At 43.7% G+C, this 140,614-nt stretch overlaps 2 protein-coding genes across 5 annotated transcripts; one reads left to right on the top strand and one right to left on the bottom strand.

Annotated features, from left to right (window-relative positions):
• Positions 1–19,013: 19,013 nt before the first annotated feature.
• Positions 19,014–128,386, bottom strand: LOC132401859 (mediator of RNA polymerase II transcription subunit 30-like). 3 transcript variants are annotated; one of them, XM_059984158.1, is made up of 5 exons: positions 128,222–128,383; positions 94,818–95,016; positions 68,376–68,534; positions 44,963–45,064; positions 19,014–20,643 (listed from the first exon to the last, which is right to left on the bottom strand). In XM_059984158.1, the coding sequence occupies exons 2-5, from the start codon at positions 94,986–94,988 to the stop codon at positions 20,548–20,550; spliced, it is 528 nt and encodes a 175-aa protein (XP_059840141.1). In that variant the 5' UTR covers positions 94,989–95,016; positions 128,222–128,383; the 3' UTR covers positions 19,014–20,547. The 3 variants fall into 3 exon arrangements, with proteins under 3 accessions (XP_059840141.1, XP_059840131.1, XP_059840150.1); XM_059984148.1 differs by having other exon boundaries at positions 44,954–45,064; positions 128,222–128,381; XM_059984167.1 differs by lacking the exon at positions 44,963–45,064 and having other exon boundaries at positions 128,222–128,386.
• Positions 45,072–61,698, top strand: LOC132401850 (uncharacterized). 2 transcript variants are annotated; one of them, XM_059984133.1, is made up of 2 exons: positions 45,072–52,086; positions 61,589–61,698. In XM_059984133.1, exon 1 carries the CDS (start codon positions 49,616–49,618, stop codon positions 50,717–50,719), a length of 1,104 nt encoding a protein of 367 aa, XP_059840116.1. In that variant the 5' UTR covers positions 45,072–49,615; the 3' UTR covers positions 50,720–52,086; positions 61,589–61,698. The 2 variants fall into 2 exon arrangements, with proteins under 2 accessions (XP_059840116.1, XP_059840107.1); XM_059984124.1 differs by lacking the exon at positions 61,589–61,698 and adding an exon at positions 54,557–56,102.
• Positions 128,387–140,614: the final 12,228 nt, after the last annotated feature.

The following is a 140,614-nucleotide window of genomic DNA, read 5'->3' as shown; positions in this document are numbered from 1 at the left end:
TCCTGAACACACCTAACAAACTCCACCCCATCTAAACCCCTCGCTCTAGGGATGTGCCAATTGATTTTTGGGAAATTAAAATCTCCCACCATGACAACCCTGCTATTATTAAACCGTTGCAGAATCTGTCTCCCTATCTGTTCCTCGATGTCCCTGTTACTATTGGGAGGTCTATAAAAAACACCCAGTAGAGTTATTGACCCCTTCCTATTCCTAACTTCCACCTACAGAGAGTTTGTAAACAATCCCTCCATGTCTTCCTCTTTTTCTGCAGCCGTGCCACTATCTATGATCAACAGTGCCATGCCCTGACCTCTTTTGCCTCCCTCCCTGTCCTTTCTGAAACATCTAAAGCCTGGCACTCGAAGTAACCATTCCTGCCCCTGAGCCAAGTCTGTGTAATGGCCACAACATCATAGCTCCAAGTATGATCCATGCTCTAAGCTCATCCACTTTGTTCATGATGCTTCTCGCATTAAAGTAGACACATCTCAAACCATCGGTCTGAGCACATCCCTTCTCTATCATCTGCCTATCCTCCCTCTCGCACTGTCTCCAAGCTTTCTCTATTTGTGAGCCAGTCGCCTCTTCCCCAGTCTCTTCAGTTTGGTTCCCACCTCCCAGCAATCCTAGTTTAAACTCTCCCAAATTGCCTTAGCAACCCTCCCCGCCAGGATATTGGTCTCCCTGGGATTCAAGTGCAACCCATCCTTTAGGTACAGGTCACTCCTGCCCCAATAGAGGTCCCAGTGATCCAGAAATTTGAATCCCTGCCCCCTACTCCAATCCCTCAACCACGTACTTATCCTCCACCTCACTCTATTCCAATACTCACTGTCACGTGGAACAGGCAGTAATCCCGAGATTACTATCTTTGTGGTCCTGCTTCTCAACTTCCTTCTTAACCCCCTGTAGTCTGTTTTCAGGACCTCCTCCCTTTTTCTGCCTGTGTCATTGGTACCAATATGTACCACGACTTCTGGCTGTTCACCTTCCCACTTCAGGATACTGTGGACATGATCAGAAACATCACGGACCCTGGCACCTGGGAGGCAAACTACCATCTGTGCTTCTTTCCTGCATCCACAGAATCGCCCATCTGACCCCATAATTCTCAAAACCCCTATCACTGCTGCCATCCTCTTCCTTTCCCTACCCTTCTGAGCCACAGGGCCAGACTCTGTGCCAGAGGCACGGCCACGGTTGCTTGCCCCACGTAGGTCATCCCCCCAACAATACTCAAATGGTGACACGTACTATACATACATTTATAATAAACTTACTTTGAAGTTTGAGGTTTGCTGATAGCTTCAGAGTAAAGCAGGAAATACTTTGACTCCCTGAAGGCTATCTGAACATATATTCTGCCTCTTGAAGGTAGGAGATTAAATATTACCTAATGAAGAGCACAAGATGATTTGAGTTGACATGTAGCCATAAACTATTTACGAAAGTAGGAGACTCCAGAACAAAAGTCTAAAGTGTAGAGCCAGGCAGTTCAGAGTGAAGTCAGGAAGCCCTCCCCATAAAAGTCCGTACAAACATCAAACCTTCCTGGAGAGCTGTAGAGGCGAGTTCACTTGAAAATGTCCAAACATACAGTAAAAGGCTTAGCTAATGGTCCATTGGATAATAAAACTAAAACCATCAGATTAATACAATCCTATTGTTATTAGATGATAAAACACATGAGAGCGAGGAACAAGCTGATGTTTGACAGATTTAAGCACCAAACCAGAATAGAAGATTTGGGTACAGGCCCAACTGAGGCAGTGGGGCTCAAGCCCAAGAGTAATTTGAAGTGGCAAGACCCAGGTCCAAAAGTGAGAAACAAGCCGACGTGTGGCTGATTTAAGTGTTGGGGCCAGAGGCGAGGGACAGCCAGGGCTCAGCAAGATTTACTCATCCCTGTGCGGAACTGAGGCTGTGGCCCGCAGTTAATGGACTCCTGGCTCAGCTATGACTGGCTTTGTGGCTGTGAGCTCACTTTGGTGAACTTCAGTTCTGAATGTTATTTACTTACTTTTTATTGTTTGTATAAAGGAAGTTTGTCCTCTCCCTTGCACATTGGGTGCTTGGCGGTCTTCATTTTTAATGTGTTCTTTTGGGTTTCCTTGTTATGTGGCTGCCTGTAAGGAGACAGATCTCAAAGCTGCATATGGTATACTTACTTTGATAAGATTCAAAGTGCAATTATTATCAACGAACGTATAAATTATACAACCATGAGGTTTGTTTGCTTAAAGGCAGTTGCAAAGCAAGAAACCTGAAGGAACGCAATTAAACAAAATAAGACCAACCCCCCCCCCCCCATTGCCCATAGAGAAAGAGAATAAAAAGCAAAACAAATCATAAAGACAACAGAAGCAAGCAACAAGAACAATATTCCGAACCGAATCAAGTCCTTAGATCCAAATCCCCGGAGCAGCCCAGAGCAGGCCCAAAGCCTTGGTATTCACTTCCTCATATTAGTGGGGCAAATCACTACAAAGTTCACAGACACAAAGCACAGCAGCCGAGAGCAGACTCACAGCCTTAATGTCGTGGAGAGAGAAGCCCGCAGTCTATCTGAGCCTCTGTTTAAATTGTCCAAACCTTGCACTAGGACTCAAGCCCCACCATGGAAAATCGCTCCAGGCCTAGATTTTGCTGCCAGAGAAGTCGTTTTTGACCTCTCCAAATCGGCTCAGTGCCCAGAATGATCTAACTTTGCCTGACACCCTGCCTTCCAGTCTATCTGGGCTGGCATTTAGATTGTCCAAACAGAATTTCCTTACCTTGCATTAGGACCCGAGCCTTGGCACGACAAATCACTTCCGGCCTAGAATATACCACCCAGCAATTTGCTTCAGACCTGGATTTTGCTGCCAAAGAAGCTGTTCTCACCACTCCAGATCAGCTCAGAGTTTAGAACAATCCACCCTCAGAGCTGGGGCAGCTGGACAGGCATCTGAACTCCTCTATCCCATTATCTCCACTCCAGATTGATCACTCCGACCAGCACAGATCCAAACACATCGATCTTGCAGTACACCAGCAGGACACATCTCACAAATTCACCTCGCCCTCACTCGCCGCTTCATCATCTGCAGTGATAGTTTACAACAGTTTAGTTTTTAAAAAGAGTTATTAATAATATTTTAAATGAATTCCTTTGCTTTCAAACTGTGTGTAGTGTAGGGCTCTGTAATTCTCAATAGACCATGGATTTGTGCCTTGGAAAGTTTCCAGGGTGCAGGCCTGGGCCAGGTTTGTATAGAAGACCAGTAGTTGCCCATGCTGCAAGTCTCCCCTCTACTTGTCCAAGGAAAGGGCATTAGGCCCCATACAGCTTGGCACCAGTGTCGTCGCAGAGCAATATGTGGTTAAGTGCCTTGCTCAAGGACACACACACAGCCTCAGCCAAGGCTCGAACTAGTGACCTTCAACTCACTAGGCAAACGCCTTAACCATTTGGTCATGCGCCAACATGCTTTCAAACTACAAGTAAGCTGTCACACGTCTTTGGTAGCGCCATCTTAAACCATAAGTCCACCGGAAGAAGTGTACTTTGAATTTTGAAAACGCATGGCTAGATGATGATGGTTACTGGAGAGAGGTGGCAGGTGTGGTGGTAAAGTCTCTGGAAGGGTTACTAACTCGATTTGCAAATGTTGTCGGCTACAGACAGTGACCACCTGCTGATAGAAAACAGAAGCCAGTAAGGCCAAGTATTTCACATTGTTCTAGATATTGACATTTATTTTTTCAATGGTTCAGTAGCTCAATGCTTCCTTTTAATATCAGAGACTGTAAACCATATACAACCTGAAATTCTTACTTTCCACAGAGGAAAACCCCCAAAGAGCGAACGCCAGAACCCCAAAGTGCCATATCCCCCTCCCATGCACAAGCAACCCTCACTCGCACACTCTCCCCTTACCCAAGCAGAAAACATCAGCATTCCCACCACCCTCCCTGCAAGCAAAAGCAAAGCGCCAAGAGAGTCCATGGTCTACAGGACATCAAAAACTAACTGTTCACTCAAACACCTTCGACATCCCACAAGCTCCCTCTCTCAGTAACAAGGGACGCACAAATATCACTCCTTCCACAGCAAGAGGGGAGACGACGGTCGCTAGTTCGATGTTACAGTCAGTCTGAAGCATTGCTTTTTATTCTCAGTTCCCCAATTCGAGAGCCATCGAGTGAGAGAGAGATCGATCCTGAGTGCAGAGCCCTCTTACAGCCGCTCTCACTGTCCTTGACCTTCCTGCTCCCACTATGCTTCAGTTCACGAAATCACAAGGCCCTGAAGACCCCTGACTTCAGGCCAAACCTGAACATATCAAAATGCATCCAATCAGTAAGCTCCAAGAATGGGAACATACTGTTATGCAGAACTGCAGTTTGAGTGCCGTTGTAGATCAAAGATCCCAACAGGACCCCAGCCATGCTGAGAAAGAAAGTCGAGACATTAAAATAAGAATAATTTAACTGTTTCACTGATGAGGCCTCGATTTCTCTATCATCCAGGTGCCTATCTAGAGTTTATTAAATGTCCCTGATGAATCTGCCTCTACCACCACCCCTGGCAGTGTTGCATGCACTTATCACTCTCTGTGTAAAACACCTCCACAAAAATATTCTCCACTCACCTTAAATGGAGGTCCTCTGTAATGGGTCATTGTTAACCCAGAGAGACGCTGCTGGCTGTCCACAATCCCTCTTATACAACTCTATCAATTCACCTCTCATCTTCCTTCTCTCCCAAGTGAAAAGCCCTTGCAAGCTCAACCTATCTTCATAATCCAGGCAACATCCTGGTAAATCTTGCTGAAGCACAGAGTTGAGGCAAAAGAGTTGTCCGTAAAGTTTCAATAACCGGGGTCCAGAGTGGTGTAGCAGTTAGCATAATGTTACAGCTCGGAGTGTCAGAATTCGGATTTCAATTCCAATGTCATCTGTAAGGCGTCTTTAAGTCCTCCGTGTGGATCGTGTGGGTTTTCTCTGGGTCGTCCAGTTTCCTCCAAAAGTCCAAATACTGTGATAGGTTAATAGGTCATTGTAAATTGTCCTGTGAGTAAGCTAGGGTTGAATCAGGGGTTGCTGGCTCGTAGAGCTAGAAAAGCCTACTTCTCATCCCCTCTGATTTGAACAGTCAAGCACTGGGCTTTCCCAGGAGATGAAGTTGAAGTTTAAGTTTATTGTTATTTCAACCGTATACATGTATTACGCCAAATTAGAAAATTTTCCTTCGAAACTAGGTGCTCAACACAGTGCATAAGGAAATACTGCCACAAGTTAATTAGCAAATAAATATTTAGGATGTTGTATTTTTCCATGGAGATTTTAAAAATATCATTTGATTTCCTCAGAGAAGAGAGAAGAAAAGTTGCCCATTAAAGTTGAAGAAGGAATTGTAATCATTATTTCTGAGTTGTCTTTCATTATTTGTGGTAACTTGCTTTGCACTCTCCTTTGGTGGGTTCTTATCTTCTCCTTCATGGACATTCCCAAGAGACACTGGGCATGTTGCATTTTACCTTCCAAGAAGGTTCCTGAATCCTCATTTCCACACACCTGGTAATCCACACCTTTGAATCCTCTCTTCCGCCCAGCTGGTTCAGAACAGAGTGCTTTGGTGGTCCGACATCAGACACAAGATTGAAATGAGGCTGTTGTGGATGTTGACCTGGAGAGGATTATTCAACACACACAAAAATGCTGAAGAAACTCGGCAGACCAGGCAGCATCTATGGAGGCAAAAGAAAAGTCAACATTTCTGGCTAAGATGTGTGAGTGAGTTGGTTTGTTAAATACATTAGTAGATAAACTGTCTACAGCAAGGGTTCCCAATCTTTTTAATGCCATGAACCCCTATATTAACGGAGGGGTTGGCGGATACCAGGTGGGAACCCTTGGTCTACAGGAATGAGACAGAGAGATCAAAAAATGGGAAATAGGTGCTGGCCAAGTAAACATGAGTGCAGGATAGAAGTTGGTGGTGTAGTTGATGAAATTGAAAATTGATGTAAACTGAGTCTTGATGAAGAGCCTTGGCTCAAGGGCCTCCACTGTTAATTTCCCTCCCGAGATGCCACCTGACCCAATGAGTTCCTCTGGCATCGTGTGTGAATCGATCCAGGTTTCTTGCACGTAAAGCCTCTCTTGTGTCTTTAGAGAGGATAATTCTAATTTTACAACCATGATAACTCTTCAGAAATGTGTAAATTTCTTTCCAATCTCATAAGGTCTAGAAAAGTACAATAAAAGTTATAGTCTTATATGATGGCACAGTTACATTTAAATATTAATTTCAAATACAGTAAAACTGAGTTAGAGATTCCAGAGCAATTTCCTCAAAATTATGCTAAAACTCTGGCTCCCTCCATTTCTATTTTGAAAATTGATGTTTTTCTTATTTTTCAATTTGCAGTCATTTCTATGGAAACAATAGGATAGTAATTATTATCTCATAGACCAGGGGCTCCCAACCTGGGGTCCACCTTGCTTAATGGTATTTGTCCATGGCATAAAAAGAGTCAGGAACCCTTGATATAGGTGGCAAAACACAAATTTATTCTCAACACAAGTAAATAACCAATATAATTTTGACAAGTACAGTCAACTCTTCTCAGACTTCCAGCCAGGTACAGGTATCGATTATAACCGACCTTTTGATGACAAACTCTGCAACCTTCATCGGGGATGGCAGAGCTTGTCATCAAAACTTCAGTTATAATCGATACCTGTGCCCGCCTTCAAGCCCGTGAAGCGTATATTCACACTGGGGTAGCACAGGATACTTTTTCAAATATAATTTTAGTCCAGTAGAGTTTCCAGAGCCTTCCGTTGGTGGATACCTGTTCTGCTTAGGCCAAGTTATGTGGCTTGTCGCTAACTCTAATTGACCTGCTATCTTGACTGGAGAATGACAGCAGTGAAGGATGTCAGCAAAGAGAACTGGATTTCTGTTATTTATTAGTATGGCACTGGGAGAGGACATTTAATGGTCTGACGTACACTCAAAGGCTGCTTTATTAGGTACACTAACACATTAATCAAAGCAAATTTATTATCAAAGTACATATCATTTTCTTGTGGGATTCTCAATGAATCCATACTAGAATTATAACCATAATAGAATCAAAGAAAAATCGCACCAACTTGTTCGTTCAACAAATACAACAAACTGTGCAAGTACAAAAAGAAAGAAATGATAAATAAATGAGAAAGTATGTAAGCAATAAATATTGAGAGCATGAGATGAAGAGTCTTTGAAAGTGGTACGTATGTTGTGGGAACATCTCAATGATAGTATGTTTGGTTCTAGAGCCTGATGGTTGAGGGGCAATAACTGTTCCCAAACCTGGTGATATTAGTCCTATGGTTCCTGTACCTTCTTCCTGATGGCATCAGTGAGAAGAGAACATGACCTGGGTGGTGGGGGTCCCTGATGATGCATGCTGCTTTCCTGTAGATCTACACAAAAGTGAGGAGGGCTTTACCCTTGATGGAGTGGGCCATCCATATCCACTACACTTCGTTGGATTTTCTACTCAAGGGCATAGGTATTTCTATACGAGGATGTGATACAGCCAGTTAATATACTCCCCAATATACCTCTATAGAAGTTTGACAGAAGTTTTAGATGTCAGGTTGAATCTTCACAAACTTCTAAAGAAGTAGGGACATTGCCGTCCTTCCTTCGTAACTGCACTTATGTGCCAGGTTCAGGACAGGTCCTCCAAAATACAAACATTTGTAATAACACTGAGTTGCAAGTGTCCAATCAGCAAACCATGCAGAAGTAATGCAATGCATAAAGGCATGCAGACGTGGTCAGGAAGTTCAGTTGTTGATTAGATCAAACATCAGAATGGGGAAGAAATGAGATCTAAGTGACTTTGACCAGGGGTTCCAGTTTGAGTGGTTTGAGTATCTCAGAAACTGTTTACCTTCTGGTACTTCATGCACAACTGTCTCGAGAGTTTACTGAGAATAGTGCGAAAGTCAAAAAATCTCTGGCGAGTGGCAGTTCTATGGGTGAAAATGCCTCATTAATGAGAGAGGTCAGAGCAAGACTGTTTCAAGTTGACAGGAAGGCAACAGCAACTCATATAACCACATGTTGAACTACAACATGTCGAACCTTGAAACAAATGAGCTACAGCTGCAGATGACCCTGAAAGAGTGGCCACTGGGTTTAGTATGACCACTTCATATACCAGCAAGTTAAAGCTGTTCTTCTAATGCCAAAGTTTACCAATTGGAAATGTCTTAATTATTGCCAAACAAGCTCACTGGAACTGAAAAACAACTTTTACACGTTGGACTGTTACTCATTCACATTTTTATTATTGTTGAAGATTTTTAATACGCTTTTGTTTCCTGCCTCTGTTCTCTCTTAATTAATCCCACATTTTATTTTGCTTTCTCTGCCTAACGTGCAAGTTATAAACACAAGTGATTCTTCACATGCTGGAAACCCAGAGTTCAAATTACATTTAGTATCAATGTACATATGTCACCACACACTACCCTGAGGTGTATTTTCTTGCAGGCATTCACAGTAGAACAAAGAAATTAAAAAGAATTAATGAAAATCTACACGCAAAGACCGACAATCAACTGATGTGCAAAAGATGACAAACTGTGTAACTACAAAAAAACCCCCAAAAATAACAATCTTGTCATACTGGGCATTGGAGCCTCCATGCCAGTCAGGGTGCTCTCCACCGCACGTCTATAGAAATTTGTAAGTCTTTGTTGACAGACCAAATCTCGTCAAACTCCCAAACAAATTGGAGTTGCTTATCTGCCCTTGTCATGACTGTATCAATGTATTGGGCCCAGAATAGATCCTCTGAGGTGTTGATGCCCGGGAACATGAAACTGCTCAGCCTTTCTACTACCGAACTTCAATAAATCTGGTGTGTATTCTCCTGGCTACCCCTTGCTGAAATAAACAATTAGTCTTGCTGATGCCAAGTTGAAGTGGTTCTTGCGTCACCACTCAACCAGCTGATCTATCTCGCTCTTGTACATCTCATCTTCTCCACAAGAGATTTTACCAACTTTGGCAACATTGGCAAATTTAAACCTGATATTGACTCTGAAAATGTGGCTCTTTTAAGTTTTGAAAATGACAGATTGTGGACATAGAGAGAGGAAGAGAGGTGCAGACAGAACTGTTTATTCAGTAACGTTAATTGAGATGAACCCTATGATCCAGTAGCAGGATTCACTGAATAGACTTGTTGCACATTATTGAAATTACGTTAACATTGAAAGAAATAACATCATTCTCATTTAAAAAGTCATGCAACATTAAATTTAATCTATATTTGGATATTATTCTATTAAATTTTGATGTTAACCTTTCTATTAATGCTTTCCATGTAATCTATAGATTAAATATCCAGTAGTCCTTCCCAGTGATTTAACACAATGTTGTACCTGTAATTATTTTCATTAACTACTCATTAATTACCAAGAGTTTGATGGCATGGTTTCAGTACATAATTACACTTCATTATTAGAGAAATTGCAATGTCTAGGATTTTATTGAAATCTTGTGTTTCACCAGGATAAATCTGCTGTTACATTATTAACAGCATTCAGAAAATAATATGTAATTAAATGTAAAATTATTTCTAGGGTTGTGTGTTTCAAATTGCAAACTGAAAATACTACAAGTACAAGAGAAGGAGATCCCCACTGTTATAAGTAGCTGTAGTAGCATGAACACTCGAGTCAAGTATGACGTTCTGCAAAGGAGTTGTCTGTTGGTGGGTCTTCAGGTGGCTGTAGGGGCCGATCTGGGATCCACATAAGTAGGATGCTAGGGTGGATTCTCTTAATGGAGAATGCCTGGGTTTTTCTTCTGTTTAACGTGTGGAGGCTGATGCACAGACAGCCACAATACGAGCATGACAGGTCGGGGTCAGGGTCCAGTGGTATGGAATATAAGATGACTGGAGACCCTCACTTCAACAGTTTTCCTCCATCTTCACTACCATTGTGATGAGTCATCACCCTCCACCAGCTCCACCAATGAGGTGTTGGTTGGATCACTCTTTGCCTGGAACCCCATCCTTGACTTTGCCACCATGTTTGACCCTACCAGGAACTACGTTCCAGACGGCATCACTCTCAGGATCTCCCCTCCCCACCAAGACAAGCTGACGATCCTCGGAGAAGTCTAATTTTATAACCATAGAGCAGAAAGCTTCCTTTCAGCCCACCAAGTCCACAGCAATTATTAAGCACTGATTGACGCTGATCCCATTTTCTCCTGTAATTCTCATTAGTTCTCTTCAGATTCTACAACTTGCCTTACTGTACCAGTTCACATACTTTTGAGGAGTAAGCCTGCACGGATTCACCCTATCTATACCCCCTCATGGTTCCTTAAGGTTGTTCTAGTGTGATATGATCTCATTACCTATTAAATGTGCCCCTGACAACTAAGTCCAGCTCATTGGCCTTCACGTGTGGCTTAGCTTCTAAGCCCGGCAGAACCACTCCTGCTGACAGGAGAAGGGGCAAAGGCGGCTTACTGGCACTTCGTAACCAGTTGCTTCAGGCAGATGGGGCTCATTATCTGTGGTTGGCTGCTCGTCCAGGAGAAGCAAAACTCTGATCTCAAACCTCCTTCACCTTGCCTTTTGGCTATACCCACTCAAGCCTTCGGGAGTAAATCCCAAGGGAAAATCCAGAGCTGGAGTCCCTAACGCAGCCTTCTGTTGAATTCAGCACTGACTGGCAACTCCTGTGACTCTGCTGGCGCCAAACAGTACAGGTCTCTGCCGTTCCTTTGGGTTCTTCAGATGCGTGGAGAGGGGGAACCTGCTTCATGGGCCACAGCTTGCTCTCCATTTTGTATTACCCAGGCTTACATATCTAGACAGCTGGGACACAATATTCATGGTCAACCCTGACCAACAGAGGCCTCAGACACTGCTCATAATTTTGTATACGTCTCCCCTCATACTCCTGCGTTCCAGGAAATACAAATCCTAATCTATTCAACCTTCCCTTATGAGATTTCATAGCAGAATTAGTTTATTTGGCCCTTTGAATCTTCTCCACCACTCCATCATGATTGATTTATTATTTCTCTCAACACTATTCTCCTACCTTCTCCCTGTACCCTTTGTCACCCTTACAAGTCAAGAACCTATCAACCTCTGCTTTCAATATACCCAATGATTTGGCGTCCCCAGCTGCCTGTGGCAATGAATTCCACAGCTTCACCCCCTATGGCTAAAGAAATACCTCCTCATCTCTATTATAAAGGGATATTCGTATATTCTGATGCTGTGAGGGGGAAGCTGAAGCTGGATGTATCAGTATTACAGTGGAGGACAGAGATTATTAATATTACGGAGGCATGAGAGAGGAACTGCCAAAGTTGATTGGAAGCAGGGATGATGGCAGAACGGCAATGGCTGAAGTTTCGGGAGAAATTTGGAAGGCCAGGATGTATACATCCTAAAGAAGAAGTAGTCTAAAGGCAGGATGACACAACCGTGGCAACAAGGGAAGTCAAAACCAATGTAAAAGCAAAAAGGAGGGCATATAATAGAACACAAATTAGTGGGAAGTTAGAGGATTGGAATGCTTTTAAAAACCAACAGAAGGCAACCAAAAATAGTTATAAGGAGTGAAAAGATGAAATGTGAAGGTAAGCTAGCCAATAATATCAAAAAGAAAACCAAAATTTGAGGTGAACATAGATATCAGACTATGGAAAATGACACTGAAATGGTAGTAATGGGGGAACAAGAAAATGGCAGACAAACGTAGTAAGTATTTTGCATCAGTCTTCATTGTAGAAGGCACAAGCAGTATGCCAGAAGTGCGGGTGCGTCGGGGGCAGAGGTGAGTGCAGTTGCTATTACTAGGGAGAAGGTGCCTGGGAAGCTGAAAGATCTGTAGGTTGATAAGTCACCTGGACCAGATGAACCTCAGCCCCGGGTTCTGAAAGAGGTAGCTGAAGAATTTGTGGCATGGTTCTGGAGGATTGTCACTCCACTCTTCAAGAAGGGAAGGAGGCAGAAGAAAGGAAATTGTAGTTGGCCTGACCTCAGTGGTTGGGAAGATGTTGGAGTCGATTGTTAAGGGTGAAGTTTAGGGGTACTTGGAAGCCTATGATAAAATGGGTCAAAGTTATCATTGTTTCCTTAAGGGAAGATCTTGTCTGACAAATCTGTTAGAATTCTTTGAGGAAGTGTCAAGCAGGATTATCAAAGGAGAATGGGTGGATGTTGTGTACTTGGATTTTCAAAAAGCCTTTGACAAGGTGCCACACATGAGGCTGCTTAGCAAGTTAAAAACCCATGGTATTACAGGAGAGAAACTAGCATGGATAGAACATTGGCTGATTGGCAATAAGTAAAGAGTGGGAATAAAGGGAGCCTTTTCTGATTGGCTGCCAGTGACCTAGTGGTGTTCTGCAGAGGTTGGTTTCACTGTTGGGGCCGCATCTATTCAAGTTGTGTGCCAATGATGTGAATGATGGAATCAATGGCTTTGTGGCCAAGTTTACATATGACACAAAGTTAAGTGGAGGAGCAGTTAGTTTTGAGAAAGCAGGGGTGATGCAGAGGAACTTAGACAGTTTAGAAGATTGGGCAGAGAAGTGGCAGATGGAATACAGTGTATGGTCATGCTCTTTGGTGGAAGCAATAAAAGCATACACTACTTTCTAAATGGGGAGAAAATTCAAAAATTGGAGATGGGTGTATAGGGACTTGGGAGTCCTTATGCTGGATTCCTTAAAGGTTAATTTGCAAGTTGAGTCTGTGGTGAGGAAAGCAAGTGCAATGTTAGCATTCATTTCAAGAGAACTAGAATATAAAAATAAGGATGTAATGCTCAGGCCTCATTTGGAGTATCTTGAGCAGTTTTGGGCCCCCTTTTCTAATAAAAGATGAGCTGACATTCCAGAGGGTTCAAAGAAGGTTTATGGAAATGTCTGGGATTGAAAGGTTTATTTAATGAGTTGCATAAGAAGAATGAGGAGTTAATCTCATTAACCTATTGAATGATGAAAAGCCTAGATAGAGTGGATGTGGAGAGGACGTTTCTTATGCTGGGGAAGTCTAGGACCTGAGGGCTCAGCCTCCATTAAGTACGGAGCAATTTCTTTAGCCAGAGGATGGTGAATCTCTGGAATTCATTGCCACAGGCTGCTATGGAGGCAAGGTGGAGGTTGGTAAATTCTTGATTAATCAGGGTGAGAAAAGTTAAGGGGAGAAGGTGAGAGAATGGGAAATGGATTAGCTGTCATCAAATGGTGGAACAAACCCGATGGGCCAAGTGGCTTAATTCTGCTCCTATATCTTACGGTCTTATATAGAGCCTGCAGTGCACAGGATCGACAGAGGCTTGCAGACTCAGCCATCTCCATCACGGACACAACCCTCACTGCCATCGAGGACATCTTCACGAGGTGGTGTCATCACAGACATGTCCCCTTTGCCTTACTAGCATCAGGGAGGAGGTACAGGAACTCAGAGCACTTTAGGAATAGCTTCTTCACCTCCGCCATCGGATTTCTGAACGGCCCTTGAACACCACCTCACTATTCCTCTTTTGCACTACAGTATTTATTATAACTTAACAATTTTTGTCTTGTACTGAGCTGTTGCCACAATACAATTTTCATGACACACAGTAGGTGAATGATAATGAATTTCTATTTCCACACTGGCTTATCCGACCTTGACTTCTCCTACTTTGTGCTGAGGCTGAAAGTAGAGCAACACCATCTCATCATCCAACTTTCTGAGATCCCCCACTCCGCTCCAAATCACCCGTGGTCACATTCCGGTCTCTATACTCCCTTTCTTCCTGGTTCCATTGACCAACTATATCCATTCATTATACCCACAAATTTCACCTCCCTCACCCCCCCAAAAAAAAACACACCTTTTTTCTCTTCTAATAATCCTCATTTTCACAATCCTCATGTCAGATCCCACCGCTGGTGGTCTTTGTGTTCCCGCCCTCCCTGGCTCCAATTATCTTCTGTCTTAATGTATCACCCCTCAAGTTTGTTTTCCAAATCCCCCACACCACCCACTCCACCTGCCCGTCACTTCCCTCACTTTCTTTTCAACATGTTCTCTTTACACTGGCAGTCTCCTCTCTGTCCTACCCCAAAACTAAGACAATTCACCTCACCCGCAGTCCAGGCAGCAGGAGTCCACCTTTTGTGCTCACTTTGAAAGGGAGAATAAAACCACAGATACAAGGATCCTTCACCTTCTGGTGACCCTGTGATCTGTCTCGGTGGCTGACATTAGGAGTACCTGGTAAGGCTCTTAAAACCTGTGCTAGCCAGCTGGCAGGGGTATTCAAAGACAACTTTAATCTTTCATTGCTACAGTCAGAAGTTCTCACCTGCTTCAAAATGGCAACTATTACATCAGTGCCCAAGAAGAAAGGCCATTGTCCTGCAGCACTCATATCTACGATGATAAAGTGCTTTCAGAGGTTGGTCATGGCTAAAATCAACTCCTGTCTCAGGAAGGACCTAGACCCATTACAATTTGTCTATCACCACAATAGGTCTACAGTAGATACGATCTCAATGGCCATCCATCTCATTGGCCTTGGATCACCTGGACAATACAAATATCTGTGTCAGGATGCTGTTTTCTTGACTATAGTTCAGCATGTGACACCATCATTCCTACAGTCCTGTTCGGAATGCTACAGAACCCAGGCCTCTGCAGCTGGACCCTTGACTATCTAACCGGAAGACCACAATCTGCGCGTATTGGTGATATCATCTCTGCCTCACTGGCCATCAACACTGGCACACCACAGGGGTGTGCGCGTCGCCCACTGCACCATTCTCTCTACACCCACGACTGTGTGACTAGGTGCCGCTCAAATGCCATCTATATATCTGCTGATGATACAACCATTGTTGGCAGGTTCTCAGATGGCAATGAGTGGGTATACAGGAGAGAGATACACTAATTAGTTGAGTGGTGTTGCAGAAGCAACCTTGCACTCAACGTCAGCGAGACCAAAGAGCTGACTGTGGACTTCAGGAAGGGTAAGATGAGGGAACACATACCATTCCTCATAGAGGGATCAGAAGTGGAGGGAGTGAGCAGCTTCAAGCTGCTGGGTATCAAGATCTCTGAGGATCTAACCTGGTCCCAACATATCGATGCAGTTACAAAGAAGGCAAGACAGCAGCTAAACTTCATATGGAGTTTGAGGAGATTTGGTTTGACACTCAAAAATGTCTACAACTGTAATGTGGAGAGCATTCTGTCTGGGTGCATCACCATCTGGTATGGGGTGCTGGAGGCGTACACACTCAACAAATTAGGAACAGCCTCTTCTTCCCCTCTGACATCCAATTTCTGAATGGATATTGAACCCATGAACACAACCTCACTACTTTTTTTAGTTCTTTTTTTTGTTCTACTTATTTTACACATACACTTACCGTAATTTGGTATCATGCACCTCATTGAACTGCTGCTGTAAAGGTAACAAATTCCGACATATGCCAGTGATATTAAACCTGATTCTGATTCTGAGGGATGCACTGAAGCTCGGTGCAGCCACTGCAAGGGTTTGGTGGGGAACGACCACATTATCGAGCTTACCTGTGTAGGATTGCAATGGAACAGAGCTGAAAGCATACCAACTGTTAATGTAAAGATGAAAAGGCACTGCACATTTTATTGTTGCAAATATTTTCAATTATAAATAAAAGTTTAATTTGACCCTTCTCCTCATCCGGGCGCTGCTGGATCTCCCCCATTGGGTTTCTCCTGTGGTTTATTGCTCTGGAACATCTGAAGGGTCTTGGCCTGAAATGTCTTTTTATTCCCCTCCATAGATGCTGCCTGATCTGCTGAGTTCCTCCAGCATTTTGTGTGTGTTGTCCCTGTGCTGTTCTGTTTGGCTGTTTACAGACAGGTTTGAATGAAATATTCGGAAGTCTTGCAGCTCGATTCGTGGCACTGATGCACTCAACTCTCTGCTCCTGTTACCTTCAGAGAATCTATCTGCTCATCTGCTTAGGTACAGAGGAGATGTCAGGGGGAAGTTTTTTACTCAGAGAGTGGTGAGTGCGTGGAATGGGCTGCCAGCGGCGGCGGTGGAGGCGGAAACAACAGGGTCTTTTAAGAGACCCCTGGATGGATACATGGAGCTTAGGAAAATAGAGGGCTATGGGTAAGCCTAGGTAGTTCTAAGGTAGGGACATGTTTGGCACAGCTTTGTGGGCCAAAGGGCCTGTATTGTGTTGTAGGATTTCTATGTTTCATATAAGCAATAGAAGTGAGCAACAATAGCATTCCTCTATCTCTACCAAGGCCCCTGGTGAGTCCCAATGAAGAATAGACTCTTTATTTCCTTCCATAAATGCTGCCTGACTCACTGAGTTCCTCTACCACTTTGTGTGCGTTCATTATAAAAAAAACTCTGATTGTTTAAAAAAAACTTGGTCAAGATAGATTTCTCCCTTGTGTGAGTGCAATTTAACCTCCATTGACTTCAGGTCAAGGCCTGCAGGTTAGTATCGGCTACAGACAGTAAACAAACAGGAATACTCCTGCCCATCCACACCGTCGGAAAAAGCAGCGCAGGTTAAGTCGACATGCTTTCCCTGTGCCCTGCTTTATTTGGGAATGTACTCGGTGGGGGGAGGGATGGTGGCTGTGTTATCGATGTTGAATTTGGGAAGTGTTTTTAGCATTCCATGAAGTCATCAAAGTTGCTTCATATACCTTTCATATTCAAAACTAAAGTCATTCATTTGCAGATATCTGAATAAGCTTCTTTTTAAGCCCATCACCTCCAATGAGGCATGGGTGGCCAACAGCAGCTTGTCAGCCCTCTGCCCTGGGTCAGTCTTTCAGGCTTTCCCAGGTGTAGCCCATCTTCTTGCTGTATCCTTCCTCTCCCAGGGATGAGGTCTTTGGAATTTCTGTAGCTCTGGGCTTTTATGGGATGGGGTTGTTAGCCCCATGCCCAAACCTCCTCCTTTCACAGCCGGGCTTGTCCGTGGCAAAGGTACATGATTAAACACATTAAAGATAAATTTGGTGTAGGTAAAACAGCAATTGCTCCCATCTCCAAAATAATAATTTTATCCACTGTAAGACTGCTACTTTGCAGCCCTTTTGCTTCTATAAATATTATTTCTGAAGAACATCGATCCCAAATTGGTATGTGTTGTTGAACAACACACACAAGATACTGTGAGGGTTCTGCATCTCAAGCAGCATCGATGCTCCCAAATTTCTATCAATGTACAATGGAGGGGGGAAGGTTGAAGTAGTTGGGGGAGTGAAGTCAAGATGACTAATGGTTAGCTTAGCTTGTCACATGTACATCAAAACATCCAGCTCAGGGAGAGAGGCATAGAAGAAGAGTTGTGCACCATGGCCGGTGTGGAACGTGTTGAGGAGCAGGTGCGGGGGGAAGGGGAGGTGTCAAAAGTAAGGCCCTTGCTAAGGACAGAGTGACCTCCACCTCAGGGAATGGAGGTCAGAGGGGATGAAGAAGACACGGTAGGGGTTCAAGCTGGGGTCAAGAGAGGTCAGAAGGTTGGAGAGGTCACAGGAAGGTGAGAGGTCAGGAAAATCAGGTGGGACAAAGTGAGTGAGGATGGGTAGGGGAAGCAATGAGAGGCCAAGACTGGGCAGGGTGGAAGAAAAGGAACAAGAGGACCCAGCAAGAGTGTGCGAGGTCTTGCAACTCTCAAACTTGGCAGCATCAAATGTTTCTTGAGTTTAGCTATTATACTGTCGACTGTTTATCCCTCGCCATAGATGCTGCCTGACCTGCTGAGTTCCTCCAGCATTTTGTGGGTGTGTCGTTCTGGATTTCCAGCACCTGTAGAATCTCTCGTGTTTATGATTTGTTGTTCCATTGTGAAGCCTCTTCAAGGAATGTCTACCCTGAAGAAGTTTAAATCTTCTCTTCAACGGGAGTTCAGTGAGAACTCTCTCACTGCTCCCCCTGTGATCTCTGCTGTTCTCCCACCCACCTTCTAGCTACCCCTCCTTCCCCTCCCCTCCCACCCACCTTTGTTATTCTGCCCCCTCCCCTCCCTTTCTAGTTCTGAAGAAGGGTCTTGGCCCAAAATATCGACTGTTTTATTCATTTCGTTAGATGCTGTTTGACCTGCTGAGTTCCTCCAGCATTTTGTGTTGCTTTGGATTTCCAGCATCTGCAGAATTGGTTGTGTTTATGATTTGCTGTTTAACTATCACCAGTTGTTGTGCTCATATGTTGATGGTAAAGAGATGTCACTTGGCGTGCTGCGCTCCAGACGTGGAATGCACACACTAAGTCAGTGCTACTTACTTTCCAGGTTTCCTGGCTACACTCGTTTCTTTGATTCGGAGGTGGATTATAGGGCATTCCACCTGGTGAACTGCATTAATGGGGAGAATAACATGTGCTGCTTAAAGAGAGAGGTGGTGTTGGTGAGAGGAATAAAGCAAATCTCCGTATCTACTTGGGATTTTCTGGTAGCAATGCACTCCAGCTATCAGACACCATTTTTGAATACTATGCGCCCACAGTACAGAGCGTGGCCTGGTAGTGTAGTGGTTTGTGTAACACTTTACAGTCCAGTTTACTTCCTGCTGTCTGTAAGGAGTTAGTATGTTCTCCCCATGGCTGCCTGAGTTTCCTCTTGCAATCTAAAGACGGACGGTTTGGGGGTTAGTAGGTCGTGGGTGTGGGCTGCTCAGCACAATCCTCGGACTGTGTTGGTCATTAACACAAATAACGCATTTCACTGCACATTTCCCTCTCCAAAGATGCTGCCCGACCTGCTGAGTTCCTCCAGCATTTTGTGGGTGTGTCGCTCTGGATTTCCAGCACCTGCAGAATCTCTCGTGTTTATGATTTGTTGTTCCATTGTGAAACGGTATTAAGAGTTCAAACGCAATTACGCCGCGGTCACATCTTGCAGCCTTTAATATTCAGAACAATCAAGGACAAAGCGACACAGAAAAAATACCAGACTCCGAATGTTTCCATAATAAAATGCAAGTTTTAATCTTGATAAAACAGCAGGGATTGACCCCACTCAAAGGTCTCATCAGATTATCTTTCTCTATGTACATCGAGGTTCAGCATTGGCAAGCATTCTTCATCTGCTTTCCAAAAACTAAGACCCTGCATAAGAGTACAACTATATATTATAAAATATAACTGCCTTCAAGGCTATATTTTCCACATATAATCAGCCACAGTAAGCTAATTGGGCTTGTTCTCGTGGTCCATGTATGTGAACAATGTTGCCTTGTTAATGATGGTAAATACTTTTTAGAATTATTTTCTATAAACTTTCAAAACAGCTGTTTAAAGTTGCTCACTTTTTATTTATCCAAAAAAAATTATTTTATAAAACAGGTCTTAAATTATCTAAAATATTTTTACAGCACCCTGAAACAAATTAACTGTAAAATATTGAATTATCAAAATAATGCTTTGGAGCTTACCAGCTCCAAAAAACTTTCCAGAAAAGTTCCCCGAAACGTTAGGCTTTCTAAACAACAAGTAGGAATTCTTTAGCTAGAGGGTATTGAATCTGTGTTACTCATTGCCGTAGATAGCTGTGGAGGCCAAGTCATTGGGTGTATTTAAAGTAGAGATTGATAGGTTTTCCATTAGTGAGGACGTCAAAGGATATGGGGAGAAGGCAGGAGAATGGGGATGAGAGAGATAATAAATCAGCCATGACGGAATGGCGGACCAGACTCAATGGGCTAAATGGCCTGATTCTGCGACTATATCTTATGGTCTAATTAACTGGAAAGGAATTTATATGCAGAATTTGTGGACTAAAATAGTGTTTTACAGATCTGGACTGATGCACTGGAAGTCTATAGTTGATTGGGTATGTTTAATGTCTAAAATCATTTTGAGTTTGTGGAATTTCAAAGACGGCCACAGTAAACATCACAGATTCTAACACCAGGGCATCAAGAAACAAAATGCTCAATCGCAAATGTAGCACAGATTCTCAAAAGAACAATAAACACAACCTGATAAAAGACAGAAAGGTAAACACACTAATCCTCTCGCTGTCAGCATCTCAGTACAGGAATGCGAGTCTGAACGAGCTGCCACATACCTTAAATTCTCCTTTTATACAGAGGGCCTGCTTCCCTTCAGGATTAGTGTTTCTACCCTTTAGTTTAGTAAGAGTGCCAAAGGTTACAGGGAGAAGGCAGGAGAGTGGGGGTTAAGAGGGATAATAAATCAACCATGATAGACTCAATGGGCTGAATGGCCTAATTCTGCTTCTATGCCTTATCATCTTTACCATGTCAACTGGGCAACTGCTACACAAGTACATTAAATATGCCCCTCAAATTAACATACTGCTCACAAAGTGACAATTCAGATCGGGCAAGTTTCGCTGTGCACCCCATCCTAAGGGACTGAGCATTTGCATTCATGTTTCAAACGGGCTTCAGGCAGCACCCTTGGTTATCAGGTGCTGCACTAACACCATCAACGCACGTACATTCAAAACACCGACGGGCTTAACAGCCTCACTCAGTTTCTCATCACCAGCATCGCATTAACGTCCCAAATCAGGTTGCGTAGTTGATCCATGATTTGCTTCAGCTGCTGGTTTTTCAGTTTAAGCTTCTGCAAAGAAGAAGATGACACAGATCTGGTTAAATATCTCCTTGGTAACTATAATTTCATAGACGCAGGAGCAGGCCCTTCAGCCCACAATGTTGTGCCACACCAGCTAAAAAGTAAATTTTAAAAAACACACTCAGTGATTGAGGTTCTGCTTCTTCGCCCTGCCGTCTGATTTTGGAATGGACGTTGAAACCAGAAGCACTACTTCACTACTTTTTTATGTCCTTTTTTGCGCGCACACACACGCACGCACGCACAGAGTGATCCTGGGGACTTTGTGAACCCATAGAATTTTCTCTACTTCCGCATAAAAATGACCTAGAACGTGATCAGATCTTCACCGAAGTACTAAAGAGAACCCAATTAAATAAATAACACAAAAATCATTATACGTGTTCTTTTATTTTTGAGAAAAATTACCTAATAATGGCCCTCTACAAATGTTACTTGGAGTCAGGTCCAATCAATGAGATGAGATTGGAGGTGTGGATTGTAGAGGTGGCCTACCCTATAAAAAAGACTCACAAAGTCAGGTTACTGACAGTGCCTGCTCTTCTCAAGAATGATCAAAACTTTCAGAGGACCTTTGAAGAACTGTATTGATGTATGAAGCTTGAAAAGGCTAGAAAAGCATTTCTAAAGACCTTGAGTGTCCATCAGTCCGCAGTAAGAGAAACTGTCTACACATAGAGGAAACTCAGTACTGTTGCTACTCTCCCTGGGAGTGGACATCCTGCAAAGATCACATCGAGAGCACAACGTGCAATGCTGAAGGAGGTGAAAAAACCCCAAGGATAACGGCAAAAGACCTGCAGAAATCCCTAGAACTTGCTAAAGTCTCTGTTCATGAGTCAAATATAAGAATAACGTTGAGCAAGAATGGTGTTCATGGAAGGAGACCATGGAGTAAATCTCTGCTCTCCCCCAAAAAAAGGCTGTACGTCTCAAGTTTGCAAAAGACCACCTGGATGTTCAAGGACGCTTCTGGGACAATGTGCTGTGGACAGAGAAGACAAAAGTTGAATTTTTTGGCAGAAATGCACATTCCTATGTTTGGAGGGAAAAGGGCACTGCTCACCAACACCAGAACCTCATCCCAACTATGAAGCATGGTGGAAGGAGCATCACGGTTTGGGGCTGCTTTGCTGCCTCAGCTTGCAATCGTTGAGGGGACAATGAATTCAAAATTGTATCAAGACATTTTACAGGAGAATGTCGGTGTAGCAGTCCATCACCTGAAGCTTAATTGAAGTTGGATAATGTTACAGACAATGATCCGAAAGTCAAGAGTACATCAATAACAGAATGATTTAAAAAGAAGAAAATTTGTGTTTTGGAATGGCTCAGTCAAGTCCTTAATCCTCAATCCTACAGAATGCTGTGGAAAGACCTAAAGCAAACAGTTCATGCAAGGAGGCCCACTAATATCCCATAGTTGAAGCCATTTTGTATGCAGAAATGGCCTAAAATTCCTCCAAGCTGATGTGCAGGACTGATCAACAGTTACCAGAAATGTTTGGTTGAAGTTATTGCTGTACAAGGGGCACACCAGTTACTGAAAGCAAAGGTTCACATACTTTTTCCAACAAATACATGTAAATATTGGATAATCTTTCTCAATAAATAATTGAACAAGTATAATATATTCATATTATTTATTTAATTGGGTTCTCTTTATCTAGTTCTAGGACGTGTGAAGATCTGATCACATTTTAGGTCAATATTTATGCAGAAGTACAGAAAACTCTACAGGGTTCACAAACTTTCTAGCACCACTGTATAAAACCTATTCACAGATTTTTTCCTATATTATCATATACTGTTGCTGGCAAGTTAACAAATTTCATGACATATGCCAGTGATATTAAACCTGATTCTAATTCCAAAACCTAATCCCTCCTCTCTACACAATGTCAATATTCTTCCATCTTCTTCAATCCACGTGCCCATTTAAAGAACTTAACTGTCATATCACCTTTGCAACTACCCCCCTCACCCTCTGTTATTCGACATTTCTAGCCAGGGAAAAAGATACTCCCTGTTTACTCTATCTATGCCTCTTATAATCTTATTAACCTTGATCAGATTCCCCCCCCTAGCCTCCACTGCTCCAAAGGAAACAACTCAAGCTTTTCAAGCCTCTCATGACAGCACACATCCTCTAGACCAGGCAGCATCCTGGTGAACCTCTTCAGCACACTCTCCAAAGCCTCGACATCCTTCCTAAAGTGGGCAGCCAGAACTGTTTGCAATACTCCAGAGGTGGCCTGAGATTATGGGAATACCATAAGGTTACCATAATCCCATTATGGGGTGTATGGTGTGTCCAGGGAGGGAGAGCATTTCTGGTGAAGGGGCTTGTTGTATCCATTCTGAGGAACTTGATCACCTTTGACCCCCACTGGCCACTCAGCTCTCACCTGTGGCTCTGAGTAGCTGTTTGCATGAGACAGAAACATGCCTCTCCTAGTGTGCAAAGACAGCTCCAACGTACTGGGCACCTGAGATCCACAGTGAGATCCAATGGCCAGGAAGGTGGTACTGCAATGCTCCGTGGAGAGTGAAGGCATGACAAGGCACAGAAGACGTCATGGTCATCCACTCAAACCAGGGAAGATCCCAGTCTGTGATGCTTGCTCCCGGACTCCTGAGGTCGAGAGACTGGAACTGTCCCAGTGCAACAGCTTTTCCACTTTAAAACTCTCTCACACACTTCTCGTCATTGTCGGAAATGACGGACAATCACCAGTGTAATCTCAGTATCACCGATTTCACTGTGGACTCATTGCCCACATGGTAGACGGCACTCCCAGCAAATAATCAACGGGAAACAGTTCCGCACACAATACTCCCCCTGGGATTCTCAGGGGCAGCATGGTAGCATAGCAGTTAGTGTCAGGCTAATACAGGCGCCAGAGGTAAGAGTGGGGTTCAATTCCTGCCACAGTAAGGAATTTGTACGTTCTCCCTACGACCGTGTGGTTTCCACCAGATGCTCTGGTTTCCTCCCACATCCCGAAGATAAGCAGTCAACGTTAGTAAGTTGCCAGCTACCCAGCACAATCTTGGCTGATTTGTTTCGATGCAAAGGATGCATTACATGGAATATTTCCATGTACATATGACAAATAAAGCTAATCTTTTGTAACAATCATTTTATCATTGTAGGATCGTTATGTACAAAGCCAAACACTGGATTTTTCCTGAAGAGTGCAATAATTTCAGTAGTGTTAATAAACTGCAGAAGCTGGGTGAGATTAGAAACAAAGGCCAGGATGTTTGATGACATTAATACGGATTTGTCTCCTTTGCACCATCATCATTCTGAATGCTTGTTCATTTTAAATCACTTTGAAATGTCCATGCTTAGGTGGTGAAAGAAGAATTTATCAAAACATAAAACCATTTGGAATATTCACACTTGTTTCTCCTTTCATTCACACTGTGACCCCCACCCCCATCCGGGCCACGCCCTCTTCTCACTACTACTATCGGGCAGGAGGTACCGGAGCCTCAGGCCACACACCACCAGGTTCCAATCAGACTCCTGAATTGGTGTGGATAGCTTCACTCACCACCACCACTCTGAAATGATCCTACAACCTACAGGCGCACCTTCAAGGATTCTATACAACTTATGTTCCCAGTATTTTTTTATTAGCAGTTTGTGTTCTTTTGCACATCGGTTGTTTGCCAGACTTTGCATGGAGTTTTTCATCGATTCTGTTGTATTTCTTTGTTCTACTGTGGATGCCTACAAGTGTATGAACCTCAGGGTAGCATATTGTGACACGAGTGTATGTTCGTGGTCCTCTGCTTCTGAAGCCCGTCGACTTCAAGGTTTGACAGATGCTCTTCACTGTTGCAGCGTGCAGTTATTTGAGTTACTGTCGCTTTGAACCAGTCTGGTCATTCCCTTCCGACCCTTCTCATTAACAATACGTTTTTGCTCTCAGAACAGACACTCACTGGATGTTTTATGTTTTCGCACCACTCTCTGTAAACTCTAGAGCACAGTACCCCAACCTGGGATCCATGGACCCCTTGTTTAATGGCATCGGTCTACGGCATAAAAAAGACTGGGAACCACTGCTCTAGAGACTGTTGTGCGTGAAAATCCCAGGAGATCAGCAGTTTCTGAGATACTCAAACCACCTCATCTGGCACCAACAATCATTCCACAGTCAAAATCTTTTTCTTCCACATTCTGATGTCTGATATGAACAACAACTGAACCTCTTGACCATGTGCATGCTTTTATGCATTGAGTTGCTGCCACATGATTTGGTGATATTTGCAGTAATGAGCAGATGTACATATGTACCTAATAAAGTGGCCACTGAACGTCTAAGTACTTTGTTAACGAATGTACGTTCATTGATGGCTGGACTCCCAATCTCAATCTACTTTGTTATGATCTTGGACCTTCTTGTTTACCTGCACTGCACTTTCTCTGCAGCTTTTACTTTATTCTTCATTCTGTTACATTTTCTTTAACCTTACTCTACTTCAGTGCACTATCTAATGAATTTAACTGTAGAACCAGTATGTGATACTGGGATTGAAAGGCTTGTCATATGATAAATGTCTGATGGTTCTGGGCTTCTACTCACTGGAATTCAGAAGAACGAGGGGGACCTCATTGAAACCTATCAAATGCTGAAGGCCTCAATGGTGTGGATGTGGAGAAGGTGTTTCCTATGGTGGGAAAGTATAGGACCAGAGGACCCAGCCTCCAGAATAGAGGGGAGATGAAGAGGAAATTCTTTAGCCAGAGAGTGGTGAATCTGTGGAGGTCAAGTCACTGGGTATATTTAAGGCAGAGACTGATAGGTTCTTGATTAGTCAAGGCATGAAGGGATATGGAGAGATGGTAGGAGATTGGGGCTGAGAAGAAATATGTATCAGCCATGATGAAATGGTGGAGCATACCCAATGGGCCAAATGGCATAATTCTAACATAGAAACCCCACAGCACAATACAGGCCCTTTGGCCCACAAAGTTGTGCCGAACATGTCCCTACCTCATAAATTACTAGGCTTACCAAAAGCCCTCTATTTAACTAAGCTTCAAGTACCTAAGCTCCGGACGATGCTGAGGATGTTCTACGAGGCTGTGGTGGCCAGTGCTATCATGTTTGCTGTTGTGTGCTGGGGCAGCAGGCTGAGGGCAGCAGACACCAACAGAATCAACAAACTCATTCGTAAGGCCAGTGATGTTGTGGGGGTGGAACTGGACTCTCTGATGGTGGTGTCTGAAAAGAGGATGCTGTCCAAGTTGCATCCCATCTTGGACAATGTCTCCCATCCACTCCATAATGTACTGGTTAGGCACAGGAGGACATCCAGCCAGAGACTCATTCCACCGAGATGTAACACTAAGCGTCATAGGAAGTCATTCCTGCCTGTTTCCATCAAACTTTACAACTCCTCCCTCGGAGTGTCAGACTCTGTGGAGTAGTGGAATCTGAGCCAATAGGCTAGTGCTGGACTTATTTCCACTTGGCATGATTAACTTATTATTATTTAATTATTTATGGTTTATATTGCTATATTTCTACACTATTCTTGGTTGGTGCAGCTGTAACGAAACCCAATTTCCCTCCGGATCAATAATGACGGTCGGTCTGTCTGTCTACCTAAAAGCCTCGTAAAATACCCTATCTTATCTACCTCCAACACTGTTGCCGGCAGCCATTCCACACACTCACCACACTCTGAGTGAAAAACTTACCCCTGACATCTCCTCTGTACCTACTCCACAGCACCTTAAATCTGTGTCCTTTTGGGGCAACCACTTCAGCCCTGGGAAAAAGCCTCTGACTATCCACACGATCAATGCCTCTCAACATCTTATACACCTCTATCAGGTCACCTCTCATCCTCCCTTCACTCCACAGAGAAAAGGCCAAGTTCACTCAACCTATTCTCATAAGGCACGCTCCCCAATCCAGACAACATCCTTGTAAATCTCCTCTGCACCCTTTCTATGGCTTCCACATCCTTCCTGTAGTGAGGCGACCAGAATTGAGCACAGTACTCCAAGTGGGGTCTGACCAGGGTCCTATATAGCTGCAACATTAGCTCTCAGCTCCTAAATTCAATTCCACAATTGATGAAGGCCAATACACCGTATGTCTTCTTAACCACAGAGTCAAACTGCACAGGTTCTGCTCCTATATCTTATGTTCTTATAACAAACCAATTCTAAATATGGTCTATGTTATTTAAATATGATCTAATTGTGCAAAACAAATCCAGCTACTTGATAATGAAGAGGCACCTCAATCTACATTGGGTCTCCCCGATGCAGTGGAGGCCGCACTGGGAGCCACCAGATATTGTAGGTAACCCCAACAGACTCACAGGTGAAATGTTGCCCCAGCTGGAAGGACTGTTTGGGGACTGTCTGCAGTTTACAGACCCTGAAGATTCTGTAGATGCTGGAAATTACACACCCAAAATGCCTGAGGAACGCAGCAGGTCAGACAGCACCTTTGGAGGGAAATCAGCTGGAAAGGAAGGGAACAGAAGGCAAAATAAGAAGATGGGGGAGGGGGAGGAGAACAAGCTGGTAGGTGACAGGTGAAGCCAAGTGAGGGAGAAGGTGGGTTGGTGTGGGTGAAGTGAGAAGCTGGGGTTGGGGGTGGGAGGTGATAAGTTCTGAAGAGGAATGAAAATGCAATTTCAGACCAAAATGTTGACTCTTCCATCGGGAAGCAGATTTAAAAGTCCCCCAGCACAATACATTGGAGTCTTCTCCTCACTATCTACCTTGTAACAACACTGCACTTCCTTGTTTACCAGAATTACACTTTATCTGTAGCTGTAACACTTCATTCTGATATTGTTTGACCCCGTTCTCCCTCAATACACTGAGTAATCATCTGATCTGTGTAACAGTATGCAAGACAAGTTTTCATTATATCTCAATACATGCAACAATAATAAACCATTTTCAATTCCAATTCCTCTCTCTCGACCTGATAAGCTTTTCCCAACAGATTCTGTGTTGTTCTACATTCTGGCATCAGCAGTATCTCATGTCTCCTTTTAAAATTTTATTTTCTTTTAGATGTCAGATAAAACCATAGACTCATTAGTTACACAGTCAGATAAAACTAGCACAAAACCAGGCCCTTCAGCCCATCCAATCTACACTGAACCATTTGAACTGCCTACTCCCACTGACCTTCACTGGGAACATAGCCCTCCATACCCCTACCATCCATGTATCTATCCAAACCTCTCTTAAATGTTCAAACCAGAATTATATCCACCACTTGTGCAGGCCACTCCTTCCACACTCTCATGACCCTCTGAGTGAAGAAGTCCCCCTCATATTCTCCTTAAGTTTTTCACCTTTCACCTTTAATCCATGACCTCTAGTTATAGTCCCACCCAAACTCAGTGAGAAAAGCCTGCTTGCATTTAGCCTAACTGTAAGCCCCATAATTTTATATACCTCTATCTAATCTCCTCTCAGTCTTCTACATGTAACTCCCTGGGTCGCCTCAGGCTCGCTCAGCTCGTTCTTGTCTAGGGGGAGCAGCCTTCGGCCCCGCCAAACTGGGTAATCAGCTGGTGTGGATGCTGTGTGATGTCCCCGCCTCGCCCAAAAACAGACAGTACACCATATGCAATTAAATGAGTACAATTTATAAAGGTTACTATAACTAAGTGATTAATAACGATACAGTATATATGAAGAGAAAATTAAAGAAAAGGCGCCAAACTTATCAAAGTCCAAACCACTTCGTGCACAGCTGTTGGAGCTCAATTTCTGAAGTCTTCTGGCCACCATTCGATCCCCTCCGAACTCCTCGACTCGCAGCTCAGGACCCTCCGAACTCCTCGACTCCAAACAGCTCAGGACCCTCCGAGTGGTCAACCAAGCACATCTAGCTTCATTCCCCCCCCCCCCCCTTGGAGAATCTCCCGGCCTCGGACCCCCCTTTGGGGTCCGATCCTCGCCAGCTTAGAGCATTGCGTCCTCTCTCTCGACCCCCTCGCGCCGATCTGCCCAAAAGCCCGTCAACAAAAGCTTACAGACTCAGAAGAAAGAACATTAATCCCCATTTGGTTTACAAAGGAATACCATTCTCGTTATCAGTAAATTAGCATTCCTGCTAGTTAACAAAAAGAAACCCTTTCCCAACAGTAACAAAGAAAAAAGAAGAAACCCCCTTTACATACATTCCATGGAATAAAGTCCTAACCTATTCAATCTTTCCTTATAACTCAGGTCCCCTGGTACCAGCAATATCCTTGTAAGTGTTATCTGTACTCTTTCAACCTTACTTACACCCTCCCTGCAGGTAGGTGACCAAAACTGCACACAATACTCCAAATTAGGCCTCACCAACATCTTATACAACTTCAACATAACATCCCAAATTAATAAACTGACAGATTGGTATATGCTTTCACATATGTAATGAACTCAGGTCTCCTTCTGGTTCAACTGATTTCCATTATGCACATTTTAAACCATCTATCAAACAAGGACCATGTCCCCACTGTTAAACACATCTACACCGTGCACTGTTGCAGGAAAGGACCCCCACCATCCAGGCCACGTTCTCTTCTTACTGCTGCCATCGGGAAAAAGGCACAGGAGCCTCGGGATTCACACCACCAGGTTCAGGAACAATCATCGCCCGTCAACCATTTATGCTTTTGACCCAGAGGGGATAACACTCACCCCAGTATTGAACTGTTCCCACAACCCATGGACTCATTTTCAAGGACTCTTCATCCCTGAAGGACACTTCGGCCCTCTTTCCCAGGGCTGAAATGGCTAACACGAGGGGGCATAGTTTTAAGGTGCTTGGAAGTAAGTGCAGAGGAGATGTCGGGGTAACTTCTTCTTACTCAGAGAGTAGTGAGTGCATGGAATGGGCTGTCGGTGGCGGCGGTGGAGATGGAAACGATAGGGTCTTTTAAGAGACTCCTGCATGGCTACACGGAGCTTAGAAAAATAGAGATCTATGGGTAAGCCTAGGTAGTTCTAAGTTAGGGACATGTTCGGAACAGCTTTGTGGGCCGAAGGGCCTGTATTGTGCTGTAGGTTTTCTTTCTTTTTCAATCTTTTTATTATTGTTATTAATATCAACAAAATACAATTGATATATAGGTAATGGGATTACAAACATACACATTTCCATTGCACATGAAAGAATACATAAGCAATGATTACAGTATAAATGAGTATTCCCAAATCATGGATGATGCAGTATATAGATGAACAAGGTAAATCTGGGTATATCATAATATACAATAAAAAAACAGAAAAAAAGAAAAGAAAAAAATTATTATGCAAAAAAAACTAAACTAATACTCTAATAGCTAATAAAGAAAAAAAAGCAAAAAAGAAAAAGAGAGAAAGAAAAACTGGAAAAAGAAAAAAAAAGGGCTGTTTATAATATCTCACAAGAATACATAATCATCAGTGTCATCAACTCCGATCCTCTCAACATATATAAAATTAAAACTGGAAAATCAAATAGGCTTGAAACAGGGTCATATTACATCATATGAAAATATTGAATAAATGGTCTCCATATCTTTTCAAATTTAATATAAGTATCAAATACACCACTTCTAATTTTTTCTAAATTTAAACATAACATAGTTTGAGAAAACCAATGAAATACAGTGGGAGGATTAATTTCCTTCCAAATCAGCAAAATAGATCTTCTAGCCATTAGAGTAAGAAACGCAATCAATCGACAGGCGGAAGAAGATAAATGAAGTGAGTCCATCATTTTCAAAATTGCGGTAATAGGATGGGGTTGTAAATCAATGTTCAATACCGCAGAGATAATATTAAAAATATCTTTCCAATATTTTTTCAAAAGCGGACACGACCAGAACATATGAGTTAAAGACGCTATTTCAGATTGACATCTATCACAAATAGGATTTATATAAGAATAAAAATGAGCCAATTTATCCTTGGACATATGGGCCCTGTGTACGACCTTAAACTGTATTAATGTATGTTTGGCACATATAGATGATGTATGTTTTTTATGTTTCTAAGTTTTCTGTCCAATGTTCTCGGTATTTATTGCTTTTTTCCCTTTATTTTATTTTTATTCTTTTTATACTTGCACAGTTTTTTAGTCTTTGGCACATTGTCTGTCTTGTTTGTGTGCAGTTAATTCTATTGTGCTTCTATGTATTTACTCTGAAGGCCCACAAGAAAATGGATCTCACAGTTGGAAATGATAACATATATGCACTTTGATAATAAATTCACTTTGAACTCTGAATTTACCCTTTCCTTGTTGTTTTGATTCTTGGCCTACACTATATTCCATCTGCCACTTCTTTGCCCATTCTCCCAATCTGTCTAAGTCTTTCTGCAGACTCCCAGCTTCCTCAACACTACTTGCCCCTCCACCTATCTTCATATCGTCTGCAAACTTGGCCACAAATTATTAACATAACTTCAGCCTCACTACATTTTTTGGCAATATTTTACGCATTCTGCTCTGATTAAAAGGCAAAGATTAGCTTTATTTGTCACGCATGCATCAAAACATCGAAACATACAGTGAAACGAGTCGTTTGCATCAATGACCAAGACAACCCGAGGATGTGCCGGGGGCAGCCCGCAAGCGTCGCCATGGCATGCTCATAAATCACCATCTAACCATACGTCTGTGATACTGGGGAGAAACTGAAGCACCCAGAAGAAATCCAACATGATCACGGGGAAAAAGAACAAACTCCTTACATACAATGGCAATCAGTTTGATCGTTGAACGCTGGTGCTGTAAAGTGATCGCGCTAACAACTAAGGTTCAAAAGTTCAAAGCACATTTTAATACCTAAGTCTGTATAGACATAGAAATGTAGAAAATCTACAGTACATTACAGGCCCTTCGGCCCACAATGTTGTGCCAATCATGTAACCTATTCTAGAAACTACCTCGAATTTCCCTAGCGCAGAGCCCTCTACTTTTCTAAGCTCCATGTACCTATCTAAGAGTCTCTTAAAGACCCTATTGCATCCACCTCCACCACTGTCGCTGGCAGTGCATTCCATGCACCCACTTTATAATTATACAACCTTGAGATTCATCTCCTTACAGGCAGTCACAAAACAAAGAACTCCAATGGAACCCATTAAAAACATAGGACGACCAAACATCCAGTGTGCTGAGAGAAAAAACAAACTGTGTAAACAGTGATCAGAACTAAAGTTCACAAAGCCAGGCATCTCTGCGGCCGATTCAGAAATCCACTAGTTGCAGGCTATGGCGTCAGTTTAGCACAGAGATGAGTGAACCCCGCAGAGCAGCAAGTCGAACCTGCCCATCTCTCACCTTCGACACCGACATCCCAGGTCATTCCTTACCCTCTGGCTTGGGCTTTGCCACCTCAACTCGGCCACGACTCAACCTTTCCAATTTGGCTCGGTTCCTAATCGATCAAACCTCAGATCTTTTCTCACCTCAAACACACTGCGTCCATCCTGCCCTGGCGAGATTCCCGCCACACCACAACGATACCAGACCATACACTGTTTGCAACGACAGTTTATCAGAAAAAGTGTGAATAACAAAGTTTTTACTTGCTTTCTTTGTTTCATTAGCCACCAGCAAGTCGCACCATCCTTATTTATGCATTTATTTATTGAGATACAGCACAGAATTGGCCATTCCAGCCCTTTGAGCCATGCTGTCCAGCAAACCAATTTAACCCTAGCCCAGTCACATGACAATTTACAACGACCAATTAACCTACCAACTGGATTCATGTTCTGGTACCTTTAACTATCCTTTAGTCACATCTAGATCACTTCTGTTGCTTTTTTTCTCCTTTAAAAATGGGTTGTACTGTTTGTAAACTTCAGTGCATTTTTAAAATTTTTACTCACACGTACGTGAATGTTTTAATCTGATTCCCCAAATCCACGAGAACAAAATCACACTTCATGCCTTCAAACCTTGTGCTATATATATCGTTAAGACTTGCTTCAGACTGAAGTAAATCACTTTCAACTTATATGCACTGTGGAATTCTACTGCATTAGGGTCAATTCTTCCCTTAACTATCAGCTAATTAACCCTTTCTCGTTACACTACACTAGATCTTAAATAGCTAGTTCCCAAACAAAAACAAAATCAAACACTATTTACAAGCTATGTAATTTATATACAAGTAGAACGCTTTTGATCCACAGAGTTGAGTACAATATCATGGACAGGAAGGCATTGGCTAATATGAGCTTTATTGTCATACAGAAGAACAGCTCAGAAACACGCCCTTCGGTCCATCGAATCCATGCCAAAACCATTTAAACTGCCTACTCCCATTGACCTGCACCAGAAGCATAGACCTCCATACCCCCAGTGCCCATCGAAACTTCTCTTAAACATTGAAATCGAGCTCACAAATCTCTTAAATATCCCTGAAGCATCTGCCTCCACCAACAATCCCAGCAGTGCTTTGAAGAAGGGTTTAAATTAGCTCAGCAGGGAAATGGGAATCCGAGAAGTTATAGTCAAAGAACACCTTAGCAGAGAAACAAGCTCTTCAGCCCATCTACTCTATGCTGAGCTGTTATTCTGCTGGTCCCATCAAAATGCAGCTGGACCATAGCCTTCCATACCCCTCTCATCCATGTACTTATCCAAGCTTCTCTTAAATGCCATCAAACCCTCATTCACCACTTGCGCTGGTAAACTTTTCACCTTTCACCGTTAACCCATGACCTCTGGTTGTAGTCCCACCCAACCTATGTGGAAAAAGCCCTGCTTGCACTTACCCTATCCATACCTCTATCAAATCTTCCCTCGATCTTCGAGGAGAGATCATACTTTTAAAGTGATAGGAGGAAAGTATAGGGGAGGATATCAGAGGTAGGTTTCTCTTTTTTTTACACACACGGAGAGTTCTGAGTGCGTGGACTGCGCTTGCTAGGGATGGTGGTAGAGGCTGAGGGGCCACAGCAGCGTAACATTATTTCTATGCCAGCGATCAGGGTTCAATTCCTGCTGCTGTCTGTAAGGAGTTTGTATGTTCTCCCAGCGACCGCCTCGGCTTCCTCCCATATTCCAAAGACGTATGGGGCTAGGGTTAGCAAGTATGTTGTGTTGGTTCTGTGTTGACACTTGCAGGCTGCACCCAACACATATTTGGACGGTGGTGGTCGTTGACACAAATCACATATTTCACTCTGTACAACACACACAAAATGCTGGAGGAATTCAGCAAGTCAGGCAGCGTCTATGGAGAAGAGTACAGCCCACGTTTTGGGCGCAGACCCTTTGGCAGAACTTGTATTTCAATACTTCAATGTGACAAATAAAGTTAATCTTGATCTTTAAAACAACAGGGACATTTAGAAGCCTCTAGGACACATGGATCATACAAAAGTGGAAGGCCATGTGGGAGGGAATGGTTAAAATAGGTTAAAGGGTCTGCACAACATATGGGGGCTGAATGGTCTGTACTGTGTTGTAATGTTCTGTTATAGTGTAAAGATGTCACAAGTGCAGGAACAAAAGGAGCTGTTTGGTGTATTAATTCCTGTGAGTAACCGCACCAAAATCTGTGGTTAGACACCCACAACATTTGCATTCTTTGAGTGACACATTTTTCAGTTTTACAAAGTGGAAGTGAGAACAGAGATCACAATGAGTGTACAAAAGGCTTTTGAAACCCCACGCTCAGAGCTCTTAGAGTGGTAAATAAAAGATATGATGGTTCCTTAAGGTTGTTATAGCCAGGGGTGGTAATGGGGATAAACTCCCACTACCTATAAGATGCTCCCAATGGCATGTATATCAAATAGCCTCTGACAACTAAGTCCGGCTCCTAGCTTTTACATGTGGCTTAGCTACTAAGCCCAGTGGAACCATTTCTACCAACAGGAGAAGGGCCAAAGGCTGGTAACTGACCTTAAAACCAGTCACTTCGGGCAGAGGCTCATCAGCCGCGGCTGGCAGCTCATCTCGGAGAAGGAAAACTGATCTCAAACCTCCGCTGCCCTGAGGCTATACCCCCTCATGGGGAATTTTTCTCGGTCTCCGCTGTTCCTTTGGGTTTATCAGATGTCTTGCGGGGTGGGGGGGGGGGAAGCTGGTTACATGGGCAACAACTTGCTCTCCATATCACACTGCCCTGGCTTGAGGATCTAGACAGCTACGGCGCAACATCCATGGTTAACCCCAACTAACGAAGACCCCCAGAAAAGATACACCTCAAGACACAAAGAAAAATCTTGATCACTGTCTTTGGCTTTAGGAAACTGGAAACCACAAAGTTAGTTAGTGGGCTTTTGCATCCGTCTGTTGTTCACACTAGAGTATGCTGAGAGGAGCAGGACTGTGTTCTACACGAGCAACACTTTGGGTAACAAAAGGGATAACTACACTCGCTTGCCTATCCATTGAGATGTTCCCACAACCAATGATCTTACTTTAAGGACTCCTTATCTTGTTATTTCATGTTCTCATTATTTATTGCTATTTATTTATATTTACGTTTGCACAGTTTGGTTGATCTTCCACTGATGCTGTTATAGTTACTATTCTTTGGATTTGCTGAGTATACCCGCAAGAGGATGACTCTCAGGGATGCAGATGGTAAGGTACACATACTCTGATTATAAATTTACTTTGAACTTAGGTCCCACACCACCAAGTTCAGCAACAGTTCTAACCCTTTGAGCATCAGGTCCCTGAGCCAGTGTGGATAACCTGAACTCCAAACAGATCCCACAACCTATGGCTCACTTTCTAAGGATTCTATAACATATCTTCTAGGTGTTATTTACTTATTTATTATTTGTTTCTTTTTTTTTGGATTTGCACAGTTCTTTTACACATCGGTTGTTTGTCAATCTCTGTGTGTAGTTTTTCATTGATCTATTGTAATCCTTTGACCTCCTGTGAATGCCTGTAAAAAAGTGAATCTTAAGGTAGTATATGCTGACATGTATGTACTCCAGGCACTCATCACTCTCTGTGTACAAAATCTCGCCCCTCACATCTCCTTTGAAATTACCCCCTCTCACCTCAAATACATGCCCTCTAGAATATTAACCAGTTCAACCCTTGGGAAAAGATACTCCCTGTCTACTCTATCTCTGCCTCTCATACTGTTATAAACCTCTGTCAGATCTCCCCTCAGCCTCCGCTGCTCCAGAAAACAGCATCTGAACTTACTTAGAGCTTTGAAATTGGTTAAGAATGGATTGCTAATTCAAAGTTTAAAGCAAATTTATTATCAAAGTACACGTACGTCTCAATATACTACCTGCAGATGCATTTTCTTGCGGGGATCCACAGTAGATACAAAGAACCATGACAGAATCAATAAAAAACTGTACGCACGGTGGACAAAACAACCAATGTGCAAAAGATAGTGTGCAAATACAAAAAGTAAAAAAAACCAAAGATTACAATAATTAATAAATAAATAAGCAATAAATATCAAGAACATGAAATGAAGGGCCCTTGAAAGCGAGTCCCCAGGCTGTGGGAACAGTTCGGTGCTGGAGTAAGAGCCAGGCATGCTAACCCTCCCCCAGCAGTTTATTAGCCTTCTGGTTCTGACATATTGTGGCACTTAAATGAATTGTCTTTGATTATAGGCAGGTTCTCTTTACTACACAAAACACTGACATTCATTATTCCTTTTTGATTTATTCCTTTTCTCTTCCTCCACAATTAAGTCTCTGGCCCTTTACCACTGCTTTTCTTTAGTTCGTTATCGGAGTATTGCAAAAGAACTTCAGAGTGACCAGTCCACTCATTCTATCTTGCTGCGGGATCGTATACAGCTTTTGGTCTGATACATCCTACCAAAGCTGTTCCCACAGCAGGAACTCGAGCAAAGCTACGTCTGGAATAAAGCATGCACTTTGTCACAACTAATAAACAGAACAGGCGCTCTCACATAAATCAGAAATTGGGTAATAAGGGCCAGAGTGCAAGCTTCTGCAAGCTTTAAATTCATGTGAACAGAAAGGGTATTTCCAGCGAAAGGGAAACAATGCATTCCGCATAAGCAAACTTTAAACAACAATTATTTTCTGATGTATCACTTTGATATTGGGTTCAGTTCTGGTCTCCTCATTATTGGAAGGGTATGGAAGGTTCACTTCCATCTGAGGGGGATATGAGGGGAAATGTCACTCAGAGGGTGGTGAGGATGCGGAACGAGCCGCCAGCACAAGTGGTGCCTGCGAGCTTGATTTCCACGTTTAACAGAAGTCTGGATAGGTATATAGATGGTAGGCGTATTTGGGGGGGGGGGGGTGCGCTATGACACCAGTACAAGTCAATGGAAGTAGGCAGTTTAAATAGCTTTGGCATGGACTAGATGGGCCAAAGGGCCTCTTTCTAGCTTTACTTTTCTATGACTATGAATTTAGAGAGGGTGCAGAGGAGATTTACCAGGAGGTTGCCTGGATTAGACATTATAAAACAATACAGCACACTACAGGCCCTTTGGCCCACAATGTTGTGCTGACCATTAAACCCTGGCTCCCATATAACCCTTCACCTTAAATTCCTCCATATACCTTCATTATGTCTTATGAAGATAAGTTGAGTGAACCAGTGTTTTTCTCTTTGGAGCGAAGGAGGATGAGAGGTGACTTGATAGAGATGTAGAAGATGATAAGAGGCTGAGATCGAGTGGACACCCAACGACTTTTTCTAGGGTGCAAAATGATAATTGGAAGGAAGTACTGGGAGGAAGCATTTGCGTTTCCACTCCACATTCAGAGTATTGTGTTCAGGTCTGGTCGCCTCATTACAGGAAGGATGTGGAAGCTTCAGAGAGGGTGCAGTGGAGATTTACCAGGATAAACCTGGATTAGAAGCATACCTCATGAGTACAGTCTGTGCGAGCTTGAACTAGAGGACATGCCTTCTGAGGATAGGTTGAGTGAGCTTGGAATTGTCTCTTTGGAGTGAAGAAGAACAAGAGGTGACTTAATAGAAGTGTACACGATGTTAGAGTCATGGATCAAGTGGACAGCCAGAGATTTTTTTTCCAAGCACAACAACGGCTAATAAGAGGAAGCATAATTTTAAAGTGAGTGGAGGAAAATTTAGAGGAGATATCAGAGGTAGATTTTTTTTTACAGAGGGAGTGGCTAAGACAAAAGAGGATAATTCTAAGGTGATTGGAGGAAAGTATAACAGGGATGTCAGAGGTAGGTTTCTTACACAGAGAGTGGTGGGTGCGTGAGATGTAATGCCAGAGGTTGTGGTTGAGACTGAAACATTAGGAACATCTCACAGACATCGAGGTAGACACATGGATGAAAGAAGAATGGAGGACTATGGGCTTTGTAGGAGAGAGGGATCATGGATCTGGGTCAGCACAACATCTTGGGCCGAAGAGCCTCTACAGTGCTGTACTATTCTGTTCTAAAATAAACACCCAAAATATTGTTTCAGGTAGATCTGAATCACATCGTTCACCTTAAAAGGACAATGCTCTTGACCAGAATCAGAACCAGACTTAATATCACAAGTCTATGTTGTGAATTTCGTCGTTTTGTCGGCAACAGTACATTGGAATACATACCACAGTAACAAAAGACATAAATTTCATTAAGTTCACATCAAAAATAAATTAAGTAAGTTGTGCAAAGAAGAAGGGGATAATACTGAGGTAATGTTCATGGATTTTTTGTCCGTTCAGAAATCTGATTGTGGAGCAGAAGAAGAAGCTGTTCCTAAAACATTGATTATGTGTCTTCAGGCAGTGTACCCCCTCCCTGATGAGACAGCAAATGAGACAAGGGTAATGGGTGTCACCTTTTTGAGGCATCACCTTTTGAAGGTGATCTGGATACTGGGGAGGCTATTGACCATGATGGAGCTGGCTGAGGTTACAATCATTGTGTTGTCATCCTTCTGGGAGCAGAATCTAAATACTGTTGGACGGCTACTACCTTGTCCATTAATATAGTCACTCATGTCAGCTTTAAAAACATCAATAAACATTCAAATCAACATAAACTTCTACTAAAGAACTGGAATTGTTGGGAGTCTTGCCATCTCTTGTGATTTACAACTGTATTACTAAATAGATGAATACTAACAATCCAGAGGACCGTACCTAGAATATGGTGGATTTAGATAAACCAGACAAATAACCCTTCCTTGCCTATTTAGAATTGACATTTTAGTTGATGTGCCTATTCTGTTTTTGTTCATCTTTTTGTGCGGGGAGGAGAGGTTGGGAGTCTTCTCTTTCTTGATTTTGTGTCTATCTGGAGAAGAATAATTTCAGAGTTGTACACTTTGATAATAAATTAACCTTTGATAGTTGGGGTTTTGGTAGGTCAATTAAAACAATTACAACTTTGTCTACCATTTTAAAAGCAGACCTGAAGAGAACTGTCTCAACCCGAAACGTTGTCTGTTTATTTCTCTCCAGAGATGCTGCCTGACCTGCTGAGTTCCTCCAACATTCTGCACGTATTGCTCAAGATATCGAGCATCTGCAGAATCTTGTGTCTATAATTCCACCTTTTCTCACTTTTCAGCCACATTTCTGTAATTAGATCATACCTAATTCTAAGTACGTGCAATGTGAATCTATCTGCTGTTTTGTGGATGTATCATGTATTCACATATACAGCTTTCAAACTGGGTCTTTTCATCCAGGTCAATCTGACCCTATTTACAACTTGCAATTGCTTTCGCTGGTTATTAATTTAGCTTCAAACATCTACTGCTGACTTTGTTTCTCTGCCTCCTTATCTAAAGGAAGGATATCAATAAAATTGAAAGAGCACAGCAAATTGCCGGGATTGGAGGGCACAAGTTATACAGGAGGTTGAATAGAAAGACCACAATCAATTCCTTGGTCTTACTGACGTTGAGTAAAAGGCCGAGGATGCAACACCACTCCACCAGCTGATCTCTTATCTCACTCCTGTACGCCCCTTTATCAACAACTGAAGTTCTGCAAAAAGCTCATCTAATTGTTACACGGTTTGATAGATGTGTCCCAGCTCGCAAAGAAGGACTGACACACGGAAATGGTATCTTAAATGCCTGCAAGGGATTAACTTCATAAAAAGAGACAATGAACATTTTGTGATTGGTCGTAGGAAATATATCCAAGTCCTACGGATCAGTGAGCAACTTTACGGTTGTCCAGCCATCAACAGCATCATCCATAACATCACAGAGTTCTAGGCAGATGGAAAACCTCAAAGTACAACAGACAGACAGACATACTTTATTGACCCCGAGGGAAACTAGGTTTCGTTACAGCCTCACCAACCAAGAGTAGTGAAGAAATATAGCAATATAAAACCATAAATAATTAAATAATAAGTTAATCATGCCAAGTGGAAATAAAGTCCAGGACCAGCCTATTGGCTCAGGGTGTCTGACACTCCGAGGGAGGAGTTGTAAAGTTTGATGGCCACAGGCAGGGATGACTTCCTATGACGCTCTGTGTTACATCTCGGTGGAATGAGTCTTTAGCTGAATGTACTCCTGTGCCTAACCAGTAGATTATGGAGTGGATGGGAGACATTGTCCAAGATGGCACGCACCTTGGAAAGCATCCTCTTTTCAGACACCACTGTCAGAGAGTCCATTTCCACCCCCAAGTAAATTTAAAATCAAAGCTCATATACCACGAGCTTTGTTTTCTTGGGGGCATACACACTAAATCCAATAAACACAACAGAATCAATGAAAGACTGTACTCAACAAGACGGACAAACAAGCAGTGTGCAAAAGACAACAGCTGTGAGAATACAAAAGAAACAATAACAAGAAATAAATGAGCAATAATTATTGAGAACATGAGATGAAGAGTCCTCAGAAGTGAGTCCACAGGTTGAAGGAACAGCTCAGTGATGCGGTGAGTGAAGCTGAGTGAAGTTATCCTCTCTGGTTTAAGAACCTGATGGTCGAGTGGGTTTAATAACCGTTCTTGAACCTAGTGGTGTGGGTCCTGAGGTCCCTGTACCTCCTTCCTGATGGCAGCAGCAAGAAGACAGTATGTCCTGGGTGTTGGGGGTCCCTGATGATGGATGCTGTTTAGTCACGACAGCTCTGCGTGTATGCTGAATGGTGGCTTTAATGATGAACTGGGTCATATCCACTACTTTCTTTTTGTAGGATTTTCTGGTCAAGAGCATTGGTGTTTCCATATCAGGCTGAGGTGCAACCAGTCAATATACTCTCCACCACACACCTACAGAAGTTTGTCAAGTATTAGATGTCATACCAAATCTTCGCAAACTGCTAAGGAAGGAGCAGCACTGCCTGCTTTCTTCGCAATGGCATTTTCAAAGTTGGAAGTTGAAAGTTAAAACTACATTTTGGAACATTTCTTGGAATGAGTTGGACAAATTCTTGGCAGTTCTAAAACTACATAGCTTACAAGCACTCACCCATAAAGTTTCAGGCCCAGCACTATAATTCTCTATCAAGAAGGTACAAAACAGTAAGTTACTTCACGAGATGAAAATCAACGACACATCCAACATTTCATGCATTCACAGATTTTGACCTGGCTTACAAGTCAGCAGAGTTATGTAAGTGCATTTAAGATAGAAACTTTGTAATGGTTTCCACAACACAATTTAAAACATCTTGTGAAATCACTACAGTGTTTAGTATCTCAATAATGCGGCGGATTCCTATTGCTTAGTGATGCAAACAGATGCTCAGCATTTCATGTGTACTTAAAGCAATTTAGGAGCTGATGAAAAGACCTCACCAAGGTTTCACAAATTTCACTTTGACTAAGTAAGAAGATTCAACTTATAATTGAGAGTAATCGGATGACACTCTCAGTTGAATGAAGCAGAATAGAATCTGCATCAGTATCTTCAATGAATTCTCTCTTAGTTGTTTTCTATTACTGTCGCACTTCTTGCGATTTTCTTTCTGTACAGGCAGATGAGATGTGATATTTTGCACATTAAGAATTCCACACACCTTTAAGTTATGGCAGATGATGCATGCAAGACCAAAGTTATCCACAAATTTCAAAAACCAACAAGCTATCAATTCCATCACACTGGATAAGAAAAATACTAAAATCCTGGAGAAAAATATAAACCATCTCTGGCAGCTTCATCTACAAACAGTGGGAAGAACAATCCCCAAGATAAGCATCGCTAAGTTAAGCATTTTATACAAAATTGGCTAACACGAGAGGGCACAATCTTAAGGTGCTTGGAAGTAGGTACAGAGGAGATGCCAGGGATAAGTTCTTTTACTCAGAGAGTGGTGAGTGCGTGGAATGGGCTGCTGGCGACTGTGGTGGTGGCTGATGCAATAGGGTCTTTTAAGAGACTTTTGGATAGGTACATGGAGCTTAGAAAAAGAGAGGGCTGTGGGTAACCCTAGGTAATTTCTAAAGTAAGTACATGTTCGGCACAGCATTGTGGGCCAAAGTGTCTGTATTGTGCTGTAGGTTTTCTGTTTCTAAAATTAGATCAGGAGGTTGAAAAATCTATACCAATAAGACACAGGAGCAGAATTAGGCCATTTGCCCCATTGAGTCAGCTCCACCATTCCAAAACTGATTTATTATCTCTCTCAACCCCATTCTTCTGCCTTTACGCTGACTAATCAAGAACCCATCAACTTTGGCTTTAAATATACCCACAGCCGTCTATGGTAAGAAATTCCACAGAATCACCATCCTCTGGCTACAGAAATCACCCCTACATCCACTTCCACCTGAACGAATTGCCACAGTAATAGAAGGAAAGACATACCTATATGTTTTAGGGTTAATCTGCATTTTTGAAAAGAGACTAGTTTCCCCCTCCCCCAGAGGTGGTTGATGGGGGAGTTTTCTTTTCAAAGAGTAGATTTACAGATTAGCTTTATTTGTCACATGTACATCGAAACATGCAGTTAAATGCACCGTTTACGTCAATGACCAATACTGTCCGAGCATTGCTCTGGGGGAGGCAGTCCACAAGTGTCACCATAATAGCACTCCCCACAACATACCAACCCGAACCCATATGTCTTTGCAATACTGAGAGAAACCGGAGCACCCAAAGGAATCCCAGGAGGTCACCGGGAGAAGGGAGCAACTCCTTACAGACAGCAGCGGAAATTGAACCCTGATCACTGGCTCTGTAGTCATGGTGGCCAAAAACTGCACCACCATGCTATCCTGTCAATGCTATTGTGCCGTCCTGTTTCAGACCTCTAACATGATGGCGCCTGCAGGAATGAGGCTTAATGTGCTCAGTGGGCATATCACACCTTTTGCCAGTCAAATTCTGTCGCCAGGACAAGTGTACAGCTTAGACCATTAGGAGCAAATCAAGCCATTCAGCCCATCATGCCCCCTCCATGGCTGATTTACTCTCTCTCAACCTCATTCTCCTGCCCTCTCCCTATAACCTTTCACACCCTTATTAATCAAGCCCCCTTTTAAATATTCCCAATAACTTGGCCCCCACATCTGTGGCAATGAATTCCACAGATTCACCACTCTCTGGCTAAAGAAACTCCTCATCTCTATTCTAAAGGGATGTCCTTCTATCTGAGGCTGTGCCCTCTGGTCTTGGACACCCCCGCTACACGGAACATCTCCTCCACTTCAACTCCATCTAAGCCTTTCAATATTTAATAGGTTTCAATTAGAACTCCAGTAACATCAGGCCCGGGACTGAAGTTTAAACATCTTCTTCTCGACTGTTTAGTCTAATGGAAAGTCCTTCTGAAGAGAAGTTCAAAAAATTTGTTGATGGTTTGGGTTTAGAAAGATAAGTCAGCTTTATTATTGAAATGTGTCAATGGTGTCATTTGAACTGTGTCTCTTTCCAGCTGCAGAATAGAAAGCCTGCTTCTCATTAGTGATGTCCCGGAACAGCTGAAGTGGTGGGAGATCCAATTTAAGGATTTTAGCAAAAGCAGAATGTAAAACACATCAAAGAAGATTTTATTTCCCCCCCATAAAACTCTGAACAAAGGGTAATCTCCCACAACCTACCTTCCATTTGTAGGCCCCATAATAAACTTTAACCACACCAGTTAAAAGGAAGCAGGTGGGACAGTAGTTTACATACACTTTCCTCTATTTCTGGAATCCACCCCAGATTAACAGGATGAATTTTCCCTCACTATTTATATTTCTGCTGGGTACAAGCTCAGACCCATGATCTCAAATTACTGCACAGCTTGGCTTAGGAAATGCTGCAACGGAACAGGAGAGTATGCTTCACAGAAGGTTGTTATGATGCATTGCTGAATTCAAATAATCCATGGCTTTTGGTTTTTATAAGGAAACGCTGAGCATTCACAGAGTAGCAGTATTCCTTCCCCCACCGCTCCCTTCATGATTTCATTGAGCATAAAACTTCTCACTGGCCAGTTTATTAGACGTACCTGTACGGTAAGGCAAATATCAGCCAGTTACGTGGCAGCAACTCAGTGCACAAAAGGCATGCAGACATGGTCAAGAGGTTCAGTTGCTGCTCAGATCAAACGTCAGTATGAGGAAGACACGTGATTTCAATGACTTTGACTGTGGAATGTTTGCTGGGGCCAGGTGAAGCATCTCAGGAACCGTTCGTTGGTCTCCTGGGATCTTCCTGCACAACAGTTTCCAGAGTTCACATGGAAAAAGGTGCGAGAAACAAAATAAAAATCCAATGAGCAGCAATTCTGGGGGCGAAAACACCTTGTTAATGAGAGAGCTCCTCAGGAAGGAGGTACAGGAGCCTCAGGACTCACACCACCAGGTTCAGGAACAGTTCCAGCTCTTCAACCATCAAGGGGATAACCTCCCTCAACTGCACTTGCCCCACCATTGAAATGTTCCCACAACCTATGGACTCACTTTCAAGGGCTCTTCATCTCATGTTTTCAACTAATCTATTTATTTATTTATTTGTTTGTTTGTTTGTTTGTTTGATATCATCATCATTATTCTTTCTTTCTTTTTGTATTTGCACAGTTTGCTGTCTTTTGCACTCTTGTTGAACATCCAAGATGGTGCAGTCTTTCATTGATTCTGTTATGGTTATTATTCTATAGATATTATTGAGTATTCCTGCAAAAACTTTGAGTTCAGGGGAGAATGGCCAGACTGGTTCAAGCTGACAGTAAATCAAATAACCACTCATTATAACAGTCCTGTGCAGAAGGACGTCTCTTCATGCACGACACATCAAAACTGGAAGTTGATGGGCTTCAGCAGCAGAAGACCATACCCGCTTCCAGTCCTCTATCCGGAGGCCATTGAGTGCACATTCCATCTAACTTCATTCATAAACATTAAACAATTAAATACACAGTTTAATAAAGTTTTAAGAATGTTTCTGTACCTTATTTACCTCGACAATTTCTCGCCTCTCTTCACTTGCTAAGCGAAGTTGATTTGCTAAGCTGTGATCCTCATGTTTCGTACTTTCATCCTCCACATAGGGAATCAATTGCTGAAGAGGTATAATAATAATAAAAAAATCAAGACTCGTTTATTTTTAAGAGCACTGTCTTCTGCCCAGTAAGCACTACTTAACTCACCCTGGGTCGTTATCACCAGATCAAGCGGCTTGGAGCTTTACTCTGTACATACATCGAAATAAGATCTTATGATGCGCTAAAATACCATTGCATATTCAAGATTGTTTATTGTCATTCAAGTGTAAAGGAGAACAAAGTGATTGTTACTCCAGATCAGAAGCAGCATAAATTATTCAATATAAAATCCATCCCAAACCACAATGTAGAAGTAATTGTTCAGTACCATACAGTACTGTGCAAAAATCTTCAGCACATTTATACTGAATTGAATTGACTTTATTTCTTACATCCTTCACATACATGAGTAAAAATCTTTTATGTTACGTCTCCATCTAAATGTGTAATGTACAATTTATAGTAATTTGTAATAAATAGTATGTAAGGACGGTCACTATAGCATAGAAATACAATCGTATCAGCATGAATTAATCAGTCTGATGGCCTGGTGGAAGAAGCCGTCCCAGAGCCTGTTGGTCCTGGCTTTTATGCTGCGGTACCATTTCCCGGATGGTAGCAGCTGGAACAGATTGTGGTTGGGGTGACTTGGGACCCAATGATCGTTTGGGCCCTTTCTACACACTGTGTCTGTAAATGACCTGAATAGTGGGAAGTTCACATCTGCAGATGCACTGGGCTGTCCTCACCACTCTCTACTGTATAGCTAGGGTACTTAAAATGTTCGCACAATACTGTACTTGTCAACGTGGAGCGGAGAGCGAGTTTGTAAATCTGATGGGAGCAGAGGATGCTGAGAATGGCGAGGGTGAGCGCCATGAGAGGGGGGTGGGGTCCTGTCGGAGAGCGAGGGCGGGTGGGGGAGGGGGGAGATCGATCTTTGGGAGCTTTGCTGCTGCTTGTGCATGGGGAGGAGCTTTGAGGTTTGAAGTTTATATACATGGACTAACTGTATGTACAAAAACGACTCTAAGTGCAAGAGTATCTGAACTTAACGCGACTCCGACAGTGGCTGGTGTGGATGTAGTAGTGGGAGGGGTGGAGTGGTGGGTGGGTTAATGGGTGGAGGAGTTCATCTGCCTGATGGCTTGGGGGAAGTCACTCTCTGTGAGTTTGGTGGTTCTGACGAGGATGCTCTTTTCTGATGGGAGTAGGACAAACAGTCCATGAGCAGAGTGGGTTGGATCCTTCATGAAACTGTTTACCTTCATCCAGCACCTTCTATATAGGGTGACGGGTGGAGATACATCAATACCAAAGGAGGAGTAAGGCGCTCCTTCCCGCAGCTAACCTACAGGTCACCCTTGGGAAAGATGTAGTATAACCTGCTTACACACTCTCCCCCCAAAGATCAGGGTCACATGAAACCATGGGAGCAGGTGGTAGATAGTTGTACGAGTAGCTGGTGCATATCACAAGCCCTGGTTATGCCACCACTGATGCCAGGCAGACAATCTCTGAAGAGTATTGATAATGGCTGGGGTCCTCCATCTTGTAAAGACGCTGCCCAGAAGGCAAACCACTCTGTAGTTATGTTTATCAAGAACAATGATGGTCAAAGACACTGATCACTCACGCCATATGATATGTCACATAATTATGATGATGATTTCTGAGTGCAGGATGTCCCCCGCTATCCGAAAGTGCAGTGCTCCTATGAAACCTTTCGTAAGCCAAAATGGTGTAAAGCGAAGAAGCAGTTACCATTAATTTATATGGCAAAAACTTCTGAGTGTTCCCAGATCCAAAAATAACCTACCAAATCAAACCAAATAACACATAAAAGCTAAAATAACACTAACATATAGTAAAGGCAGGAATAATATGATAAATACACAGCCTATATAAAGTAGAAATAATGTATGTACAGTGTAGTTTCACTTATCAGAATCGGGAAGATTTAGCCAAAACCGATTTGTAGAAAAAAAAAATCGGCATGTACACGCATTTGCGCGCACACCTGCCCGCGCAAGGCTTCACAGTCATGGTAGTCTTTCTCGGGGTAAACACAAGTTTAAAGCGGGCGCATTTTTTGTAAAAGCGAAACTCCTCTTCGGATTTCTTCTGGTTAGTGAAACAGGTACTAAATGTAGGTCTTTTGTAAAAATGAAGTGGCATAAAGCGAACTTTCGTAAAGAGGGGGTCACCAGTATACAGTAAATCCTTGATACACGATGCCTGCTGCCAGTGATGTATTGGGCAGTTTAAACAACTGATAGAGCCCTCCTGTTCTATATGTAGTATATAGTAAATGCACTATATAGAACTCATACTATATACCTAGTACTCAGCTAGGTTCCTCTGCAATTACAGTTGTGCTGGAAAGTGTGTGAACCCTGTAGAATTTCCTCTATTTCTGCATAAAGATGATCTAAAATGTGGTCAGATCTTCATTCAAGTCCTAAAATGAGATAAAGAAAACAATTAAATAAATAGCACAAAAATATTATACTTGTTCATTTATTTATTGAGAAAAATGGCCCAATATTACATATATCTGTTGGAAAGCACGTGAATCTCTGGGGTAATGCCTCCTACAAGAGCTATTTGGAGTCAGGTGTACTAATCAATAAGATGAGATTGGATGCGTGGGTTGTAGAGGTGACCTGCCCTATAAAAAAAAGCAAAGTCAGGTTACTGACAGAGCCTGCTCTTCCCAAGAAAAATCTGTTTATGATCAAAACAACTTTCAGAAGAAGAAGAATTGCAGAGATGCACGAAGCTGGAAAAGGCTTCAAAAGCATTTCTAAAGACCTGCGTGTTCATCAGTCCGCAGTAAGAGAGACTGTCTGCACATGGAGGAAACTCTGTACTGTCACTACTCTCCCTAGGAGTCTGCACCCTGCAGAATCTCTGGAGCTTGCTAAGTCTCCGTTCATGGGTCCGTTGTAGGAAAAACACTGAACAAGAATGGTGTTCATGGAAGGAAACCACTGCTCTCTTTAAAAAACACTGCATGACTCAAGTTTGCAAAAGACCACCTGGATGCTCTACTCGCTTCTGGGACAATATTCTGTGGGCAGATAAGACAAAAGTTGAATTTTTAAGGCAGAAATGCATTTTGCAATGTCTGGAGGAAAAAGGGCACTGCTCACCAACACCAAAACCTCATCCCAACTATGAAGCATGGTGCAAGGAGCATAATGGTTTGGGGCTGCTTTGCTGCCTCAGGGTCTGGACAGCTTGCAAATGAATTCAACATTGTATCAAGACATTTTGCAGGAGAATGCCAGGATAGGAGTGTGTCATCTGAAGTTTAAAAGAAGCTGGGTAATGCAACAAGACAATGATCTGAAAGACATGAGTAAATGAACAACAGAGTGCTTTAAAAAGAAGAAAATTTGTGTTTTGGAATGGCCGAGTCACAGTCCGACCTTAATCCTATAAAAATGTTGTGGAATGACCTGAAACAAACAGTTCATACCCACCGACATCCCAGAGTTGAAGCAGTTTTGTAAGAAGGAATGGTCTAAAATTCCTCCAAGTCAATGTGCAGAACTGATCAAGTTACCAGAAATGTTTGGTTGAAGTTATTGCTGTACAAGGTCACACCAGTTACTGAAAGCAAAGGTTCACATACTTTTTCCAACACATGCATGTAATATTGGATCATTTTTCTCAATAAATGAACAAACAACTGTTATTTATTTAATTGGGCTCTCTTTATCTGGTTTGTATGAAGATCTGATCATATTTTAGATCATATTCATGCACAAATACAGAAAATTCTACAGGGTTCACAAACTTCCTAGCACCACTAAGTTATTCATTGCACCTGTGTGTACATGTATTTATGCAGATGACAAACTTGATTTTGACTTTGACAGTGTAAACTGGCTGGGTCAATAGGAATACTCCCAATTTATCCCAGATGCTACCATCTTGCTGCTCAGCAATCAGAAAGGGGCATCATTTCTCGATGGCTTAGTCTGTAACCTTGCTGGTAGGTTTACTAGCATGATTCAGGAGGGTTTCAACTAATTTGGAAGGGGGGTGGGACCCAGAGCGATAGAGCAGTGAAAGAAGTCCATGGAGTAAAGCCAGGCTTTGAAGAAAGAGCAGCAGAATAAAAGGTGTAAAGGTAGTAAGGTAGAAGGGCTAAAGTGTGTGTACTTCAATGCAAGAAGCATCAGGAACAAAGGTGATGAACTGAGAGCTTGGATACATACATGGAATTATGATGTAGTGGCCATTATGGAGACCTGGCTGACAACAGGGCAGGAATGGATTCTCAATATTCCTGGATTTCAGTGCTTTAAAAGGGATAGAGGGGGGGAAGAAGGGGAGGAGGGGTGGCATTACTGGTCAGGGATACTATTACAGCTGCAGAAAGGGTGGGTAATGTAGCAGGATCCTCTTTTGAGTCAGTATGGGTGGAAGTCAGGAACAGGAAGGGAGCAGTTACTCTACTGGGGGTATTCTAAAGGTCCCCTGGTAGCAGTAGAGATACCAAGGAGCAGGGTGGGAGGCAGATTTTGGAAAGGTGCAAAAATAACAGGGTTGTTATCATGGGTGACTTTAACTTCCCTAATATTGATTGGCACTTGATTAGTTCCAAGGGTTTAGATGGGGCAGAGTTTGTTAAGTGTGTCCAGGATGGATTCTTGTCACAGTATGTTGACAGGCCGACTAGGGGGAATGCCATACTAGATCTAGTATTAGGTAACGAACTGGATCAGGTCACAGATCTGTCAGTGGGTGAGAACCTGGGGGACAGTGACCACCGCTCCCTGACCTTTAGCATTATCATGGAAAAGGATAGAATCAGAGAGGACAGGAAAATTTTTAATTGGGAAAGGGCAAATTATGAGGCTATAAGGCTAGAACCTGTGGGTGTGAATTGGGATGAAGTTTTTGCAGGGAAATGTGCTATGGACATGTGGTCAATGTTTAAGGATCTCTTGCAGGATGTTAGGGATAAATTTGTCCCGGTAAGGAAGATAAAGAATGGTAGGGTGATGGAACCATGGGTGATAAATGAAAATCTAGTCAGGTGGAAGAAGGCAGCATACATGAAGTTTAGGAAGCAAGGATCAGATGGGTCTATTGAGGAATATAGGGTAGCAAGAAAGGAGCTTAGAAGAGCAAGGGGACATGAGAAGACCTTGGCGAGTAGGGTAAAGGAAAACCCCAAGGCATTCTTCAATTATGTGAAGAACAAAAGGATGACAGGAATGAAGGTAGGACCGATTAGAGATAAAAGTGGGAAGATATGCATGGAGGCTGTGGAAGTGAGCGAGGTCCTCAATGAATACCTCTCTTCAGTATTCACCACTGAGAGGGAACTTGATGACGGTGAGGACAATATGAGTGAGGTTGATGTTCTGGAGCATGTTGATATTAAGGGACAGGAGATGTTGGAGTTGTTAAAATACATTAGGACGAATAAGTCCCTGGGGCCTGAATATTCCCTAGGTTTGTTCAAAAAAGGTAGCAGGGATAGTCCAGGTAATTATAGACCAGTGAGCCTTACGTCTGTGGTGGGAAAGCTGCTGGGAAAGATTCTTAGAGATAGGATCTATGGGCATTTAGAGAATCATGGTCAGATCAGGGACAGGCAGCATGGTGTTGTGAAGGGCAGATCGTGCCTAACAAGCCTGAGAGTTCTTTGAGGAGGTGACCAGGCACATAGATGAGGGTAGTGCAGTGGATGTGATCTACATGGATTTTAGTAAGGCATTTGACAAGGTTCCACACGGTAGGCTTATTCAGAAAGTCAGAAGGCATGGGATCCAGGGAAGTTTGGCCAGGTGGATTCAGAATTGGCTTGCCTGCAGAAGGCAGAGGGTTGTGGTGGAGAGAGTACATTCAAATTGGAGGGTTGTGACTAGTGGTGTCCCACAAGGATCTGTTCTGGGACCTCTACTTTTTGTGATTTTTATTAACGACCTGGATGTGGGGGTAGAAGGGTGGGTTGGCAAGTTTGCAGACGACACAAAGGTTGGTGGTGTTGTAGACAGTGTAGAGGATTGTCAAAGAATGCAGAGAGACATTGATAGGATGCAGAAGTGGGCTGAGAAGTGGCAGATGGAGTTCAACCCGGAGAAGTGTGAGGTGGTACACTTTGGAAGGACGAACTCCAAGGCAGAGTACAAAGTAAGTGGCAGGATATTTGGTAGTGTGGAGGAGCAGAGGCATCTGGGGGTACATGTCCACAGATCCCTGAAAGTTGCCTCACAGGTAGATAGGGTAGTTAAGAAAGCTTATAGGGTGTTAGCTTTCATAAGTCGAGGGATAGAGTTTAAGAGACATGATGTAATGATGCAGCTCTATAAAACTCTAGTTAGGCCACACTTGGAGTACTGTGTACCTATAGAGTACCTATTCTGGTCGCCTCAGTAAAGGAAGGATGTGGAAGCATTGGAAAGGGTACAGAGGAGATTTACCAGGATGCTGCCTGGTTTAGAGAGTATGGATTATGATCAGAGATTAAGGGAGCTAGGGCTTTACTCTTTGGAGAGGAGGAGGATGAGAGAAGACATGATAGAGGTGTACAATATATTAAGAGGAATGGACAGAGTGGACAGCCAGCGCCTCTTCCCCAGGTCACCACTGCTCAGTACAAGAGGACATGGCTTTAAGGTAAGGGGAGGGAAGTTCAAGGGGTATATTAGAGGGAGGTTTTTCACTCAGAGAGTGGTTGGTGTGTGGAATGCACTGCCTGAGTCAGTGGTGGAGGCGGACACACTAGTGAAGTTTAAAAGACTACTAGGCAGGTATATGGAGGAATTTAAGGTGGGGGGGTTATATGGGAGGCAGGGTTTGAGGGTCAGCACAACATTGTGGGCTGAAGGGCCTGTAATGTGCTGTACTATATATTCTATGTTCTATGTATGGCAGTTGAACAGCTGCCGCCACGCAGGAGACAGAAGCTGTGGAATTGATGAAGAGCCTCAAGGTTTTCTGAAAGACACTGAAGAACTGGAGAGTGAGATGCATGAAGGTCCACACAACATGAAGCAATGCTAGGATCGTTGATGTAATTAAGACTTATCTAACTCTTATATTAGAAAAACTGTTCTTTGATGTAGATACACACATTCATATACTTTGAACAACCCACAGAAACAGAATCAGGTTTATTACAAACAAGAGAAAAGTTGCACATACTGGATATCTGAGCAACACACACAAAAAGCTGGAGGAACTCAGCAGGCCAGGCAGCATCGATGGAAAAAGTACAGTTGATGTTTGGGGCCAAAACAGGTTTACTATCACTGTTGGGAAGTTCATTGTTTTGGAGCAGCAGTACAGTGCAATACATACACAAGAATATACAAAAATTAGAGCAAAAAGACTGCAAAATAGTGTTTGTGGACTGTTCAGAAATCGGATGGTGGAAAGGGAAATGCTGAAAATGCATCTTCAAGCTCCTGTACTTTGAAAGGAGTAGATCACATGGCCTGGATGGTGAGTGTCCTTCACGATGGATGCTGCCTTCTTGAGCCATCACCTTTGGTAGATACACGCAGAGGTGGGGAGGCCAGTGCCCACGATGGCCTGGCTGAGTTTACATCCCTCTGCAGTTTTCCCCCATCCAGTTCACTGGTACCTCCATTCCTGACGGTGAAGAAGCCAGTCAGGATGCTCCCCACAGTACATCTGTAGAAATTTGCTAGAGTCTTTGGTGAAATACCAAACCTCCTCAAACCCCTACTGAAATTTAGCCACTGAGGTGCATTTCTCACAATTACATCAGTATGTTGGGCCAGGATAGACCTTCAGATATACTGACATCCAGGAACTTGAAACTACTCAGCCTTTTCACTGCTGACCCATCGAATAAGAACTGGTGTGTGTTCCCTCCCCCAAATTCCCCTTCCTAAAGTCCACAATCTATCAGTTTTGCCCACATAGATAACAGATTTATAATAAAAAGATTGTTTGCTGCAGCTTATTTATTAAAGCAGAAACTATATGAGCCACCCAGAAGAGGGCAAGTCTCTGATGTGTAGCATCTCACATACTTGGAGAAGGTCCTCAGCACCTTAATGGGAACTGACAACAACCAAGGTGTTCAAAACAATTCCTCTGTAGTTTAAAAAAAAAGTGATCCTCACTAGTTTCAACTCTAGTAGATTGCAGGTGTATGAACAGTCTTCAGTGTGTTTTGGAGATCTTTTGTGAATTGCTTCTTTGCAAGCTCAGTAAATAAACGACAAAGTAAATTTATTATCAAAGTACACCTTAAAAGATTCTTCATTGGTCAGGGCATGAAGGGATATGGGGAGAAGGCAGGAGATTGGGGCTGAGAGAGAAATGGATTAGCCATGATGAAATGGTGGAGCAGACTCGATAGGCCAAATGGCCTTATTCTGCTGCTAGGCATGGAATCCAAAGAGATATTGCTTTGTGGATTCAGAACTGGCTTGCCAGCACAAGGCAAAGAGTGGTTGTAGACAGGTCATATTCTGCATGGAGGTTGGTGACCAGTGGTGTGCCTCAGGGATTTGTTCTGGGACCCTTACTCTTCGTGATTTTTATAAATGACCTGGATGAGGAAATGGAGGGATGAGTTAGTAAATGTTGGGGGCGTTGTGGATAGTGTGGAGGGCTGTCAGAGGTTAAAGCGGGACTTTGAAAGGATGCAAAACTGGGCTGAGAAGTGGCAGATGGAGTTCAACCCAGATAAGTGTGAGGTGATTCATTTTGGTCGGTGAAATTTGAAGACAGAATATAGTATTAATGATCAGAGGGATCTTGGGGTCCATGTCCATAGAACACTCAAAGCTGCTGCACAGGTCAACAGTGTTGTTAAGAAGGTGTATGGTGTGTTGGCATTTGTCAACCATCGGATTGAGTTCAACGGCCTTGAGGTAATGTTACCGCTATATAAGACCTTGATCAGACACCACTTGGGAGTACTGTGTTCAGTTCTGGTCACCTCACTACAGGAAGGACGTGGAAACCACAGAAAGTGTGCAGAGGAGATTTCCAAGGATGTTGTCTGGATTGGGGAGCATGCCTTATGAGAATAGGTCGAGTGAACTGGGCCTTTTCTACTTGGAGCAAAGGAGAATGAGAGATGACCTCATAGAGGTGTGCAAAATGATGAAAGGCATTGATCGTGTGGATAGTCAGAGGCTTTTTCCCCAGGGCTGAAATGGTAGCTTGAGAGATCATAGTTTTAAAGTGCTTGGTAGTAGGTACAGAGGAAATGTCAGGGATAAGTTTTTTTTTTACGCAGAGGGTGCTGAGTGAGTGGAATAGGCTGCCAGCAGCGGTGGTGGAGGTGGAAATGACAGAGGCTTTTAAGAGACTCCTGGATAGGTACATGGAGCTTAGAAAAATAGAGGGCTTTGGGTAACCCTTGGTAATTTCTAAGGTAAGGACATGTTCAGCACAGCTTTGTGGGCCAAAAGGCCTGTATTGTGCTGTGGGTTTTCTATGTCCCTATATCTCATGGTCATATATGATCATATACTACCTTGAAATTCAATTCCTTGCAGGCATTTCCAGGAAAATAATACAATAGAATTTATGAAAAACTGTGCACAAGTCATGTCCTCTGCAGGAATTCTCTGATGGCCAGCAATAGTTGGGTGTATAAAGGGAGTTCGGGAGGACAAACACAGGGTCCTGGTGGTGGACTTTGTCAAATGGTGCAAGCTGAATCATCTGCAGCTCAACATCAGTAAGACAAAGGAGATGGTGACGGATTTTAGGAAGACTAAGGCTGCACTGCTTCCTGATACTATTGATGGTGAGGACATGGATGTGGTGAGGACCTACAAGTACTGGGGGTGCATCTGGATGACAGACTTGAGTGGAGCACCAACACAGGCTGTGTAGAAGAAGGGCCAGAGTTGCCTCTACTTCCTGAGGAGACTGAGGTCCTTTGGAGTATGCAGGCCTCTCTTTCACATATTCTATGTCTGTTGTCACCAGTACAATTTTCTATGCAATGGCGTGCTAGGGCCATGGCATCAACACAGGCGATGCCAACAGGCTTAATAAACTGATGAGAAAGGCTGGCTCTGTTATAGCAGTCAAACTGGACACACTGGAGGCTGTGGTAGAACAAAGGACCCTCTGGAAAATCGTGGCATTTCTGAACAATGTTTCTTACCCTCTGCATGCAATCTTGGCTGAACAGAGGAACACTTTTAGTAATAGACTTAGGCTACATCCACACTAGACCGGATAATTTTGAAAATGCCGGTTTCGCGTAAAAACGAGAGGCGTCTGCACTATACGTTTTTGAAAGTACCGCTATCCACACTGAAGTGGGAGATTTTGGCGAATCTACCGAAAATAAGCGACATGTTTGTTGTTAAATCTCGCCGTAAAAGTGCACGTATTGTGTAGTTACACACTAGAAAAACTTAAAACGACAGACAGCTGTTGGCTCTCACGCAGGAGAACTTAAAACTAAAAACAAAACAAATAGTGGAGCGTACGACAGCAACCGACAGGGTGTTCACGGACAGATTGACCCGGCTGATGACGATAATTGAAAAACTGACTAACTCTGTTGCATTATTAAAGCACCTTGTTAAATGTATAAAACATCGCTGCATCAGTGTTATCTTGTATTTCCATACAATGTTACATTAGACTGTTACACATCTACTGTCAGAGAAGTACTTGCATAAATAGGTAAACCACCTTCATGCGAGCAAGGACAAAAAACAGGGCAAAGTGAGTATACTTATTTATTCAGTAAGTTATGGGTCAAAGTATTTGGTGAGTACATTTCTAACTCTTCTGGCTTCAGTCTTGTTGCTGTCTGTTCTGAAATTGTTAGGTTGCGTTTAAGAAAACAATGAAATGGCGCGCGGCCGTCTTGAGACCATTTTCAGAAGTCTCCAGTTACCCCATCCACACTGATCTGCCCAAGCAGTGTTTTCAAGAATACCCACCCTGGAAAGCGTTTCTGAAAAGCTCCGGTTTCAGGGGACGTAAATGCCGTTTTAGTGTGAACGGAGGGTAAAAACGAAGAGAAAAAGCTTCCGTTACTGATTTATCCGGCGTAGTGTGGATGTAGCCTAAGACAACTGCACTGCTCCAAAGAACACTATATGAGGTCATTGTTACTGTTGAGAGTGTTTTTTGGGTTTTGGTCATTTACATTTAGCAAATAGCTTTGGCTATCAGTCTTCTGTTCATTGAAAATGTCCTGTAATTTAATTTGGAACAATGCATTCCTGAAAGCTGTGAATCCCAGTCCAGACAATGCTGTGGGATGGATGTGAATCAGGAGGTGTGAAGTTTGTATGTAGTTTCAAAAGAAAGCATTGTCTATACAGTACTTCGTAAATATGAATATGTATAAATATCGAGACCCACTTTGGGCCAGTGGACCTTTCCACTGAAAGTGTCTCCGTATGATGTTTGCTGTACCTTGTCTTGTTGAATAAAGAAGCTGCTTTGTATCAACCAGTAATTTTCTCTGGCAATTTCATTCACGTAACAATGCCATTAGGCTCTATAATGACTCAACCAATGGCTGGGAAAGTGAGGACCCCATCCTGTTAGACCATTTGATGTAACTTATTTTTATTCTTTCTAACTTCTAATATTTGCATAATTATGCAGTTGTAATGCTACTGTGACATTGCAATTTCCTTTGGGATCAATATAGTGTCTATCTAAAAACAGTGATGGTCAAATAACCATTGTAAGAAGAAAAATTATGCAAATAAAAAGTAATTTTGTTTTATTTAGATATACAGATCTGAACAGGCCATCAGGCCCATCACAGTGCTCAGCAATCCACCTATTTAACCCTAGCCTAATCACGGGACAATTTACAATGACCAATTAACAGTACGTCTTTGGACTCTGGGAGGAAACCAGAGCAGCCGGAGGAAATCCACGGGGAGAATGTACAAGCTCCTGATAGATGGAGCCAGAACTGAACTCTAAACTCCAAATACACCATGGTGCAATAGCGTCACGCTAATCACTAAGCTACCATGGCGCCTGAGAACGTGAGATGTTGTAGCGTCAGTAGGTTGCAGAATCAGCTGTGGTGAGTGAAGTTATCCGTACCCGTTCAGGAACCATAAAACAGAAGCAGATTAGGCCATTCAGCCCACCAACCCTGTTCTGCTATTCGATCACGGCGGTTTTATTTGAATCGCGGTAAACAATGCTGTAAATGAGCATTCAGTCTATTGCACAGTGCACCGAGGTAAATCAGTAACAGAATGCAGAAGTGTAGCAGCTCCAGAGTATGTGCAATGACTGATTTTTGTACATGTCAAACAATGGTCATTCTTTCCAGACTTGACCTCGAAGTACAGTTTATGTCAGGATAGCTACAGGCGCACAGGGCATGACAACAGGTATCATTGCGTGCATTCTGCTTATCTCTCAAAACGTTATTAATGTCATTTACTCTGTTCAAACAGGGTGGTGTGGGTGCAGACACACCCAGCCCCAAGACATCGGACAAGGTCATTTGATTCCAAACAATTGGTTTATTGATCATAACAGAATGTCACTCTGGTGCTTCCTGTTCCCTGCCCTTTCCCTTCCCGTTTTCCCAACCACGATTATCCTCTCCCTGCCCCCTCCGCACTCTCAGTCCACAAAAGAGACCCATATCAGAATCAGGTTTATCATCATGCACATATATCATGAATTGTTTTTCTGTAGGCAGGACAATGAAACACATAAAATTACTACTGTACTGTGCAAAAGGTTTAGGCTCCCTAGCTATCTATACAGTGTCTATAAAAGATACTCACATCCCCTTGAAAGTTTTCATGTTTTATTGTTTTACAACACTGAATCAATGGATTTAATTTGGCTTTTCTGACACTGATCAACAGAAAAAAAATAATGTTAAAGTGAAAAGAAATCTTTACAAATTGGTCTAAATTTATTATAAATATTAAACACAAAATAATTGTTTGCATAAGTACTCACCCCCTTCAAATCAGTATTTGGTAGATGCACGTTTGGCAGCAATTACAGCCTTGAGTCTGTGTGGATAGGTCTCTATCAGCTTTGCATCTGGACACTGCGACTTTTCCCCATTCTTCTCTACAAACCTGCTCAAACTCTGCCAGATTACATGGGGATTGTGAGTGAACAGCCCTTTTCAGGTCCAGCCACAAATTCTTCGATTGAGGTCCGGACTCTGACTTGGCCACTCCAGACCATTAAGGTTTTTAAACCATTCCAGTGTAGTTTTGGCCTTGTGCTTGGGGCCATTGTCTTGCTGGAAAATAAATCTTCTCCCAAGTTTCAGTTCTCTTGCAGATTGCATCAGCTTTTTCTCCAGGATTTCCCATATTTTGCTGCATTCATTTTTCCCTCTACTTTCACAAGCCTTCCAGGGCCTGTTCCAGGGCATGATGCAGCCACCACCACGTTTCACAGTAGGGATGATGTATTTTTGATGATGCATGGTGCTTGGTTTATGCCAAACACAGCATTTAGTCTGATGGCCAAGAAACTCAATTTTGGTTTCATTAAATCCTTCTTCCAGCTGACTTCAAAGTCTCCCACATACCTCCTGGCAAAATCCAGCTGAGATATTGTGCGAGTTCCCTCCCCCCCCCCCCCCCCACAACAGTGGCTTTCTCTTTGCCACTCTCCCATAAAGCTGTGACTTGTGAAGCACCCAGACAACATTTGCATGCACAGTCTCTCCCATCTCAGCCACTGAAGCTTGTAACTCCTCCAGAGATGTCATCAGTCTCTTGGTGGCCTCCTTCACTGGTCCCCTTCTTGAACAGTCACTCAGCTTTTGAGGATGGCCTGCTCTAGGCAGACTTACAGCTGTGCCATATCCTTTCCATTTCTTGATGGTTGACTAAACTGCATTCCAAGGAATATTCAGTGATTTGGAAATTTTCTTGCATCCACCTCTTGAGTTGCACTGTTTGCAGAGTTGCTTAGAGCATTCTTTTGACTTCATGGTGTAGTTTTTTGCCAGGACACTGACTCACCAGCAGTGGGACATTCCAAATACAGGTGTATTTTTACTACAATCAATTGTAAAACGTTGACTGCACACAGGACTCCAAAAAAAGATTGCCATTTAACTAATTCCGTGACTTCTAAAACCAATTGGCTGCACCAATGATGACATGGCGAGTCGTGTTAAAGGGAGTGAATACTTTCAATCAATTTTTTTGTGTTTTATATTTGTAAATAATTTTAATCACTTTGTAGAGATCTGTTTTCACTTTGACACAAAAGAGTCTTTTTCAGTTGATCAGTGTGTAAAAAAAGACTAATTAAAACCACTGTGATTCAATGTCAAATAATAAAAGATGAAAACTTCCAAGGGGGATGGAATACTGTTAATAGGCCCAGGATGTGCCCAGGACTTTTGCACAGTACTGTATATACATTGTAATTTATATATTTTTTAATGTATTACGATGTACCACTGCTACAAAACAACGTATTTCATGACAACACACTCAAAATGCTGGAGGAACTCAGCAGGTCAGGCAGCTTCTATGAAAATGAACACCAACAGTTCACGTTACGGGCGGAGACCCTTCTTCATGACTGAAAAGTAACAGATAGAGGCCCTATAAAAAGTAGGGAGGTGGGAGGGGAAGGAGGAGAGGACACACGAGGAGGTGACAGGCAGGTGAAAAGAGGTAAAAGGCCAGAGCGTGGAATAGAAGAAGCAGGGAGGGGTGCCAATATTTTTTTAAACTGGGCATATATCGTGTAAAAAACAACACAGGCTGCATCACTGTCTGGTATGGGGTGGGGGAGGCTGCTACACAGGACCAAAAGAAGCTACAGAAAGTTGTAAAATCAGTCAGCTCCATTATGCGTGCTAGTCTCCGTAGTATCCTGACACCTTCAAGCAGTGTCTTAGAAAGACAGCGTTCAGTACTGAGACCTCCATCACCCAGGGCATGCCCTCTTCTCAATGCTACCATCAGGTAGGAAGCATAGAAGCCTGAAGGCACACACTCAGCATACTGGAACAGCTTCTCCCCCACTACTCTTCCCGCTTGCTCCAGTTGGTGTCGCTGCTGAGGTTGGCTGTGCACATGTGACGTGGGGTCACGTCCCAATTTCCATGATGGTGGATCGGCTCTTAAGTGAAAGTGGGGCTGTTAGTTCTGGCGAATGAACAATTTTATATGAATATATAACCCTGAACTTTGCCTGCATTCTGTAGGTTAGTGCATTTTAAGTCGATTTGGCCAAAAAAAAGTGCCCAATTGGGGGTCACAAACAGACAGAGCATGAGAATTCTTGTGTGTGTGTGTGTGTGTGTGTGTGTGTGTGTATATATGTGTATAGAAAGAGAGATATAGATATATATACATACACACACATACATACATATATATATATATATATATATACACATACACACACACACACATACTTACTGTAATTCATTTATTTCTATATTATTTTGCATTGCATTGTACTGCTTTTGCTAAATTAACACATTTCACAACACATGCCAGTGACAAAAAACCTGATCCTGGTTGGTGGGAAAGCAGATTTAGAAGAAAACTTGAGAAGTTCACCTCCATCAAAGACAAAAGAGCCTGTCTGATTGGTAGCCTACAAGCATCCCAAACAATCAGCCCCTCCAACATTGATACACCATGGCTACTCTGCATACTGTCTAAAACACTGACACACTTACTTGTCCAAACTGCTCTAACAGAATCGGTACACTTTACTGCCAAGGACAGCAAGTGTTTCAGGGACGTGAGAACACCGCCATCTGCAAGCTCCCTCCACGTCACACACAATTCTGATCTGGGAAGGAACACACAAAGTGCTGGAAGAACTCAGCAGGACAGGCAGCACCTATAGAAATGAACAAAGAGTCAACATTTTGGGCCAAGATCCTACTTTGGGACTGGAAAGGAAGGGAGAATACACCAGAATAAAAAGTTGTTGGGGGGGGGGGGGGGAATAGAGAAGGAAGCCAGCTGGAAAGTGATAGGTGAAGCCAGATGGGTTGGAAGGGTAGAGGGCTGAAGAGGAAGGAATTTAATAGAAGACAGTGGACCATAGGAGAAAGCGAAGGACAGGGGGACCAGAAGGAAATAATAGGCAGGAAAGAAGAGGTAAAAGGCCTCCATTTTGTGTGTGTGGCTTTGGGTTTCCAGTATCTTCATGACATGCGTCAGTAAAAGAAAACAAATTCTGATTCCTTGAAATTCTTGGTTACTGAGGCAAACCTATCACTAGTAAGCAAAGAAAGTTTCCACTGAAAGCTGAGAAAACATCAGCTATTTATTCACATCCACTGAACAATTTTTAAGTTCAATGATTAGAAAACAAGATTTTCAATGTACTTGCAAAACTAGTTACCTTCCTTTTACAAAATCTGATTGCAGTTGAGGACTTAATGAAGAACTGACTCTTTATCAAAGAACGCTAACAAACGGAAAATCGAAATATTTGCAGAGGCTGCAAACCTATTAAGTATTTCCACCATTTTCTATTGCTGTTGGTAATAAATGGAACCTTACATCATTTAAAAGCTGTTTAACAGCTACTCTCTCTCTCTCTCTCTCTCTCTCCAGCTTCTCAACAGTTAGTGAATGAACTTGTACCAGACAGAACAGAGTTAGCACTGCACAGTAATACTCAAGTGTCTTGAAAGTAATATTGAAAGAGAGGAAACCCTCAGAGTGCTTGTATTCCCCCCCCCCCCCCCCAATGGAGCAGGAATATGTTCTAAGTTCAAACAACACACACAAAATGCTGGTGGAACACAGCAGGCCAGGCAACATCTATACGGAGAAGCACTGTCGACGTTTCGGGCCGAGACCTGTCCTGACGAGACAGTCCTGACGCAGGGTCTCGGCCCGAAACGTCGACAGTGCTTGTCCTTAAAGATGCTGCCTGGCCTGCTGTGTTCCACCAGCATTTTGTGGGTGTTGTTTGAATTTCCAGCATCTGCAGATTTCCTCGTGTTTGCTTTCTAAGTTCAAAGTAGTTTTATTATCAATATGTCACCATATACAACTGAGATTAATTTTTGCGGGCATACTCAGTGAATCCAATAATCATAATGGAATTAGTGAAAGACCAGTGTGCAAGACAACAAACTGTGCAAAGACAAAATTAAAAATACAATTATAATAAATAATCATAAAGTCATCGAACTCTACAGCACAGAAACAGGCTCTTTGACCCATCTAGTCTGTGCTGAGTGTTTAATCACATTAACCTGCACCAGGACCATAACCTCCCCAGTACCCTTCCCTTCCCTTCCACGTACCCATCCAAAGTTATTAAACATTGAAATTGAGCTCGCACGCACCACTTGTACCGGCAGCTCATTCTACAGTCTCACGACTCTCGGGATGAATAAGTTTCCCCTCATGTTCCCCTTAAACTTTTTATCTTACACCCTTAACCCATGACCTCTAATTGTAGTCCCACCCAACCCATGTGTAAAGGGGGTTTCTTCTTTTTTCTTTGTTACTGTGTATGTAATCAAAAGGGCTTCTTTGTTTTGTTAACTAGCAGGAATGCTAATTTACTGATAATGAGAATTGTATTCCTTTGTAAACCAAATGGGGATTAATGTTCTTTCTTCTGAGTCTGTAAGCTTTTGTTGACGGGCTTTTGGGGAGATCGGCGTGAGGGGGTTGAGAGAGAGGACACAATGCTGTAAGCTGGGTGAGGAACGGACCCCAAGCGGGGGTCCGAGGCCAGGAGGTACTCCGAGGAGGGGGGATGAAGCTAGATGTGCTTGGTTGACCACTCAGAGGGTCCTGAGCTGCAAGTCGAGGAGTTCGGAGGGGATCGAGTGGTGGCCAGAAGACTTCAGTAATTGAGCTCCAACGGTTGCGCATGAAGTGGTTTGGACTTTGATAAGTTTGGTGCCTTTTCTTTATTTTTTCTCTTCATATTTACTGTATCGTTATTAATCACTTAGTTATAGTAACCTTTATAAATTGTATTCATTTAATCACTTATGGTGTACTGTCTGTTTTTGGGTGAGGCGGGGACATCACACAGCATCCACACCAGCTGATTACCCAGTTTGGCGGGGCCGAAGGCTGCTCCCCCTAGACGAGAACGAGCTGAGCGAGCCTGAGGCGACCCAGGGGGTTACACTTGCAAAAAATCTGCTTATATTTATCTATATCTCTTAAATCTGTATAACTCTATCAAATCTCCCCTCATTCTTCTAGGGAATATAGTTCCAACCTATTCACTCTTTCCTTTGTTACAAATGAGGAGCAACTCTGATGGGCAGAAGGGTGCAAAGTCGCCCCCCCCCACCCTTTTTGAGAATCGCAAAACCGCTATTATTTCGGGTCTGATACCGAGGAGATGAGAGATAAACAGCTGATGTCAGTTAATGAGAGAGTGACAACGCAGAGATACACAAAAGTGGAATGTCTCCTAACAAAAGCAGAAGGGAACCACTGATTACTGCTACTGTCTCTTGGAGAAGGAATCATGTATTGAGTACTGTTCTATTCATTGAAACCCCTCAGGGGGCAACCAGAGCGGTCTGGTTGATGGGTTGCATCGTCCCAACCTGATTGACACCTGAGACCCCGTGAGTGGGGATAAAAGTAAGGTCTGGGGAAACAACCCCTCAGACGCACCAGGAAAGATGCTACGAGACCGGTGGGGGCGTGTGTGTGTCCACCCTTGCCTGGGTGACGAGTCCACCACGGAAGAACGGTCTAGCTAAAGGACGGAGGGGTCATACGTGAATGGCCACAACAACAACGCATCGACGGATCAAGATCAAAAAGGAAAGTCGGCAAGTCAATAGCTGTTACTCTCTCTCTCTCTCCAACAATTGCAACACAGCAACCAACAACTACTGCAGCCTGCATGAACTGAACTGAACTTTATATTTCCATTGGACAATTCATTATCCCCTAGACAACGATAGAGCTTATTTCTTATTGATTAATATTATACCCGCACTTTTAGGTTTAGTATTGATGACGTATATTATCTGTATCTTTGTATTGATGTTATTTTTCTGTATTTTTACTAATAAATACTGTTAAAAATAGTATCATCAGACTTCAACGGATATTCCTATCTTTGCTGGTAAGATACCCAGTTACGGGGTTCGTAACACCTTATAACTCAGCTCCTCTCATTCCTATTTATTGCTGATTTATTATAAGCAATAAATATTGAGAACATGAGGTGAAGAGTCCTTGAAAGTGAGTCCATAGGTTGTGGGAACATTTCAATGACGGGGCACCTGAAGTTAGGTGATGTTATTCCCTTACGGTTCAGCAGCCTGATGGTAGAGGGTTAATAACTGTTCCTGAACCTGGTTCCTGTACCTCCTTCCTGATGGCAGCAGTGAGATTAGAGGTGGGGGGATTACTCTGGAGTTAGGAAATGGATAATGAATATAAATTAAAATGCGAAACAACCTTCAGGAAATAAAACCTTTCACAGCCAAAACGTCAACTGTTTATTCCACTCTACAAATGCTGCTTGATTTGGTGAGGTCCCGCTGTATTCCCTCTGTGTTGCTGAAGATTTCCAGCATGGCCATAATCTCTTGTGTTTAATGATGCTTTGGGGTCATCGAAATGACTCGCTGGATGTGGGACGTTCTGATTCTGTACTACAGAAACTATGCAGGGGAAGACAATAACTCACTGTTGGTGTTAACTGGTAGTTATTGACAACCTCAGCATGAGATCAGGGAAGGCGTTATCTGGCCATTTCCTGCACTAACACATTGTTACTAATATATCCCTGCCACTTAACACACAGCTCAGGAAAGATCTGTTTCATCACTTAGCATTCTCATTTGCTGTTTATTCAGGACCCTGAGCCCGCATTACCCTTACTCAATTCTTTATTGGAATTTTTTAAATGACAAAAATTCATTCTAAACAACACTTAAAACTTGTCAAAAGCATCTGCCATTACAGTAAACATTCAAATCAGCCAACGAGAAAGCTCTGAGCCACTCACAGCCAATCACGTATTACTTCACGCTCTGCCTCTCTCGCATGTGTAAACGTTCTTGTTCCCTCACCAATTTACTCCATATTTTTCACCCATAATGTCTGGAAAATGGCTTGCAACTTCCAGTGACGGTATGACACCGAAGATGGCTAGGAAAAGCATTAGCATGGATGTGAAACTGCATTGTCATGGTGGGAGTATTAATAACAAGGATGCTTCGAGAACCGGCAGAGCCACACATCCTGGGTGAATCTGAGGACGGATGGAGAAGAGGAAACACTAGCAAGAAACCTCAGCACCAGCGTCACCACGATCACTCAAATCATGGACCAGCTCATCGATAATGACCCTGACTGGGAGCGAGAGGTGTTCTCAACAAGATTTCCTGCTACCGAGAACAGCTACGTGAGAAAAAACTTAAGAAAAGGCAGTCAAATCTTGATGCTTACTTGAAGAATACAGTACATCTGGAGTGGGGCTTGTTGTGTCCATTCTGGGGCAGCTCACTCACGTTGTCCCCACCGGACACTCAGCTCTCACCTGTGGCTCCAAGTAGCTGTTTGTTTGCATGCGAGAGTGGCCACACCTCGGTACACCACTTAGACAGGTGGGCTAAACCAGGTGAGGGTAGCTGATGGGTCTCACACTCCGGTGAGATGGGGATACGCCTGTCCTAGCATGCAAAGTCAGCTCCGGCGAACTGGGCAGATTAGACCTACAGTGAGATCCAAAGGACAGAAAGGCGGCTCCAGGGCAGGACAAGGTCATGGACGTCCACAGCAAGCAGGGAAGACCCCAGTTTGTGTCATTTGTTCATACCAGTGGACCCAGACTTCTGAGGCTGAATTAGAGGAACTGCCCCAGTGCACAACTTTTCCACTTTAAAAACTCTCCCACACAGGATTCACTATCATCGCCCGATTATGATGAACAACCAACGCCTGCCATATTTTTCTGATTGACTGTAAATGAACAAAATTAGCCAGCCCATTTACACTGGATTAATTCCATCAGGCAGGAGGTACAGAAGCCTGAAGGCACACACTCAGCCTCCTCTCTGCCATCTGATTTGTAAATGGACATTGAATCTTTTGGACACTATCTCACTTTAATATACAGTATTTCTGTTTTTGCAGTTTCTGTTATCTATTCAATATATGTAACTGATTTACTTGTTTATTTATTCTTTTGTAATTTTATTTATTATTATTTTCTCTGCTAGACTATGCACTGCATTGAACTGCTACTGCTAAATTAACAAATTTCACTTCACATGCTGGTGATAATAAACCTGATTCTGAAATAAAATACAGTTTTATAATCCTGTAGTAGTATTGGTAGTGTTCTAATTTGTTCTGTTTCATTTAAATACATCATTTGTTACTCAGTTAAACTGTATCCCTAATGAAGATGACAGAGTTTATGTGTTCAGTTAAACATTAGATGAATTAGATATTGTATCCAGTGCTCCCAGCAGCCTCTTGTCTATCGGTGAGAACCAACGTAGATTGGGAAACTGCTTCGCCAAGCACCTAAGCTCTCTCCACCAGAAAGTGTGAGATCTCTCAGTGACCACCCATTTTAATTCCACTTCCCAGTCCCATTCCGACATGTCAGTCCATGTCCTCCTCTACTGTCACGATGAGGCCACACTCGGATTGGAGGAGCTTCACTTATATTCCATCTGGGTAGCCTCCAATTTGACCACATGAACATCGATTTTTCGAACTTCCAGGGAAGCCGCCCCCCCCTCCCCCTACTTCACCACTTCCCCATCCTCTTTTCCCTCTCTCACTATATCTCTTTGCCTGCCCATCACTTCCCTCTGGTACTCCTCCCCCTTTTTCTTTCTTCCATGGACTTCTGTCCTCTCCTATTAGACTCCCCCTTCTCCAGCCCTGTTTCTCTTTCACCAGTCAACATCCCAACTCGTCACTTCACCCTTCCTCTCCCCCTCCCAGTTTCACCCATCACCTTGTGTTTCTCCCTCCCCTCCCCCACCCTCTATCTCTGACTCCTCATTCTTCTTTCTCCAGTCCTGCTGAAGGGTCTCAGCCTGAAACCCCATAGATGCTGCCTGGCCTGCTGAGGTCCTCCAGCATTTTGTGTGTGCTATCTCCAGCCAACACATTTTTAGTCCCCCTTTCCTCCGGGAGAAGGTTCAGGAGCTTGAAGACTCGTACGGCCAGATTTGGGAACAACTTCTTTCTAACTGTGATAAGACCGCTGAACGGATCCTGACCTGGATCTGGGCCGTCCCTTCCAAATATCCGGACCTGTCTCTCGGTTTTTTTTGTACTACCTTACTTTCCCTTTTCTATTTATGATTTATAATTTAAATTTTTATTATACTCACTATCGACTTGTACTGCAGGGAGCGTGAAGCGCAGAATCAAATATCGCTGTGATGATTGTATGCTCTAGCATCAATTGTTTGGTGACTATAAAGTAATAAATTTCACGTTCATTTGGAACAAGGGATGATTACAAGGAAGCAATGTGAGTGGCTGCTCCACCTTATATTGTTCCTATATCTCTATACTGTTTCTAAAGGGCAGGCACGGTAGCGGAGAGCTTAGTTAGCTCAACATTTTGTAGTGCCAATGATCACGGTTCAATTCCCACCACTGTCTGTAAGGAGTTTGTATGTTCTCCCCGTGACTGTGTGGGTTTGCTTCAGTCTCCTCCCAAATTTCAAAGACACACAGGTTAGGGCAATGGTTCCCAACCTGGGGTCCACAGTCCCCTTACATAATAGTATTGATCCACGGCATAAAAACGGCTGGGGTTAGTAAGTTGTGGCCATGCCATGTTGACACCGGAAGCAATGGCAACCCTTGCGGACTGCCCCCCAGTACATCCTCAGGCTCCAGGCTGTTGATACAAACAACACATTTCACTGTACGTTTCAATATTTTGAGCTACATCTGACAAAAAAAAAGTTGATGTTTTTAAAAAAGAAGTTTAAAAACTTATTTTTAAAATCCTCCAAGCAGTCTACACCTTGCCGTGGTTTGGAGGTTTGAGTGCCTCAGTGACCCGGAGGGTTAAGTTGGCTGGAGTCAGGCAGGGCCCTGTGCTTTGGCTTTCACTCGGGTCACCCATGCCAAATAGATCGAAGCGTAGAGGCCAGACTCCGAGTGGTCCACCGGTCCTCCAGGGTCGGGGGTTCAGCTCAGGGCTGACAAACCCGACTGGTCAAACAAAACGGTTACAGAGACAGCGATGAAGAATCCCTCTACAAGTGTGAGCGACAGAGAGAGATGTGGAGGACCTTCACTGCCGCCCTAAGTGCCTGCAGCATAACAAGCAGTAAGTAATTTTAAAATCTAATCTTGCTGTTGGCATACTTTGGGACCATCCCACCTCCAGCTCCCCACACCACTTGCATCTTACCTCCATCGGGACAGGATCTAGGCCGGCACAGTTTTCGCTGCATTTGTCATAGACCAGTCTCAGCTTCCGGAAGAGGACAGACAACTGGCGGAGGTGTTCCTGCAGTTTCCCCTGCCTGTCCTGATGTGTGGCTGTGTGATACGACACACCATTGGGCAACTGAAACATGCAGAGCACAAATTGACACTTTTACCATAATGAAAATTGTCACATTATCAGCTGTACTACGTAAAAATTTTGAACAGTTCCAGACATCATTGCAGGGTAGCATAGCAGTTAGCCCAGGGCTTTACAGCACCAGCGATTACCGATCTGGGTTTAATTCCCTCCGCTGCCCGTTTGGAACTCATGCATTCTCCTCGTGAATGCACGGGATTCTTCCAGGTGCTCCAGTTTCCTCCCACATTCCAAAGGTGGCAGGTTGGGGTTGTCGAGTTGTGGGCATGCTGCATTGGTGCTGGAAGCATGGCGACACTTGCCAACTGCCCGGCACAATCCCCGGACTGTGTGGGGAAGGACCACAGTACAGGGTTCTTCCGCTGCAGGACAGGTTGGGTGAGGAAGCCCCCTGATTATACAGCTTGGAGCATCGGAGTTCGGAGTTCAATTCCGACGTCAATTCCGGTATATGGACGTCCTCCCTGTGGACTGTGCGGGTTTTCTCCGAGTGTTCCAGTTTCCACCCACACTGCACAACGTACCAGTAGGTGGGTTAACTGGTCATTATAAATTCTCCCCTGATTAGGTTAGGGTTGAATCTGGATTGCTGGAGTATCAGGGTCAAAGGGTTAGATGTGCCTACTCTGCACCCTATTTCCAAGATTACTGTAATAGTGTCAACACCTTCGGGAATCACGAGTGGCAGCAGCAGCACTACCGGTTATTATAGAACACCACTTAACACAGTCTACGAAAGGCAGAAAGAAAAGGATTTGTACCATTTATTCCGGAATTTTTTTTATTATGAATAAAGTTTATTTTTTAATACTGAGATACAGTGTGGAGTAGGACAAAGTTGAGAAAATCTGCAGATGCTGGAAACCCAAGCAACACGCGGGGAATGCTGGAGGGGACTCAGCGGCTGCCTGGCCTGTTGAGTTCCTCCAGCATTTTGTGTGTGCAGTGCAGAGGTCTGTCTGGCCCTTTGAGGCATGCAGCCCAGCAATCCCCCAATTTAATGCTCGCCTCATCACAGGACCAACTGACCGACTGACTGGAACGTCTTTGGACTGTGGGAGGAAACCAGAGCACCCCGAGGACACCCACATGGTCACGGGGAGAACGTGCAAACTCCTTGCAGGCAGCCGCTGGAATTGAACCCGGGTCACCGGTACTGTAGAGTGCTGTGCCCACCACTACCCTACAGGTCCATCCCATGTGTATTTTAATGTATTAAAAAAATCCTCCGACTGCATTGGTGAATGACAAATTCCACTGCATGTTTCGAGGCACATGTGACAAACAGAGCTATTCTGCTGCATCTCTTTGTAAGTTATTTATTGACTAGCATTTCTCTCAGGATCACGCTGACATTGGGCTCTAGCCGAGTTTAAGCACACACCTCAGAGTGACAGTTCTGAAGGTCAAGTGTGCACGCAAGATTTTGCTTGCCAAAAGAGCAGGATGTTTTGCTGAGTTGACGGCATCAGTAAATCTAACGGCCATCCAAAGCAGTTCTGTCTTTTCCCAACAGGGCAGCTCAATCAGACTAGATTCACAGCTCCCGGCCCTGGCGCCAGCCACATCTGCCTAACACCTACGGTTAGTCAAACTCTCAAAGCTTAGCCCAAGTGCTGACATAGGAGTAAGGCCCCCTGTCCTGTGCTGGACCAGAGGATTCCCATACTTCTTCCCCACTTTCTTTCCAGTCCTGATGAAGGGTTTTGGCCTGAGATGTCGAATGACCAGAAGACCATGAGATACAGGAGCAGAATTAGGCCATTTGGCCCAACAAGTCTGCTTCTGCTTGGCTGATCTGATTTTCCTCTCAGCCCCAGTGCTGGAGGAAATCAGCAGTTCAGGTGGCATCTATGGAAAGGAATAAATATTCAGCGTTTCGGGGAAAGACTCTTCATCAGGACTGGAACTGAAGGGAAAAGAAGCTGGAATGAGAAGGTGGGGGGAAGGGGAAGGAAGGCAAGCTAGAAGGTGAAAGTGAAGGCAATTGGGCCAGGTGGGGGGAGGGGATGAAGTGAGAAGCTGGGAAGTGATACTTGGAAATGGTAAAGGGCTGAGGAAGGAATCTGATCTGGGTGCAGGGTGGACCATAGAGAAAAGGAAGGAGAAGAGGCACCAGGGGGAAGTGATAGCAGGTGAGGAGAAGAGAAAAGTTAAAGCAGAGAGCCAGAGTGGAGAATTGAAGAAGAAGAAAAAAAAGGGGAGGGGGTGAAAATACCAAGAGTTAGAGAACTTGATGATACCGCCTTCAGGTTGGAGGCTACCCAGGTGGAATACGAGGTGTTATGCCTCCAACCTGAGAATGGCGCCACTGATGCAGCAGAGGAGGTCGAGGACAAACAATAGACAATAGGTGCAGGAGTAGGCCATTCGAGCCAGCACCGCCATTCAATGTGATCATGGTTGATCATCCACAATCAGTACCCTGTTCTTGCCTTCTCCCCATCCTTGACTCCGCTATCTTTAAGAGCTCTATCTAACTCTTGAAAGCATCCAGAGAATTGGCCTCCACTGCCTTCTGAGGTCTGAGGCAGAGCATTCCATAGATCCATAACTCTCTGGGTGAAAAAGTTTTTCCTCAACTCCATTCTAAATGGCCTACCCCTTATTCTTAAACTGTGGCCTCTGGTTCTGGACTCCCCCAACATCGGGAACATGTTTCCTGCCTCTAGCATGTCCAATCCCTTAATAATCTTATATGTTTCAATCAGATCCCCTCTCATCCTTCTAAATTCCAGTGTATACAAGCCCAGTCGTTCCAATCTTTCAACATGTGACAGTCCCGCCATCCTGGGAATTAACCTCGTGAACCTATACTGCACTCCCTCAATAGCAAGAATGTCCTTCCTCAAATTTGGAGACCAAAACTAACACAATACTCCAGGTGTGGTCTCACCAGGGCCCTGTACAACTGCAGAAGGTCCTCTTTGCTCCTATACTCAACTCCCCTTGTTATGAAGGTCACCATGCCATTAGCTTTCTTCACTGCCTACTGTACCTGCATGCTTACTTTCAGTGACTAATGAACAAGGACACCTAGATCTCGTTGTACTTCCCCTTTTCCTAACTTAACACCATTCAGATAGTAATCTGCCTTCCTGTTCTTGCCACCAAAGTGGATAACTTCACATTTATCCACATTAAACTGCATCTGCCATGCATCTGCCCACTCACTCTACCTATCTAAATCACCCTGCATTCTCCTAACATCCTCCTCATATTTCACACTGCCACCCATTTTTGAGTCATCTGCAAATTTGCTAACGTTACTTTTAATCCCTTCATCTAAATCATTAATGTCTATTGTAAATAGCTGTGGTCCCAGCACTGAGCCTTGTGGTACCCCACTAGTCACTGCCTGCCATTCTGAAAAGGACTCGTTAATCCCTATTCTTTGTTTCTTGTCTGCCAACCAATTTTCTGTCCATGTTAGTACCCTACCCCCAATACCATGTGCTCTAATTTTTCCCACTAATCTCCTATGTGGGACCTTATCAAAGGCTTTCTGAAAATCCGGGTACTCTACATCCACTGGCACTCCCTTGTCCATTTTCATAGTTATATCCTCAAAAAATTCCAGAAGATTAGTCAAGCATGATTTCCCAGGGACTGGAATGAAAGTAACTGGGCACTGGGAAACCCTGCTTGTTGCGGACGGAGGAATTTCCTTAGTCAGAGAGTGGTGAATCTGTGGAATTCATTGCCACAGGTGGCTGTGGAGGCCAAGTCATTGGGTATATTTAAGGCAGAGGTCGATGGATTCTTGGTTAGTCGAGGTATGAAGGGTAACAGGGAGAAGGCAGGAGTTTGGGGCTGAGAGGGAAAGTGAAATAGTGGAGCAGATTCGATGGGTCATTGGCATAATTCTGCTCCTCTATCTTATGGCTTTATTGACAAGTGAACTGGCTGCATCATCGTCTGGCATGGGGGAGGGGGGCTACTGCACAGGATCAAGGCAGAGAGTTAAGTTAGTCAGCTCCATCACGGGCAGTAGCCTCCATAGTATCCAGGTCATCTTCAAGGAGCGACGCCCCAAAAAAGTAACTTCTATCATTAAGGACCCCCATCACTCAGGGCATGCCCTCTACTTATTGCTGCCAGCCTGAAGCCACACACTCTATGATTGAGAAACAGGTTCTTCCCCTCTGCCTTCAGATTTCAGAATGGACATTGAACCCATGAACACCATCTCACTACTTTCTTTAAATTTCCTTCTTTTGCACTACTTACTAAATTTAACTAATATATAAACATTTGCCACAAAGTTAACTAATTTCACGACAACAACAATGGACTTTTCCATCTATTTGACACACAAAATGCTGGTGGAACACAGCATGCCAGGCAGCTATAGGGAGAAGCGCTGTCGACGTTTCGGGCCGAGACCCTTCGTCAGGACTAACTGAAGGGAAAGATAGTAAGAGATTTGAAAGTAGTGGGGGAAGGGGGAAATGCAAAATGATAGGAGAAGACTGGAGGGGATGGGATGAAGCTAAGAGCTAGAAAGGTGATTGGTGAAAGTGATACAGAGCTGGAGAAGGGAAAGGATCATGGGACGAGAGGCCTCGGGAGGAAAGGGAGGGGAAGCACCAGAGGGAGATGGAGAACAGGCAAAAAACTAAATATGTCAGGGATGGGGTAAGAAGGGGAGGAGGAGCATTAATGGAAGTTAGAGAAGTCAATGTTCATGCCATCAGGTTAGAGGCTACCCAGCCGGTATATAAGGTGTTGTTCCTCCAACTTGAGTTTGGATTCATTTTGACAATAGAGGAGGCCATGGATAGACATATCAGAATGGGAATGGGACATGGAATTAAAATGTGTGGCCACTGGGAAATCCTGCTTTTTCTGGCAGACTGAGCGTAGGTGTTCAGCGAAACGGTCTCCCAGTCTGCCTTGGGTCTCACCAATATATAAAAGGCCACATCGGGAGCACCAGACGCAGTATACCACACCAGCCAACTCAAAGGTGAAGTGTCGCCTCACCTGGAAGGACTGTCTGGGACCCTGAATGGTGGTGAGGGAGGAAGTGTAAGGGCAGGTGCAGCACTTGTTCCGCTTACAAGGTTAAGTGCCAGGAGGGAGATCGGTGGGAAGGGATGGGGGGGACGAGTGGACAAGGGAGTTGTGTAGGGAGTGATCCCTGTGAAAAGCAGGAAGAGGGGGGAGGGAAAGATGTGCTTGGTCGTGGCATCCCGTTGGAGGTGGCGGAAGTTACGGAGAATTATATGTTGGACCTGGAGGCTGGTGGGGTGGTACGTAAGGACAAGGGGATCCCTATCCCGAGTGGGGTGGCGGGTGGATGGGGTGAGGGCAAATGTGCGGGAAATGGGAGAGATGCATTTGAGAGCAGAGTTGATGGTGGACGAAGGGAAGCCCCTTTGTTTAAAAAAAGAAGACATCTCCTTCGTCCTGGAATGAAAAGCCTCATCCTGAGAGCAGATGCAGCGGAGACTGAGGAATTGTGAGAAGGGGATGGTATTTTTGCAAGAGACAGGGTGGGAAGAGAAATAGTCCAGATAGCTGTGAGAGTCTGTAGGCTTATAATAGATATCAGTAGATAGGCCGTCTCCAGAGATGGAGACAGAAAGATCAAGAAAGGGGAGGGAAGGTGTCGGAAATTTGAGGGCAGGGTGAAAGTTGGAGGCAACGTTAATGAAGTCAATGAGCTCAGGATGCGTGCAAGAGGCAGCGTCAATGGAGTTGTCGATGCAGCAAAGGAAAAGAGGGGGACGGATACCCGTATAGACTTGGAACATGGACTGTTGCACAAGGCCAACAAAAAGGCAGGCATAACTGGGACCCATGCGGGTGCCTATGGCTACACCCTTGGTTTGGAGGAAGTGGGAAGAGCCAAAGGAGAAATTATTGAGAGTAAGTACTAATTCCGCTAGATGGAGGAGAGTGGTGGTAGAGGTTGGATTGGTTAGGTCTGGAATCCAAAAAAAAGCGAAAAGCTTTGAGACCATCTCGGTGGGGGATGGAGGTATATAGGGACTGGACGTCCATGGTGAAAATAAGACAGCGGGGGCCAGGGAACTTAAAATCATTGAAAAAATTCAAAGCATGAGAAGTGTCACGAACATAAGTGGGAATAGATTGAACAAGGGGGGATAAGACAGTGTCAAGGTATGCAGAAATGAGTTCAGTGGGGCAGGAGCAAGCTGAGACAATAGGTCTACCTGGACAGGCAGGTTTGTGGATCTTGGGTAGGAGGTAGAAACGGGAAGTGCGTGGTGTGGTAACTATGAGGTTGGTGACAGTGGATGGGAGATCCCCAGAGCTTACAAGGTTGCTGATGGTATAGGAGACAATGGCCTGGTGCTCCTTAGTGGGGTCATGATCAAGGGGTAAATAAGAGGAGGTATCAGAGTGTTGTCACTGTGCCTCGGCCAGGTAGAGTTCAGTACGCCAGACAACAACAGCTCCCCCCTTATCAGCAGGTTTTATCGTGAGGTCCCAACCTCCTCTTATTTACCCCTTGATCATGAATCCAAACTCAGGTTGGAGGAACACCACCTCATATACCGGCTGGGTAGCCTCCAACCTGATGGCTTCCCCCCCACCTTTCTTTCTCCCAAGGCTTCCCGTCCCATGATCCTTTCCCTTCTCCAGCTCTGTATCACTTTCGCCAATCACCTTTCCAGCTCTTAGCCTCATCCCACCCCCTCTGGTCTTCTCCTATCATTTTGCAATTCCCCCTCCCCCCACTACTTTCAAATCTCTTACTATCTTTCCTTTCAGTTAGTCCTGACGAAGGGTCTCGGCCCAAAATGTCGACAGTGCTTCTCCCTATAGATGCTGCCTGACCTGCTGTGTTCTAGCAGCATTTTGTGTGTGTTATTGTTTGAATTTCCAGCGTTTGCAGATTTCCTTGTGTTTGCTCTTTAATTTCACGACACATGCCAGTGAATTTAAAGCTGATTCTGAGAATAAACCAGTCTCTGATTCTGATAAAATTTAAAAATAAACAACTCTGAAGTCAAGACTTTCTGACAAGTGCGAAGGTTTTTTGGAAACATACTTATTTGCTCTGGTCTGCTCTATTTACTCTTTAATGCTTAAAAAAAAGGGTTAAATTAACTGAACTGATATCAGACAGGCGAGCAGAGTGAAACATAAGATAATGAAAAGCCTTTGGCCTGAAATGTTAACTTATTTTCTCTTCCTAAAGATGCAGCCCGACCTGCTGGACACTGAAGTTGATTTATTTACTGAGATCCATTGTGGAAAAGGCCCTTCGAGCTGCATTCCTCAATTTAACCCTAGCCTAATCACGGGACAACTTACAATGCCCAATTAACCTACCAACCAGTACATCTTTGGACTGTGGGACGAAACCGGAGCACCTGGAGGAAACTCCTTACAGGCACATTTAGATGGAAACGTAACAAAGATTTTTACTCCTCATGAATAAGAAGGATGTAAGTAATAAAGTCAATTCAATCAGTGGAGGGAACTGAACCTGCGTCGCCTGTACTGTAAAGTGTTGTGCTAACCTAATCACTACACTGGAATTTAGAAGGATGAGAGGGGATCTGATTGAAACATATAAGATTATTAAGGGATTGGACACACTGGAGGCAGGAAGCAGGTTCCCGCTGATGGGTGAGTCCAGAACTAACAATATAACAATATATAACAATCACAGCACGGAAACAGGCCATCTTGGCCCTCCTAGTCCGTGCCGAACCCTTAATCTCACCTAGTCCCACCTACCCGCACTCAGCCCATAACCCTCCACTCCTTTCCTGTCCATATACCTATCCAATTTTACCTTAAATGACACAACTGAACTGGCCTCTACTACTTCTACAGGAAGCTCATTCCACACAGCTATCACTCTTTGAGTAAAGAAATACCCCCTCGTGTTTCCCTTAAACTTCTGCCCCCTAACTCTCAAATCATGTCCTCTAGTTTGAATCTCCCCTACTCTCAATGGAAACAGCCTGTTCACGTCAACTCTATCTATCCCTCTCAAAATTTTAAATACCTTGATCAAATCCCCCCTCAACCTTCTACGCTCCAATGAATAGAGACCTAACTTGTTCAACCTTTCTCTGTAACTTAATTGCTGAAACCCAGGTAACATCCTAGTAAATCGTCTCTGCACTCTCTCTAATTTATTGATATCTTTCCTATAATTCGGTGACCAGAACTGCACACAATATTCCAAATTTGGCCTTACCAATGCCTTGTACAACTTTAGCATTACATCCCAACTTCTGTACTCAATGCTTTGATTTATAAAGGCCAGCGTTCCAAAAGCCCTCTTCACCACCCTATCTACTTGAGACTCCACTTTCAGGGAACTATGCACAGTTATTCCTAGATCTCTCTGTTCCTCTGCATTCCTCAATGCCCTTCCATTTACTCTGTATGTTCTATTTGGATTATTCCTGCCAAAATGTAGAACCTCACACTTCTCAGCATTAAACTCCATCTGCCAACGTTCAGCCCATTCTTCTAACCGGCATAAATCTCCCTGCAAGCTTTGAAAATCCACCTCATTATCCACAACACCTCCTACCTTAGTATTATCGGCATACTTACTAATCCAATTTACCACCCCATCATCCAGATCATTTATGTATATTACAAACAAAACTAGAGGCCACAGTTTAAGAATAAGGGGTAGGCCATTTAGAACTGAGATGCAGAAAAACTTTTTCACCCAGAGAGTGGTGGAAATGTGGAATGCTCTGCCCCAGAAGGTAGTGGAGGTCAAGTCTCTGGATGCATTCAAGAGGGAGTTAGATAGAGCTCTTATAGATAGCGGGGTCAAGGGATATGGGGAGAGGGCAGGAACGGGGTACTGATTGTGTATGATCAGCCGTGATCACAGTGAATGGCGGAGCTGGCTAGAAGGGCCAAATGGCCTACTTCTGCACCTGCTGATATTGTCTATCGACTACGCTACTGTGCCGCCCCTTTGAACTTTGAGATATTTCCAGCATTTTATGATTGAGGAATTCCTAACTATATATTTTTTGAATGATTTGAAATCACCCCCACTTCACAGAACGGTCAATTACAATTCACCTCCAGGGAAAAAAAACAGATGTCTATTGCATTAACGAAAAGATTAGATAAAGGCATTGCTCAGCAGATAGCAACCACATCACATGATCCCATTCAAAGCATTAGAACATCAGCTGCATGAAAAAACCCAGTAATCTCTGTGAATTTAACTCGTGTCTGTTTAATCTCTCCGTATATGTATGTGAAATACTTTTCACATGGAACACACTCCAATCAGACCAATAAAAAAGATTCAAAATTGAAACTGAGAAAAAAAAACACATTGTACAAGAAATGGGTAACTCCACCATGGACAATCCCTAGCCCAGCTGTGGAAGGAGGAAGGTTGAGCATGGTTCAAAGGTTCATTTTACTATTAAAGTACGTTCACAGGATGCAACTCTGGAATTCGTCTTCTCCAGATAGTCATGAAATGCAGAAAAACCATGGGGTCATTGAAAGAAAAGATATCAACCCCTCTCCCACACAGAAAAGAAAAAGAATCTAACTCACCAATCACACAGCCCTCCCCAACCCCTCCCTCGCACAAAAACTAACCCGGACACAGTAGATGAAACATCAAACCCCTAACCCCCAAGCCCCTCCCACGCAAAAAAAAAGCGACAAAACATCACTGTTATAGACTCGCAATTCCATCCCATAAAAACCCAGAGCTACAGAAACACCAACAGAAGTTCCAAAGACATTATCCCTGAGAAAGGAAGGATATACCAAGAAGGTGGGCTAAAAGTGGGACAACTTGAAAGAATGGAGCATGACAGAGAAATCCAGCGACTGGCCGTTGGCCACTTATGCCCCAGGAGGGGTAATAAACTTAAAAATAACTTTATTCAGATATCTTCAAATTAAAAACTTCAAAACTTTAGTTTTGAATATGAATGGTATAAGAAACTTAATGACTTAATGGAATGCTAAAAACGTTTCCAAATTGAACAGTGATGACACGCCCACCCCCAATACCATCCCCAAATTAAACAGCACAGGGGAAGCATGTAGAATTAACCTGCAGTGCTTCTTCTGACAATGCAGTCAGGTCAGGTGTATTCCAATATCTGCTGGTTTATGGTAGGTAGCCCAAAGACTTCATCCCTGGGAGAGAAAGGACACCAAGAAGATGATCTAACACTTGGGGACAACTTGACGGGCCCAGGACAGAGGACTCTGGCAAGCTGATGTTGGCAGCCAAGGGGAGCTGGGCTTAAGCAAGAAAGAAATGGATACATTGCAAAGAAAGCAGAAAGGAATTTCTGAAAAAGGTAGCAAATTGCGGTGAAAAAGGATCCAACCCAATAAACCCAATGAGCCTATTTCTTATTTCAATTAAAACCACTGGAATTTGCAGTCTAATGTTACGGCACTGCAGAGATCGCCTATGATTTCTGCCATTATTGTCTGCTGAAAGACTCAAGTGACATCTGGAAGTCACTCACTGAACTCGGTGGAAGTTCAAAGAGGGAAATTAGATAAACAAGCAACGGACAAAAGAACAGACTGCTGAGTGATGCACAATAAATGTTCCCTAGGTAACCGGCAAAGGGAATCAGTAGAAAACATGAAAGATTTATTTCTATGTTATTAACAGGACATGTCCCATGTCTCCAAAGGAAATGTTTTTTCTTTCATTTCCCAGAATGCCATTAAGGATTCCAAAATACAATCAAAGGAAGTACAAAGTTTAGTTAAAATTTAGAGATAATGTATGGCCCTCCCAGCAACTTTCTGGCACACCCGATTACCCCAAACCTAACTGTGGGACAATTTACAATGACCAATTTATCTACCTGGTACGCACTTGGATTGTGCGAAGAAACCGGAGAATCGAGGGGAAACCCACACATTCCACAGGGATTTGTACAGAGACTCCTTACAGGCAACGGCAGAGTTCCGGAATGCTCCGAGCTATGACAGCTCTACGCTCTGAGTAACCTCCAGTGCTAGATCTCATAATTTGGTGCCTCCGCATCAATGATCAGTTCCTGGATTTGGCCACTCCAACAGAAGATAGACAAACACAGAAGCAGCCTGGACAAAGGGGATTCAATGCCATGCCACAGCACGAGTAGCATGTCTGAGGTCAAAAGATTTCAGAGTTCTTTTTTCATCCTTCAAAAGTATGAGACGTTTAGGAGACGAAAGGAATAGCTTGTTTCTAATTGCATTGCAGGCCAGTTGACTTAGCTAGGGAGAACCTAGAATATGGCATCTACTCACCACAAATAGAGTCAGAGTACTACACAGCACAGGTCCTTTGGCCCATCCAGTCCATACCGAACTGATCTACCTATCACCACTGAACTGCACCCAGACCATATCCATCCAAACCCCCTTCCCATCCATGTCCCTATACAAACTTCTCTCAAATGTTGAAATCGTTCTTGCATTCATCACTTCCACTGGCAGCTCGTTCAACACTCTCACCACCCTCTGAGGGAAGCTGTACCTCAGCTGTTCCCCTTAAATACTTCACCTTTCACCCTTGAACCCATGACCTCCAGCTCTGGTCCCATTCAATCTAAGGGCAAGAAAGTGAGAAAATTTCAGAGTCATTTCTGTACACTTTATAAACAGTGATTACTAGGGTCAATTTCAGTAGAACAGTTAGAGTTCCACCAACAAGTTTATTTTATTTAGAGAACAGCAAAAGGTCCTTTTGTCCCAATGAGCCTGCGCTGTTCAATTACACCCGCGACCAATTAACCAACAAACCCATGTGTCTTTGGAATGAGGGAGGAAACCAAAGCACCTGGAATGCACACATTCATGGGAAAAACATACAGACAGCAGAGAAACAGGCCCTTCGGCCCATCTTGTCCATGCCAAACCATTTAAACTGCCTACTCCCATCGACCTGCACTGAGACCATAGCCCTCCATAACCTTTCCCATTCATGTACCTATCCAAACTTCTCTCAAATGTTGAAATTGAGCTTGCATGCGCCACTGCACTGCCAGCTCATTCCACACTCTCACCAACCTCTAAGTGAAATTTTGCTTCACGTTCCCCTTAAAGTTTTCACCTTTCGCCCTTAACCCATGACATCCAGCTCCAACCTCAGTGGAAAAACATTGCTTGTATTTACCCTATCTATATGCCTCATAACTTTGCAGCAGGAATTGAACCTGGGTGGCTGGCTCCGTAATAGTGTTATGTTAGCCGCTACACTGCTGTATCAATTAATAAAATTGCAATAAATTAATATACCTTTGGAGAAACTGCCACAATGCAGGGACTACATCTCAAAACAGTAAATGGAACCATTTGTCAGAACATTGGTGTTCATAACTAAATGTATTGAATACAGGAGATGTTGAAGTTGTTTAATTTGCTGGGGGGCCTAATTTGGAGTACTGGTTGCAGTTTTAGTCACCTATCTACAGGAAAGATGTAAATAAGGTTGAAAGAGTGCGTAGAAAATTTCCAAAGACGCTGTTGGGACTTGAGGAATTGAATTGACTTTATTTCATACATCCTTCGCATACATGAGCAAAAGTCTACACGTTCAGTCTCCATCTGAATGTGCAATGTTCAAATTGTAGTAATTTGTAATAAACAGTATAATGGCCCGGTGGAAGAAGCTGTTCTGGAGCCTTTTCATCCTGGCTTTAATGCTGCAGTACTTTTTCCCAGCTGGAGTAGTTTATGGTTGGGGTGACTCGGGCTCCCAATGATCCTTCGGGCCCTTTTTACGCACCTGTCACGGTAAGTGTCCTGGATAGCGGGAAGTTCACATTCACATATGGGCTAGGCTGTCTGCACCACTCTCTGCAGAGTCCTGCGATTGAGGAAGGTACAGTTTCTATACCAGGCAGTGATGCAGCCAGTCAGGATGCTCTCAATTGTGCCCTTGCACTAAGTCCTTGGGATTTGGGGGCTCATGCTGAACTTCTTCAACCGTCTGAGGTGAAAGAGGCATTGTTGTGCTTTTTCACCACACAGCCAGTACAGACCATGTGGGGTCCTGGGTGATGTGCATGCCGAGGAACTTAAAGCTGTTCACCCTCTCAACCCCAGATCCATTGATGTCAATAGGTGCGAGTTTGCCTCAAGTCTCCACAATCAGCTCCTTTGTTTCTGCAACATTGAGGGAGAGGTTGTTTTCTGGAAACCACTGTGTCAGGGCGATGACTTCTTCACTGTAGGTTGCCTCGTTATTATTTGAAATAAGGCCAATCAGTATAGCATCATCTGCAAATTTAATTAGTAGATTAGACCCAAGTTACAAGGAAGATTGAATAGGTCTGGACTTCATTCCTTGGAACATAGCAGATTGAGAGGAAATTTGAGATATACAAAATTATATGGGGTATAGATAGGGTAAATGGTGTTACGTATTCAGGCAACAATAAATATATGAGTTCGGCAAGGGTTTTTTTATAACAAACAACACGTTTATTAAACTCAGAAAACAAACCCCCCAAAAGTAAACAAACACTAACGTAACCAGAAATCAACTGCTGTGCGGCAGCTCAAACAGTTTTTAAAGCGATATTGCAAAAACAGTTCTTTAAAGTGGTATTGCCAAAAGTTCGATATGCTCACAGTCCATTTAAAAGGAGAGACTTTATAAGACGATTTAAATTCTCTTTCACGTCGCTTTGCTTCGATCCCCAGCGTCGAACTTTTCCCACGAAAAATTTACGAAACGAAATGAAACGAAACGGCTTAAAGGCACTGACCTTTCCTTTATCACACTGTCCTCAATCTTCTGCTATCCCGCAGAGATTAACACGAGAACAGTCAATGAATTCCTTTCCGAATAAGGATTAAATAAGGTCGAACCCGTTTCACCATAGAAATCGATTCTCCTCGATCTTTAACTCCCGAACTCCGATCTTCACTCTCCACTGATTCTCAAACTAGTAGAATTGTAAAGAACCTGCTGGCAATGACCTTTTAAACTTTAGGCATTAGATAAAACATCTTTCAACTAAACTGCGTCATCACATTAAATCACGCAGTGGCATGAAGTCAACTTGGCAAATCCAGCCACGAACTGCCCCTCCTCACAGGGTGGGGTCTTCCTTTTATAACCTGAAAAAAAACCTGTCACATGATCTCTACTGGCGGGAAAATTACGTCACTCCACCATCACAAGACCATTACCTCAAGTCCAGTATAGCTTCAACCCCAGTCACGTGACAAGGGTACCACTGTCATGTGTCACGAGTACGTAACAATGGAAACAGGGTTTATCTACTGAGGTTGGTTGGGTGAGTGGGTGGTGAGTGTGTGGGTGGTAGGGGTGTGGAGGGCTATGGTCCCAGTGCAGGTCAATGGGAATAGGAAGTTTAAATGGTTTTGAATGGACTAGATGGCCGAAGGGCCTTTTTCTGTGCTGTACTTTTCTATGACTATGATGTACTTGATGACTGTGCTGTACTTTTTCTACGATTAAAGACTTTCCCAGCTGGTTGAAGAACTGAATGTTTGAACCTGATGGTGTGGGGCTTCAGGCTTCTGGATCCACTACTGTGGGCCCGGTGGTAAGGAAACTTGATGACTGATTCTGTAGATGTCACCGATGGTGGAGAGTCAGCGTCTTCTGTAGATACGACCATGATGTACTGGACGTAGTCCACTGCTCTGCAGGTTCTTACTCTCCCAACCATTTAAATTGCCATGCCAGACCACAAGGTTACTTCTAACTGTGCAATACTGCACTGGAGTGTTCATTTACAAGCCAAACCTCCTTAAATTCCTAAGTAAAGACAAGACACTGTGGCACCTTTCTTGTGATTACATCCATGTGCTGGGCCCAAGAGAGGTCACCCAATATGATAATGTATTTGATATTTTAACTTGTGATTTTGATTCAGAACTCTTACCGAGGCTCAATTCCAGCTGATGTCTGTAAGTACAGTGCCCATAAAAAGTATTTACCTCCCTTAGAAGTTTTCATGTTTTATTGTTCTACAACATTGAATCCCAGTGGATTTAATTGTGACACAGATCAACAGAAAAAAAACTCTTTCACGTCAAACTGAAAACAGATCTCTACAAAGTGATCCAAATTAATTATAAATATAAAACACAAAATAATTGATGGCATAAGCATTCAGCCCTGTTAAGACACACCAAATCATCAGAGGAGATTTACAAGGATGTTGCCTGGATTGGGGAGAATGCCTTATGAAAACAGGTTGAGTGAACTCGGCCTTTTCTCCTTGGAGAGACAGAGGATGAGAGGTGACCTGATAGAGGTGTATAAGATGATAAGAGGCATTGATCGTGTGGAGTCAGAGGCTTTTTCCCAGGGCTGAAATGGTTGCCACAAAAGGACACAGGTTTAAGGTGCTGGGAAGTAGGTACAGAGGAGATGTCAGGGGTAAGTTTTTTTTTTAAAAACTCAGAGAGTGGTGAGTGTGTGCAATGGGCTGCCGGCAACGGTTGTGGAGGCGGATACGATAGGGTCTTTCAAGAGACCTTTGGATAGGTACAGGGAGCTTAGAAAAATAGAGGGCTATAGGTAAGCCTAGTAATTTCTAAGGTAGGGACATGTTCAGCACAACTTTGTGGGCCGAAGGGCCTGTATTGCTCTGTAGGTTTTCTATGTTTCTATCACTGGTGCAGTTAATCAGTTTTAGAAGTCACATATTTAGTTTTTGGAGACCTGTATGTAGGTGTTTCAATTGACTGTAGTAAACATACATTTGTACCTATAAAGGTCCAATTGCTGGTGAGTCAATACACCATGAAGACAAAAGAACACTCCAAGCAACTCTGCAAACAGCACAACTCAGGAGGTGGATGCAAGAAAATTTCCAAGTCACTGAATATCCCTTGGAGTACAATTAAGTCAATCATTGAGAAATAGAAAGAATATGGCACAGTTGTAAATCTGCCTAGAGCAGGCCGTCCTCAAAAACTGAGTGACCGTGCAAGCGTTTAGTGAGAGAGGCCCCCAGGAAACCTCTGACAACTCTGCAGGAGAGAATGTTCCCTATGGTGGGGATATCAGACTTCACGTGGTCTGTACACACCAGCTGTGCGGTGAAAAAGGCACAACAGCGACTCTTTCTCCTCAGACTGTTGAGGAAGTTTGTTATGGGTCCCCAGATCCTAAGAACTTTCTACAGGGCACAACTGAGAGCATCCTGACTGGCTGCATCACTGCCTGGTACGGGAACTGTACCTCCCTCAATTGCAGGACTCTGCAGAGAGTGGTGCATCTTTAGTTGTGAACTTCCCATGATTCAGGACATTTACAAGGACAGGTGTGTAAAAAGGGCCCGTAGGATCATTGGAAACACGAGTCACCCCAACCACAATCTATTCCAGCTGCTACCATCCAGGAAACGGTACCGCAGCATAAAAGCCAGGAACAACAGGCTCTGGGACAGCTTCTTCCACCAAGCCATCAGACTGATGAACTCACACTGATTTGAGTGTACTCCATATTACACTGACTGTTCTATTTATTATAAATTACAATGATTGCACATTGCACGTTTAGACGGAGATGCAACATAAAGATTTTTACTCCTCATGTATGTGAAGGATGGAAGAAATAAAGTCAATTCAATGCAATTCCAGAGCTAGGGGGCACAGCCTCAAAATTAAAGGTAAGAACAGAGGTAAGGAGGAATTTCTTTGGCCAGAGAGTAGTGAACCTGTGGAATGCTCCGCCACAGACTGCAGCGGAGGCCAAGTCCATGGGTATATTTAAGGCGGAAGTTGATCACTTTCCGATCGGTCAGGGCATCAAAGGATATGGCAAAAAGGCAGGTGTATGAGGTTGAGTGAGATCTGAGATCAGCCATGATGGAATGGTGGAGCAGACTCGATGAGTTGAATGCCCTAATTCTGCTCCCATATCTTATGAGGTTACAAGCTTCAGTAGCATAAGGGAGAGACTGCGCATATGGGTGTTTAATCAGTCACAGCTTTATGGGAGAGTGATAAAGAAGAGAAAGCTACTGTTGGGAAAAAAAACTACTGAAATCTTAGCTGGATTTTGCCAGGAGGCATGTGGCAGACTCTGAAGTCAGCTGGACGAAGGTTCTCTGGTCAGATGAAACCAAAATTGAGCTTTTGTAGCGGTGTGCTACAAACAGCGCTAAAATTACGACACGGAGTCGGTAACTGCAGTCGAAGGAAAAACTTTATTCGAAAACTTCAGCCTCACTTTTAAGCCTCTGTCAACCGGCCCCCCATGGCGAAGAGGCTCCAAAGCTCTGTGCTCGCAAACCCCCGTAGGCTATCTAATTGTGAGTCGGTTCGCATACGCTAGGAAATGAGCCGCCACATAACCCCCCCCCAGAACCGGCGATACACCCCCCAATGTCCACAGCCTGGGCCAGAACCTGCTTGGGAGGTCGGCCTCTGCGCCGAGGCGCCGGAAACTCGGCCGGTTGCGCCAGGTCCACATGGGCCGGCTTGAGGCGGTCCACCGTGAAAACCTCCTCCTTCCCCCCAACGTCCAGCACGAACGTGGACCCGTTGTTCCGGAGCACCGTAAACGGCCCCTCGTATGGCCGCTGCAGCGGTGGCCGATGCCCGCCCCTTCGTACAAACACAAACTTACAGTTCCGTAGGTCTTTGGGTACGCAGGTCGGGTGCCGCCCATGCTGTGAAGTGGGTATGGGGGCCAGGTTACCGAGCTTCTCGCGAAGTCTGCCCAGGACTGCAGCGGGTTCTTCCTCTTGCCCCCTCGGGGCTGGTAGGAACTCCCCGGGGACGGCCAGGGGCGCGCCGTATACCAACTCGGCCGATGGAGCCGAGGTGAGGGGCTGGCAACTGGGCCGCGCCCAGGGAGAACGTCTGAAAGGTCTCGGCGTGTACCAGTCTCTTCCTGGGCAGGTCAACCAGCAGGCTGTGAGCTCGCAAAAAATCCGCACCCAGAAGCGGTTGGGCTACGGCGGCCAGTGTGAAGTCCCACGTGAACTGGCTGGGGCCGAACTGTAGCTGCACCTGACGGGTGCCATAGGTCCTTACTGTGCTGCCATTCACGGCCCTCAGGGGGGGACCCGGTGCCCTGCTGCGAGTGTCGTAACTTGTCGGAGGTAAAACGCTGACCTCAGCCCCAGTATCGACCAGAAAGCGGCGTCCCGACCTGCTATCCCACACATACAGGAGGCTATCCCGATGGCCAGCCGCCGTAGCCATCAGCGGCGGCTGGCCCTGGCGTTTCCCGGGAACTTGCAGGGCGGGCGGCAACGGCGGGCTTCTGCGCCCCACCGCTGGTGGTAGAAGCACCAGTGGTCATTGGGCCGGGGGTTAGTGGGCTCTGCGGCCGGGCCTGGACTGGTTTGCTGCCGGGAGCGTGGCTGGGAGATCTGTGCGATGGACGCCCCGCTCACCTTTTTGGCGTTCCACAGCAAGTCCGCCCGGGCTGCCACCTTCCGGGGGTCACTGAAATCCGCGTCGGACAGCAGCAGGCGTATGTCCTCGGGCAGCTGCTCCAGGAATGCCTGCTCAAACATGAGGCCTGTGTGTCCCTCGGCCAGAGACAACATCTCATTCATTAAAGCCGATGGAGGTCTGTCGCCCAAGCCATCCAGGTGCAGTAAACGGGCAGCCCGCTCGCGCCGTGAGAGTCCGGAAGTCCTGAGGAGCAGAGCTTTGAATTCCGTGTACTTGCCGTCTGCCGGGGGCGACTGTACGAACTCCGCGACCTGGGCAGCTGTGTCCTGGTCGAGGGAGCCCACCACGTAGTAGTAGCGGGTGTCTTCTGAGGTGATCCGGCGAACGTGGAATTGGGCTTCGGCTTGCTGGAACCATAGGTCCGGGCGCTGTGTCCAGAAACCCGGCAGTTTCAACGAAACCGCATGAACAGAGGCGGCGTCGGTCATTTCTGGTCCAAAAATCGTTTGGACCGTCGGGGTCACCAATTGTAGCGGTGTGCTACAAACAGCGCTAAAATTACGACACGGAGTCGGTAACTGCAGTCGAAGGAAAAACTTTATTCGAAAACTTCAGCCTCACTTTTAAGCCTCTCTCGACCTGCCCCCCATGGCGAAGAGGCTCCAAAGCTCTGTGCTCGCAAACCCCCGTAGGCTATCTAATTGTGAGTCGGTTCGCATACGCTAGGAAATGAGCCGCCACACTTTCTCGCCATCAGATTAAATGGTGGTGGCTGCATCATGCTGAGGGGGTACTTCACCACAGGAGGCCCTGGCAGGCTTGTGAAGGTAGAGGATAAAATGATTGCAGAAAAATACAGGGAAATCCTGGAGGAAAACCTGATGCAGTCTGCAAGAAAACTGGGACTTGGGAGAAGATTTATTTTCCAGCAAGACAATGACTTTTGGTAGAAGAAATAAATGGGCAGACTATTATTTAACTGGGGAGAGAATTCAAAGCTCTGAGAGGCAACTGGGTGTGGGAGTCCTCATGCAGGATACCCTAAGGTTAACCTCCAGGTTGAATCGGTGGTGAAGGCAGCGAATGCAATATTGGCATTCATTTCTAGAGGAATAGAGTATAGGAGCAGGAATGTGATGTTGAGGCTCTATAAGGCACTAGCAAGATCTCACTTGGAGTATTGTGAGCAATTTTGGGCTCCTTATCTAAGAAAGGATGTGCTGACATTGGAGAGGGTTCAGAGAAGGTTCACTAGAATGATTCCGGGAATGAAAGGGTTAACATATGAGGAACATTTTACCACTCTTGGACTGTACTCCTTGGAGCTTAGAAGAATGAGGTGGGACCTCATCGAAGCATTTCGAATGTTGAAAGGCATGGACAAAGTGGATGTAGCAAAGTTGTTTCCCATGGTCGGGGAGTCTAGTACGAGAGGACATGACTTGAGGATTGCAGGGCGCAAAAAAAATATTTTTTAGCCCGAGGGTGGTGAATCTATGGTATTTGTTGCCACGGGCAGCAGTGGAGGCCAAGTCATTGGGTATATTTAAGGCAGAGATTGGTAGGTATCTGAGTAGCCAGGACATCAAAGGTGGGGGAATGGGTCTAAAGGGGAGATTGGATCAGCTCATGGTCAAATGGCGGAGCAAACCCAATGGGCCAAATGGCTGACTTCTGCTCCTTTGTCTTATGGACCCCAAGTATAAAGCCAAAGCTACACGGGGTGGCTTAAAAACAACAGCGGCCAAGTCAAAGTCAACTCGTAGGTGGACTTGAAAGGGGCTGTTCACTCAATCCCCATGCGATCTGACAGTGCTTGAGCAGTTTTGTAAAGGAGAATGGGGAAAAATCACAGTGTCCAGATGTGCAAAGCTGATGGAGACCTATCCACACAGACTCAAGACTGTAATTGCTGCCAAAGGTGGTTCTACTAGATAATGACTTGGAAGTGGGGGGGGGGGTGAGTAATTATGCAATCAATTATTTTGTGTTTCATAATTATAATAACTTTAGACCAATTTGTAGAGATTTATTTTTACTTTGACACAAGAGTCTTTTCCGTTGATCAGTGTCAAAAAAGCCAGACTAAATCCGCTGTGATTTAATGTAAAACAATAAAACATGAATCCTTCCCAGGGGGAGTGAATATGTTGATATGGATTGTAGTTGGTACATTCTTCCTCTGACAGCCTGGGATTCCTCTGGGTGCTCTGGTTTCCTCCCACAGTCCAAAACAGGCACAGGTTATTAAGGGTTAATAAGTTGTGCGCACACTATGTTGGCAGTGTAGGAATGACGAGGCGACACTTGCACATCTCTGGGCTGTATTGGTCATTGACGCAAATGATGCTTTTTACTGTATGTTTTGATGTACATGTGACAAATAAAACTAATCTTTAAAGCCTTTGCAAGCACTGCCCCAAATTTTCTATTTTTAATCACATCCAAGTTTTACAGAATGAATCCGATATTCACATATATTTAACATATATAAAAATGACAATTACATTTGAAAGGTGAAACATGTAAGAACTTGTGATTTAAAACAAACTAGAAATAAATTTTAAAGAAATCCAATTTTCCTTCTTCCCAGAGCCCACACAATCCTCAATCAAATTACTGAGCTTAAGGAACCTATTTCAAATCAAATCTCATGAAGAATCAGAGTGTAGATTGCACTGCAAACGTGCTGGGGATTATCAACAAGATCCACGGGGCCTTGACACATCGGCTGAGAACTACCAGCAATTCCTTGCAAATGCTGCACATTTTAAGCTGTTGTTTAACACACTCTAGTGTCTAGAACTAAAACTACACAAGAATTATCTTATGCAGTCCTGATGAAGGGTCTCGGCCCAGAACGTTGACTGGTTTTATTCATTTCCATAGATGCTGCCTGACCTGCTGAGCTCCTCCAGCATTTCGTGGGTGTTGCTTTGGATTTCCAGCAGCTGCAGGCTTCTCGTGTTAAAGAATTGTCTATATTGGGAATCAAGGGATATGGGGACAAAGCAGGGACTGGGTATTGATAGTGAATGATCAGCCATGATCTCAGAATGGCGGTGCAGACTCGAGGGGCCGAATGGTCTACTTCTGCACCTATTGTCTATATAATATTTATTTATTTATTTATTTATTGAGATACAGCGTGGAATAGACCCTTCCTGCCTATTAAGCCGTGTTGCCTAGCAACCCCATTTTAACCTTTGCCTACTCACAAGTCAATTTACACTGACCAATTAACCTATCGCTACCCTATCAGTGTGGGAGGACACCGGAGCACCTGAGAAAAAAAACACGTGGGGGGGGGGGGGGGGGAAACGTACAAATTCCTTGCACGCAGTGGCGGGATTTGAACCCGGGTCACCAGCTCTGTAAAGCGTTGTGCTAACCACTAAGCTACCCTGCCTCACTTTTGTACCTCACTCAGTCCCCGCAATCCCCTGTCAGCTATAGGACTGTACCGTATAAAATGTTCTTATAAAATTAATTTGGAGATAAAACTGTCCATAGCTTGGCATAAAAGAGGACGGTTTATAAATTTGCACATTTAAATGAAGAATAAAAAAAACAGTGCATGAGCACAAGATCAGGGCTTTTGATTGGCTCTGCACGACAAAAGATGAGATCACATAGGATCCAGGGTGATCGAGGCAATTGGGAACAAAATTGGTTTTGTGGAAGGAGTTAGAGGATGGAGATGGAGGGTTATGACCAGCAATGTGCCTCAAGGATCAGCGCAGGGTTTCACGTTGTTTTGTCATTTACTGTATAGATTGGGGGACTGCTTCGTCACGCAACTCCAGCAAAAGCGGAACTTTCCAGTGGCCAAACTTTTTAATTCCCGTTCCCATTCTGACAAGCCAGTCCGTGGCCTCCTCCTGTGCCAAGATGCCACCATCAGGGTGGAGGAGCAACACCTTATATTCCATCTGGGTAGCCTCCAACCTGATGGCTTGAGCATCAATTTCTTCTTCCTTTTAAAAAAAAATTACCTCTTCCCCTCCCCTCCCCTCCTCTTCTATTCCCCACTCTGGCCTCCTTACCTCTTCTCACCTACCTCTCACCTCCTCCTGGTTCCCCTCCTCCTTCCCTTTCTCTGATGGTCTCCTCTCCCTCTGTATCACTATCTACCACTACAATTTCCATTAAATCCCTGATACTCATCATATTTTGAAAGGAAATTCAATTTGCTATTTTTGACAGTATTGTAGCATTTCTAAGTGATAAACAATGGAGAACATATTGCCGCTACCTGGTCTGATGCATTTGACCTCTCAAGATATATTTGAAAGATCTGTCAGATATATCTAACCATATAACAATCACAGCACGGAAACAGGCCATCTCGGCCCTCCTAGTCCGTGCTGAACTCTTAATCTCACCTAGTCCCACCTACCCGCACTCAGCCCATAACCCTCCACTCCTTTCCTGTCCAAATACCTATCCAATTTTACCTTAAATGACACAACTGAACTGGCCTCTACTACTTCTACAGGAAGCTCATTCCACACAGCTACCACTCTCTGAGTAAAGAAATACCCCCTCGTGTTTCCCTTAAACTTCTGCCCCCTAACTCTCAATCATGTCCTCTCGTTTGAATCTCCCCTACTCTCAATGGAAACAGCCTATTCACGTCAACTCTATCTATCTCTCTCAAAATTTTAAATACCTCGATCAAATCCCCCCCTCAACCTTCTATGCTCCAATGAATAGAGACCTAACTTGTTCAACCTTTCTCTGTAACTTAAGTGCTGAAACCCAGGTAACATCCTAGTAAAACTATTTATTAAAAAATAGTTACAAGGTAAAAAACTGCAATCTCATATCATGCAAGGATGCTATTACCACTTTCCTTGGAAAACAAAGTTTTCAGCAGCAATATTGGACATTCCGAGTTTATACAATTCCCTTCACTGACCACCCTTAAAGTAGAATGGTAAAATGACAATCTGATTGTATGGCCTGATCATTTGAAACAACTACACACTGATATGGAATTCCAGTTCAGAGACCTGCTGGAGATGTATATTCCAGGTCAGATGTCCACGTGAGATGGAGGCACAAGGGCCAGTGAGTCGGTGAGCACAGAATTCAAGCCTGGCGTTCAGGGCCCTGTCAACAGCGAGTCTGGGGTCTGGTGCTGGAAACTGAAACCCAAAGGCCAATTGGAAACCCAGAAGTCGGGGTGAGTGGGAGGAACAGGGCTTGTTTCTTTATTGTTGTTTGCTCTATTCTGTGTTGCTCTGCCAAGTAATGTGGGTGTGTGAAGAAGGCACTGGAAGTAGTTGGAGTGAGGTTGAGGCCTGTTCGAGACGGTATCAAAGTTGGACCGAGCAAATCGGAGAGGAGTCAGAGTGGAGGAGTTTCAGAGGACATTTACCTTAACCAGGAGCGAGGCTGGATCAAAGCCAATCTGGAAAGGTCGAGCAGAGGCCAGAGAGTGTGGTGGCAGGGTATTGATTCAACAGGGCCTGGGTTCTAGTGCGGGGGAAGTTCCAGATGGACTGAGAAGGATGTGCGTTGGGATCGGAGGCGAGGTTTGGGTCGTTCCTCTGCCACATCTGCTCCCCTCTCGGCGGCGCTGAGGCTGAGACTGCTCTGCCTGCTCCAAGCTCCATATCTGCAAGCTTCACGGCGACTGCCCCACCGAGTGGTGAATTGAGAAGAGGCTGTGGGCCTACTCCAGCTGCTTCGAGTCTGTGGACTCAATTTGGTTCAGAATGTTGTTGCTTGCTTTTGTTGTTCTCATGATTTGAGATTTCTCCCCGCGCCCCCCCCCCCTTACGCATTGGGTGTTGGCCTTTTTTAAAACTGGGTTCTTTCGGGTTTCTCACTTTATGGCTGCCTATAATTTATATCTACTTTGATAATAAATGTATTTGAACTTTGAATGCATGGCAACACTTACTAGCCTTGGGATATGCTGGTTGTTAATGCAAACAGCACATCCAGTCCAGTTTTAACGTCCAGTACATGTGATAAATAATTGAATCTGTATCATTCTTGTGGTACTAATCCCAAGCCAAAGCCCTGTTACAGATTTTCTTACCAGTCTACATTATCTTCTGCCAATGATCATCTTGGGCGCTTTCATAACCTTAATAATTTCTTCAGATCCCAAAAACTACTCATTTCAATGGAGGCAAAAATCATAAAGACTTTGTAATTAGGATATATTAAAACTATATCTTCAAGAGTCTGATTTATGATTGCAAATGAGAATGGGCATCACAATTCTGCTGTTATTCTGTCATCAACTCTTCTACTTCAAATGAACGTATCTAAAAGAAACCTAGAGGAAGTGTGGAACTGTCTCAGCAACAGAAGCATAGCATGAACTGTAGGGCCTTTTATATTATTAAAGATCCCACCCATCCATCCAGCCTTCTCTTTGACTTTCCACCATCAGGCAGGAGACTCCGATGCATAAAGACAAGAACGGTCAGGATAGGAAACAGTTTCTTCCCCCAGGCCATTAGGCTTCTGAACTCCTTAGTACATTGCATTCGAAGTGTCACTGGTTAATCTGTTCGGTACCTTACAAAATCTAATTTATGCACTTTAATTTGTTTACTTATGTGTTATTCATCTGTAGATTTTATCCTTACTTTCCTAAGCTATTGTGTGTGACATGTGTGTTATGCGTACTACTTTACGCCCCAGTCCAGAGAAACGTCGTCTCATTTGACAATATGAATGTATATAATGAAATGACAATGAACTTGACTTGAGCTATATTACAGCTACAGTAGCTAGGACAAATCAATCATTCCACAATCAATTCACTTTTATCCACTGTTACCCAATTATAAACTCATCAATAACTGTGTGTGCAAATTAAAAACAAAAATCATTTCATGAGTTTGATTTATAGATTCACATGTTCTGACTGGTAAGACTGAACCATTACGGAAAAAGCAATGAAGAATCCTTCTACAACTGAGTGCAACGGTATTCCTAAGTCTCTACCTGGGACTTGCATGACTGACAAAAGGAAGCTTCTGACATGATGAAGCAAGCCCTGAACACCACCAGGGATGAAAGACCATTGCTGCCTTAAACACTAGAAGTAGCAAGCTTCATTTGCCACAGAACATAAATTCCCAAACACAGGGGATTCTGCAGATGCTGAAAATCTAGACTAGGGGTTCCCAACCTTTTTTATGCCATGAATCCCTACTATTAACACAAGGGGTCATGGACTCTGGGTTGGGAACCCGTAACACACACAAAATGCTGGAGGAACTCGGCAAGTTGGGTAGCATTTGTGGACAGGAATAAATAGTTGATGTTTCAGGCCAAGATCTTTCTTCAGTGCACTGCAAAATCCCATTTTTATTACCAAATGTGTAACAGCAATAATAAAACAGAAAAACGCACGAGTCTTGTAAAAGATGGTAATCACTGTTTCCATTCTTTAGTTTTTGTATCAAATTTGATTTAGCTTACAAAAAAAAACTAAAAAATGCCACTGATTGAGTGATGAATCATGCTTTTGGCCATTTTAGCAGGGTGGCATGATGGTGTAGTAGTGGTTTATAGCGCCAGCAACCAGAAGATTGTGGTTAAGTTCCCGCCACTGTTTGTAAGGAGTTTGTATGTACTCCCCATGACTGTGTGGGTTTCCATCGGGTGCGCCGGTGTCCTCCCATATTCCAAAGATGATCAGGTCAGGTTTAGGTAGTCGTGGCATGCGAGGTTGATGCCGGAAGCTTGGCGACAATTGTGGGCTGTCCCAGCACACCTTGGGCGGTGACGGTCATTGTCGCAAACAACGCATTTCACGGTATGCTTCAATGTACATTTGACAAATAAAGCTAACCTTTAAAGAACATTTTGCACATGCTCCGCGACGCTGACGGTCACAGCACCTACGATCAATAATGTGATCCATATAAAGGCGACTCAGTCACTGACCTGCATATTTCGAAGAAGCTGGAAGATTTCCATCGTTCTCGAAACAATGTCTTGTACCGTCTCTTGGCCGATTCGACAGAGAGAAGCTGTATTAACCTCACGTCCTGCCTGGCTCTGAGTTGCAGAAAATGCTCCAGGCATCCCTGAACCAGGGACGGGGGGCGTCGCCATTGACTCTTTCCTTGGACTCGTCAGTTTTCTGAAAGTTATCAGAAAGGATTTTGAAAAGTGAGAAGGCATGAATGTTTTGAAAGATGATAACTCAATTAAAACTTGTCTACAGGCACTACATTAACGAATATGGTGATACACTGTGCATCAACATGAAATGCTGTTGTAAGAGAGCAGCCTCCAGAGACCCCATCACCCAGGCCATGCTCTTTTCTCACTGCTGGCGGCCTTCAGTAGAAGGTACAGAAGCCTCAGGACTCGCTCCACCAGGTTCAAGAACATTTACTACCCCACAATCACCAGGTTCCTGAACTCTGGTTGATCTTTCATTGATTCTGTTATAGTTACTACTCTATAGAATTGCTGAGAATGCCCACATAAAGATGAATCACAGGGTTGTATGTGGTGACATACATGTCCTCTGATAATAAAATTTAATTTGAACTTTGATAATCAAAAATGAGCGAAAGCAAACAAGCCAACACCAGCTTTCAGCGAGAACAATCCCCTCAATTCCAAATTCCTTTCCTACAGCTGTGAAATACTTTCTCAGTTAAGGAGCCAGTCATTCCATTTACCTTTGAAAGCAACAAGTGAAGCTGCTTCCACTTCTCGGGAGTAAATGGCTGGTACAATTATTACTCCTCAACCATCAGGCTCCTGATCCAGCGTAGATAACTCCATTCACATCAACACTGAACTGATTCCACAACCTGCAGACTCACTTCTGGGACTCAATAACTCATGTCCTCAATATAATTTATTTACTTATTATTGACACGATTGTCCTCTTTTGCACACTGGATACCTGTTATGTACCATCATCATCATTATGTGCCGTGTCATATGACGTGGGCAATCAACCATCTGCCATCTGTCTCGATCCACGACCACCATTGTTATTGGCAATTTTTTCTGCAGAGGTGGTTTGCCATTGCCTACTTCTGAGCAATGTCTTTACAAGACGGGCGACCCCAACCGTTATCAATACACTTCAGAGATTGCCTGGCGTCAGTGGTCACATAACCAGGACTTGTGATATGCTCCATCTACTCATACAACCATCCTCCACCTGCTTCCATGGCTTCACGTGACCGTAATCAGGGGTCTAAGCATGTGCTCCACCTTGTCTAAGGGTGACCTGCGGGCTAGCAGAGGGAAGAAGCACCTTACCCCTCCTTTGGTAGAGACATATCACCACACTGCCACCCTATGATATGTTTTGTTCTTTTTCCATAAACTATTTCTTTATCTTCCTGTAAAAGACTGCAAGAAAATGAATCTCATGGTAGTATAAGGTGACGTAAATGTACTTCAATAATAAATTTATTTTAAGTATTTCATGCTAGTCTGCATTTGTTCTCAGACCAAGACTTATTGATCTTAATAATTTGTCAATGGTCCCTCCCATCCATCCAACAACTTCTTTGATCCCCTACGATCATGTCGGAGGTACTGTTGCATTAGGACAAGAATTGTTTGAATGGGAAACAGCTTCTTCCCCTGGCCTCAAGACCACTGAACTCTGCCACCAGCAGGTCTCGTCCCTTATCAGGTGCCAGTAGCATTACACTGCTTACTTCTTAAACATAACATTATTTAAGTTATCTTGCGATAATATTATTTTCTGTGCTGTGTGTGTGATTTATGTGTACTGTGCTGTGCAACATAGAGGACCATTGCTTCCCTTTGCGGTATACACGTGTACAGGTGAACAATAAACTGAACGTGAACTCAGATTGTGAAAAGTTCTGAGGTTGTCACAAAGCAAATGAACTGTACAAGAAACTATCAGACAGATGCTCACAAGCACTTACTCTCAGGGATGCAGAGTAGTGGGGAAGTGAAGGGGCAGATGAGTATGTGGAGAAAAGACAATTTTTTAAAGACCTTAAGACCATAAGATATAGGAGCAGAATTAGGCCATTTGGCCCATCGAGTTTATTCCACCATTTTATCATGACTGACCCATTTCCCTCTCAGCCCCAATCTTCTGCCTTCTCCCCGAATCCCTACATGCCTGACAAATTGAGAATCTATCAACCTCTGCCTTAAATATACCCATTGACTTGGTTTCCAAAGCTGCCTACCGCAATGAATGTCACAGTTTCACCACTCTCCAACTAAAGAAATTCCCTCTCACCTCCATTCCAAATGCCTCCCTCTATTCTGAGGCTGTGACCACTGGTCTTAAACTTCCCCACCATAGGAAAAATCCTCCCCACATCCACTCTTATCATGGCTTTTCACCATTTGATAAATTTCAATCAGACCCTTCTGAATTCAAGTGAGTAGAGGCCCAGAGACATCAAACGCTCCTCATATGATAAGCCTTTCAATAACGGAATCATTTTCGTGAACCTCCTTTGAACCCTCTCCAATGTCAGCACCTCCTTTCTTACATAAAGGGCTCAGAACTGCTCCGAGCAAGGCCTCACCAGTGCTTTAGAAAGCTTCCAACATTACATCCTTGCTGTTGTATTCCAGACCTCTTCAAAACGAACGCTGAAATGACATTTGCCTTCCTCACCACTGACTCGACCAGCAAATTAATCTTTAGGGAATCCTGCACAAGGACTCCTTTGGATTTCTGCATTTCCTCTGCATTTAGAAAATAGTCTACCCTTGTGTTCTGGCACACAGCATCTCCCAGTACAAGATGATTTCACTGTGCCTTAATCCTAAATTCATGAAAAGTCTAACGTGACCACACCAACTATCCAGCAGCTTCCTGGCACAGAGGTGGCATGCTAACGTGGCAGTTAGCTCACTGCTTTACAGCGTGAGCCGTAAATCGGACTGCCAACCCCGCTCTAGAAACCATAGTAATCCAGGCAGAGACCACAACATCTCGATCAGCATTTGCAACACATCTTCCTTACTCACTTACTGCCCATTCCACCACTGGCATTTACGGCGGCAAAGCAGGCCATTCAGCTCTGACGGCGTTCAGGGCTTCCTCCCCGTCTTCACTCTGGTCAGGCGCACAAGTCCCAGGTGGAGTCTCAGGAATACCGTCGCACTCAGAGGTAGAAGGATTCTTCATCACTGTTTTCACAACGATTGTGTTTTCTCCTCAGGGTTGTTAGCCATGATCTGAACCCCCGAACCTGGGGGACCGGTGGGCCTCTCTTAGCCTGGCCTCTACCCTTTGACCTGTTTGGCATAGGTGACCCTACCAACAGCCCAAGCATAAAGCCCTGACTCCAGCCGATGTAGTTCTCTGGATCATTGAGACATGCAAGCCTCCAAACATGGTTACTTTTGCTTGGTAACATTTCTTTAAATCTTGGTTGCAGGCCAAGACATTTGTGCAATTCATCCTCCTGAATGCATCACTGGTGATCACTTCTTGTTCGTATTTGCTCAATTAAACTCTGACTACCTCAACCTTTATAAATGCAGATAACCACGTGAAAAGCTTTATTAAGTTACACCTAGCCAAGTAGCTTGCAAAAGCTTTTCTGTTGTATACACTCAGTGGCCAGTTTATTGTGTACGGGAGGGGAAACCCGGTGTGGTCTTCCACTGCCGCAGCCCGTCCACTTCAAGGCTAGACGGGCTGTGCATTCAGAAATGCTCTTCTTGCACACTGCTGTTGTAATGCGCAGTTATTTGAGTTACTGCCACCTTCTCGTCAGCTTGAACCATCCTAGCTATTCTTCTCTTCATCAACAATGTGTTTTCACCCCTAGATCTACTGCTCACTGGATGTTTTTTTTTGCTTTCCGCACTATTTTCTATAATCTCTAAAGATGGTTGTGCACAAAAAGCCAGGAGGTCAGCAGTTTTTGAGGTACTCAAACCACCCCGCCTGGAACAACAATCATTCCAGGATCAAAGTCACTTTTATCACATTTCTCTCCCATTCTGATGTTTGGTCTCAACAACAACTGAACCTCTTAACAACGTCTGCATGCTTTTATTCATTGAATTGCTGCCACATGATTGGCTGATGAGATACCTGCAAGACAGCACTGGTGTGACACGGCGACATTTTGAAAGCAGCTAACAAACCTTTTTAGCTATCCTACTAAATATACTTCTACTGGACTACAATCACTGCAGTCCGCGGCCTCTGATTTCCCTTTGGGAGTTGTGCTTTTGAACTGTCTGTACAACGTGTCGTTTTTGAGGTACCGGCTAACTAGACCATCGAGAATGCAGGTACAGCTGAATCAGCCATTTTTGGAGCGGACCAGGCCATATTGAAGTGATGGAGCCCAGGCCTGAGAGCAAGAAATGAACTGATGTCTAGCCGATTTAAGCTTCGAACCAGATTAAAAAGATTAAGGCATCGAGACTGACAAAACGGTGTTCAGCTCAATTCTCCGTTAGGCTTTACCCGTCTCAGCACTTAACAGGCTCGGAAGCTGCGGATTCACTTTGTGTCTCTGCAGTTCATGTTTTGTGAGTTACTTGTTTACTTTTTTTAAAAATTGTTTGCGTGGTTTGTTCTGTTTGCACACACTGGATATTTGTCGCTGATTGTAAAGTGGGTTTTTTTAAATTCTATTGTGTTTCTTTGTTTTGTGGCTGCCTGCAAGAAGATGGAGCTCAAGGTTGTGTATGGTATATGTACCATGAACTTAATGAGGTATTCAGCTGTACCTAATAAAGTGGCCACTGAGTTCACATTCCCATCTACAACAGCACTCTTCAGAAAAACAAAATCTTTCTGTAGGCCTTGAAATACCAACTATCCTCACTTGGAGTAATCCATTTGCTTTACACAGAACATGACAGCACAGTACAGGCCCTTCGGCCCATGATGCTGTGCCAGCCCCTTAACCCACTCCAAATTCAATCTAGCCCTCTCTCCTACCATAGCCCTCCATTTTTCTTTCATCTACGAGCTTCTTAAATGTCCCTCATGTATCTGCCTCAACCACTGCCCACGGCAGGGTTTTCTGCACACTCACTGCTCTGTGTAGAAAATTACCTCTGACATCCCACCCCATACTCTCTTCCAATCACCTTTAAATGATGCCCCCTGGTATTAGCCATTTCCACCCTGGGAAAAGGTCCTTGGCTTAATTATTGTCTTGATGGTTAAAATTCTATAGCTTAAGAATTTAAGAGCTAGAATAGTTGGAAGTTAATCACAAATTATTCATATAAACTGGCTCATGCTCTTGACAATGGTTGCCAGGCCCAGAGACAACTTTTGCCACTTCACCTTAACATTCAGAGTTCAGTGACACACCTCCATGTAGGTCTGTGCAAACCCTGATGTCTAGTTAAGCATTGTTACAGGTTTCCATAAGACCGTAAAACATTAGGAGCTGGTGCAGTGACAACAACTTAATGCTTAATGTCACCAAAACCAAGGAGATGATCATCGATTTCAGACGGTCTCAGCCTGAGCACACACCCCTCAGCATCAGCGGCTCCACAGTGGAGAGAGTGGAAAACATCAAGTTCCTTGGGGTGCAGATCTCGGACAATCTCACCCGGCCCAGGAACACCACTGGGATTGTGAAACGAGCTCAGCAGAGAATGAACTTTCTCAGGAAGCTTAAACAAGCATCACTCCCCACTAACATCTTAACTACATTCTACAGAGGCGTGGTTGAGAGTGTGCTGACATTTTGCATCACAACTTGGTACTCCAGCTGCAGTGCTGCCGACAAAAAAGCCTTGCAGAGGGTGGTTAGGGGAGCAGAGAAGGTTATTGGGGTCTCCCTACCTTCTGTCCAAGACTTCTGAAGTCGATGCCTCCAGAAGACATGGTACATCATTAAAGACCCTTCACACCCTCTCCATGAACTGTTTGTTCTTCTGCCTTCAGGTAAATGTTACAGGAGCATCAAAACTAAAACCACAAGGCTACTAAACAGCTTCCTCCCACAGGCAGTCAGACTGCTATATATCTGCTCTACCTGACTCTGCTTTGGACACTTTTAACTTGCACTGGACACTTATAACTTGTTGTTAACTGACATGTTGTGTTTTACTATTTATTGTTATGTTTATTATTTAGTGTTGTGTTTGTTGTGTTATGATTGCACTGCTCCTGGAAAACGCTGTCTCATTCTGCCCTGCAGAACTGATGTACGGTTACAACGACAATAAAGTTTTTGAATCTTAAATCTTGAATCTTGAGTAGAATTAGGCCATTTAGCCCATCAAGTCTGCTCCACCATTCATTCATGGCTGATCTTTTTTCCCCTCCTCAGTCCTGGTCCCTGGCCTTTTCCCAGTAACCTTTGAATCTGTGTCCAACACAGAACATCACTACTCACTGGCAGCCACCCAACAAAAGATCGTTTTATTCCTACTTGTTGCCTCCTACCGTACAGCCAATGCTCTAACCATGCCAGTAACTTTCCTGTAATACCATGGGCTCTTAACTTGGTAAACAGCCTCATGTGTGGCACCTTGTCAAAGGCTTTCTGAAAGTCCAAATATACAACATCCACTGCATTCCCTTTCTCTATCCTACTTGTAATCTCCTCAAAGAATTCCAATAGGTTCATTAGGCAAGATTTTCCCTTCAGGAAACCATGCTGATTTTGTCCTATTCTTGTCCTGTGTCACCAAGTACTCCATAACCTGATCCTTAATAACTCCAACATCTTCCCAACCACTGAGGTCAAGCTAACTGGTCTACAAATTCCTTTCTGCTGTCTTCTTCCTTTCTTAAAGAGTGGAACAGTTTCAGTGTTACTTCACATTGAATTTTTCAGAATAAAGACTGGCATTGGTGACAGCTGCAGCCGTTATGAATGTTGAAAACTACTGCAATGATGGATGATGGTAAAATTTAGAACAGTACAGCTCAGCATAGGCCCTTTGCCCACGATGTTGTGCCAACCTTTCAACCTACTCCAGGATCAATCTAACCCTTCCTTCTCAAATGGCTCTAGGTTTTCTTTCATCCATGTGCCTATTGAAGAGTCTCTTAAATCTGCCATATGCACCCACCTGTCTACCACCACCCCTTCCACACACCCACCCCTCATTTTAAAAGAGACATCCTCTCTATACATTCCTCCAATCACCTTACAATGATGGCCTCCTGCATTATCCATTTTCACCCTGGGAGAAAGACACCGGCTGTCCACTTGATCTGTGCATCTTAACATCTTATACAATCACCTTTCATCCTCCTTCAATCCAAAGAGAACAGCTCTGGCTCGCCTAATCCTTTCCTCATAAAATATGCCCTTTAATCAGGCAACATTCTGGTAAATACCCTCTGCACCCTCTCTAGAGCTTCCACATCCTTCCTATAATTTGCTGAGATACACCACGGAATAGGGCCAAGCGACACTTTGAGCCGCACTGCCCAGCACTCCCCCAGTTTAATCCTCGCCTAATCATCGGACAATTTACAATGACCAGTTAACCTACCAACTGGTACATCTTTGGACTGTGGGAGGAAACCCATGTGGTCCAGGGAGAACGTACAAACTCCTTACAGAAAGTTCGGGGAACTGAACCAGATTCGCAGGTACCGTAAATGTTGCACTAACCACTATGTTACCGTGCTGCCCAACAAATAAATCCAACGACCTGGACTCGACAGCCATCTGTGGCAATGAACCTCCCTCTGACTAAAGAAATTCCTCATCCCTCTGCTAAAGGGACGTCCTTCTATCCTGAGGCTGCACCCTCTGGTCCTAGACCTCACCTCACCTCAACTACAGGAACCATCTTCTCCACATCCATTCTATCTGGGCCTTTCAATATTCAGTAGGTTTCCAATGAGTTCAAAGCCATCCCAAGAATGAATCTGATGAACCTCTGTGGACAGTGTTTCATCGGAAGGGAGATCAGTACGCAGTATTCCAAGTGCAGGCTTTAGACAGAGTTTTATATAGTTGCAATAAAACTATAAAATATGACCGAGTTCTATAATAGTTGCAGTGTCTAGTGGGGTACTGCAAGGCTCAGTGCTGGGACCCCAGTTGTTTACAATATATATTAATGATTTAGATGAGGGAATTAAATGCAGCATCTCCAAGTTTGCGGATGACACGAAGCTGGGTGGCGGTGTTAGCTGTGAGGAGGATGCAGGGTGACTTGGATAGGTTAGGTGAGTGGGCAAATTCATGGCAGATGCAATTTAATGTGGATAAATGTGAGGTTATCCACTTTGGTTGCAAGAACAGGGAAACAGATTATTATCTGAATGGTGGTCGATAAGGAAAAGGGGAGGTGCAACGAGACCTGGGTATCATTGTACACCAGTCATTGAAGGTGGGTATGCAGGTACAGCAGGCGGTGAAAAAGGCAAATGGTATGTTGGCATTCATAGCAAAAGGATTTGAGTACAGGAGCAGAGAGGTTCTACTGCAGTTGTACAAGGCCTTGGTGAGACTGCACCTAGAGTATTGTGTGCAGTTTTGGTCCCCTAATCTGAGGGAAGACATTCTTGCCATAGAGCGAGTACAGAGAAGGTTCACCAGATTGATTCCTGGGATGGCAGGACTTTCATATGAAGAAAGACTGGATCGACTAGGCTTATACTCACTGCAATTTAGAAGATTGAGGGGGGGGATCTTATTGAAACGTATAAAATTCGAAAGGGATTGGGCAGACTAGATGCAGGAAGATTGTTCCCGATGTTGAGGAAGACCAGAATGAGGGGTCACAGTTTAAGGATCACAGTTTAAGGATAAAGGGGAAGCCTTTTAGGACTGAGAAAAGGGGAAGCCTTTTAGGACTGAGATGAGGAAAAACTTCTTCACACAGAGAGTGGTGAATCTGAGGAATTCTCTGCCACAGGAAACAGTTGAGGCCGGTTCATTGGCTATATTTAAGAGGAAGTTAGATATGGCCCTTGTGGCTAAAGGGATCGGGGGTATGGAGAGAAAGCAGGTACAGGGTTTTGAGTTGGATGATCAGCCATGATCATACTGAATGGCGGTGCAGGCTCAAAGGGCCAAATGGCCTACTCCTGCACCTATTTTCTATGTTTCTAACTTTTACACAAAATTACACTTGCAATGAAGACCACTGCCATGAAAAGATGACTACTTCTCCAATGATGTTGTCAGGAATGTTTCCAGCATTTTATTTCTCGGCAAAGCAGTAGTGAAGCGATTAGTATAACACAATTATAGCACCCACAAACAGTGACGGGGGTTCGATTCCTGCCACTGTCTGTAATGAGCTTGTACGCTCTCCCCATGACCGCACGAGTTTCCTCAGGGTGCTCTGGTTCCCTCCTGCAATTCAAAGGTGTACGGGTTACGGTTGGTAAGATGTGAGCATGCTCTGTTGTGTCAGAAGGGTATACTTAAAGCAGAGGTTGATGGTTTCTCCATTAGTAAGGATGTCAAAGGCTACGGGAGAAGGCAGGAGAATGGCATTGAAAGAGGTAATATATCAGCCATGGTGGAATGGAGGAGCAGACTCGAGGGACCAAATGGAGTCTGCTCTTATATCTTATAGTCTTATGGAAAGCACGGTGATATTTGTGGTCTGCCCAGCAACACTTACTTGGTTGTTGAAGCAAAGATGCATTTCCTGTTTTGATGCCAGAGTGTTTAAATGAACATGCGACAAATAAAGTTAATCTTTAAGCTTTATCTTAAAACTAGCTTCAAAGGCTAGTAATAAGATCACAAGATATAGGAGCATAAATTGGCCATTCAGCCCGCTGAGTCTGCTCTAGGACTGATCAAATTTCCCCCTCAGTCCCAATTTCCTGACTTCTCTCTCTACCCCTTCATGCCCTGACCAATCAAGAATCTATCAACCTTTGCCTTAGATGTACACAAAGACTTGGGAGTCCACAGCCACCTGTGGCTACAAATTCCATAGTTTCACCACCCTCTGGCTAACGAGATTCCTCCACAGCTCCATTTTAAAAGGATGCCTATCTGTATTGATGCTGTGTCCTCTGGTCTTAGACTCCCCCATCACAGGAGGCATCTTCTCCACATCCACTTTATCAAGGCCTTTCAACATTCTGCAATGCTGCAGAGCAAGGGAAATGCATGTGGAAATCTTTTCTACGAGGATGCAGGGAAGTTTAGATTTTTAGATTACATGGAAATAGAGGAGAAAGGACATCGCATGATTAGGCAAACCTGTCAAGAGTTCAAACCAAAAGCTTGAACTGGCATGTTCTGGCTCGACGCAACAGTATTAATACAAGAGATTTAGAAGAGTCATTTAGTTTTAGCCATGCGAGATAACTTGTGGTGATTAATTGTGGCAACATCATTATACAAGGACAATTTATACTAGCCGAATTAAGTGAATTCAGTCATAACTAATCCCTGTCTGTCCATGTCCAATAATATCGCACAACTAAATATTTCGATCCAGCCTCACCACATCAACAGATTTTTTACTCCACTGTAAGAGAAGGAAGAAAGCCTATTAAAGAAATGAGTATTGAGCCGTACACAGGCAGTCCCCGGGTTACGTACGAGTTCCGTTCCTGAGTCCGTCTTTAAGTCGGATTTGTACATCCGGTATTATTTAGCGTCAGTCAAATGTTTGTCTTAGTATATTGTATATATTTTACCTTTCTATGCATATAAAACACTTAAGAAACATATATATTCCAATAATTAAACCACTGCGTTGCTTAGTAATAATTGTAGCTTTCATCGGGGCAGCGCCTTTATTTTCACTTTATCAGTTATCCTTTAAAATTGTTCTGATTGTTCTGACTGTAGCCTAACACTTTTCCAATGACCGATGGCATTTCACCTCTTTCCAAACGCTTTATTATTTCCACTTTATTTTCAATCACAATCACTTCCCGTTAATGGAACAGAAACACTGCTGCCGCCGGCTCCCGAGATCCACTGGGTCCTAAGGACCACCGCATTGAGACAGGCTAAATGGGACAAGTGGGTATTTTCTCATCCACGATATTCCGCATGGGAATTTAAACTGGAGGAGGTAGTGTTTTTTTTACGAGGTCGAGTTGAGAGCTCGACATCAACCCAGCATGGGTAGTACGGAGTCACTAGATCGACATCAACCCGGCACGGGAACGGTCTATCGCTGGATCGAACTCAGGAAACTGCGCTCTCCAGCCCGCGCTGATCTCACTGCACCAGCAGTAAAATTCCAATTAGCTGCACTCAGGATTTAGCAGCTTTGCCAGAACTGGCGTGGCACAGTAGCATCGCAGCTAGTGCAACGCTTTACAGTATTAGTTCAATTCCTGCCGCTGTCAACAAGGAGTTTGTTTGCTCTCCCCATCAGTACGCGGCTCCGTTTTCCTCCCATGTGCCAAAGATGTACCACTTGGTAGGTTAATTGTAAGTTGTTCTGTGACTGGGGTTAAAATCAGGGATTACCGGGTAGTGTGGCTCAAAGGGACAGAACGGCCTACTCCTTGCTGTGTCTCAATAAAGTAAATACTATCAGAATCAGGATTACTGCCACTGACATTAGTCGTGAATCTGTTGTTTTGTCATGGCACGGCAGGGCACCCCTAACAACTACCATAAGCTACAATAATTCAAAGAGGTACAGCGAGGTACTGTCCGTCAACTGTTCAGAAATCTGACAGCGGATGGGAAGAAGCTACTCCTAAAATGTTGAATGTGTGTCTTCAGGCGCCCGTACCTCTGCCCCAATGGTAGTACTAAGAGGGTAGGTCCTAGATGTGAGGGTCCTTGATGATGGACGCTGCCTTCCCTTGACGGTGGGGTTGGGGGTGGGCAGTGGTCGTGATCGTAATGGGGATAGCTGAGTCCAGGAGGCCCCTGACAATCCTGTGCATCGGAGTCTATGCCAGACCATGATGCAACCAGTCAAAATGCTCTCCACAGTATATCTGCAAAAAAAATCTTGTCTTTGGTGACACACCTGATGTCCCCAAGCTCTTAATGAAGTATAGCCAGCGGTCTGCCTTCACCGTGACTGCATTAATATGTTGGACTAGGGACGTAAACCCTCTGAGATATTCAACCCCAGGAACTCACCCTTTCCACCGCTGACCCTTCAATGAGGATTGTCGTGTGTTCTCCTGACTTCCCCTTTCTGAGGTCCACAAGAAGTTCCTTGGTCTTACTAATGTTGCATCCAAGATTGCCTTTGTGACACCACTCCATCAGCTGATCCACCTCACCCTTGTACATCTCCCCATCACCATCTTTATATATTGTTCTTAAAAATTATTCCTATAAATACCCAAAATGCGGTTTTAATAGGTGATGCCTGCCCTACTGAGATCCTCTAGCAGTTTGTCTGTTTTGGTCTTGAATTCCAGCATTTTCAGAATTTCTTGTTTCAGTTCACTCTTTTTAAAGAAGTTACGATAAATTCCCCAGTGAACTTGGTGAGTTTGGGAAGGTATATCTGGGTCAGTTTGAAAAGGATACGGGAACCCAGGCCCGAGTGAGTCAGGAGAGAGTGTAAAAGAACCAGATGCCACATTACCAGGATTTCCAAACAATTGGACAGCAGGTAGCTATCAGTAGGAAATAAACAAACCCCCTTTAAAGCAACTGTTCACATGATTCAACACTCATATAGCACTATTTACATACTACAACCTTCATACTCACTTTCAAGGACTCTGCACCTTATGCTCTTAGCACTGTTAATTTGATTTTAATTTGCAATATTTGCTGTCTTGCGCACAAAAGCTATTTGTCAGTAACAAGAGAAAATCTGCAGATGCTGGAAAACACACACACACAAAAAAAAATGCTGGAGGATCTCAGCAGGCCAGGCAGCATCTATGGAGGAAAAGTTCTGTCAAAGGGTCTTGGCCCAACATGTCGACTGTATTCTTCTGCACAGATGCTGAGTTCCTTCAGCATTTTGTCTGTGTTGCAGCTATTTGTCAGTCTTTGTCCATGTATAGTTCTCATAAATTCCATTGCATTTCCTTATTTTCCTGTAAATGCCAGCAAGGAAATGAATCACAATATGGTGACATATACACTAAGTGTATGCTCGTGGCCTTTGACTGCAGTAGCCCACTCACTTCAAGGTTCAATAAGTTGTGCGTTCAGAGATGCTTCTCCACACACCACTGTTGTAACGCGTGGTTATTTAAGCTACTGTCGCCTTCCTGTCAGCTTGAACCAGTCTGACCATTCTCCTCTGACCTCTCTCATTAGCAAGGCATTTTCACCCACAGAACTGCCACTCAATTTTTTTGTTTCTTTTTTGCACCTTTCTCTGTACAATATCGGGACTGTTGTTTGTGAAAATCCTGGGAGATTAGCAGTTTCTGAGCCACTCAAAACCATCAACCAGCTGGCATCAAGAATCATTCCACGATCAGAGTCACTTAGATTGCATTTCTTCCCTATTCTGATGTTTGGCCTGAACAACAGTTGAACCTCTTGACCACGTCTGCCTGCTTCTATGCATTGAGTTGCTGCCATGATTGGCTGATTGGATATGTGCAGATGTACCAAATAAAATGGCCAATGAGTGTACATTCATTTGCTCCTTATGTGCCATGTCGTATGATGTGGGTGATCATGTTCTTTCCATGACCTTGACTGTTTTTCTACACAAATGTTTCTACACAAGTGACTTGCCTTCTTCTGGGCAGTGTCTTTACCAGACAAGTGACCACAGCCATTAACAACACTCTTCAGAGATCGTCTGCCTGGCATCAGTGGTCAGATAACCAGGGCTTGTTATATGCATCAGCTGCTCATACGATCACCACCTGCTCCCGTGGCTTCACGTTAGCCTGATCGGGGTGGTGGGGGCTAAGCCGGTGTGACACCCTGCCCAAAGCAGATCTGCAGGCTAGCGGTGGGAAGGAGCATCTTGCACCTCCTTTGGTGAAGGCCCATCTCCATCCCACCGCCCAATACTTTAACAAATTTAATTTGACTTTTGACATTGATTACGATCCATAGCAACATTTAAGATCTGCACAAGTTATCTCCTGCTCCAACAAAGTGCACTGCCAGAGGGGCTGGCAGATATTCTCAGTACATTTAAGTATAAACGTACGGGGATTAGTTAAGACCGAATTCACTTAGTTCAATCTGTACAACAACAAAACTTGAGTGACTCACTCCATTAATTACCATGCAAAACATAAACCAAAATGATTCTCTCCTGCAATACTTACCGCATTATTGAGACAGGCACCAGAGCTGCAACAGGCTCCCATGGGCCAGAAACTGGAGAATGGGGTTAGTATAGAAGGATACTTCATGACCAACATGGATATGATGGGCCCAAGGGTCTGCTTCTGTTCTATTTTATTGCTTTATTTTAACATTTCTATTTTTGCACTACTTGCACAAACATATTACTGTAATTCACAGGGCTTTTCTTCCATTGTTTTGCATTGTATGGCCAGCGCAAAGTTAACAAATTTCACAACATATGCCAGTGATGTCAAACCTGATTCTAATTCTGATTCCATCTTGTGCATGTTTACCAGCTCCCCTTTTAGCCTATGATACTGACCTCAGCTAGTCATAGAATGTAGAACATTCTAGAACAGGCATGGGCAAACTACGGGCCGCGGGCCCGTTAAGCTTTTTAATCCGGCCCGCAGAACTTGATGAAATTATATTAATAAACCTTGTTAACGTTTTTTCCCCGCAATTCTGGCGTTTTCCTAATAGATGACGCACTCTATATACATTTGTGGCGACCCTTTTACCTGGCACATCCGAACCGGCTCACAATTAGCCAGCGTTCCGGCTAAGGGAGATAGCCTGCGGGGATTTGCGAGCACAGAGCTTTGGAGCCTCTGCACAGGGGGGCAGGTTGAGGGAGGCTTAAAAGTGAGGCTGGGGATTTTGAATAAAGTTTTTTTCTTCGACTGCAATTACCGACTCTGTGTCGTAATTTTAGCGCTGCATGTAGCACACCGCTACACATTGACCTTTGTTGGGGTGCAGCGTATTACTCCACATTTGCGCTTTACTGTTTGTTCGGCTCAACCTATTTGTGTGAACAGGCGTTCAGCGTCATGAACATCAACAAAGCCAGCCACAGATCCAAGTTAACTGACCAACACCTCAGATCCATCCTGAGAATCGCCACAACAAAACTAAATCCAGACTTTGATGCGCTGGCTAAAAAGGGAGACCAACAACACTGTTCCCACTGAAATTAAAAATAAGTTTCTTCGTTGTGTTATGTAAAAAATGCAGTTGAAAATATTTTTTTCAATAAGCCTTACATGTTACATGTCACTTCTGTTAAGTGATGGACATGAGTAGTGCGCAGGTGCACGTACGTTCTCAAAATAAAAAATGCGCTACAGATCAAATAACGCGCTCCGCATACTGGCGCGCTCTCACTGTTCTGTCATTGTGCGGGTCGTTGTTGAGTTTTGGCACAGGGGACAATTAAATAAGAAGGAGCAGGACAAGTAGACCTGCATCTTCTACCGTTTTTGAAATAAAGACAGTCAGGAGGAGAGTGATGATGATAATATCTTGAAGGATAACAGAATTTTCAGTGCTTTAAAATAATAACTGTTACTATTTAAAAAAGCTGTATTTTATTCATTTAATTTTCAGTGTTTTAAAAGTCATTTCAATAAATAGCTAAATACCATGGGACTGCAAAGACAGATATTTTATTGTAATGCATTTGTTCATTTTCAATTGAAATTAAAGCACATGTTTTCTACATATCCCATGATAGTTTATTTTCTCTTATGAGGTGTATTACCAAAACACTCCGTCCATCCGCTCCTGGTCCGGCCCCCCTGTCAAATTTTAGAACCCTTTGTGGCCCTCAAGTCAAAAAGTTTGCCCACCCCTGTTCTAGAATGTAGAGTGCGGGTCCTTCAGCTTATAATGTTGTGCTGATTTTCTAACCTACTCTAAGATCAATCTAACCTTTCTTTCCCCCATCGTCCTCCATTTTTCTATCATCCAAGTGCCTGTCCAAGAGTCCCTTATACGTCCTTAATATATTTGCCTCTACCACCATGGGTGGCAAGGGGAGGTATGTCTCTACCAAAGGAGGTGTAAGATGCTCCTTCCCTCCACTAGCCTGCAGGTCACCCTTGGGCAAGGTGCAGCACCTGCATAGCCCCCGCCACCCTCCCACCGAACAGGGTCACATGAAGCCATGGGAGCAGGTGGTGGATGGTCGTATGGGCAGCTGGTGCAAATTGCCAGTCCTGGTTATACAACTTCCGACGCCAGGCAGACAATCTCTGCATAATGGCTGGGGTCACCTGGCTTGTAAAGTCACGGCTCAGAAGGCAGCAATGGAAAACCATTTCTGTAGAAAAATTTGACAAGAACAATCATGACCATGGAAGACCATGATCATCCGTATCCAAGACATGGCACATAACCATGATCACCAATCGTGGCAGGGCATTTCATGCACCCAACACTCTGTGTAAAAATAACCTTCAACTTTCCTGATACTTTCTTCCAATCACCTTAAAATTGTGCCATTACAACTATACCTTGTGATAATGAGTTCCTTCCTCTGGATAAATAATTTTCTCTTGAATTCCCTCATCAAGTTATTTATGAATCTAGTGCTAGCCTTGTTGTTCAGCCAATCAAACACTGAGATACCTCAAATAAGACATTATTAAAGTTCAAAGCAAATTTTATGATCAAAGTACATGCATGCCACCATGTACAACCCTGAGATGCATTGTCTTATGGACATATTCATCAAATCTACAGGATAACTATAACAGAATCACTGAAAGATTGCCCAGCTGGGGCGTTCAGCCAGGCTACAAAAGCAAATAGAAACAACAACAATAAATAAATAAGCAACAAATTTCGAGCATGTGAGAAGAAAAGTCCTTTGAAGGTGGGTCCATTGGCTGTGGGAACATTCCAATAATGGGGCAAGTGAAGTGGAGTGAAGTAACCCCTTTTTCCGGAGGAAGGTCTTGTTTAATCTTTCCTGATGCCACAACTGAGTAGTTATACCACCGTATGAGTTCTCGTCAGCAATTTCTACAATTGACCTTTTATCTCCCAAAACCATACACAATACTTCAAATGTATCCTCCCTTAGGCTCATACAGCTCTATTCAAGTGAAGACTACTGTCATTTAACAATTTACATGTATACTGTCAAATGGGACAATGTGTTTTTTCGGACCAGGGTGTAAAGCACAGTGGTACATGTAACACACAATAATTTAGGAAAGTTAAGAATTAAATCCACAAAGGTAAAGTGCATAAATTAAATATTGCAGGATACAGAAAAATTAGCCGGTGGCACGTCGAATGCAACACGGCAGGGAGCTCAGAGGCCTAATGGCACCAGGGAAGAAACTGCTTCCGATTATGAGTACTCTTCTCTTTATTCATCAGAGGTTCTTGCCTGATGTTAGAAAATCAAAGAGGATGCTGGATGGATGGGGTGGGATCCTTCATAATAGTAAGGGCCCTGCACACGCAGCGCTCCTGATAATATGTCCACGATAGATGGTAGGGAGACCCCTATGATCCTCTCGGCCGTTCTCACAGTCCTCTGTAAGGACTTCCAGTCCGATGCTCAGCTGCTCCCATACCAGATGGAGATACAGCTCATCAAGATGCTCTCAATACAGGTGTCCCCTTTACAAAGGTAGAGCGTTCCTATGAAACCTTTCTTAAGCCAAAATGGCATAAAGCGAAGAACCATTAATTTAGATGGGAAACATTTTCTTAAAAGCGAAAATCCTCTTTGTAATGCGAAAACTGGGTACTAATGTAGGTCTTTTGTAAAAGCAAAGTGGTGTAAAGCGAACATTCGTAAAGCAGGGGAACGCCTGTATTCCCCTGGAGTTTAAAACTAGCACAGTGGTTCATTTCTCAAATTTAATCTGGTATCCCGACCTTTGCAGATTTGTGTAGCTTTACCCACCTCCACTCTCTGACCTAACTTATATTCCCTCTTTGCAAGGAGGATGCTGTTTACTGATGTGACAGGTCACACTGTGTCTGAAATATAATCTAAATCAAGATCTTGAATCCATTTTCCACATATTATCAAATTCTGTAAGACCATAAGATATGAGAAGTAGGCTATTCAGCCCATCGAGTCTGCTCTGCCATTCAATCATGATCTGATCCAATTGTTCCAGTCATCCCCACTCCCCTGCCTTCTCCCCATACCCTTTGATGCCCTGGCTAATCAGGAACCTATCTACCTCCACCTTAGGTACACCCAATGACTTGGCCTCCACAGCTGCTCATGGAAACAAATTCCACAGATTTACCACCCTCTGACTAAAGTAATTTCTCCACATCTTAATTCTAAAAGGACGTCCTTCAATCCTTAAGTCGTGTCCTCTTGTCTTAGAATCCCCTACCATAGGAAATAACATTGCCCTATCTAATCATTTAACATTGATCCCCCGTCATTTTCCTGAACTCAAGGGAATACAGCCCAAGAGCTGCCAGACATTCCTCATACGGTAACCCTTTCATTCCTGGAATCATTCTCGTGAATCTTCTCTGAACCCTCTCCAATGTCTAAAATAAGGAGCCCAAAACTGCACATAATACTCCCAAGTGTGTCTCACAAGTGCCTTATAGAGCCTCAATGTCACATCCCTGCTCTTATATTCTATACCTCCACAAATGAATGCCAACATCGCATTTGCCTTTTCCACAACCAACTCAACCTGGAGGTTAAACTTTAGGGTATCTTGCACAAGGACTCCCAAGTCCCTTTCCATCTCTGCATTTTGAATTCTCTGCCTATCTAAATAATAGTCTGCCCATTTAATTTCTTCCACCAAAGTGCATGATCATACATTTTCCAACACTGTATTTCATTTGCCACTTCTTTGCCCATTCTCCTAAACCGGGGGTCGGCAACCCGCGGCTCCGGAGCCACATGTGGCTCTTTTACGTCTGTGCTGCGGCTCCCTGTTGCTTTGGGAAATAATTGGTTGTGGCGACCCTTTTCCTGGCACATCTGAACCGACTCACATTTAGATAGTCTACGGGGGTTTGCGAGCACAGAGCTTTGGAGCCTCTGCGCCATGGGGGGCAGGTTGAGGGAGGCTTAAAAGTGAGGCTGAAGTTTTCGAATAAAGTTTTTTCCTTCGACTGCAGTTACCGACTCCGTGTCGTAATTTTAGCGCTGCGTGTAGCACACCGCTACATGGTCAGTATTTAATTAAAATGTATTTTATGTTAGTTTGTTAGTTTTTGAAATGTAAATCTAAATTTGAAGATTATGGTGATCTTGTACAATCTAAATAAGACGTTGTGGCGACCCATTTCCTGACACATCCGAACCGGCTCACAATTAGCCAGCGTTCAGGCTAAGGGAGATAGCCTACGGGGGTTTGTGAGTACGTGTCTTTTGCAGCATCCGCGCCCATGGGGGGTGGGTTGAGGGAGGCTTAAAAGCAAGGCTGTTTAGTTCGAATAAAGCTATCTTTGACTGCAGTTTACTGACTGCGTGTAGCACACCGCTACAACGTGTTTTTATCGCTGGCTGTCCAGAGGGAAGGTGCTGAAACGCTTTGTCGCGTGTCTGGAAGAAGTGAAAACTTTCCTGGGCAGCAAAGGGCTCAACTTTCCTGAGCTGGAACAGCCAGAGTGGCTGGAAAAGCTACACTTCATGGTAGACATGACAGCGCACCTGAACACGCTGAACACAGCTCTTCAGGGGAAAGGACGTACAGCCCTGCACATGTTGGAGGATGTTTTGGCATTCGAGCGCAAGTTGACGTTGCTTGCCAGAGATTTACAGAAAGGCACATTGTCTCACTTCCCCAATTTGAGAGAGTTCAAACAAGGTCACGACATGATAAATTCGGAGTATTTACATTCTGCAATCATCGCAATGCAAACATCGTTTGGGAAACGCTTTTGTGAGTTCAGAGAGGAAAAAAACACATTATCCTTCTCGGTCACTCCCCTAAGCATCGATTCATCTCTACTGAATACGACTGCATTGTCAGGTGTGAGTCAACCTGAACAAGTATGATAAATATTTTAATTGCCTATTATTTTACATATATTCATATGTTTTCATTGTTCAGTGAAATAGTCCTTTTATTTTTCAGGTTGACAGCTGGCTGACGTTATTTTTGGTTTGCTGCTGGCGGCAAATTTAAGTTTGGCGTTTTTCATAAATACAAGAAGGACTCAAATAGACATTGAGTATTTTACTTAAAAGTAACCTTCAACCCAACGTCTTTTTTTCGGAGTTCAAAATGTTTTTGTTGCATGCAGAAATGTAATTTCGTTTTCTCTGCAGGAGTTCATCAATTTCATAAATGCAACACATTATAGTTTGTTTATACATAGCATAAAGGCAAAAAAAAACGTTGTATGCAGTGTTATTTCATTTTAAATGTCAAACGGGTTTTGCGGCTCCCAGTGGTTTCTTTTCTGTGGGAAACGGGTCCAAGTGGCTCTTTCAGTGGTAAAGGTTGCTGACCCCTGTCCTAAACTATCTAACTCTGTACTACCTCAATACTACTTGCTCCTCCACCTATCTTTGTAACATCAGCAAAGTTAGCCACAAATCCATAAAAACCATAGTCCACAATCTTCCCACTAGCTCTGGCTTCCTTGTATGCACTCTCTTTTGCTTTTACTTTGGCTCTGACTTCATTTACCAGCCACGGTAGTATCCTTCTTCCCTTTGAAAATTTCTTCTTATTTGGAATATATGTGTCTTGCACTTCCCTCATTTTTTGCAGAACCTCCAGCCATTGCTGCTCTGCTGTCCTTCCTGCAGAAGTACCTTTCCCATCAATTTCGGCCAGTTCCCCTCTCTTGCCATTGTAATTTCTTCTATTCCACTGAAATACTGACACACTGGATTTTATTTTTTTCCCTCTCAAATTTCAAAGTGAACTCTATCATATTGTGATCATTGTTCCCTAAGAGTTCCTTAACCTTAAGCTCTCCTATCACCTCCAGATCATTGCACACCACCCAATCCAGCACAGCCGATCCCCTAGTGGGCTCAACAACAAACTGTTCTAAAAAGCCATCCCTTAGACATTCTACAAATTCTCTCTCTTCAGAACTGAGTACTGGCCTGGTTTTCCCAAACCACTTTAATGTTAAAATCCCCAACAATTATCATGACATTGCCTTTCTGATATGCCTTTTCTATCTCCTGCAGTAATTTGTAATCCACATCCCGGCTGCTGTTTGGAGGCCTGTAAACAACTGCCATCAGGGTCCTTTTATCCTTGCCATTTAACTCAACCCATAGAGACTCTACACCTTTCAATCCTATATCATCTCTTTCCAATGATTTAACATTATTTCTTATACACAGAGCCACACCACCCCCTCTGCCAACTAACCCATCTTTCTGATATATCCTATATCCTTGGATAGTCAGCTCCCAATGCAGCCATCCTTTAGCCAAGTTTCAGAGATGGCCACAACATCATATTTGCCAATCTGTAGCTGAATTTCAAGATCGTCCATTTTATTCCTTATGCTGTGTGCGTTCAAATACAACACTCTCAGTCCAGTATTTGTTGCTTTCTGTTTTAACTGCAACACACCTCTGTTGCCCTGTAACTCATGCCACTGGCTTTGATTAAGCCTCATCTCCTGCCTGTTCTTTCTATAATCTCTGTTGCACGCTATCTTTGATTTATTTCTGTTTTCCCCTCCCTCAACCCTATCACTCCGGTTCCCATCCCCCTACCAAATTAGTTTAAATTCCCTTCATCTTCATCAATTCCAAGGTTGCTGGAAAATTATTTGATTTTGTATTTCAATATTTGAGGCTGGATGAGACTAGAAACAAAGGTTAAAGGTGAAAAGTGAATTATTTAGCTGGATGAGGGAGAACTTCTTCACTTGGAGGGTGGTGTGATTGTGGAGCAAGTTGCCAGCAGAAGAGGTGGATGGATGCTCAATTTCAACCTTTAAGAGAAGTTTGGATAGGTAAATAGTTGGAAGGGCTATGGTTCCGGTGCCGCTCAACAGAATAAAAGTTTAGCATGGACTAGATGAGCCAAGGGCCTGTTCCTGTGCTGTAATGCTCTATGACATTACTGCCCATTACATCTACCTCAAGCCATAACATCCCATTTTGAGACTTCAACCAGCCTTGAAATGGGACATCTCATATGCCTTAATTTCCAACACTTCAGCATCAACAATATTGAATTATGAAGCTCCATTTTTAACCAGAGATCTAGATTGTTCAGGCATGCAGTTCCAAGTCAAGGCACTTTTTATTATCATTTCGACCATAACTGCTGGTACAGTACACAGTAAAAACGAGACAACATTTTTCAGTTCAAGTCAGTTCTACTCTAAAGATAAAGCTAATCTCTACTTCTTCTATTTTCCTGTCTGCTAACCAAGGCCACTTCCATGTTGTACAAGTTTAAAGTTTTTTTCAAAGTCTAAGGCATCTGGGCCAGACGATATTCCAGGCCAAGTATTCAGGGAGTGGGCACACAAGCTCACTAACATCTTCAAGGACATCTTCAGCACTTCACTCAACTAGACTGTTATCCCCACGTTATTTAAATCAGCCACCATTATCCCTGCACCAAAGAACTTTACATCTCCAGAACTAAATACCCACTGCCTGGCAGCACTGATGCCAACCATCATGATGTGCTTTGGTAATGAACCTCCACTCCTGCCACATTGGACACTCACCAATATGCTTATTGACAGAACTGCTCTACAACAGATGCTATAACACCTGTCATGCACCTGGCCTTGACACACTTAGAAAACAAGTACACTTCTGTCAGAATGCTGTTTCTGGATTTCAGTTTGATATTTGACACTATTGCCCCACACACCTTGGTGATCAAACTCCTAATTCTTGGTCTAAGTACACCACTTGTGGAATTGATTGTTAGACTTTCTAGCCAGCAGATCCCAGGTATTCGAGATGCACAACCACTTCTCCCTCTCCACCATCCTCAACGTGGGTGCGCCAGGGCTGTGTGCTGAGCCCATCGCTGTACACTCTGCTCACACATGCCTGCACGGCCTCCTCCTGAATAATTACATTGCCAGTTCACTGGTGACCTAACAGTAGTGGGGCTCATCACTGACAACAATGAGATGGCCTATAGAGAGGAGGTGGAAGAGCTCGAGCCAGGCAAATAACCTCTTCTTCAATGTCAACAAGACAAAGGAGATGGTAATTAGCTTCAGGAGAACTCGCACCTCATCTTTACATCAGCGGCACAGCAGTGGAAACGGTGAACAGTTTCAAACCCCTGGGAGTGCACATCTCACACAAACTCTCATTGTCCCAGAACACATCCTACACAATCAGGAATAAGGAAAACTCAACAAAGACTCTTTCTGTGGAGGCTGAAGAGATCTGGCTTCTGCACATCCATACTCGTGTCATTCTACTGATTCAGTGAAGAGCATCTAACAAACTGCATCACCACACGGTATGGAAATTGCACACAGGCAGTCATAACAGCCCGACACTAGTTGCCGGTTACTAGTGGTATTCCTCAGGGGTCGGCGTTGGGGCCTCTTCTTTTTACATTGTATATCGACAATTTAGATTATAGATTAAATGGTTTTGTGGCTAAGTAAGATAGGTGGAGGAGCAGGAAGTGTTGAGGAAACGGAAAGGTTGCAGATAGGCTTGGTCAGTTTAGGAGAGTGGGCAAAGAAATGGCAGATGAGATACAATGTTGAGAAATGTATGGTTGTACATTTTGGAAGAAGAAACAATCAGGCAGATTATTATTTAGATGGGGAGAAAATTCAAAAATCGGAAGTGCAAAGGGACTTGAGGGTCCTAGTGCAGGATACCCTAAAGGTCAACCACCAGGTTGGATCGGCAGTAAGGAAAGCGAATGCTATGTTGGCATTCACTTCAAGAGGGATAGTGTATAAGAGTAAGGAGGTGTTGATGAGGCTCTATGGGGCACTGGTGAGACCCCATTTGGAATACTGTTTGCAGTTTTGGGCCCCCTATCTTAGAAAGGATGTGCTGATGTTGGAGAGAGTTCGGAGAAGATTCACTAGGATGATTCCTGGAATGCAGGGACTAACATGTGAGGAGCATTTGTCAGCTCTTGGATTGTATTCATTAGAGTATAGAAGAATGAGAGGGGATCTCATAGAAACATTTCGAATGTTGAAAGGGTTGGACAGAGTAGATGTGGAAAGGCTGTTTCCCTTGGTGGGTGAGTCCAGGACAAGAGGCCACAGTCTTAGAATTAGAGGGTACCCATTTAAAACAGAGATGAGGAGAAATTTTTTTAGCCTGAGGGTTGTGGATTTATGGAATTCGTTGCCACATACAGCTGTGCAGGTCCAATCATTGAGGGTGTGTAAGGAGGAGATTGATAGGTATCTAATTAGTCAGGGTATCAAGGGATATGGGGAAAAAGCCAGAAATTGGAACTAAATGGGAGAACAGTTTAGCTCATGGTGGAGTGGCGGAGCAGACTTGATGGGCCGAATGGCCTACTTCTGCTCTTTTGTCTTGTGATACATCACCAGCACCAGCTTACCTGCCATCTATGAAAAGGTGCCGGAAAAGGGCCAACAACATCATGAAGGAGTCCACCCACCCCGTTTGTCCCAGTCCCATTAGGGAGGAGGCTTCTCAGCATCTACACCTGCAACACTAGACTCAAGAACAGTTATTTTCCCCTTTTGCAGTAAGGCTGGTCAATATCTTTACCCAGAAACCCACTCATCCACACCCCCAACACTACTTTATCATTTCCTGTTGGTCATGTTAAGCACAGATATTGTTGTGCCTCACGTATCTTTATAGACATACAACCAATCTACGTATATAAGCTCTCATATGTGCTCACATTTGTGCTATTTTTCTATTATTGTAATCTTTATCTTATTGAGTTGATTTTGGTGCTGTATCAGATCCAGAGTACCAATTATTTCACTTTCCTTTACGCATGCACTGGAAATGACATTAAACAATCTCGACTCTGAATCTCGAATCATGGACATTGACCCAAATTGAATTCGACATCTGAGAGCTTACTAAAATTTTCTCCCAACCTATCCACTGCTCCTCACAGAGTGTCACTCTCACACACAGATATTATCTTAGGGGTTCGAATTTTTCCAATGATTCCTTTGCCATTATTCCCAGTTAACACTTTCAAAAACGTCATTGTGCATAACTCTGCAGTTCAACACTTCTAGTATCCTTGTACAGCAACATTGTGTTCTTGTGCTCCAGGAAATTAACTTCACAATATTTTCTAAATTCAGTTTTCACCCACTTAATGCCTTCCCCACCACTGAGGAGATCTTCAACCTCAAATACGAAGTCTGCATCATTAATGAACCAATCCATCCAGGATATGTCCTCTTCTCATTAGTACCACCAGGGAGGTGGAACAGTAGCCTAAAAACACACACACAGCGTTTTAGGGGTAGCATCTTCCCCTCCACCACCAGATTTCTGAACGGACAATGGATCCATGAATACTACAGCACTATTTTTGCTGTCTGTCATAGAATCATAAAACACTACAGCACAGAAACAGGCCCTTCGGTCCAGCTAGTCTGTGCGAAATCATTAATCGCTCTAGTCCCATTAACCTGTGCCCAGACTGTAGCCCTGTATTCCCCAACCACTCATGTACTTCTCTAAATTTCTTTTAAATGTTCAAATCAAATCCACATCCACCACTTGCACTGGGAGGTTATTTCACACTCTCACCATCCTCTGAGTGAAGACGGTTCTCCTTAAACATTTCACCTTTCACATTTAACCCATGATCTCTGGTTGCAGCCTCACCCAACCTCAGTGGAAAAAGCCTGCTTGTGTTATCCTATCTATACCCCGTATAATTTTATATACCTCCATTAAAACTCCCCTCAATCTTTTACATTCCAAGGAATAAAGTCCTAACCTATTCAATCTTCCCTTGTAACTCAGATCCTCAAGTCCTGGCAACATACTTCTCTGCACTCTTTTGATCCTATTTACAGTATTCCTGTAGGTTGGTGACCAAAACTGCACACAATACTCCAAATTAGGCCTCACCAATGTCTAATATAACTTCAATATAACTTACAACTCCTGTACTCAGTACATTGAGTTATGAAGGCCAATGTGCCAAATTGGACATTAAGTCCAATTTTCGATCCTATCTACCTGAGCCGACACTTTTATGGAATTATAGATCTGTATTCCCAGAACCCTTTGTTCTACCACACTCCTCAGCGCCCCTGCCATTCACTGTGTAAGACTGGCTAGTCCTACCAAAGTGCAAAACCTCACACTGCTCTGCATTAAATTCCATCTGCCATTTTCAACCCATTTTTTCAGCTGGTCCAGATCCCACTGCAAGCTTCCTTGCTGTCCACATGAAAGATACAGCCCCAAGATGAAGTACTGTGCTAAAGGCAGGATGAGGCAACGGAAGCTGGCAAGGGAAGTCAAAGGCAGCATAAAAGCAAAAGAGAGGGCGTCTATTATAGCAACAATTAGTAGGAAGTTAGAGGATTGGGAAGCTTTTAAAAACCTACAGAGGGCAACTAAAAAGCCATGAAGAGGGAAAAGATGATAGATGAGAGTAAGGGTCAATAACATAAAAGAGGATACAAAAAGGTTTTCAGATACATAAAATGTAAAAGAGAAGCAGGAGTGGATATTGAGCCACTAGAAAATGCTGTAGTGATGATAGTAATTGATTAATAGTTGATTCCCGGAATGGCGGGACTGTCATATGTTGAAAGGTTGGAGCGATTGGGCTCGTATACACTGGAATTTAGAAGGATGAGAGGGGATCTGATTGAAACATACAAGATTATTAAGGGACTAGACACGCTAGAGGCAGGAAACATGTTCCCGATGTTGGGGGAGTCCAGAACCAGAGGCCACAGTTTAAGAATAAGGGGTAAGCCATTTAGAACAGAGTTCAGGAATAAGTTTTTCACCCAGAGAGTTGTGGATCTATGGAATGCTCTGCCTCAGAAGGCAGTGGGGGCCAATTCTCTGGATGCTTTCAAGAAAGTTAGATAGAGCTCTTAAAGATAGCGGAGTCAAGGGAGATGGGGAGAAGGCAGGAACAGGGTACTGATTGTGGATGATCAGCCATGATCACAGTGAATGGCGGTGCTGGCTCAAAGGGCTGAATGGCCTACTCCTGCACCTACTGTCTATTGTAATTGGGGACAAAGAAATTGTGGATGAACTTAGTCAGTATTTTGTGTCAGTCTTCACCATGACACTTGCAGAATGCCTAAAAATGCAAAAATGTCAGGAGTCAGAAGTGCCATTAGTAGGGAGGAAGTTGTTGGGAAACTAAAAGGTCTGAAGGAAGATAAATCAGCTGAACCGGATGATGTGCCCCTGAGGCTTCTGAAAGAAGTAACTGAAAAATAATGAACTTTCAAGAATCACTAGATTCTCGGATGGCTTTGGAGGACTGGAAAATTGCAAATGTCAGTCCACTCTTCAAGAAGGGAGGGAGAGGAAAGGAAATTATAGGCCAGTTAGCCTGACCTCCGTGGTTGGGAGGATGTTGGATTCTATTATTAAGGAAGATATTTCGGGGTACTTGGAGGCACATGATAAAACAGGCAAAAGTCAGCATGGTTTCCTCAAGGGCAAATCCTACCTGACAAATCTGCTGGAATTCTTTTGAGGAAACAGTAGGCAGGGTTGACAAAGGAGAGTCAGTGGATGATGTTTACACGGATTATGAGAAGACAAGGTCCCACACATGAGGCTGCTTAACCAGCTAAGAGTCCATGCTATTTCAGGAAAGACACTAGCGTGGTTTAAAAGATTGAAGCAAAAAGTGGGAATAAAGAGGGCTTTTCCTGGTAGGCTGCCAGTGACTAGTGGTATGCTGCAGGGGTCAGTGTTGGGACTGCTTCTTTTCACTATACACGTCAATAATTTGGGTGATAGAATTGAATGCTTTGTGGTCATGTTTGCAGACGATACGATTGATGACAGGTGGAGAGGCAGATAGTTTTGAGGAAGCAGGGAGTCTGCAGGAGGACTTAGACAGATTGGGAGGTAAAGAAGTGGCAGATGGAATACAGTGCAGAGTCTGGTCATGCATAAAGACACGGATTATTTTCTAAATGAGAAGAAAATTCAAAACTCAGAAGTGCAAAAGGACTTGATTCCCTAAAGGTTAACATGCAGGGTGAGTCATTGGTAAGTAGGAAAATGCTATGTTTGCATTCATTTTAAGAGGACCAGAATACAAAAGCAAGGATGTAATACTGAGGCCTTACAAAATAATGGTCAGACCACACCTGGGAGTATTGAGAGCAGTTCTGGGCCCTTTATCTACGAGCGGATGTGCTGACACTGGAGAGGGTTCAGAGGACATTCACAAGAATGATCCCAGGGATGACAGGGTTAACATATGAGAAGCACTTGATGGCTCTGGGCCTGTATTCACTGGAGTTTGTAACAGTATCTCATTGAAAACTAATGGACATTGAAAGGCCTACATCGAGTGGATGTGGAGTCTAGGACCAGAATGCACAGCCTCAGAACAGAGCGGCATCCACTTAGAACGGAGATGAGGATTTTTTTTATGTAGCCAGGAAGCGGTGAATCGGTGAAATTCATTGTCACAGATGGCTGTGGAGGCCCAGTCATTTGGGTATACTTAAGGCAGAATGGGGTTGAGAGGGGTAATAAATCAGCCATGATGAAATGGCAGCGCAGATAGAAATAGGAGCAGGAGGAGGCCATCCGGCCCATCCAGCCTGCCCTGCCATCCAATATCATGGCTGATCTGTCTGTAAACTCAGCTCCATCTACCTGCCTTTTCCCCATAACCCTTAATTCCCTTACTATGTAAACAATCTATCTGACTGTATCTTAAATATATTTAGTGAAGAAGCCTCAACTGCTTCCCTGGGCAGAGAATTCCACAGATTCACCACTCTCTGGGAAAACAGTTTCTCCTCATCTCCGTCCTAAATCTTCTCCCCTGAATCTTGAGGCAATGTCCTCTAGTTCTAGTCTCACTTACCAATGGAAACAACTTTCCTACTTCTATCTTATCTATCCCTTTCAAAATTTTGTATATTTCTCCAAGATCCCCTCTCATTCTTCTGAATTCCAGAGAGTATAGTCCCAGGAGGCTCAATCTCTCCTGATAGGTTAACCCCTTCATCTCTGGAATCAACCTGGTGAACCTCCTCTGCACTGCCTCCAAAGCCAGTATATCCTTCCTCAAATATGGAGACCAGAACTGTACACAGTACTCTAGGTGCGGCCTCACCAGTACCCTGTATAGTTGCAGCATGACCTCCCTGCTCTTGAATTCAATCCCTCTAGCAATGAGGGCCGACATTCCGTTTGCTTTCTTAATAACCTGTTGTACCTGCAAGCCGACTTCTTGCGATTCATGAACAAACACTCCCAAGTCCCTCTGCACAACAGCATGCTGCAATCTTTCACCATTTAAATAATAATCTGCTCTTCTATTATTCCTTCCAAAGTGGATGATCTCACATTTACCAACGTTGTATTCCATCTGCTAGACCTTGGCCTGCTCACTTAACCTATCTACAGATGTCCCCCACTTTATGAAAGTTCACATTAGGCCACTTCACTTTTACAAAAGAAATACATCAGTAACCTGTTTTCGCATTATAAAGAGGATTTTCACTTTTACGAAGATTTTTCCTATATAAATTAATGGTTCTTCGCTTTACGCCATTTCGGCTTAAGAAGGTTTCATAGGAACACTCTACCTTTGTAAAGGGTGGGGGGGGACACATGTATATCCCTCTGCAGACTCTCCACATCTTCTGTACAATTTGCTTTTCCATTCAGTTTAGTGTCATCAGCAAATTTTGCTACGCTACACTCAGTCCCCTCTTCAAAATCATCAATGTAAATGGTAAACAGCTGTGGCACCCCACTCACCACTGACTGCCAACTGGAGAAACACCCATTTATACCAACTCTCTGCCTTCTATTGGTTAACCAATCAACTATCCATGCCAATACCCTTCCTCTGACTCCATGCATCCGTATCTTATTTATAAGTCTCTTGTGCGGCAACTTGTCAAACACCGCCTGGAAATCCAAGTATACGACATCCACTGTTCCCCTCTATCCACTGCACTCATTATGTCCTCAAAGAACTTCAGTACGTTTGTCAAACAGGACCTGCCCTTTCTGAATCCATGCTGCAGCTGTCCAATGGAACCACTCTTTTCTAAATGTTTCGCTATTTCTTCCTTAATGACAGCTTCAAGCATTTTCCGGACTACAGATGTTAAGCTAACTGGCCTATAGATGATGGGCCGAATGGCCTAATGATGCTCCTATGTCTTATGATCTCATTCTATTATAGGAAATCTAGTATCACACTCTCTAGTTTGGACTTATATGTACTGATTAAGGAAACTAGGTACAAATGGTACACACGAGCCCGATTTCAACACTTCAGCAAAGTTTGGATAGGTACGTGGATAGTAGGGGTATGGACTGCTATGGACCTGGTGAAGGGAGTAGGCAGTTTAAATGGATTGACATGGACTAGATTGGACAAAGGGCCAGTTTCAGTGCTGTACTTTTCTATGACTCTATACTTTCCTGAACACATTTGACAAACTCTTTCCTATCCAGTCCTGTTACAATCTGGGAGCCTCAGTCATTGTGTGGTCACCTACTTTCACAACTTTATGTTTCTTGCAAAAGCCTGTGACCTCTCTACAAACTTGCTCATCTAAATCCTACGGACTGCAGGGTGGTCTATAATACAATCCCATTAACGTGATCATACCTTCCCTTATTCCTCAATTCTACCCAAAGAGCCTCACTGGTGAGCACTCCAGTCTGTTCTTGTCTGAGCACTGCCATGACATTTACCCTGACCGGTAAAGCCACCCCTCTCCCTTTAATCCCTCCCATCCTATCAAGGAAAACTACTATGCATATATTTCTTACCGTACTTTATGATATATTGTATGTATTGCACTGTACAGCAGCCACAAAACAACACAGTTTACAACATATATCGGTGATAATAAACCTGATTGTGATTCAAATTTTTCTTGCCATCCCTTGACCCTTCAGTTCCAGTTTATTCTGTTTTAATTTGAGCCCTGCCGTTTGCATCCCCCTTATTATCAATGTTTAAACCATTTCCCTTTCCTCGCAATTCTTTTCCAAATCTGCTTTGTCTCTTTCCCTTCCATCCCCCCAACCACCTGTCTGTTGCCTTCAAAAAACCTTAATCCCTTTTATTTCCTGCTTGATATGCATTCCTTTTCTGTATAAAGTATTTAAAGAAATATATTCTTGCAAGAACAGTACTGATGCCTAAAATAACAACCTTACTGCACCATTTTTGAACTGGCTTTCAACTTGAATCAAAAAGCAATTAATGCACGGTTCTTCTTATACACCTGTTTCTAAGCACATTGAAGTTCAAAGTTGGAAGTAAATTTATTCTGAAAGTGCAGATATTTCACCATGTACCACCTTGAGATTCATCTACTTGCAGGCATCCACACCAGATACAAAAAAAAACATAATCAGTGAAAAACTGCACGCAAAAACAGATAAATAACTAAAGTGCAAAAGACAAATTGAGCAAATACAGAGAGAAAAATAAAACAAGAATAAATGAAAGTGCTGTTGGCTGCTCCAGAAACTACACTTAAATGTGCAGACTAGTAAATAAAACAAACAGAAGGATTTCATGTCCCCTAAAGAAAAGGTAGGAGACGGCAGATGCCAAGCTCATACTTGTTTTGTTACGCTGTGCATTGAGGAAACACAATAGGCATTCCTCAAAGGGTTTACTGTTGCCCGAGAAACTCAACTGAAATCAGAGCTGAAACCTCTTGGGCCACCTACGCCTATGGGGGGGGGGGGGGGGTTAGAAAAAAAAGCAGTATGGTTTAATGATACACTGTACATTCATCATTCTAACAAGGAGTGGTTTTTTAATCTTGGGGAAACTATGAACTCACTTTCACGGACTCTGCAGCTCATGATCTCAGGATTATTTATTATTATTATATTTGTCTTGTGTGTATTGTTTTCTTGCAGTTTGTTATTGGTTCTATTGTATTTCTTTGTACAATGAATGCCCACAAGAAAATGAATTTCAGTATATAGTGACAGATACATAGTTTGATAATAAATTTACTTTGGACTTTTCTGAAAAGGCACTACACAGGATGTTCATTTTAAATTACGAATAAAAGTGTTCTTTGATAAAAGAAACCTTGGACTGCTGTCGGCACTCCCTCCGATTTATTTTCTAGCCGTGCCGAACAACCATTGCTCTGAGCAGGAAATTCTTTACGTGGCCTGAAAACTGCGCGGCATCTTATACTAACATCACATTAAAAGAAGTCCCAGCGACGTGGCAACGACGGCTACGTGCACGGGGGCATTTCAGTCACTGTGCCGCCATGCACCCCTACTGCTCGGACGGAGGGAACTGAACTGCAATTATCTAAAGATTATAAAATTTGACTCCACCCTCCTCACCTAAACCTTAGGAGACTTCTAAAAAAATTTGCTAAGTAACTGGGAAGATAAACATCTTTCTGTTCTGCTTAAGAAAAGGTGAGAACTTGCGGCTTGGAAACGTTTACCAAAACATGACTGACAATGAAATTTCAATTCAAGACCTCAGAACCTCAATAACTTTTTTTATATATAGCGTCTCTAACATGACAATCTCAGATATTTCATAAAATATCCTGATGAAGGGTCTCGGCTGGAAACGTCGGTTTTCATGCCTCTGCATTGATGCTGCATGACTTGATAGCTCCTCCAGCATTTTGCACGTTACTCAGTAGTGATATCAATCGGCTGAGGGTCACGTAGCGACGCATTATGGAAAACAACCAAGTTTGTCAACGAGTTGATTTGAAGGAGTATTTTCAACAAGAAAGAGAGTGGGAATATTCAGAGAGAGAATTCATGATCCTTGGACCAGGGCGAGCAAAAGGAAGTCATCTGTAGAGAAACGATTGCATTCTCGGAGGATTAAGGGGCCAGAATTGAAGAGACACAGACAGACAGACAGCTGTTGGGCGAGAAATCGGGGAGTCCACGAAGGGCGAGACCTCGATAGGCGCAATAAAGTCTCCCCCGTGACACTACTCCCCTTACGTGAAGAAAATGCTTTTTCAAAGTAAATCGCCAACTTTTAAAACCAAAATCCAGACCTTTCGGTGTCGGATTATAAAAGGACGCAAGCATTCGCTGAATGACACGGTTCAATTCATAAAGCAACGACCACATTTCACAAACTTTGCAAAACTAATTAACAGTGTCATTGCCAGAAATGTCACTCCTACGAACCCTGAAAAACACGCAAGGTTGGAATTGTATCTCCAGCCCGGAGGAAGGAAAGGGGACCTTCCCCCCAGGCGCCGCCTCCGTGCAAAGTAGCACTGGCTCTGGATACTCACCGCGGCTCCTCATGCCAGCTCGCCGGATCGTGTGAAGGAGCGGACCGCGGAGCATCGGGGACGACGCGGCGTGCGGTGACCCCAGCCGCCGGCGCTCGGGAGCCGAGCGGACCGAGCCGAGCCGAGCCGAGCCGAGCCGGGCGCAGCCCGCACGGCCTCGCGAGAGCTGCTTGAGTGACAGGCGGCTCCCGGGCTCCAGTCCCCGGGAGGAGGGGCTGAGAGAGCGCCGCTCGCGGACCGTGCACGGCCCCCCGTGACCGTGACCGTGACCGTGACCCCGGCCCCAGGTGGGGACCCGCCGCCCGCGGACCGTGCATCCCGGAGAGATGCAAACCATAAACGCAGAGATTCTGCAGATGCTGGACTGATCTCACTTTATGGGATCTTTAACTCATGTTCTTATTATTTATCGCATTTTATTTTTAGTTGCATTTGCACAGTTTGTTGTCCTATGCACTCTGATCTTTCATTTATCCTGTTAGTAATTACTATTATATAGATTTGCTGAGTATGCCCACAGGAAAATGAATATAGTTGTATGTGGTGACATATATTACTTGGATAATAAAATTTACTTTGAACTTTAAAACCCAAGGTAACACACACACAGAGTGCTGGAGGAACTCAGCAGGTTAGGCAGCATCAGTGGAGAGGAATAAAGATGAAGAACGGCTAAAGCAACCTGGCCTATTTTTAAATCAAAATATACTTTGTTCATAATATAATAAAATTAGAAGTATAAACCTCGCAATACCTTTCATTCATACATTCAATCAGTGCATTCAATTACTATCCATCATGATTATGTGCCGTGTTGTTTTGACTTGGGCGATCACAGCCTTTCCATGACCAGGATCGTTTCCTGGCAAATTTTTCCACAGAAGTGGTTTGCCATTGCCTTCTTCTGTGCAGTGTCTTTACAAGACGGGTGACCCCAGCCGTCGTCAATATTCTTCGGAGATTGTCTGCCTGGTGTCAGTGGTCACGTAACCAGGACTTGTGATATGCACCGGCTGCTTGTACGACCGTCCACCACCTGTTCCCAATGCTTTATGTGACCCTGATCAGGAGGCTAACCAGGTGGTACACCTTGCCTAAGGGACGGAGCACCTTACACCTCCTTTGGTAGGGACACATCTCCACCCCACCACCCTCTATTACACTCCTTAAAACGAATAGGACTGTTCAAGCTTCAATGATTGCGTAATGTACACAGATGTAAACAAGACTGAAAAAAAAACAGTAACATAAAAATACGTGAACAAAAAGCACAATAAATATAAATACATAAGATTGCTTTATGTACATAGATTGATTGTATCTCATAAAGTGACACTAGGCCTGTAAAGTGCCTGTACACAAAGTGACTGACAGGAAATGATAAAGTAGTGGTGGTTGGGGGTGTAGAGGGCTGGGTTAGTGGGTGGAAGTGCTCATCAGCCTTACTGCTTGGGAAAGTTTTTGAGTCTGGTGATTTGGCGTGGATGCTATGTAGCCTCTGCCCCGATGGAAGTGGGACAAGCAGTCCATGAGCAGGGTTTGTGGGATCTTTCACCACGTTACTGGCCCTTTTCCGGCACCTTTCTACGTATATGCCCTTGTTGGAGGGTAGGCCGGTGCCAATGATGCATTGGACGGTTTCGACTGCCCGTTCAAGAGCCTTCCAGTCCACCCCAGAGCAGTTTCCACAGCATGAATGAGTTTCCATACTCCTGTGGCCCCTTCGGGTGGTACACTATTACAATAATTGAGGGGCTTTCTCACCCAACGTAATGCCTCCTTGTCGAGTAGAAGAACCCTATGCCATGGCACTCCCCCACTGAGCCCTTGCAGTGACTGCACAGAGCTTCAGTGCGTCCCTCAGCGCGCACTCATGCAAGCTCCAAAACCTTGGGCCTCTGTACCTCCCTTTTCAAATGGAGCCTTGACTACTTCATCCCTTGCCCTTCAGGTTTCACCTCTCACCTGGTGTTTCTCGTTCCCCTACCCCACCTTTTAAATCTACCCCTCAGCTTTTTTCCTCCAGTCCTGCCGAAGGGTTTCAGCCCGAAACCTCGACTGTACCTTTTTTTCCATAGATGCTGCCTGGACTGCTGAGTTCCTCCAGCATTTTGTGTGTGTTGCCTGGCTTTCCAGCATCTGCAGATTTTCTCTTGTTTGTGCTTTGACTTCCTCATTGGCAGCTCTGTATCTGTACAGATTGGTAACAATATTTTCTCCTTATTAATTGTTAACACAGGTGCACCTCAAGACTTCTCGTCCAGCCCTCCCCTTCCTTACTCCCATTACACCTACAAGTATGTACGCAATGTGTGTCAACAAATTTCATGACACATGCCGGTGATAACAAACCTGATTCTGACAACGCATCCATTAATTCGCTGATGACATCACTGTTGTTGACTGAACTGTGGGTAATGATTTATAAACTCTGTTCAGACCTAACTTGGAGTATTGTGCTCAGTTTTTGTCCCTTGGTCTATAAATGGATGTGCTGGCTTTCGAGAGGAGATTCAGGAGAATGATCCTGGGAATGAAAGAGTTAAAGAATGAGGGGATGATGGCTCTGGACCTGTACCCACTGGAACTTAGAAGAACGAAGGGGGATCTCATTGAAACCTATTAGAGTGGACATGGAGAGGATGTTTTCTCAGGTTTGGGAGTCTAGGATCAGATGGTACCGTCTCAGAATAGGACGCCCCTCTAGAACAGAGACGAGGAAGAACTTCTCTAGCCAGAGACTGGTGATTCTGTTGAACTGATAACCATGGATGGCTGTGGAGACCCTGTCATTGAGTATGTTTGAAGTGGAGGTTGATAGGTTCTTGATTAGTCAGGGAATCAAAGGTTATGGGGAGAAGGCAGGAGAATGGGCACGAGAGGGATAATAAATCCGCCATGATGGAATGATGGTGGAAACTTGATGGCTAATTCTGCTCCTATGTCTTATTGTCTTATGATGAGTCAGCATACAGGAGTGAGATAGAAAATTCAGTTGAGTGGTGTCACAACATCAGGCTTACCGTCAACAAAACCAAGGAGCTGACAGTTGATTTCAGAAAAGGGAAGTTGGCAGACTTCCATTCTCATTGGTGAGTCAGAGATGAAAAGCAGCTTCAAATATCTGAGTGGCGATCTGCCGTTGGCCCAACATGAAGCTGCAATTATAAAAGTGGGCATGCTAGTGCCTCTGTATTCTGAGAAGCTTAAGAAGATTTGGCATGACCTCAAATCCTCCAACAAACCTCTAAAGAAGCGCTGTTGAAAATATCCTGACTGGTTGCATCATGGCCTGTGTAAGAACCATGTATCTATGTTCTGTCAGTCTGTATGGTACTTTTACAGCACGTTTATTATGGGTAATTTGTCGCATGGATTGGGGTGTGATAGCAGCAGAGGGTATAGTTGTTTTCACGCTTTGTCTTAGGTCAAGTTTAGTCTGGGTAGAGCCAGGGAGCCATGGAGTGATAGTTTTTGTTGACTGCCTGAGAACACTTGCTGCTAACATTGATATTTTGTTATATTGCTAGTTTTAGTTTCATTAATTTTTTATTGTCATAAGATTGCTCGCCTTTGCTGGTTTCTTAATAAAGAATCAAACGTACTTCCTTTGACTCAGAACTTCATTACTGGGTTTAGCGCGTCATCCATCGTCAACCCTGTGCTTAGACTCTGAGTGGTTTCCGTTCATTTCTAAATAGCCATTACAGCCTGTTATGGCCATTCCAACGCACAGGAAAGCAAGGAGCTCCAGGGTGTTGTGAACGCAGCCCAGTCCATCGTGGGCAATGCCTTTCCCACCACTGACAGCATCTCCAGGAGACACTGTCTCAAGAAGGCTGCATCTACCATCAAGAGCCCCCACCATCTGATCAGGCTCTCTCCTCACTGCTGCCTTTGGAAGGAAGTACAGAAATCTGAAACATCAGACTATTAGCTTCAGGAATAGCTATTTTCCTACAACCTGGATGTTGCCGGGTCTGGAGGACATAAGTTATAAGGAAAGATTGAATAGGTTAGAACTTCATTCCTTGCAACATAGAAGATTGAGGGGAGATTTGAGAGTGGTATACAAAATTGTGAGGGGTATAGATAGGGAAATGCAAGGAGGCTTTTTCCACTGAGGTTGGGTGGGACTACAACTAAAGGTCATGGGTTAATGGAGATAGGCGAAGTGTTTAAGGGGAACATGAGGGGAAACTTCTTCAATCAGATGGTGAGAGAGTGGAATGAGCTTCCAGCACAAGTAGTTCATGCGAGCACGATCTCAGCATTTAAGAGAAGTTTGGATAGGTCCGTGGATGGTTGGGGTATGGAGGACTATGGTCCCAGTGAAGGGCGATGGGAGTAGGCTGTTTAAATACGTCAACATGGACAAGATGTGCATAGTTTAGTGAGAATGGCTCTCAAGGCAGTATTTTTTACTGTGTGTGGGATGTGGGGATTCTGGGAGACCGCCAGGCAGCACACCTGCACCAGGTGCACCGAGTTGCAGCTCGTGAGAGAATGCATTAAGGAACTGGGGCTGCAGCTCAATGACATTCGATTCATTCAGGAGAATTAGGAGGTGATAGACAGGAGCTACAGAGAGGTAATTGCCCCTAGCTTGCAGGAATCAGGTAAATGGGTGACTGTCGGGAGAAGGAGGGGAAATGCTCAGCCAGTGCAGAGTATACTTGTGGCCACTCACCTCAATAATAAGGATACTATTGATGGGGATGAGCTATCAGGGGAGCCACAGTGACCAGGTCTCTGGTTTCCTGGCTTGAAGAGCAGAGAGATGAAGAGTACTGCAGTGTTGATAAGAGATTCCACGGTCAGAGGAACAGAGATGAGTTTCTGCGGGCCCAGTAGATACACCTGGATTGTATCTTGTCTCCCTGGTGCCAGGACCAGGGATGTCTTGGATCACGTCCATGGCATTCTCAAGGATGAGGGTGAACAGCTAGAAGTCTCGGTGCATATTGGCACCAATGACATAGGTAGACAAAGTGAGGCAGTGCTGAAGAGAAATCTTAGGGAGCTAGGTAGAAAGCTGAGAAACAGGACCTCCAGCGCAGTAATCTCTGGATTGCTGCCTGTGCCACAAGCCAGTGAGGGTAGGAATAGGATGATTTGGCAGGTGAACGCATGGCTGAGGAACTGGTGCAGGGGGAAGTGGTTCAGATTTATGGATCCCTGGGATCTCTGGGGAAGGAATGATGTGTGAAAAAAGGGATGGGTTGCACCTGAACCCAAGGAGGTCCAATATCCTTGCAGGCAGCTTGACGAGAGATGTTCATGTGGGTTTAAACTAATTTGGTAAGGGGACGGGAACCAGAGCAATAGTTCTGAAGATGAGGTAGTTGGTTTACAAACAGAAGCAGTGTGTGGTGAGACTTCTGGCAGGGAGGGGCTAATGATGAGGCGAAGTTGCAGTCCACAGGATCAGCTCCAATATAAAAGGCAGGCAACATCGAAAAGGTATAAAATCTGAATGCGTGCAGGATATGGAATAAGGTCGATGAACTTGTAGCACAGTTCCAGATTGGCAAGTGTGATGTTGTAGGCATCACTGAATCATGAAGATTATACTGGGAGCTTAATGTCCAAGGATACACGTTGTATGGAAAGGACAGGCAGGAACGCAGAGTGGGCAGTGTTGCTCTGTTGGCAAAAAATGAAATGAAATCATTACAAAGAACATAAGAACACAAGAAATGGGAGCAGGAGTAGGCCATCCAGCCCATCGAGCCTGCCCTGCCATTCAATAAGGTCATGGCTGATCTGTCCGTAATCTCAGCTCCATCTACCTGCCTTTTCCCCATAACCCTTAATTCCCCTAATTATGTAAAAATCTATCTAACTGCATCTTAAATATATGTATTTAGTGAAGAAGCCCAAGAGGTGACATAGGGTTGGAAGGTGTTGAATCATTGCGGATAGATTTAGGAACTGCAAGGGTAAAAAGACCCTGTTGGGAGTTATATACAGACCCCCAAAAAGTAGTAAAGATGTGGCCTACAAACTACAGTGGGAGATAGAAAATGCAAGCCAAAAGGGCAATGTTACAATAGTCATGAGGGATTTCAATATGCAGGTAGATTGAGAAATTCAGGTTGGTGCAGGATTCCAAGAGGGGAAATTTCTAGAATGCCTACGAGATGGATTTTTAGAACAGCTCGTAGTTGGGCCCACTAGGGCATCAACTATTCTGGATTGGGTGTTGTGCAATGAACCGGAATTGTTTAAAGCACTTAAGGTAAAAGAATCCTTAGGGTAAAGTAATCACATTATAATGGAATTTACCTGAAATGTGAGAAAGAGAAGCTAAAGTCAAATGTATCAGAATTACAATGGAGTAAAGGAAATTACAGAGGTATGAGAAAGGAGTTGGCTGGAATTGATTGGGAAAGAACACTGGCAGGGATGATGGCAGAGCAGCAATGGCAGGAATTTCTGGAAGCAACTTAGAAGGCACAGGACATATGCATCTAAAAGAGGAAAAATGATTTTAAGGGCAAGGTGGCACAACCATGGATAACAAGCGAAGTCACATAAATACCAAAGAGAGGGCATACAATAGAGCAGAAATTAGTGGGAAGTTAGATGATAAGGAAGCTTTTAAATACCAACAGAAGGCAACTAAAGAGTTATTAATAAGTTAAGAATGCACTATGAAAGTAAGCATGCAAATAGTATTAAGAAAAATACCAGAAGTTTTTTGGATACATTACGTGTAAAAGAGGTGCAAGAGTAGATAGCGATCGCTTGAAATTGATACTGGAGAGGTAGTAATGGGGGACAAGGAAACATCAGATGAACAGAGTAAGTATTTTGCATCAGTCTTCACTGTGGAAGACACCAGCAGTATTTGGGAGTCCTTCTGAAAGATTCCCTAAAGGTTAATTTGCAGATTGAGTCTGTAGTGAGGAAGGCAAATGCGACATTAACATTCATTTCAAGGGGACTAGAATATAAAAGCAAGGATGTAACGTTGAGATTTTATAAAGCACTGGTGCGGCCTCCCTGGAGTATTGTGAGCAGTTTTGGGCCCCTCATCTTGGAAAGGATGTGCTGAAATTGGAGAGGATTCAAAGGAGATTAATGAAAATGATTCCACAATTAAACGGCTCACCATATAAAGAGCGTTTGATGGCTCTGGGCCTGTATTCACTGGAATTCAGCAGAATGAGGGGTGACATTGAATGGTGAAAGGCCTTGGTCGAGTGAATGTGGAGAGATTGTTTCCTATGGTGGGAGAGTCTAAGACCAGAGGACACAGCCTCAGAATGGAGGGGTGTGGTTTGGGAGTTGAGGAGGGATTTCTTTAGCCACAAAGTAGTGAATTGGTGGAATTTGTTGCCACAGGTGGCTGTGGAGGTCAAGTATTTATGTATATTAAAGGGAGATGTTGATAGATTCTTGGTTGGTCAGGGTATGAAGGGATATAGGGAGATGGCAGGAGATTGGGGCTGAGAGGAAAATTTGATCAGCCATGATGAAATGGCGGAGCAGACTCGATGGGCCAAATGGCCTAATTCTGCTCCTATATCTTATGGTCTTATGATCAAAAATGGGCTAAAAGGCCTGTTTCTGTGCTGTTATTTACTATGACTCCGTTTTCCTACAACCATAAGACTATCAGATGTTTGTATAATTTATGTTCTGAATGTCACCTGCTCTTGTGTTTTTGATTCTGCTGCAAATAAGTGTCTCCCTGTACCTCACCATTCTTATGCACAACAAACTTACCTGGAATCAGTCTAGTGATTCTTTGCTGCACACTCTCTATGGCAAGAGTTACATACATGGGTTATGACTAAAGGGAAGATGGCTGGAGTCACTTAGCACAAATGCTCAAGTGCTAAGTGTGTCAAAAATCAAACTTACAAAAATTAGCAAAAATGGTGAAAAGAAAGCTGCCAGTAATGTTATCTACCAGTAAACACAATAATAGCACCATACTTATTCTGATCCAGAGTAACCTCTTGACAGCTCCCATACCGAGGGCAGTTAGTGCCGCTAGTTAGGCACCAGGACGTAACAGTGCCTCTAAATGGCTCCGAAACCCGGGCAACAACGAAGACATTACAAAAGCTGCAGGCTCGTATCAACCCAGTGCCTGAGAAGGATCCTAAACCTCAGATAGACTGACAAAGTAACCAATGAGACGCCATGGGACAACACCAACCAGGAGTCCATAGAGATACAAGTATGAAAATGGAAACGGAGGTGGATTGGTCACACCTTGAGGAAGCCAACCAACACCACCGGGCAGGCATTAGAAACGAATCCCCAAGGAAAGAGGGATGAAAGGATGTCCAAAGAACACATGGAGGAGAGACGTTGAGGCTGAAATTAGACGATGGGTACACTCCTGGTCCACCCTTGGAAAACTGGCTCAGATCGGAGGACGATGGAGATGGCCTATGCTCCGACACATACCAACTTTAACCACCAACAAAATTAACCTAAGTCTACACATGAATTAGAATATCCAGTCAGGTTGAGTCACTTTTTACTGTCATTTCGACGATAACTGCTGGTACAGTGCACAGTAAAAGCAAGACAACGTTTTTCAGGACCATGGTGCTACATGAAACAGTACAAAAACTACACTGAACTACGTAAAAACAACACAGAAGAAAGCTACACTAGACTACAGACCTACCCAGGACTGCATAAAGTGCACAAAACAGTGCAGGCATTACAATAAATAATAGACAAGACAATGGGCACAGTAGAGGGCAGTAAGTTGGTGTCAGTCCAGGCTCTGGGTATTGAGGAGTCTGATAGCTTGGGGGAAGAAACTGTTACATTGTCTGGTCATAAGAGCCCGAATGCTTCGGTGGCTTTTCCCAGACGGCAGGAGGGAGAAGAGTTTGTATGAGAGGTGCGTGGGGTCCTTCATAATGCTGTTTGCTTTGCGGATGCAGCGTGTAGTGTAGATGTCTGTAATGGTGGGAAGAGAGACCCTGATTTTGGAATATGATGTATTGCACAATGTAGTTACAATCATACTACAAAATAAACAGAAGTTTCTATCTTAAGTACAGTATAAAAACAACATATACACATTTACACATTCCCATGACTAAGTAAATGGAATATTCCACTGTGTATGGTGGAAAAGGCACCATAAAGCCAACACGAGGACATCAGCTCGATTTAGGACCCATCATGAGATGTTACGTACCCGTGGGTATGTTGTACTTGTCACGTGACAGTGGTGTTGAAGCTATACTGGACTTAAGGTAATGGTCTTGTGATGGTGGAGTGACGTCATTTTCCTGCCAGTAGAGGTCATGTGACAGGTTTTTTTTACAGGGTATGAAAGGAGGACCCCTCCCTGTGAGGAGGGGCAGTTTGTGGCCGGATTTGCCATTTTGACTCCATGCCACTGCGTGGTCCAATATTATGACGCAGTTTGGTTGAAAGGTGGAGTTTTATTTAATGCCTAAAGTTTAAAAGGTCATTGCCGGCAGTTTCTTTATAATACTGCCAGTTAAAAATCAGTGGAGAGTGAAGATTGGAGTTCAGGAGTTAAAAGATCGAGGAAAGTCAATTTCGACGGTGAAACAGGTTCGACCTTGTTTGATCCTCATTCGGAAGGAATTTGTTGGCTGTCCCCGTGGTAACCCCGTGAATAGCAGAAAGGGTTGGGTACAGTTTTGTAAAGGAAAGGTCAGTGCCTTTAAGCCATTTCATTTTCATCTTCGTAAATTCTCTGGGAAAAGTATAGTTCGACTGGGAGCCGCAACAACACAATGTGAAAGAGAATTTAAATCATCTAAAAAGTCTCTCCTTTAATGGACTGTAAGCATTTTGAACTTTTGCAGTACTACTTTGAAGAACTGTTTTTGCAACATCGCTTTAAGAACTGTTTTCACTTTATTCCTTTAAGAACTGTTTCAGCTGTCGCACAGCAGCTGATTTCCAGTTACGTTAGTGGTTTGTTTACTTTTGGGGGTTTGTTTTTCAGTGTTTAATAAATGTTTTATTTGTTATAAAAAACCCTGCCTCACTTATATATTTATTGTTGCTGAATCCGTAACAGAGGGTATACTGGGAAAGGTTTGAAGTGCACACACGGAGTACAACAACATCAGAATGACAAGGCTGAGTGCTCTCTGTCACAGCAAGTATATCCATTTTAAGGTAAAATGATCAATACTATACGGAACACACCAGAGTAACACAAGGAAAATGCTGGTGGAACTCAGCAGGTCAGGCAGCATCTGCAGGAGCATTTTGGTCTGAGAATCTTCATCAGAGCTGGAAAGGAAGGGGGAAGAAACCACGACCAGAAGGTGAGGGGAGAGGGGGAGTACAAGCTGACTGGTGAGAGGTGAAGACAGGTGAGGAAGACCATGGGCAGATAGGGGGGGGAGGAGGATGAAGTAAAAAGCTAGGAGGAGATAAGTGGGAGAGGTTAGGGGCTGAAGAACAAGGAAAATAATAAGAGACGACAGAGCACCACAGAAGAAAGTGAAGGAGGAGGGAAGTGATAGGTAAGTGAGGAGAGGAGAAGGGGTAAGAGGTGAGCCAGAATGGGGAATGGATAAAGAAAGAAGTGGGGAGGGAGGATTACCAGTTTAGAGAAATCGATGTTTATGCAAGCAGTTTGGAGGCTACCTAGATGGAATATGAGGAATTGCTCCTTTAAAGGTCAAAGAAAATTTATTATCAGAGTACATATATGTCACCACATACAACCCTGAGATTCTCCTTGTGGTGGCATGTGTTAACTCCAACCTGAATGTAGCCTCATAGCTGCAGTAAAGGAGGCGATGGACCACATTTGGAATGGAAATGGGAAGGCAAATCGAAATGGGAGCCCACCAAGGAATCTTGCGGATGGAGAAAAGGTGTCGCCAAAGTGGATCCGATCTACGTCGGGTCTCACTGAAGTAGGGGATGCCGTATTGGGAATACCAGATACAGTAGGTGGCCCCAACAGACTCACAGATGAAGTTCAAAGTAAATTTATTATCAAAAGTACATAAATATCAGCATATACAACCCAGAGATTCATTTTCTTCTGGGCATACTCAATAAGTCAATAGAATAGTAACCATAACAGAACCAAAGAAAGACCACACCTTCTTGGGAGTTCAGACAGAGTGCAAAAGACAGCAAACTGTGCACATACAAAAACAAATCAATAATAAATAAATAAGCAATAAACCTTGAGAACATGAGATGAAGAGTATTTGAACGTGAGTCCATAGGTTGTGGGAACTTTTCAGTGATGGGGAGGTGAAGTTGAGTGAAGGTGTCCCCTTTGGTTCAAGGGCCTGATTGTTGAGGGGTAATAACTGTTCCTGAACCTGGTACTATGAGTCCTGAGGCTCCTGTATCTTCTTCCTAGTGGCAGCAGCGAGAAGAGAGCACGCCCTGGGTGGTGGGGATCTCCGATGATGAATGCTGCTTTCCTGTGACAGCACTTCATGTAGATGTGCTCAGTGGTGTGGAGTGTTGTGAACACATATTCCTTATTTAAAATGCTCCAGGCCCTCTATAAATATGTCAAAGCATCAATAATCCTGAAATGAAATCCTAGCGTCATAAAGGCCAGTCTGCCAATAGCATGCGGCACCTGACTGTTGGCTTTCACTGGCTAGTATACTTTAAAAAAACTTTTAATTGAATTTTCAAATAGGTTACAGAAAGAAAAAAAAATTATCAACCCTTCCCCCCTCCCCTAAACCCCTCCCCCTTAACATCTCCCTATAGAAAATAAAGGAGAAGAAAAAAGAGAGAAAGAAAGAATGCCTGGATATCGGAAGATCCCCACATGCTCCATGGAGTTCATAATAGCTTTAATATGCATATTTATTTCTTTCCCCAGATAGCCAATAATTTTATCTTTTGAGCACCTATATATTTAATCCTATTTTTTGTAAATAAGGGCGCCAAATTTTCAGAAATATTTCATATTTATCTCTTAAATTATGTAATTTTTTCAAGTGGAATGCAGCTAAAAATTTCATTCTTCCGACGATCTATACTTAAGTATGAATCCAATTTGCAAGTAACTGCAATAGCCTTTTTGGCTACTGCCAATGCAATTTTTATGAATTCTTTCTGATATTTATTCAATTTGGATTTCAATTTTATCCCTTCAATATCGCCTAGTAAAAATAATGTTGGATTATGTGGAAGTTGTATTCCAATAATTTGTTCCAGTAAAGTTCTTAAATTTGTCCAAAAAGGTTGAATTTTAAAACAAGACCAAGTAGAATGTAAAAAAGTACCAATTACTTGATTACATCGAAAACATTGATCAGATAAATTTGAGTGTAATCTATTTATTTTTTGTGGTGTAATATATATTTGATGTAAAAAGTTATATTGTACTAATCTTAGTTGAACATTTATTGTATTTGTCATACTGTCAAGACATAATCT

Source organism: Hypanus sabinus, chromosome 1 (assembly GCF_030144855.1).
Source record: "Hypanus sabinus isolate sHypSab1 chromosome 1, sHypSab1.hap1, whole genome shotgun sequence".
NCBI lineage: Eukaryota > Metazoa > Chordata > Chondrichthyes > Myliobatiformes > Dasyatidae > Hypanus > Hypanus sabinus.
The sequence above is the reverse complement of the archived record's forward strand: the minus strand, read 5'-3'. Positions and strand labels throughout refer to the sequence as shown.

Coding starts and splice junctions, on each gene's coding strand:
- LOC132401850 (XM_059984133.1), top strand. CDS start 49,616: ATGGGTGACTTTAACTTCCCTAATATTGATTGGCACTTGATTAGTTCC.
- LOC132401859 (XM_059984148.1), bottom strand. CDS start 94,988: ATGGCGACGCCCCCCGTCCCTGGTTCAGGGATGCCTGGAGCATTTTCT. Junction 68,535..94,817: donor AGCTTCTTCGAAATATGCAG/GTCAGTGACTGA, acceptor TGCATGTTTCAG/TTGCCCAATGGTGTGTCGTA. Junction 20,644..44,953: donor AAATTGTCGAGGTAAATAAG/GTACAGAAACAT, acceptor TCTTCTTTGCAG/AAGCTTAAACTGAAAAACCA.